Below are 126980 nucleotides of genomic sequence, written 5' to 3'. Positions count from 1 at the left end.
CAGGGAGAAATATCAACAACCTCAGATATGCAGATGATACCACTCTCATGGCAGAAAGTGAAGAGGAACTAAAGAGCCTCTTGATGCTGGTGCACAGTGCAAAAGTTTGCTTGAAACTCACCATTAAGAAAACTAAGATCATGGCATCCGGTCTTCTCACTTCCTGGCAAATAGATGGGGAAGAAATGGAGGTAGTGACAGATTTTATTTTCCTGGGCTCCAAGATCACCGCAGATGGGGAGTGCAGCCAAGGAATTAAAAGACACTTGGTCCTGGGAAGGAAAGTTATGGCAAATCTAGACAGCATACTAAAAAGCAGAGACATCACCCTGCCAACAAAAGTGCGTATGGTCAAGGCTATGGTTTTCCCAGTTGCAATGCATGGCTCTGAAAATTGGACCATAAGGAAGGCTGAGTGCCGAAGAATTGAGGCCTTTGAATTGTGGTGCTGGAGGAGACTTCTGCGAGTCCCTAGGACTTCAAGGGAATCAAACCAGTCAGTCCTAGAGGAGATCAATCCTGACTGCTCTTTAGATGACCAGATACTGAAGATGAAACTCAAATACTCTGGCCACCTAATGAGAAGGAAGGACTCCCTGGAGAAGACCCTAATGCTGGGAACAATAGAGGACAAAAGAAGGGAACAGCAGAGAATGAAGTGGCTAGATGGAGTCACTGAAGCAGTCGGCGTGAGCTTAAGTTGACTCTGGGGGATGGTGGAGGACAGGAAGGCCTGGAGGAATGTTGTCCATGGGGTCACGATGGGTTGGACATGGCTTCGTGACTAACAACAAACGTTTCCCATCCACTCTGGTCCCCAAGGAGTATTGTTGCCATTGCTAAATAAACACTGTCACAATTACCTCATTCACCTGTTTGCTCCCTTTTTCAGAGAGTAAAGAAGGTGATAGGCACATAACTCAGCCAATAGACAATTATATCATCTTTATAGGGACAGGTTTACTTACGAGTGTTCTCCAGGTAAAATCCTTGAAGCTCATCTGCAAGACAATGCAGCTCCCCCTGGTGGCATGATAGAGAAGACAACGTGATTTACCTTTCAAGTACTTGCAGGGTTAGCATCAGACCTGTAGGAACTTGCAGGATTAGGATTAGTGCAGTCCTGAACAAGAGCTGGGAACCTCCGAAAGCTTTATAAAAGTCTTCCCAGTCCTGAACAGTTTTGCTACAACAATCCAAATCTCTGGTTTAGACTTGGTTTCTACATTTAGTCCTGCAGTGTCTTCACTTATTATTGATTCTTGCTGATTCCTGACTTAGCTTTTTCCTTTGGCTGTCTAAGTATCCAACCCTTACCTGAGTTAAGCTTTGGTTCTCCTTCCATGCCATCACTCCTGGCCCTGGTGTTTTTGCCAAGTGTACCAGCCATTTATAGGTGTCCAACCAATTACTGAGCCAATAAATTTACCATTCAAATGCTTAGTTATTTCACCTCAGATATGTATCAGAGTAGCAGCAGGACTCTTTAAGTTTTACAGTTCCTTGAATAAAAAATAACAGTTTTCTGTGAGTCACACATTTAAACATTTCTGGAATACTTTTCACTGTTTTGCTAACACATTTCTTAATGCCTTTCAAGCTGCCAAACTGCTCATTTTTTAGCAAACTGATGCAGAATGCATTAAGTAGCACGGTTCACTTGTACATGAGGTCCTCTGTGAAAAGATGCAAATATGAGCAGGGAACAAAAGAGGGAAATCAAAGTCAGTTTTAATATTTCTAAGACAGGTATTAAATGTTGATAAAAATCATTTAATCACTCCTCCAAGTGGCAGCTTGTGGAGCCAAACAATTTGTTTTGAATACATATTTTGCAAATAGCAGTTTACTGCAGTTCGGTTCGAGTTACATTGTTGCAACATTCATTCACTTGATATAATAACTTTATTATAGTCATCAGTTGCAGTGGCTGCAATTAAGACTGGGGGCAGGGTATGATGAAGAGAACACATTCTAGCATTTATAAAATTAGGATGGCTTTACCCATGTTTCTGAAATACACAGGCGTCAAAAAGAAATGTTGGATCAACTTATCCTGAAAATGTCAGGAAGATTGGTAAAAAGTAGTGGTTTAAAGACAAAGGGCCACACCTGCCATATACATCTGCCTGGTCCCTTCTCCCTGAGCAACCCCTGAAGAATATAAAGAAGAAGGCCACTTGGAGAAGGTCCTTTTCAGCCATGGTACCCCATTTATGGAACCAGCTCTCCGGAGAGTTGTGCCTGGTGCCAACCTATTTTGCTTTTAGGAACCAAGGTAAGACATTTTTATTTTCCAATTATTTAAATTCCTGAATTATATTATTATTTTGTATTTTATGAGGGCACTGTGGATTATTTGGTTTATTGATTTGTTTATTTGTTTTGATATTTATTTTACTTATATAGCTTTTGTTCTTTATCTTATTGCTATTGTTGATTATTTTGTGGACTGTCATTATAATGTGCTGCTAATATGGTTGCAGTTGCTTTTTAAATTGTGAGAAGCACTAGGCAAACTTGGTACAGCATGGAAATGTTTTAAATAAATATGTAAACACCTCTGGTCAAATGCGAGTTCGGGAGAAACCATAGAGTTGCTACATATTATTCTTGTATAATAGTGGAGCTGGTGAAAACCATTCTTTCATCATTTAAAAAGAGAATTCAATCAGTTAACAGAGTCTATTGGACTATCCTAATGATGTGCATTTGCAGAAGCCTCTCTTCCTCATGCTCCACACAGCTGATTTTTAGAATACTGTGGAGGACAGGCACAATGGCTAAGATGTTGTTCAAAGCAGCATCGGGTGGCGTGTCTGCTGGACCCTGCCTTGGGGGGCCAGATTCTTCTTTGTTGGGAGGAGGAAGTGGTGGCTAGGGCTGGTCAATGTGGACTAGAAGAAGGCCTTACAGCACTGAAGTGGTGATTCAGCCTGCAAGGGAAAGGAGGGGGCTGCAAGGCCTTCTTCCCTTTCTCCCACCATTGGGACACCAGTTGTGCTTGGCCTGACAGGAAAAGGGAGACCTTGCCCTTCTCTAGTTATCCTCTTGCTAGCAGCCCAGATTCCCCAGATCTCAGGCATCCTGATCCCTTGTCCCTTATGAACACTGGATGCTTCCCTTTAGATACATGGCCTGGATTGGCCACCCCAACAGCCACTCCTAGACCTCTTGGAGCTTCCTGCCTGGATCTCCATCCTTTGTGTGCTCTTTGTCTGTTTCTGTACTCCATCTTGCATGAGTCTGTCTGTTCCTAACTCCAGGCTTCCAAGCCTCTATATGTGTGTGTCCTGCCTCCTAGAATGTGCATGGTTTCTCTAGAGCCCATGGCAGTGTGTGTGGTTTCAAAGACCAATGATTGCCTACATTATAATAATAAAAGAGGAAATGTGTTGGTTGGTTTGTCAGTGCTGTAATTCCAAGCACCATGACACATGCATGTATGGAAATCAACACCACTTTAGGAGTGATGTGCAGAACATTTGAACTGCTACAGTCAGTGAAGGACAGTGGTGCATGGTGTCCAGAAGGAAAACTTTAAAAGCAAACACACTGGGGAGAAATTTTCTCCTCAAAAGGAAACTTAATTATCAGAAAACCCCAGCTTGAAAGACCTTCCAAGAAAATTGCTTTGACATTTCTCTTAATTCCAACAACATCGTCTGTCACAAGAAATACAGTTGCAAGTACCCTAGGTCATTTCACCCCTGCAGAATCAAACCCTCCATCTCTGACTTTCATGCATAGAGTAAAGAGATCCAGTGTGGTGTAGTGTTTGTGAAGTGCTGGACTAGGACTCAGTTCCCACTTAGCCATGAAGGCCACTGGATAACTGCACCAGACACAGCCTAACCTACCCCACAGGGTTGTTGCTGTGAGAATGAAACTGAAATATGGAGAATATCATATGCTGCCTGAACAGAGGGAGGAAGAATGTAAATGTAATGTCATAATAATAACAGGAAGATTCTTTTATCAATAAAGTAAGGTTCAGATAAGCCTATACAGGACCAAGACAAACTGGGCCATCTTTGCTGATTGGAAGGTTGCTTCCAATTTTTGCTGATTGCTGAAGGTTTTTCATCTTTCCATTTAGATGAAGGTGAAAGATCAAGGAAAAGTATGGAAAAATGGAGGATACATCATAACCAAGCACAATTTGTGACAATATCATCATTAATCATGGGGCATGTTGGTTAAGGCACTAGTCTTAATGTACCGTTTTCTGGCTTTTTGGAATTTAGACCAACATGAGATGGCCTTAACTCTGACATTTTAAGTTGGCAAGTTTATTTTTCATCCATATTTGTTACTCATTGATCACAGGATCAAATTTATGAACTTATTGCCATGCAAGCTGTTGTGCAACAAGCTCCACAACAGTTAGCGCAAGCAGATTTGGATCTGTTGCACTTACGTAAAGAAAAAAAGTACAATTTCCTCCAATGACTGAAGAATACATTGATTTTGAGCAACATGTTTTCACAGTTCTAGGACTGGTCTTTAACAGCAGCCTGATACAAACATTAGAAGGTAAAATTATTCTTGCTATTTTCTTCTATGTCAGGAAAAGCTTCTGGGTTTCAGAATGCTGTTAAATCCCACTAGAGAAAAGTCCATTAGAAATACTGCTTTGACTCCTTTTAGTAGTATAAACATATTTTATTAAAAATTTGAACAGACCACCTTTGTGGACAGACTATTCTGGTTTGTTGTATGTTTGTTTCTTTGTTTTTACTTTGCACTATGAGCACCATGGAAAGCCACCATAACTGTGCTGTTAAGGCATCTCATGAAGCTTTGACTTTTTATTCCCTGGATACACAATGCTTGTGTAGCTATTTTATTAAGCATTATAACCTGCCAAAACTGAGGAAGGCAAACCTCCACATGTAAGTTTGTTCCTAATGATGTTTCAGTGATGAGGGGAAAGTGTATCCACTAAATGTTGCCAGGCACATATTTCCCCATCAGTAGCAGTGGTGGCATTTTTAACTTCATCAAAGATCTGAAAAGGGTCAGAAATGCTTTTTGATAGATGGTTGCCCTGGCTCAGGGTCAGAAGCATGCCAACATGATTCAGATGGATTAAAAAAACCTTGGCTCATTTTATTGTTTCATCACAGAAGGTAAAATCATTTCCTATCTGAAGAAAATTAGATTGGCTTTTAAAATGGAGCATGTTGGACTGGCATGGTAGCATATGCTGTGCAATGACTTCTCGTTCTTTTCTTTGGCACCTCAGTAGAATTCAATGACAGTGACTTTGTTAAGGGCACTGTAGCTGAAGGGGTGGAAAGCACATATGTATATATTTATCCAACAGCACCTTTCTCTTTTTCTCACTTACTTTTTCTCTCCCTCCCCTCCCCCTTAGGATGAGCAAAAATAAATTAATCATGAAAGCCACAATCCTATTCCAGTATGGACAGAAAAAGCCTACAGTTTCCAGCATGCTCCAGCTTTTTCTATCTAAGCTTTCATAAGATGGCACCTTAAACTGTTCATTTTTGTATAAACTAATTTTATTAAGTTTTTTCCCCTAAGACATTTCATAAGATAATGTAACTCTGTCATTTTGTTCTGAATCATTGGTGTTTACTTTCTGTGACAAAATAGCATTGCTAAACTAGTGCTTCTGTACTTACACTCCTCTTCTCTTCTCTTCTCTTCTCTTCTCTTCTCTTCTCTTCTCTTCTCTTCTCCCTTTCAACAGTCTTCCTGGCACATGAACATTTCTCTCTTCACAAAGACTCCATCACAGGAATGTTGCCTTGTTGCCACTATTGCTTTCAAAACCCTTATAAGTTGCTAGGCATTTTATACTCTCTCAGTAAGATGAATTATCATAAAAACCTTCACATATTATGTTTCTGCCACTATGGGAATAGTCTGAGTCTGTGAGATTGTGTTCAACTATTGAAGGCATCTATATTGTTTTTACTGCTGTTTTAATTTTGTATTTCCTGGCTGATTTAATTATATTTTAATTTTTGAATATTTCTATTACTATTTTGACTGTACATATTTAAAGATATAAACCACCAAGTGGAATATAAATATGATTATAATTTATTTTATTTTATTTTATTTTTGCTGCTGGAGCATGTTATATACTATATTAATTCTGGCCTTCCTTTGGGTCGAGTTACAAGGTTTTCTTCTTAAGTACAGCTACAGCCAAATCTTTAGCTTCTCTTCTACCAGATATGGCTATTTATATAGATTATATAGATCCCTTGTATCTTATATAGTATCTTTTATAGATGCCTTACCTATCTATCTCTGCAGTTATGCAGACTGCCTCATAGCACTTTAAAAAAACCTTATCCTGCCTAAAGTTTTCTTCACACTCATCATGCCCCCTACCTTTTAAATGGTTCTAAATGTGAAAAGTGCCTTGTTGTTTTGGGATCAGTCCCCCAGTTTATGGTATACCAGTATTTGTATATGTAGGTAAACATAATGGGCATAACCCATGAAAAGTTGCATATTTTTAGAATCCCAATCAAAATTATTTAATTTATTTTTCAGATGTGAAATAGGTGTATCCTGTGTGTGTTGGCAGGTCTTCATGCAAATCAGGTACCTTCCTCACCAGTGAATAAAACAATGCCTTCATCATTGTTGCCATTTCAAAGATGGAAAACCAAGGAAGGCCATCAGGTAGCCCTCCAGATTGAGCACCAAAGATGCTACACCACACTCTGGCCCTCTTTCACTCTTTTGGCTCATGAGATGGCTCACCATGCACAGACAGCTACGAACTGGGTACCAGGGCTCAGCTGCTCCATCCATTCTTCCCTTCTCTAACATAGAGCATCCATCTGGCAAGAAGGAGAGGAGACTAGATTCTTGCTGTTAAAAGAGGCGACACAGCACATTTCCATGTAGAACAGCCTATTCAGCTGTTTTCCTTCTACTTCTTTTTCAACTGTAATCTTTTGTAAGCAAACCATAACTTGAAACTTAGCCATACAGTTGCCTGCATTGCCCTGCAGGGGATATTTTCAATCTCTCCCTTTTCCTCCCTGCTTCACATCATAAGGTGGACCTTTCGGATCATCTGCTTTATTCCGGTTGCCCGTGTGTTGGTTGTGGTAGAAAGGCAGGGAGAGAAGCAGTAAGCTGCATAAAACTGTATGAAGAAAGTTGATCTTTGTGGGGGTCAGTCAGCTGTCACTCACATGTACCCTGGATGCATCGAGAGATGGGATAAAGGGAGATTAGGAAGGAAATTGCTGGCTTCATTTAACTGATAGTAGAAAGGTTAATACAGAAAACCACAGATGGCAAAGTGAGGAAGCTCATTGCCCCCCTCCCCTAAATTTGTGCAGGGTGGAAAGAAGCATCTTGTGAAAGGAGTTCTTTGCTGCAGAGCCTAGAAGCCTCCATTCAGGCATGAAGGAAGGGGAAAGGATTACACCTGCTGAGATGACTTTATACTCGTACCTGCAAATTTATTGCTGGCATCATGGATTAAATCTATGGCTGGTCAGTGTGTTTTCCAGTTATGGACAGTGTCCCTGGCACTTGGAACCATGGTGAAACCAGAACCGGATCTTTGATAAAAGTCTAGGCTGGTGTGAGCACTTCTCAGCTCTCCGTTGTGTATCCAGCTGTCAACAAAACCCACCAGCCTGTTGAAGTGAAATCCGATTTAGGATGTTAATTTCACTTGCAAATAAGCCCTGTGAGCCTAGTCGGACACATCCAAGCCTAAGCATGCATGGGATTTGGTCTGGGCATGGCTGCAATCCTAACATGCATAGCGATCAGAAACTTTCAAAGAAACCTCCTTAGGATCCGGATAGCAAGCTACATTGGCTCAAATCCCAGGATCATTAACTGGGTTGCAGATCCGGCTGTTTGTGGCTAAAAACAAACACACACAACGCCTGAGATGTGAGGGGCATACCGACGTCTTAGCAATAGAGCAAGAAACCTGGAAAAAAGGGCAGGGCGTTGGATATTGCAACCGATGGTCTTATTCCTTGAACCCGGTTTAATCAAAACAGCTCTTTCTGTTTCTTGGGGACACTACGAACATCTTGGAGCCCTGGCGGGTGCAAGTCGTTTTCCTTGTGTCTTCCTGCGCCCCAAAGACGCCCATTCCTTTTCCTCAGGAATGTCGCGCACCTAAGAAAGCCACTCTTTAGGAAGCATCAGAAAATTAGCAGCACCGTTTAAAGTCAAGACATAACCTGTTTGTTCTTATCGTTGAGCATTTGAAAACAAAAGCAGTCCTTAGGATTTGGGCCACCTACATCCTCTGGCACCCCAAGCCCGCTTCTTAAAGCAGCCCAGTTTTGGGAGGTAACCCAAGCGCGTTTACTCAAGAGTAACTCCCTCCTTGAAACGCCTGAGACTCGCTACTTCCGAATCAACGCAAATAAGCTGCAAGGCAGGGCTGTCCGCGGCTCTTTGGAGAAAGAAGCGGCTCCGGGAGAGGAAAGCAAGAGTGGAAAGGCTAATTTGCTGGGTGTTGTTGTTTTGGTCCGATTCTCCGCCCCAGCCCTCACCCTCAGCCCTGCTCTCAGTAGATTTTCATTCCAGACTGGAGGAGCGGGGGAAGGCCGGGTGGGCTCCTGGATCTTGTGCTCAGGACCTCTTCCTCTTCTGGGAACCCACAGACTACTCTTTCCCTCTCTGCAATTCAGCTCTGGAAGCAGCAGGTGTTGAAAAGGCGCCGCAGCAGCAGCAGAGGAGGGTGTTTGTGGATCCCTCCACCCACCCATACATCCTGCCTCTTCTCTATCAAAGGATGCTTTCCAAGCGCATCTTTCTCCTCCCCACTCCCCACTCCCCACACACCTCCCCTCCGTCTCCCTCTCGTCGCCCCCTCCCTGTGTCTTGCTCCTGAGTGGATGCGTTTGCCAGTTGCAGAGCGAGAGAGAAAGAGAGGGAGAGGGAGAGGGGAAGCAGCAGTGGCGGCTGCAGGCTGGGAAATCCCTGTGCGTGAAAGAAGCTGGTACTGCGGACTTTGCCCTTGGCAGCTGCGAGAGGAGCTGCTGGCGAGCCAGCCGCAGAAAAGAGAGTTGGGACCGGCTGCGGGAAATCCGACCGCTTCTTTCCACTTCCCCCGCCACACACTCGGGCTCGATTACACCCCCGCCCAGCAGCCGCGGTCTCCGTCTCCTCACCATCGATCTTCCCCTTTCTCCAGAGCTCCTTCTTTGGGATGCTGTCCTGGTGGAAAGGAGGAAGGGACTTGAACCGGGAAGAAGACAGGTGGGAGGGCGAGAGACCGTTTCTCGCCTGCCTCTGGATTGATGCGAAAGGGCAAGCCGGCTCTCGGCGGCCCCAGGATTAACAGCTAAACTTTTATTGCAGCTTCCCCCTCGCCCCCATCCGCTTCCAGGCGCTTGGAAATGGAGGGACTGCAGCTCGCGCGAAGAAGACTCCAGGTATAAAAGGAACAGTTTGGAGAAGGAGCAGAAGGTGTGTGTGCCTTGTGGGGGTGGAAGTGGTGAAGAACCCATTTGGGGCTTTGGGGCATCGTCTGCAAGGAACAAGACGCCCCCACCCCCAAGTAAATAAAAATAAAATCCACGGGCTTCTAGTGTGTACCCCCGCCCCGATCGAGAGAGAAATTTCTAGGCTGGACACCTTCTTATTCCAGGCTGAAGATTTTTCTCTCCCTGCGCGGTTTCTTCTGTCCCCCACCCGAAGAGCTGAGCCTGAGACGATGCGCTGGGCGTCCTCCACTCCAGCTTGATGCTCGGCCTCCAAGAGGGCAAGATGTGCTCGGTCGATTTGAAAGGATTTCTCCGCTAATCAGGATCGCACGGCGCACCAACATGACTAAATCTCCCATTGGGTAAATCCCTCCCCCCCCCCCAACTCCGCAACTCCCTCTTCCCTCTTTTTGGTGCCCCCCATCCCATCTCACCCCACCTCCCGCGCCAGAAAAGCGAGGCCAGGGAACTGATGACGGACCCGTTAATCCTTCCTTCGATGCATCAAAGGAACCCCAAGGGCCGGGAAAGGTTGCCCTCGAAATTCTCCAGGAAAGATTTGGGTCTGGTTTTAGTCCTGTACGAAACTGGCGATTAGAGGGGAAGCTGGCGAGGAGGAGAGACGAGTCCCGCTCCCCTCTTTCTGGTCCCCGGCGAGGAGTCCCTGCTGCCGCTGCTGGTGGACTGCGAGCTCCTGGAGTGGAGCTGGTGCGTCGAGGGCTCTGGCGCTCCCCCCTCCCGCTTGCCCTTTTCTGCGGGTTATGCAGAATCCCCGCGCCTGCCGCCGCCGCTAGGACCCGATGCTGGTTGCTCCGGAGCCGGCGAGGGAGATGGGGGGCTGACAATCGCCAGGCGACGGCGAGAGGGAAGCAGAAGGCGAGAGGAGGGGGGTGCTGATAGACTTGGCTCCGGTGTGCGCCACGCGTGGGTTTCAGGCTGCTCTGCTCTCCATCCACTTCCCGCCGCTGGAAGCCCTCCCGTCTCTAAATGGAATTAGTGGAGATCGAAGCCCCTTGTGTAAGGAACAGACATGATCCATGGGCGCAGCTTGTTTCACAGTGAGTATATCTTGCCCGCTCCCTACTCTCGGCTCCAACCGTGCCCGGTGCCGCCACTTACGTTCCCCACCACTTCCTCTTCTTCGGCAGGGGATTGTTGCAAACTAATAGGGAAACAGATGCGGAAAGCTTAATGGCGTAGGTGTAAATCTCCCCCTCCCCACCCACTCAGATAGACCTCCTCCATCGCACACGCAGTCAGGAAACTAACTGCTGTGGACATCTTAGTCTTCCACCAGGAGTAGATGTAACTCTTGGCTTCGGGTTGCCGAGGACTGAATTGAGGAAGTCCCAGTTCGAGAGCGAATAGCTTTCAAAGTCATGCGTTAAAGAAAGCTGGGCGGGGGAGGGAGAAGTGACCTGCAAAACTCTCTTTACTTTTTTTTTTAAACCCTGTAGTTGAGCTGTAGAGGTTTTAGGCCACTGACAGCAGCACTAGCATCAATTGGACTTAACCAGGAAATTGTGCTGGAGCAGGGATTAGACCCTACCACTCCGGCTGTTGTCCTCAGTGAAATGAATCTCAGTGAAATCAGTGGAACTTGCTGATTCAGAAGCGCTGTAACTCTGCCTCCGTACTTCATACTTTTCTAACTCTTCAGTTCCTTTTCTTTGCATGGAAGAAATCTGTCCAGAGTTAAGTCGAATGGTTGAATTTTAAGTAAACTGAAGGACACACATCCATCCTTGCTGCCATTTCTACAACATCAGTATCAATCCAGAGTATAAACTCATTGATTACTGTCATTATGTGGCATTAGTGCCAGTGCTGGTGAATTTCAACAGTCATCGTTATTACCATAACCACGAAAAGAAATCCAGTGGTTTGATTTTAAGGTTGTGTCATTGATACTCCCAACTTCAACAGAATGCATTCCTTGGGCTTCTTTCCATTTTCAAACAATTTTTTAAAAGTTCTGGAAAATAATCTTTTACTACTGCATATGCTTTCTGTTAATCCATTAAGTAAAAGTTAGAAGTAAGCCATTCGTTTTAAGCAAAGGAATGAATGGTATCCAATGCTAGAATACATTCATTGAAGTGAATGGAATTTAAAGCTAAGTGACATTGGAAGGGGCCCAAGTGCCTCAATTAATTGCACATGTATATCCAATTTCATAACAGTTACAAGAGAAGCTGTGTGGAATTAGAGGGCACAGCACTGAGACTTGAATTTACTTGGATTTAAGTGAATTTAAGGCAGTGTGAACATAAACTCAAAAAGTATGCTAAATTGGCATTCATATTTGTTTTCTTTATTGATCATACCAAATATTTTGGAGCTTCAGTGATGCCCTAGCAGCTTGTCTTCTGTTTGCCTTGTTCTTGCCTTACATGGATGAAATGAATTGATATACTGAACAGGGAGGCATCTGGACTGAAACTGTAAAACAACAGCTGTAAAATTTAATCTTCTTGTATATTGGGGAATAGGAAGGGAAAATGGAGATAGAGTTTGTTGGTCTGCCTCTTTTAATGATCAATGGTCTTTTGTGAGGATAACAGTGGGCTGTTTCTCCCTCATTCTCACATCACTTACTTTGATGGAGACCATAGAAAGTAATCAGATGAAAGGAAGATAGATTTTGCATTAGTAGATTTATAATCACATGTGTAGAATTCATTTATGAAGTTATGCATATCCAGAGCCAAATCATTAGTGTCCATAAGCTTAGCAGCTTATGGGGATGCACACATTTTACTGAGCTTTTAAATATGTAAATAGATTGATAATGTCCAGCTTCATTTGATTAGACACAACTAAACTTCTTCTATTCGATTCAATGGGATGTGGTTCTACTCTTTATCTTGTGAGTAATCACAATAGCTTTTTGACCTATGCAGGTCACTATTATGTCCATTTTTCAGATGTAGAATGAAATAACTGAGTGAGATCACCTAATGCTATAGTTTTCAACAGATGACTTCCATAACCTACTGAGGCTGCAATTCTATGAGCATTTCCTTGGAGTAAATGCTATTTGGCTCATTACTTAGTTCTGAGTAAACCTGATTACCATAGCACTGTATCCTTGTGACAGTAAGCATAGTGAACTGGAAGCAAAATCTACTAACTAGTACTAACTTGCTGCCTAGTATGTGCCATGTCATTAAACTCGGAACCCAATTTTTGGTCGTTTTTGTGGAAGCAAGATTCAATAAAGTGAACATGGGATTCATTTCTAACCACCATTAGGCCTGATTTATCAGTTCCATGTGCAATCTTCATGTGGAGGGCATCAAGCTGGGCAAGGCTGTTTTAGTGATATCAAACATTTTGAACACAGTTGGAAATCAATATTTGTGGCTTCCTTCATTAGTATTTATTGGTTTTTTGTGATTGTAAAATATATTCAGTAACCTTTCGCATAAATATTCTATGCTGACCACCACTGGATACCACTGGATACTTTGCAATTATTACATGTCAGGCATCCTGGAGTAAATATTTGTGACTATTGGAACAAGAAAGCACAATAACAGCAACACATCCAGATTGCATTCCTCATCTTCCCACCCCTGCTCCTGGGCTTGCTAAATGGTTACATAAATTTTAAGATTGCCCCTTCATTTCTAAAATGTAATGAGTCAGTTCATGTAACATGGGCTTTCCAAAAGGTGTTTCAAGCTTTCCAGGTGAACTGATAGGGAAAAGATAGGTTGGGATTATAAACCAGCTAAAAGCAGAATTTTCCCAATTTCTTGATAAAAATAGTCTTAAATAAGACTCATGGCTTAAGAATGCTGACCAGTGGTCTTTCCAGTTAATCCGTTCAGTTCACATTCTTCTATTTAAAACACTAAAGCACAAAATAAAGTAAAAACAACCTTAAAATAAATGGACTGGAAAAATGCAGTCCCTTATTTATTTATTTGATTTCTAGACCGCCCAACAGCTGAAGCTTAGCTAGGCCACTGCAGTTTGGAGTGACTTTGAGGCACTTATTTGATGGTGTCTATTATATTCCTTTCAACACTGTAGCCGTTCAGACTGAAGTCTCAAGGCATAGTCTGAAATTGTTGGGGGTTTTTGTGTGTGATTGACAAGTTATTTTTCTTTTATTATATTATAATAAACTCTGGGCCAATTAACTCAGGGCCGAAGTCACCAAGTGAGCTTTATGAGTGATTAGGAGTTTGAATTAATTTCTGTCTTGTAATTCAACACTCTAGCTAGTGTTATTGGTTGGTTCTCCAGTGTGGTTTCTCCATTTCTTGTCTTGTGACTATTTTAGCTCTGGGTGAGATTCCCTGCCATATGCTAAGCACTTTCCAGCCCAATTCATCCAAACGTGTGTGTATGTACGTGTCTGTGAATATGTGTAGGTGGGTGGGTAGGGAAGGATTTCAGTTATACTACCCTTTGGAACAAGGCTATATACTGATTAATAATATAAGAACATAAGGAATGTTGTGCTGGATCAGACCAAAAGTCCTCCAGTCCAGCACTCCATTTGCATGGTGGCAAACCAGCTATATGGAGGATCCCACAAGTAGGATGGGTACATAACCCTCTGCCTGTCCAAGCTCCCCGGGAAGTGTTATATGCAGGCATATTGTCTCTGCTAATGGATGTAGCACATAGCCAGCAAGGCTAATAGTCACTGATAGCTTCCTTCTCCAATTCCCTTTTAAAGCATCCAAATAGGTGCCGGTGGCAAGAAATGTCATAGTTTAACATAGTCACAACTATGACTATGTTGGGTCAAGATGTACTTCCTTTTACCTGTCCTAAACCTCCCACTAGTCTTCATTAGATAGTGTGAAGGAACTAGAAACATGGTGTTTCTCCACACCATGTATAATTTTAACATATCTCCTTACCTGCCTTTATTTTTCTGTAGCAGCTCCTCGTAGTGGAGTTACTTGAGCCCCTTGATCATGTCTATTGTCCTTTTTTTTTTTTGCAGCTCAATAGTGTACTTTTTCAGGTAATGCAACCAGAACTGTACACAATATTCTAAGTGAGGTCACAGCAAAGATTTGTCATAAGAGGAGTACAATCTTGGCGGTTCTAATGTATGCCTAACATGGAGTTTACCTTTTTCACAGCATTTGCACACTGGGCTGACATTTTCATTGAGCTGCCCATCACCATCCAAGATGCCTCTCTTGCTAGTTCAGTTTCCATCATCCTGTACCTGAACCTGGATTTTTTTGCTCCAACATGCATTACTTTATACTTGTGAACACTGAATTGCATTTACCATTTTGATGGGAGAGATCCTAGGAGAGATTTTGATAGGAGAGATCTTCTACCAGCTAGGAGAGATCCCTTTGCAGAACTCACAAGCCCTTTTGGTTTTAACCACCCTGAATAGTTTGGGGCCATCAACACACTTGGTCACTTGGTCACACTTACTCGTAAATCGAGATCATTGAAAAATCACAGTGCTACCTTTATAAGATCTGGTATAACACAGGGGTAGTTAATTTTCAGGGTTCATAGAACCACATTGTCCCCAAACTCATACCCCACCCAACCAAAATTGCCAGAGAAATCTACCTTGGGTTCCAGTGTGTTCCTGGGGAAATTGAAATTTAGGGCTTGGTTCCTAAGATAAATTAGCTTAAGGAAATTCACAGAAGGAATGTTTCACTTTTTGCCCTCTTCATAGCAACCCCATATCATTCAGAGGATGCCATGAAGTTCTGAAGAGGTTTTTGGAGGTAGTAGATGGCTGCAGGGAGAAGAAAGAAATGGGAACATTTCCATTTATGAATCTCTTGGAACTCTCTCAAGCTCTAAAGAGTGCTATGACCCACATAAAGGGTTCTAGCAGCACTGAGCTTCTGGTAGCATTGTTTCGCCTAGGTTGTCTAAATGTCTAACCTTGATTTAACCTAAGGGCATCTAGGATTATTTCTAGTTACCAAGAAATGAGAATTCTCAGGCTAAAGTAACCTGAGTATTTTAAGTCAGTTGATTTTTTTCTCATTTATCTATATATCTATAGTTTTGATGTAGTAGAATCTATGTGGCCTGCTAGATAGTAGCTTTGCTAAATTCACTCACAGAATGACCTTGAAGAAATAATACTCTCTCAGCCCCTGTTTCCTAGATGTGAAGAAGAAAAATAACTGCTTCTCAGAGTCACCAGCCTGGAGTATCATACAAATTGCAGGGAACTGTGCTAAATACCCTATATGAATGACTAATTTTAAAACTCTCAGATTGCAGTGGACACTGATTCCTGCAGATTGAACCTATATATTATTGTATGTCATATGATCACACCTTCAGGATCTATTTTTGTATGCAGTATATAATATGCACTGTTAAATGGGTAACTTCATCTCACACATGTTTCAAAGCTACAAAATCACGGAAAGCTTACCAAATCCAGTCTATTGCAATAGTCCATCTTTGAAAAGGATAAGAATGCAGAGAACCATGCAATATTTATGTAGGAAACAAACATGGCAAGTTACTATTTACAAAGTTCTTATGCAAATGAAATTCAGTAAATGTGTTCTTAAGTACCAATGACTATATGGATGTAACACCAAGAGACACTGCAGTGTATAGAAAGGATGGTAATTCACTCACTCCTTATTAGTTCCCCATTATCTCAAAGTGTTTTCTTTGCTGAGTCAGCTCCCAACTTCAAAATGCTCTGCCAAGCTCCAAACTTGCTAAATTAAGTTTCTGCTAGAGAAGTGCTTGGAGGACTGAACTGTAAACCAGTTCGGTCATATTCGTGCATGTTTCAGTTGTAGGAATAAATAACTGATCTAAAAAATTTAGCTATTGAGGAGTATAAAAATGAAAGAAGACAAAGATGAAGCAACAACAGCAGTAGCATAGTCCGCAAATAATCTCTTGACTTGGTTGTTAATGTACAAGTTAAGCTAGCAGTAGTTCTCCAAGCAACACAACATAATTTCTGGAACTGTCCTGTTACCAAAACAGATGAAGACAAAGCACATTAACAGAACAATAGTGCTAAATCCATGCTTACATACAGGTGCCACCAAAGCAATTTTATGAATTTGCAAGAGCATGAAAGTTTTGAACTAGATCAGATATGATAAAGTAGTCAACGAACACAATAATGACATCCTTCTGCCAAGCTGAATGTCTACCCTAAATGACAGCAATTGTGATTATTATTCAGCATGTATACAACTATATTAAGTACTACATAACCAGGAAGTCTACAAAGTAGCACCCACTTTAACCAAGGAAAACTGCCAATAGGATCTTATGTGTGTCTACTCAGAAATCTCATTCATGTCTATTCAGTGAAATGGGATCTACTCAGAGGTAAGTGGATAAGATTGAGTCTAAATTTGTTGTTATCAGTACATGGCCTCTACCATGAGGATGTAGCCACTTTGTTCAGGTCTACAATACTTTTATGTGAAATTGATACATAGGAAGTAAATCACAAACATTAAGAGATCAGATAGTCAAGTGCAATCACAAAAAACACGTTTCTTTCTTGTCATTTGGTGGGGGAATGCTGTAGCTGTTTTGATTGTTGTTATTATCCCATTATTGCAACTAATATACTTTTTTCGCCCCCAGTTGTAGCAAGTTTAATCATCCTACATTGGGCTGGGGCAACAAAAAAAGGTGCAGGTATGTGGTTTTTTGATTTTTTTTTAATGGAGAATATTTCCATTATCTGGATTTCCATTATTTTAAAAGTATTTAAGGATTAAAATGGGCTTGCATTTTTTAATTTAACAGGCAACTCAGTGTACCCTTTGTGAGCTAAAGATTCTTTAAAATTTCATAATAGGCTATGGAATATCATATTTAAAGCAGATAGCTTAAATGCATAACTCAAGCATTAGTAAATGAGATTCCTGAATATAAGGAGAAGCTCCATGGTGATTCGAGTCTTGCATGTTGTTATTCGGATCAGGAGAGGTAAGGTTACAGAAGGAATAAGACCATCATCTCAGTAAAAAGTGGGCCAGTAGCCAAATAACACTTCAACAAAGTAAGCCTCTGATACTCATGTTCATGAATCAAGAGCTAGAACAGACAGAGTTAATCTAGTACAATCTCCAGCAACAAGATGGTACAAATGATATTTGGAATTCATGTTTCCTGACATGAAAATATGAATCTGAATGGATTGTGATAATCTTTACCTCAACATGAGATGACTATGTTCCGAAGAGCCCTTCACCAGCTCAGAACACAAACAGAATTTCTGCAGCTGCACAAAAAGTAATAAAGGAGTACTTCAGACCAATATAATAAATAATACATCAATCTATTTTACTCCAATCTTTAAACCAGCCTAATGAAGTATAGCCAGCATTTAGAATAAAAGAGGGTAACTGTAAGTTTGCAGGATCCACTTTATTTTTATCTACCTCCATGAGATCCACCACCGAGAGCAAGGACATAAACAAAACCCCAAGAAAGTGGACACTTTTTTTCAGAATTTTGTTTTGAGTTCCAACTAAAGCTCACACACCATCCTTTTACACAGTGATCAATTCCTGTTGTACCACCTGGCTTTCTTGCCTGATGTAGGAGGTAAAATGGCTTTCTGTTGTCATTATTTTTAAGTCTTTAGGAGTTGGAAGTGGTTGCAGATCTACTGCAAATCAGCCAGAGACTTTCACAGCTGGTATTTGTGTGTGTGTAAGGGGTGAACATAACATGAGAATTTTTTCTTGAGTTCTCTGAAAATAATTGCAGTTGGTGACCCATTCCTTAATTGAGCTGAAATGAAATTCATTCATCACTGCAATTGTGCACCCACCCACCCGTCCACCCACACCTACCTACACACACATCACCCCCACCAGTATGGTTTTAAAAGCTTTTCTAAATAGAAATGCATTTTTCTATGGCTCTAAAGCAGGGATGGAGAACATGTTGCCACCCAGATGTTGTTGAAGAAACTCAATTTGTCCATGATAATTGGTGATGCTGGCTGAGCTGATGGGAGTTGGAGTCCCAGAACATCTGGAGGGCTGCATGTTTGTCATCCTTGACCTATAGGAAAGGTGAGGGAGAAGTAAGATAGCATTATTATTTCTAGAGAATGAAAGTTAGGACACAATACAGTGGGGTTGCTTGTAAGCCTCTAACCAAGGAGGTGTGCAGAGGTGAATGACGTCTCTGTGCTTTTCCTGCTCTGCAATTAAGCTAGCTAGTCAGTTTTGGCCATTTAATTGCAATGCTTCATAAGGGGAGGGAAGGAGAGTGAGTGCTGCCAGGTTTATTGCATCTTGGCAGCACCAGTGACCTCATCTTCTCATCCCACAGAATGCTTCCTAATCTTGCACCTCAGGGAATCAGCCAGCACAGTCCTTTCTGCACTAGGTCCAAGCAGAGAGAGGGAGTCCAAGCTTGGACCCCCATATCCAAGGTTAGAACTCTTTTCTGACCTTGGTTCTGGGAATTCAAAAATCCTATGGCTCTCTAAGTGCCTTCTAGAGGATCATAGGATAGCTCTGCCACCTCAGAGGCTTTGGTTCTGCAGTATTCCCTCTGTCACATATCTGTGGTCTGGATGTCAAACCACAGTCACTTGGTCCATCTGCCATGAAGAGAAAACTGCCACAGGCTGAAGAATGAAGAAGAACATCATATGGCCTCAGCTAAACAAGTAAAAGCACTAATGTCATTTTAATGTTCTACTTATTTCAGAAAAGCAAACCACTTCAGAAGGACAAAAGACAGTGCAGTGTGGAACGTGGACAAAATACCCAGAAGGAGGGATCTTCACTTCTCCCAATTACCCCAACAAATATCCTCCTGACAGAGAGTGTGTCTACATTATAGAAGGTGCTTATTTAATACACCCTTTCTTTTTAAAACAGTTCTTCATAATTAATGTATAATTCCTACCTTTGGCAATGATAATGAAATTTAGCAATTTCCCAGTCTTCTGATAGTTTTGGCAAAAATAAAAGGAATGTTTCATAGAATAGTAGAGATAGCAGGGTCCAAGAAAGAAATCAGGTCCAAGTTCCTGCTGTTGCAGGTCATCAATTTACACCAGTCAAAAAATGAGATTAAATTAGTCTGACAGGATTTATTTAAATCCATGTTGGCTTTCATTAATCACTGCATTTTCTTCAAGGTGCTTGCAGATGGATTTTTTTTTATAATTTGTTCCAGAATTTTCCCAGGGATTGATATCAGACTAACTGGTCTATAATTCCTTGGTTAGTATTTTTCCCATTTTTGAAGATAGGGACAGTGTTAGTCTTTCTCCATTTGTCTGGCACTTCTGTTTTCCAGGATTTATCAAAGATAATAGCCAGTAGTTCTGAGAGTTCCTCTGCTAGCACTTTTGTGACTCTAGGATGGGATTCACTGGGCATGGGAGATTTGAACATGTTTATTCCATCTAGGTATTCTTGAGTATTTGCCATCAATCTTGGGTCGCCATCTCTCACTTTCAGTTTGTACTTCCTCTTGGTTGTAGATTTTCTTGTGGGAGAAGACTGAGGTAAAGTAGGAACTGAGCACTTCACCATTCCCTATTGTCTGTTATCACTTTGCCAACCACTTTAAGTTGCTGGAAACCTTTCTCTTTCACATGTCTTTTGTTCTGGATGTATCTGAAGGCTTTCTTGTTCTCAGCATTCTTTGCTAGTCTCAATTCATTTCCTGCTTTAGCTTTCCTGATGCCATCCCTGGAATTCCTTGCTATTTGTTTATAGTCTTTCTTTGTGGCCCAGCCCTGCTTCCACCTCTTGTACATCATGCTCTTTTTTATTTTCGGTTGTCACTTAACTTTTTGAGGAGCCATGTGGACTTCCTCTGCTGTCTTCTACACTTTTTCCTTGTTGGAATTGTTTGTAGTTGTGCTTAGAGATTCTTCTTTTTCAAGATTTTTCATCCCTCTTGGACTCCTTTTCACTTAAGACTGAGTTGCCATGGCACCTCAATTATCCTTGTTCTGAGTTCTTTAAAATTGGTTTTCTTTAAGTCTGGGTTCATGTTTGGCTGTAGTTAACCTTTGTCTCCTTTATAATTGAAAATTCAAGTATCACATGGTCACTTAGCCCCAGGGTTCCCATGACTGTTATATTGTCTACTATCATCGCTCTTAACATTAAAGTCAAGGATAGTTGCTCCTCTCATTCATTCCTCTACCTTCTGCTTGAGGAAGTTGTCAGCAACTAATATCAGGAATCTCTTCAAGGGGCCATGTTTGGCAGAAATTGTCTACCAGCATCTATCAGGGAAATTGAAGTCCTCCACAATGACTACAACATTCTTTGTGGAAATGCGGGCGAGTTGTTTTTTGAAGGTTGCATCCTTGTTCTCTTTTGGTCTCTTTTTGATAGACATCAATAACTTTCTTAGTTTTTGCTCCCTTTAAATTAAGCAAGATGGTTTCAATTGGGCTGCTAAGTTTCTCGTCTTGCATTTCTGTGCCGATATACATGTCTCTTACAGATAGTACAACCCTACCTCTGTTTTTCTATTTTTCTTTCTATTTTTCTTGAACAGGTTGTATCCACATGTAAAGTTCTAATCATGTGAGTCATCCCACCAAATTTCAGTTATTCCTATAAGATCATAATTGCCTTCATATACTATGAGCATAAGTTGATGTTGTTTGTTTCCCACTCTCTGGGCATTGGTGTATAGACGTTGAAGTTCATTCCTGTTGTGCCCTGGGTTTCTTGTTACATTTTTTGGGAGACTACTGTTAGGTCCTGCTTGAGTTTTTGTCTCTGTTGAAGTACATAAGTCTTTGTCAGGTAATGATATGCCATGCTGGATGTCTCCCTCCCCTACATATTTCAATTTAAAGCCATCTTGATGAAATTTTCCATGTAGTGACCAAACACATGCTTTCTGTTCTTTCTGAGGTACAGCCCATCATTTGCCAGTAGTCCATCTTCCAGGTTTCTCTTGATACAACAAAATCTTACTTTCATTTTTTTAAAAAACAAGATTAATCTGTGAAGGCTTACAAATATGTTCTGGGTGGGACACAGTTTTCACCTTGCTAGACCTCACCTATTTCCTCATCTCCCAGCAATGCTATGGTACACTGCAGTATTTCAAGAGTGAAGAAAAAACATCAGAGCTGCTGGCCATGTCTCTGTGCAGCTCTCTTTCTCTGCCTGAAGGTAGAACAAAGAGAGCTCTGGAAGCTGCCACATCAGAGCACTCCATTTACACAGAGATAAGCAATGCTGTGAGTCTAACAGTTTTCCGTCTGTCCTTTCTCCATCCTCCCTCTTTTGGCTCAAGAAAGTAAGGGCAGAATGGAAAGATGACAGACTGAGCATAGCTGCTGTCCTAGTTTCATTACTACTCAGGGAAACAAGCCACCACACTATGACCTGTAGTAAGTTTTCCTCTCTCTCTTTTCATGCCTTTATCTTTCATTGGACCAGCTACTCAAGAGTGGCAGATAAAGAACATGCATAGCTTGAGTCCAAATGCTTGCTTGGCCAGTTGAAGTCCCCACCCACCTCTTATCCTTCCCAATATGGACCTGACTGGTTATTCTGTTAAACACATACTTATGAAGGAACTAGAGAAATCTTAGAAGACAGAAGCATGGTTACATCCTGAAAACACAGAGTATTCTTAATGACCATGGGTTCAAGCTTCTGTCAGCCATAACTTTATGTAGGCTGAATAAACAGCTGACAATGGGCATGGAACTTGCCCTAAACAAGTGGCTCTGGATGATCTTGTGACCAAGGTGCTTGTTTGGAAGCACTGTTTTCTATATGTGTTTTCCAAAATATTCCATAACAATGGAACTATGTTACCAGAAATTACCTTTGGTCTGTGTTACACTGGTAAATGTTTCATTTCTAAACTATATTTGGGGAGGGTATTGACCATTAAACACATTCTCTCTTCATTTCCTTAATGGGGCAATGAAGTTCCTAGGCTTATTTGTCAAGAGTTCAAGTGGATAGATAACGTAGAGGAAACACTTTCCATAGTCTATGGAAATAATGCTTTTGCTAACAACTTCTGAACAATCAGCAGATGTTCAGGAAAAGTTGAAATATATACTTTCAAATCTGTCTGTTGTTTGAAGACACAGGAAAGGTTTTGCTGTTGTGTTTAGCGATGCCATGATGAGCCACAGCACGTACTGGGCATGATTTGAATATGCAGCCTCTGATCAGGTTGACATTCTGTGTCAGCCTTTGTTTAATCTCCAGTGTTTCACAAAACCCTCACTGGCTGGGTGGAGACATTGCAGCACTTCTCTGACCAGGGACTGCATATTCAATATGGCAGCTGGAATGTGCAACATGCTACAGCAGGAATTAACCCTTGATAGGTGTCATGCTAACTATCATCAGTGAATGACTGAAACAAATGGTTTAGAATATGGTTATGCTTGGCATAGTTTTACACACTATTTGACAGCAGACACACATTTGGCACCGGAGACACAAACAGAAAGAAGTAACCATTTGGCAATTGTACTGACACTTCTGGGCACATCTTCGTATTTTAAAAATGTAATATGTATCAGAAATATGAGGTTTTGCCACTCAACATATTATGCATATGTTTGTTAGTTCTTTCATGGAAACATCCCCTGTTTGTTAGCATAAACATCAAATACCCTAAATTCTCTGAAACAGAGATGAATCCTGCATTTTCTTATAGAATGGATGAGATTGAAGTATTGTAAGTTCTGAAAAAAATTAGCAGCAGAAGCAGCAACTCTCTTGAAGATCATCTTCATTTTTGTAAAGCTAATGAAATTTTGCTATTCCAAAGTGCATCTGTATAATTATCTGCTTGAGTAATAATATCCACTAATTCCATTCACATTCCTCGTATTCATAATACATTCTTCAAAGCCAGCAGAGAATCTCCCTTTGAAAGAAAAATGACCCTCACTTCCCCCGTTCGATTGCTGAGCAACAGGAGATATCACGGATTATTCCAATCCATTAGTATGTTACCAGCTCGCACTTAGGAAGGAGAGATGTTTAGATCAATCTCTTATTTCCAGACATTCTGTTAAACTGAAACAGATTTTTTTTTTTTGCTGAGCTTCAGCTGTCAGCTACATGAAATTACAGGCTGGTAAGAATTAAAGCCTTAGTTGTGTAAGGGTGCTTCATTGCAACTGTTCCTCTGCTTCTGCTTAGAACCCAGAGCCTTTTTAAGCAGATGTAAAACCTCAAGATAGCACTTGTATAGGATAATTAGATAAAAAGATGACAAGACATGCAAGCATTAAGCAGTCTTTTCCATGTTATTAGGGAGCCTTTGAAGAAAGGTAATTAGAACCTAAATTAAAAAGATTGCTAAGAGTTCAAGTAGTAAAAAGCTCATCACAGGACAGCTGCACTCTACTGCCTCTGAATTTAGTAGCAACATTTTCATGGATGCCTGCCTATGCTATACACACACAGAGAAGTGTAGAACATAATAGGTCTTCTGCAACCCCGTCAAACAATTGCATGTGTATATAGATTGCCAAGAACATGATGGTTCTAACATCTGCAGATCTTATCTTCTGCCTTTATTTCCACAAAGGTGTGGAGGAAATCACAGTAAAGTATAATCAAACATTGCAAATGTAAATAGGCTACAGTGACCATTCATAATTATGAAATCTCCATAATAATTAACACATGTGGATTTAAAAGTGGCCTTGGACTGCATGCATAGTATTATGTACAAAAACATCAATTGCAAATTTGCAGGTGTTATCCCTACTTTGAGTAGTCCATAAAAATGAAAGGGACTTAAATTAATCAAAAAGGCTTCGGCAAATGGGGCGGCATAGAAGTTCTCTAAATAAATAAATAAATCAAAAATAACTTAAGTCCAATTCATAAGTAACTTAACACTGGATATCATTCATAGACTTCACAGTTGTATCCACTTTAATAGTTCTTGTGATTTTTAGATACTTCAATTTTGTTACATAAACTAAACTTTAAACTGATCTTTCAGGCATCTTTTCCATAAGTTACTATTCACTGTGCTGAGTTCTATTTTCCAAAAGAAAAGTGTCATAATCATTCATGCTTGTTTAAATTGAAAAGAAATGTTTTGCAGTTTATGTCCAGTATTTAACTACATTAGGAGTCACTGGTTTTTGTGTCTGTATTTGCATAGTTATTTTCAGTTGAACTATTTTAAGTCTGCAACTCAGTGAAGCTGAAGTACACAAATTTAAGATGAGTTGTCCCACTGACTGCAACAAAATTGGAACTCATTCAGCTGTTTTGCTGCTAGAATAGAATACTACATATTGATTGTGTATCTTAGCACAAGAGGCCACATTTTGGCGTAAGACAGCTCAAATAATTTTTGTGTAAAATCTATGCTATGTTAGAATTTTCTTCACATCAACATACTTCTGATCTTAAAATAAAACAAACATAGCAGAACAAAACTGTGTGTTATGGATCAGGCTGCATGTATATCAGAAGTGTGAAATACAATTCAACCATCAAATGAAGTTCTAGGAAGCATATAGCAAACAGTGCTAGAAAGAGTGACTCATAACTAATATAACTATGGAAGAAGAAGAAAAAAATTGCACTGCTGTCCTATTCATATCTACTCAGAAGTAAGTTTTATTGAGTTCAGTAGAACTTACTCCAAGGTAAGAGGATATTGGATTGCTGCCTCAATTTTCTGTTCTGATTTCAAGCACATTATGCAGCAGATTTCAAATAGTTTTATTCAATCAAATCTGATGATTCACACCAATTTGAGCCAAACATTATTTGGAGGAAAAAAACTGGAGAAAAAAAAAGCTACCATCACTTTTGTTGAAATAGATATCCTTTTTGGCAAGATATACAATATTATAGACAAGTATGATGAAGAAATAAGGTTTTCTAAAACTGGGAATGTAATTCTGTTTCTTGTTTTTAATTTGTCATGTAGCCCCATTCTCTGGCAAAGAACAGAGAAAACTTTAAAATAATCCATTGACCTAGTGCTTTGGTGTAGCTCAATTTGTTTTGATAAACTAAATGATGGGCCATAAATGAATGGATTGATAGTTTAAACATTTTCATAGGGTGAGAAATAGAACATGAGGAGTACATGAGTAGGTCATGAGAGTTAAATATACAATTCATAAATATCTATTTCCATTTTTAAAAGTGACTTACAGCAGCAGCCAAAATTATAAGAGGCTGAGGTCTGAGCAACCTGAAAAATTAAAGTGCAGTTTTTATGTAATTGATTGCAACTGGCAAGAGCACTCCTGGACAGAAGTTCTACTCAGAGGATTCATCTGGCAGGAAGAGAAGATAAAATTTTGGCTGAAGGGGAGAAGATATGGTTTTAGCCAATTTTCTTCTTTCCCTGCAGCCTCCAGTACCACCTACACACTGTTGCAGAGGTTTCCCCCAATCATTTAGGATAGATTTTTAGTAAAACATAACAACTGCAGAGTGAAGAGAATATCAACAAAAATAGCTTCCTCCACTATTCCACTAGAGTTTTACTGGATCAAAAGTCTTTAATGGACAAACTCTTTTAATGGAAAGAACAAACCCTTTCATTCATGGAAGGCATGAATTAGATCTCAGTCAATGTGTGAAATTCATTGCATCAATACATTTGCTGCATTCTTCATCATCAGTTAGAGACTGGCAAGAGATAGGCAAGAGTCTGAGATGATATAGAATATTCTCCAGCTGTGGACAGACAGTTCCAGAATTTGGACTAACAATGCAGTCTGTACTTTTTGATTTCTCTGCTCAAACTAGGAAATGCTGGGGTAGAGTACAGTGTGGATTAATTCTGCAAGTTTGCAGTAGATGTTTATGATAGGGCTTGACTATCCAACTCAAGAGATTATCAAGAAACTTTATTCCTGGTTTTCTTTAGTCACCACTTTCTTTAGTCGCCAAAGCTACACGTATGCTTGTGCTGCAGTTTACACATATTTAATTTCCTTTCTTCTTCTTTTCTTCTTTTCCTTTCTTTAATAATGTGCAAGGTACTTAGGTAAGAACAAGACTCATGCCTGAACTAACATTCAGTTCATTAGTTCACCTGTAATTGCAAAACCAAAAATCTGAGGTGGTCTTATGGTTGGGCTTTGTTTCTTTCAGTTAGATATGGTTCATTGTGGACTGAAATTCAAAATCTTCCATCATTTAGGAGGGCATAGACAGGAGGGCTGTGGAGGTGGCTGTGGAGGTGGCTGTGGAGGTGGCATGAGGCCATACAAACACACAGAGGCTTGGTTCTGACATACTGGCCATAGTGTTAGAAAAGACTAAGAGCGTTCTAAAGTCGAACTATTTCCCTTAAAAAAGAAACTAGGTGTGTGTGTGGGTGTGAATATAAGAAATAGTGCATAATAGGAAAATCAACAAATTGAGCTACACCAAAGCAAATTTATGTGAAATGCATTTTGTTCACTCCAGCTAGAGAAGACTCAGAACAAGGATGGGCAGCAAAATTCACTCAGGCTGTTTGTAACCTTCTGAAACTGAAGCCATTGTGTGCATGGCCAGAGTTTCACAGAAGCAAAATTCAGCATTGTGTTCTTCTCACCATACAAGACAGCCTTTTTGGTCTAAATAGTTGGCCTCAGAGCATGAGAAAAGGAGGCAGAAGTACCCCCTCCCCTCCCCTCCCCTCCCCATCTCCAAGGTCATGTTCGTGCCATCAGAGCCACAGCTGGTGCACTTCTTTTCTTTCTAGCTGTGAGAGTGGGTCAGGGGGACTGTGCTCTGTGTTGGAGTCCCAGTTCCAACTTCAGAGCAAGTTTCTAAGACTGGAGCAGGGACTCCAGATTATCCTGTAGCCATTGATAGCTGTGACTGTTAAACCAAAGCTGAATGTAACCAAATGTTATCTGGAATATATGAAAAATGGGAAAAACATTTGGAGCAAATATGTCAGACTGTAAAACTATCTAATAGTTTTGTTTTAATCTTCAGCTGCCCCAAGACAATGTATTGAGCTACATTTCGATGAAAAATATTCCATAGAGCCTTCTTGGGAGTGTAAATTTGATCATATCGAAGTACGGGATGGACCATTTGGCTTTTCCCCAATAATTGGTCGTTTCTGTGGACAACAAAACCCACCTAAAATAAAATCCAGTGGCAGATTTCTATGGATTAAATTTTTTGCTGATGGTGAACTTGAATCTTTGGGATTTTCTGCACAATACAATTTCACACCTGGTGAGTACAAACTATTGTTTTTAACGGAGAATTCTATGTTAGTTGAATGAAATCTGGTGATACTATAATGATAACAGCATACTTTTTATATTAATAAACCTTAACATAATGAGATATTGTGTTCCTTTACTCCCAGAAAATACCATCCCTTTCTCAGAATTTATCCGTGCTTTCTACATACACCTACATACACCTGTATGCTTCTACATACACCTATTGTGTTACTGCAATAGAATGTCAGTGGTTAAAGAAATTGTAATCATATTCCTTGAGAAGAGATGAATAGGTTGTAGAATGTAACCTTATATTTCGTTTAAGGAGCACTATTATCATACAGTAGCCAAGTTGTTTGCAATTTTCGCTGCATGTTGGCTCTCTCCAAAATTGCATATTCATTGTGTGCATCTAATACTTGTCGGTGAGAATAAAGTTGAACACAATCAGTTGAGGCGACTATGTGAATAGGTCATCAGAAGTCCATTAGAATTCACCTAATGCTTTCACGCTATCGATCTCTTACAGTGGAGCAAGTGCTCTGATGTATACCATAAGAAAAAGAATAAATATGTTATCCATTTGTTTTACAATGATTTCAACAGAATAAACCTTATATGTCGCCAATGAAAATTTTGCGGGCTCCTTTCCTCTTTATGCTGAACATAGACTTTATACAAGCAGAATTCAGTGAAATGATTTCCCCACTTATGTCTGGTAAAGCAAACCGGTCTGTTTTGCCAGAGGATTCTGATATCCAAAGAATAACATGCATTCATTTAAATACTTCTGTGAAAGATTTTCCTAATCTCAGTTGCTGTGGTCCAATTATGTCTTTTGTCAAATTGTCTGGTTTAATTTATGAGAGTAAAACGGAGATGAGCAGTCATGCTTCCAAGAAAGTATTTCTCCCTATCATTACAATATTAAAAAGAAATCTTTTAATTTGTGGCTGTAATCAGATTGCAGTGCAGTAATTTCTAAAGGATTTCATAGAGTTCAGTAGGGTTTCTGCATTTATGGATGAATGAGTGGCACCTATTATTTGTACTGAGGATTGATGCTTCTGATAATTTATGCTTGACTTGAAATTTCTTTATCCAGCAGTAAGTCCAAACCAATTATCTTGCTATTTATGTAAGTTGTATCCAAGTGTTAAATAGACCATTTTAAGAGAATGGCACTTAAGTTAATCATGACTAACTTAAATTCTATTTATTTTAGTGAATCAGTTTTTAGTAGGCTTGACACTGCCTACCACCCCATTATTTAGTGATTCTGAGCACAAGCCACTAGGAACTCCACTTCTTTTAGACATTCAGTTTCTGTATATTGCAATGGAACACTGTGTCATATTCGAGCCTCGTACCAACAGTTAGCAAGTGAAATCCCAGAATGTCAGTTGCCCCTGTGTGTTGCTACGATGGAGTTCCAAAACTGGGTTCATCTAAGAGTGTAATACTTCTTCTGGCAACATCCATCAAACAATGAGGTAGTTCTATTGTTTGTGAATATTCAGATGAATTCAGGATTAGGAGATGTAGAAGATGTACTGTCCAAGATTAGAAGCCTTCTTTGTAGTACATCTCATAACCCAAACACCTTTGAAATTGGATATAATTTGTAATATGGTTTATTTCCTCCACTATCCACCCATCTCCATCTTTTCAAGGGTAACACTTTTTTTCTTAGAAGAAACTAAAGACAAGGTGGTGCTGCACACAACTGTTTTTTCTCCCAGTGAGTGCTCTAACAGTCAGTGAAAAATATTCAAGTTTTGTATTTGGTAGTGGATATTCTGTTATCAACATTCTACAGGGAAAATATGGGGTGGGGTGGGGTGGAGTGGGGCAGGGAAGTGAGCAAATTCTAAGAGGACTCAAATTTGTACAGCACTTATCTGCCTGTGAGCTTTGGTTAGTCAATTTTAAGCAAACCTTTTTCTGATGCACGAGTCTTTCCTGTGTTAGAATCATGGGAAAGGCTTCAAGGCTTGCTTGTTATTATGTGTTGTCAAGTTGACTGTGACTTATAATGACTCTATGAATGAGTCCTCCAAAATGCCTTGTTCTTGACAGCCTTGCTTAGCTCCTGAAAACTCAAGGCTGTGGATTCCTTTATGGGATCAGTCCATCTTTCCCTCTTCTGCCTTTGACTTTCCCTAGTATTATCGCCTTCTTTAGTGAGTCTTGCCTTCCATGATATGCCAAAGTACAACAGCCTGAGTTTCGTCATTTTTGCTTCCAGGGCAAATGCTGACTTGATCTGATCTAGAACCCATTTGTTCATCTTTCTGTCAGTCCAGGGCATGCTCCTGTAAATGCAAAGCCCAACCTATGAGGAAAAACAGTGGGATAGAAATGGGAATGTGTGTAATAGCAGGTTGCCTCACAAAAGAAACCTGATGCAAGTCACATGCCTTAAGAAACAATGCAGCTGGTATAGCAGGCAGGAGGGATGTAAGTCTGGACATGGTAGAATTGTCTCTATTTCACACTTTGGGCTGCTTTTGATGGAAATACATCACCAGTTTTTCACTTGAATGTAGTAGTGAATTAAACTTCATACATTGTAGATGAGCTAAGGCTAGAGTTTTATAGGCAGCCAACCTACAGAGAAACTGAATTGGGGAACTTTCTTCTTTGCATTCAAGTAAAAAGAACCTTGATGAACATAGTATAAGCTTACAAGCAGCAAGATCATGGAAATAATATTATTTTCTAGGGAGTTGGTCACCATATTGATTAAGGCTAATAGTCAGAATATACATAACAATGTTTATGTGATTCTAGGAGCCAAAATCCAAAGAGTAGACTGTAGAATGGAAGAGAGCAGAAGGACAGACCCACCTATGGTAATACCCCAAAGCAACTCAAACAGCTACACTCTGGTCATGTGCTATCTGTCTTTGGTTCTATTTTCAATCCATGGCTCTCCAGTGGTGCTCCTACAGCTTTTGGTGGGGCCAATTTGCCCCACCTCCTGTCCTGAGTAAAGCACCACATGGCCAGGGTTTGTGCAAACATACAAGAGCAAGCCAATAGGAGGAAGGCAACACATGTGCTTGTATGAGGCAGTCATGAACCTTCTCACTTTTTAAAATGCAGTTCAGCTTCCTATCTACCCATTTCCATACTGATTCCCATATATCAGTGTGGGAACAGTTGGGTACTGAGTAAGATTTGTAGGATTTTATCTCACAGGTGGCCACAAGGAACCATTTTTCACCTACTTCTCACTGTAAATGAAATAAAGATCAGGTAGTATAAACTTGGGTAATCAGCTGCCTATTATTCATGTAGTAGATTCATTTTTTTAAATGTGTTGTACTGTTGCAAACTTTGGGGCTTGCATGAGCATCCTGATACATCTCCCTTGTTCCTCAGTGGCTCTTGAGGCTCACGTTAAAAGGAGTGGCATTCCATAGTCACAGTATTATGTGCTTGAATTGCAAATCTGAAAGAGTTGTCTGATTTTGACTTGGCTTATACTCTGGTTCACACTGGGCTGGCACTCCAATTTGGGTGGTGGACTGGTATATGCAATAGCTCGATGCACAAGACACTGCACTTGAATGAGATGTTCTACTCAGAGGCTTGTATGCATGGTGGTCCAATTCACCTCCTTCTTGTGTAAGAAAGAATATATCATCTGCATATGGAGCTTACATCTTGCACGCAAGGTTGTGTGTATGATACAGTATAAGGAAGGAAGGGATATGCCATTCCTTTACTTTGAAACTGGAATGACAGCAGAATAAATTTGTGAACTGTCCCATGGGCTGGTAAATATCTCAAAGAAATGGATTAATTCCTTCTGCATTCTATAAAAGCCAGACAGACCAGTATGACCATGATATATATTGTGTATTGATTTTGATCTGAACTTAGCTTGACGTTAGACACTTCTTGGTTCATTTGAAGTATTAGATTTAATAATATTGTTGGACTATTTTAAAAGCAGTGTCTACACCAGGAAACTGGGCCACTGGTGAGGCTGTTGTTTCAACAAGTTTCTCCTCAGTAGTGCAGCTTTCTTTTGTCTCTGCAAACAGATGGTTTGAGGGCATCTGTTGCTCAGAGCCATTTTCTGCAGTGAGTCAATTTGGTAGTGCAGCAGACAGAGATCCAGACAGAGTGAGGCTGTGCTTTAAGCTGATCACTCTTATTCATCTGAAATAATCAGGATTCTTTTTATCTTAGTTTCTCCCTCTTGGAATCTGCAAGTCTGTGGCCTCAGATGGCACATTATTATTCTCAATTCTATCAGTTGGTGGAAACCATCTGTGTTGTATTTGGCTTCATTGATGTGAATGTCAGAAATGCAGTATAGTCAACTGTACTGTTTGTCATTATAAACAAAAAGAATGCGTGTGACACAGCAGCAGTGGCATAGGAAGCATTGTTCCTGATGTCGTACAAACAGAAGCAAACAAGTATTCTGCCAAGGACTTTGCCAAGAAATTGGGCAAATGAGTGATTTTGAGAGCCCCAAACTATGCCACTGAAACTATATTATTGGCTTTAACACAGTTTTGTGGTGCTTTTGCATCAAGTAAAGATAATTTGTGATGTTGTGATAATGTGCACAAATGCACTTCATCAAGATGACAAAAGTGGCAGATAGTATTGTTATCATGATTATCATTACAAAATTAGTATTATGCTAATTACTTCCACTTTTACCCCACTTTCATGCCAGAAGGCAGAGAAGCCAAAGTGCATGGGGCCATCTCTGGGCCTTCATCATGCATATCCTAACACCTCTGTGTTACGAAGAGGAAGGTCATGTTGTCACTACTTCATTGTTGGATAAAATCCTTGTTTTCTGGCCTTGAATGACTAAAACAAGGGCAGTGATGCTATGCATGCACTGAGTGCATTCTGGAATCTATTCTGGATTCTGCAATTTAATGTGTCATTTTGAGAAAACAAACTAATGATTCTGCTCTTTTTGTAATTTAGTTATTTATATCCCAGGAATTCAAGGCAGCTTACATAATTCTCCTCCTCTAATCTTATAATCACTACAACAACCCTGTGAGGTAGGTTGGGCAAAGGGTCTGTGACTGGCCCAAAGTCACCCAGTGTGCTCTGGGTCTGAGCAGGAACTAGAACTCAGATCTCCTAAGTCCAAATTCTGCACCCTTAAACACTATACCACTCAAGTTTTGCAATTGAGCCTTTTGGTTAATGATGATGATTCTCTAAATAATGAAAGTAGTACTCCAATAGGACATCTGAAGTTAAATATTTGCTCTTTTAATAATATCCAAGATGTTTATGAACTCAGTAAATTTGCATTGCATCTCTGGGTATGAGCATCGCTACTTTGAAGGTGAGCCATGCACAAATATAGCTTGCATTTGTCCATGTAGCTGGAGGGAGAAGCTTATGTCACTGCCACAACGCCCGGTGCCTGACAAATGCAGCACACTTCCTTTTTGTCAGTTTATCTTCCATCCTCCTCCCCATCTCTCTGAATGTGCTGCACAAAAATTGGCTTTAGCATTATTCTGGCTTAAGGTCAAAAGCTACAGGGTGCTGCATGATGGGCCATCACTGTAGTGTATCAAGGGCAACTGGTAACTATTCATATTGCAGAGCACTTGACATCCGCTATTCAGTTGCTGAAACTGTGATTGATTCCTAGCACTTACAAAATGCCACAAATTGTAAAGCGGTGCTGGAATCCTTGTGCTCATTCCTAGGTGTCCCTGGACAAAGTCTTGTGGAATAGGATTAGGAACTTTTAATTCATGTGCACATACCTATACCTTTATCTATACTTTTACAAGCCTTTGCTTCTCTTACTGCAATATTCCAACATGATTTGTATGTTATGTTCGTCACTGATTTTTTAAAGATTTAGATCATTTTTCTATTTGCATTTGAAATCTCATTATATTCTGTGGCTCAGATATTAATTAGTATGTACCCTTGTGAGTACCACAACTACTAGATTCCCTTTGACTCATGCTTTCTTGAAATCCTTGCTAAACTTCCATTTGAAAAACTGGGGTTCAGCTTTCAAGTGAAGAAAGGAGAATGGACTTGACTATTCAAAATTTACTTAAACTGAACTCTTTTGACTTTAACGAATACTGTATTGAACAGCCAGGACCAGACTTCTGGAAAAGAATTAGAAAATCCAAAAAGGCCCTTTCTATGGTTTTCATCCTTCATTTACCACTCCCCAGCTATTTTTAGTTGTATGCTTTTAGGTGAGCATAAAACTCTTGTACCAGAGATTATCCTCTAGACACATCAAAGACTTCACTGCTGCAACTGTAACCTGGGTTCTACTAGGACACAAGAATGTACTTTACAAGTACCAGTTAAGTTTCTTCTCTTTCTAACTTAATTGTGTTGCATGCACTTTTGCAACCTTCTCCATGCAACATTGTTTTCATTTTTTAAAGAACATGTAAGAAGATGAACACTCCAGTGCCACTCTCCCCATCACTGAATCCATCACCTATACAGAGGATGGCAGTCTGAAATGGAGCTTCTCCTGCATTCATGGAAGTGCTCTGTGAAGCTAAGAACCACAATTTTCAATTGTTCTTCATTATGTGGAGTACTTCCACCATGGATGCAAGATGTGCTACTCTTCAGATGATCACTTTTCATATATACAGGGTGATGGAAGTGATGGACCAGCCATGCTCTTCTATGCATGTGTTCATTAAGCACACCAAGAAGAACATATGAAGAAGGCTTAAACTTTCAGGTTTTCTAAAACAAGAATACCTCTACATTAACTACATTTAAACTGATCCATGCCACAATGTATATTTTGACTCTGGGTTCTAGTCCCCGCTCAGCCATGGAGCCAACTGGGTGACTTTGGGCCAGTCACAGACTCTCAGACCAACCTACCTCACAGGGTTGTTGTTGTGGGGATAAGATGGCAGAGGAGATGTAAGCTGCCTTGAGCCCTTTGTAGGAAAAAGGCAGGATATAAATAGAAAAATAAAAATAAAATAAATAAAAAAACTTACATATGAGTTTGCAATCCTATGTACAATTAACTGGCAGTGAGTTTCCCTGAAATTAATGAAGCAATTTCAAGAAAATCAGGTTAAGCTTCTAGCATTAGTTTCCATAGTTGAATGTTTGTGATTTATTTCTTTAGTTTGTAATATAGAGACAGATACTCTCTTTTAGTTTTGGGAGCATGGTAGGTTTCATCTTACATTCCCAATCAAAAGTAATACATGAGAGATAATTCTTAAGGTTGACTAAAAATTCACTTGAAAAAGTCCTTGTCACATGTAGCAGGTGCATTTGTGTACATGAATTTTTGTTGATATGGTGGACTATGCAAACATGGCCATGTATCTTGATGCCCAGGAAACTATGAAAAAAGTGTAAATTTGCTTGGCATAATTGCAGAAGTCCCTCGAGACCATAAAGCAAGCCATATCACTTACTCCAACAAAAACTATATAGAAAGTTATTTGGGGAAAAAAGAAGAGGAAGTTTCATGTGCTTCACTCAGAAGTATGATGGTTCAAACTCAAAGAAAATTCTTTATTATGCAGCAGAGTTATCATGGACAAAGAACAGAAATAAGGGGTGGGGGAGGTTGTCACTAAGTAAAATCATGCTGATGTTATAAACATCCAAATAAATTTGTGATAAAAGAGGCGATACATGTCATGGCTGCTTTCCATCTGCCTGGAAAATCAATTTTCCAGAAGAAGAGAGAAGGTCTGGTGGAAGTCTCTGAAACACTTGTGGTTCTAGCAGATGGGGACCACCATGTCACAGCAACAGAACAGGAACTGCAGGTCCCAGGAGTGCTTGTGGGCAAGAGGAAGGAACACTCAAGTTGCCATTCTGCCAACTGAGGCAGGAGATTTATTCAACCTCATGAGAGAACCAGTCCCATTGCTATAGGTTCCAATGAGGCTGCCAAAACAATCAGGGCTCAGGTAGTCAAGCTCCACGCAGACTGTATATTCCATTTGGTCAGGGTGCATGCAGGTGCATGCTCCACATTGTTCCTCTAAATGTTTATCTCTAACTTAACTAATCTGAACTCACATGTACACCACACTAACCTCCATATGTATGGAGAATTATAGAGAACGGATATGGATGGGCCTCTTGTTAATTGTAATCTGGATAAAAGTAATTGAAGTAGTGATTTCCCATTTTACAGGGATTAATAAGACTTTAATATCTAATAGAAATCCTCAGCTATTGGGTGCTTTAAAATCAATTATTGATTTAAATTAATCAATAATTAATTTAAAAATGTCTTGAAGGATTCTACCTTTGATGCCTTATTTGGGAACCTTCAGGAATCGGATTAGCTTTAGCTTCACAACTGATATTGTAGAAGTTCTGTAGCTGCTGTGTGTGAACAATGCTGTGGGACTTATATGGCAAAGCACACTCACATGCTCTCCATGAGTACTAACTGATGCCAACAGCAATAGGTGCTGTAAGAGTAGTAGAAGCAAACTGCAATACACTGCAATATTCTAGAGGTGACAACCAATAAAGAGCCCAGATTGTCTCCATCCTCAGGCATCAGTACATCATAGAAAAGATGAACAAAGAGAAAAACCTGTTCCCTGAATCCAGTGAAGTAATGGATGTTGATAATTCAGCAATCAAGGAACTTTTCTTACGTTTTCATAGGTCCATTACTAAATATAAAGTGTAGTGGATATATTCTTCTGACAAAAAGTAGAACAGTATGCCTTTGGATTATGTGCTTTTATATGGTTGTTCTAACAGACATTTATATAGCAGAAATGGCTGGAAATGGGAGATTACCTTTGTAGAGTATTGATGCAATGGTTTCATTTTTTTCTTCAAATGCAGGACACAATCATTACACCAAATGTGCCAGATGATACAAATGATAGGATATAAAGATAAGTGACTAGAAGTTGTCAAAGTGTTCCAGGAAGTACTGAAATATTAAGGCATCAGAACACAGACTGGATGATGGGCAGATACGTTAACAGAGCAAATGTTAGTGCAATCATCACAAAGCCAAGGGTGGGGGGGGGAGCATAAAAGAAAGCCAATGAACCCTTTTGCTTGTGACCTGCTCACCATGCAGTGAATACATTAAGAACATAAATACAGGGAAATCAACATTGCATGCCTCCTTCCAACTGTGGATGCTGCTTCATTTCCTGTGCAAGCTTCATTTCCAGTGTTTGGTACGGAAAACACTTGAGGTTTACAAGATGATTCCAGAACATGAAGGATGACAGTGTTTACATGTATATAGTCATCTAAAAGTCACAACAAGAAGAACCAGAAGAGAAAATTACTGGTTGATGAAAATTGCAGTAGACCAGAAAAATCGGAGTTGATGAAAATTGCGGTAGCTGTGCATAACAACTCTGTCGTCTTTTTTGTACTGTGGTTAGAAAGCACTGCAATGCTAATAACTATAGGAGTGCATTACCAATTCTTACCAATGAGGAAGAGCAGTAATGTTGGTTGCAAGCAGCCAATGCATGTGTATGTTCCTGTCAATGGATTTGATGTAAAAATGTACATACAGTACAGACATCTATTATGTCTGTTTTACCCTAGAGTATAATGACCAGATGGCCATATCACCCTATATTTGGCATCATCAGACATTAGATATTTGGTAGATAGTGTCATGTATCAACAGTTCTCTTATGATGAAGGAAAGTTGCTAAGAAATATTGAGCAATAGCTGCCAAATTCAATACATTAACAAGAAAATGGGAAGTAGTTCTGGATGTATGGCAGTTGAAAAAATTCCATCAAAGAATTGGTTTAAGGAAGTATTTTATGGAATCTATAGTTAATGCAAGCAACTAGATAAAGAAAATTGTTACTATTCCTGATTGTAATGATCACCATGCCTTGTGGAAGCCCTCTCTAAAGAAGGATGAAAGTAGTTCTATTGTATTCTTTTACATAACTGGACTAGCTATTGTATATCTTTCATCATCATCATCATCATCATCATCATCATTATATTTCTATACTGTCTGTTAGTTTTTGGGTGGTTTATATAATCAAGGTGCACAAATACATTACATTCAAATCAAAGGTAAATAATACATTAATATACAACCAATGCTAAAATAGCAACAGTAGGCCCACAATGAACCCACCTCAGTAATGCTCAAGATTTACAGTGGCAGTAAAACACAGTAGCATGTGATGTAGACAAAATAGAAATACTTTTTAAAACAATCAAATTTATTAACTGTTAAAATATTGTGTTAAAAGGTTTTTACCTAGTCCTGGAAGGGATAAAGAGTGGGTGCTAGGTGAACCTCCTTGGTGAGCTGATTCCATCATTGGGGAGCTACTGCTGAAAAGGCCCTTCCCCTAGTAGCTGCCTTGTTTTCCTTTCCTTTTCTTTAAAGGTAGCTCTGTGAGAAGGACCTTAGATGACTTCAAGCTCTGGATAGGGACACGTGGGAAGGGTTGTTATTTAGATAACTTGGCCCTAAGCCATATTAATGTAAGCCCTTTGAATTCAGCCCGGTCCCCATCAGCAGCTTTGCTGTCCTATTCTGAACCAACTGAAGTTTCCAGACCCTCTTCAAAGGCAGCCTCACATAGACTGCATTACAATAATCCAAGCAAGACAGGGGTTATCAGAGGATAGGTCACTGTTGAAATGGTCTGTCTGCCGAGGTGACATTGTAGTTGATAAGTTAACCTAAGCTGATAGATGCTGTGGGCCACTGAGTCAACTGGTGACACTACTGATAGGTCAGAGTGCAGGAACACTCCCAAACTATGAACCCTGTCCTTTCAGGGGAGTGCAACCCCATGCAGGTCAGATTTAATGTTACCCAACTGGACAGGCAAATTTATCTTCTCTGCCAATAGCACCTCTGTCTTATCTGGATTAAGTCTCAGTTTATTGGCCCTCATCCAATATATTACTAAGCCCCGAAAACAGGTCCAGAATGGCCACTGCCTCACATGGATTAGATGAAAAAGAAAGGTAGAGCTGAGTGCCATCAATTTATTGATGACATCTCAGCCCAAACCTCTGAATGACTTCCCCCAGAAGTTTCTTGTAGATCTTATATACCTGCGAGATAAAATAGAGTCCTGCCATACCCATGGCATGACTGCCAAGGTGCAGAGCAATAATCCCCCAGCACCACCTTATGGAATTGGCTGGTCAGTTAGGAGAGGAACCACTGCAAAGCAGTGCTTCCAACTCCAAACCCAGCCAGGCTGCCAAAAGGATACCATGGTCAATCATATCAAAAGCCACTGAGAAGTCCAGGAGAACCAACATGGTCACATTCCCTTTGTCTTTCTCCCAGCAAAGGTCATCCCATACAGCAAATGAGACAGTGTCCATTCCAAAAACAAGCCTGAAGCCAGACTGAAATGGATAAAGGTGATCCTTTTCATCTAAGAAAGCCTGGAGCTGTTCATCCACCCTTCACTCAGACTCCTGGCCCAAGAACAGAATATTGACCATGGGCCAGCAGTTGCTAACATCTTGTGTCCATTTTAGATTGTTTTCAGGAGTAGTTCAATTGCATCCCATTTTAAAGAGCCTGGAAGCATTTCCTTTTTCAAAGAGGTGTTTACAGCCTTCTGGACCTGGACAGGCATCCCTTCCTTACTGCAAATGATGAACTATGATGGGCAAGGGTCAAGCATACGAGTGGTAGATTGAACCTGGCCAAGCACCTGTCTACATCCTCAGTCCTCAATAACTGAAACTCATCCAATAAAGTTAGACCAGACAATGCTCTGGATGCTTCTGTCAATGGAATTGTGCAAAATGTGGAGTCTAATTCATGGAGAACCCAAGCAACTTTACCCTCAAAGTGCTGTGCAAATTCATCACAGTGATCTACTGAGGGTGTATCTTTTATGTGTATGTTTAAATATGAGCTTCTTTAAGTCTTCTGTTTATATTTCTAAACATAGAAATAGATGTTGCATATATTTCTGTGTTTCTAAACATAGAAATATTTTATATTGCTTGTTTGTGATTGTGGGATTAAACATTTGTGGAATATAATGCATTTATACTTCTATTCACATCTGCTCTGTGGAACCTTTTTCTTGTATTGATGTATTTCTGTCATTCTAATTGACAGCTGTCTTTCTTTAAGAAAGTGTCTATATTCTAGCTACTCCCTTGGCTATTACTCTGAGGATATTTTGATGGGAAAGAAAATGTATTTTTTGCCTTTTTCAGGGTTTAGAAAACTTCAGATGCCACAGATGAAAGCAGAGGTCCTTCAAAAAGCATTTGGTAGTCCTGCTGTATGATTTCCCTTGAGAAAAATACATATTTGTTATGCTGCTTGAGTATTTAAGATGCTTCTGAATCAATCAGTACTAGCACTCAATCAAACCTGGGGCTTCTTATCATAAAAACAGATATTTCGCTAGACCTATGATAACCTGGGCAATCATTGCCGATATCTGTGGGGTATCTTTTTTGATTCTTACAAGGAGTTCAAATGACTCCAAGGGGTATGTTAATCTTTTCAGTGGGTTTTTATCTGGGTTTCGTGTGTGTGTGCATGCATGCGCACGCACACAGGTTGCTTCCTAAACAACCTCTGTAGAAAAGTGGTGTTGCTTGTGCCAACATTAGCACATGAGAAAAATCCAGTAGTGAATTATCTGCCACTGTGATAAAAAATGCAGATCAAAGACCTCCTTATGTTGAGAAGGCATTTGCCACCTTGGAGCAATGTACTCTTTCGTACTTGCTCTAGGTGAGGCAGACTAGAGAGAATCATGACAAGGACTGGATTCATAGGGGTAAGGAACCGCTTTGGGGTAGCAGTGACTCCCATGCAGACCTCTGTGGGCTGTTTGGTGTCATGGGACATGAGCACATTCATGATGTCATCTGGTCTTGACTTCATCTGCCCCAAACATGTCCTAAATGGGGCAATGTGCGACTCACCCCTTCTCAGATGGATGCAGCATTTAGAGTAAGGCCAATCTCCCTGTTGTCTCTGATCAGGATTAGATTGACTGGGGTAGGAGCTGTAGAGGGAGCCAAAGACTTGACAGGTCTTGTAGGGAACTTCTACGGGCTGGATGTTCTCCATTCCTGCACTAGCTGTTCTAACAAATGTAGAAAGAAGCTTAGCCAAATTTCGCATGGAGAACTTGGGAGCTTTCATCACAGAACTCACTATGTTAAATTGGTAATACAGACGCAATGCTGACAGGTTTACAAGCTTTTCAAACCTATGAAAATTAAACAAGTTGCCAAGTATTTTTTCAGAAATATAGATAATTTATCGGACATAAATATAGGATATAAATATAGGATCCTTGCAGCCTAATGCTTGTGATTCATAGGAATAGCTATTTAAGGTGCAATCCTATTAACATGTGCATAAGCCTCCAAACTCTGAGGCTTCCACTTTTCCAGTGAAGCATGGGAATAATGGCAGTCTTGCCTCTGCTGGTTTCTTCCACTCTGCCTTTTTGTTGGATGACTTTTTTTGACCATGTAGCTGTGGCATCTCAGAAGGAGAGAGAAGGAAGCTGGACCAGCAGCAGGAAACCTCACACTCTTTGGTTTTCCAGTCCAAGGGCAACCATTAAGAACATCAAAGTGAAAAGCAAAGAACAATCAGAAACTAAAAAGGAAAAACTATTTTTAAAAATTTGTTGGAGGCCCTGTATATGACAATTTGGTAGAAATAATGCAATTCAGAAAAGGGTACTCATTGTTCCAGGTGATTTGCATTAAGTATTCTTCTATTTCTCTTTTTTCCCTTTTCTTTTGTAGGGGGATAAGAATTGGTGGCTGAATGCACAACTGTTGCACAAAGTGTGGAGAAGGGCAAGCTGAATGCCCATCAGAATTCCCATATAAATATAGATGTTGTCTATCTGCATTCCATTATTCTCTATTAGATATCTATTCTGAGGGATAGTCTGGTCATAACTAATCAAGCCATCTGCCCATCACTTTAATGGCCATTAATTTACAGAAGTGCATTTTGGGGGACAGAAAGCACAATCCTGCAAGGACAGCACCTGCCCACCACCCCATAAAACAGTTACATTGAGACAGCAGACTTTTCTTGGATAGAAAAGTGTGCTTCAAACAAGCAAAATGTTCTACATAAATAAGTGGACAAATTTCAAAAATCTCTAGATAATTTGCTAAGCTGTCTGAAACCTTCTGATCTGTATAAGATGTATAGACATCTAAGAACAGATGAATAGTTATCATTTCTGGTATGGCTCCATTCATGTTGTGTCCTGAGTAGGAACTTAATGAAGTGGCACTTGTTCCTCCTCACATAGGGCTTGTTGTGACATCTCTGGAGAGACACTGCAAAAGGAACATTGTCCAACAACAAGTTGTAGTATTCCAGGTGTGAATCTATTTTTGACTACTTTTCTAGGCAGTAATCTTCTGGCATTCACTTTAGAAATGTCCAAAGTGTGTAGAAGGAAAATACGTGGAGAAAGCTGACCACCACCTCACGTTGACTTAAAGTAGTAGTCACCAGCCCAACTTATGCATACTTATTTCAATATCTGAATATGAGTTTCTGAAGTGAGATCCATTTATTCTATATATTTAGAAAAGCTATACATTGACTGGGATTCTTCTTTGACAGAATCTATGAGTCAAGGATATTTTAATTTCCTTTTTGGCTATATATCCCACTATCTGATCTTAAGATTCTCATTGTAGTTTTGTTTAGGACTGGGATGTAAAGATTGCTATAATAATACAGCCTAGAATTTGGCTTTAGGTGGTATTTAAGTATGACCTTATCTTTTTATGGATAAAGCACTGAGAATAAAGCTGCCATCCTAAGCATATTTGCCTGGATAAATACCCACTGAATTTAATAAGAGTTGGGACTGAGTAGGACCAAGATGCAAGAAATAGAGTTAGCAAAAGTATAGAAGTTTACATTTTCATAAATGTTCATCTGTCAATTTGCACTATGTTTTCTTGGAGTTGTTTCAGAGTAAGAGTTTTAAATTCACAAATAAAAGGTTTAAAAGATGTTCTTCAACACAAAGTTCAGCATGTCCCATTTCTTCTCAGGAATAGCCCAAGGACATAATATATACCCTGTCCACCTGTATTCTTGGTTTCAAGCCTGGAACAATGATAAGTACTACTTTTTGTTTCCTGTGTCTATTGCATAGTACAAAGTGGAATGATTGCACATCTCTGCCTCCAAGATAGTGTGATCTGGGTCACTGACATGAAATAACAGAACAATGAAATGGGAGTAATTGTACCTTTTCCAGTGTGAATGAACCATGATAGGCAATGACTCTAGTCACTCTCCTAAATCTGTTCTAAAATATTACAGTTGGTATCATCCTGTTGCAGCACTTGTTATAAAAATAAAATAGAATTGCTTTTATTTCCAATAGCCAGTTTTGGTCTGGACAGTTAACATGTCTTGCTCACTATTGATTAGTCAACTATTAGTCCCTCATTCCAGTTGGTGTGAATATGACAGAAAGGTAGCACTGACAATTCCTAAGTCGTGTCTACGTAGGATGTGCCATACATCCCAGAGTGAGACACAGATGGACCCTCCTGTGAGCTGTTCCTCCAATGAATGAAGGTGAAATCTTCGCTGTATCATACTGGTGGATACAAGTGGTGACAATGCCAGTGGTAGGAGATGAATACATTGGCTTTCTGATTTTACTGTTGTGTGAGCCATGTGTTCCTATGGATGACAAGTATGTGATGCAACTTCTGGAGAAAGAAATTAGAAGTTTGATGAATGTGCATGATGAGCTGGCAATAATTTAACTACCAGCTGACAATAGCTTCTATTTTCTTGAAATGTATATCATTTATATGGTAGAAGTTATAGGTTCTGACTTTAAAAATAAACAGATAGTTAAATTCATGTAAGCTAAGAACTGTTAAAGTTGACAATTGTGTGGAACAATTTTTGACTATTTTTATAGACTATGGTAATGACACAGCTAAAGCTAAGCATTTTTAAGTATTATTGATCAGTAGGAAAGATTTAAGGACATGCTTAATTTTCCCTGTGGTAGGTGGATCAATAGGCTTTAAAAGTGCTGAACTTTGAATGGAATTTGCCCTACATTTTCTGAGGACAGGTATTTTTAGGAACATCGATTATGCTGATATTAGGAGATGTAAAGTAGAAACAGTAAAAGAATGCAATGTTGTATTTTGTCCCAAACTATTTAGTGTAAAACCTAAGATACTTAGTAGATGTACGAACTCTAAGTACCATTTCCTTTCTCTAAGTTCTGTGTTCACTGAAATCGTAGCTAAATTCAAGCAGCCCTAAATTCAGGCAGAGGTTTCTGTGTTGCTTGTTTGCTGTTCATGCAAGAAGAAAAGGCCTGATTCCAATTCATTATCTAATCTGTACAGTTTTTATCAATATTAATAGTTCTTTAGGAAAGAAGTCAGTATAATACCATACACTTAGGTCAACCAGCATAATACTATGCAGACATTTCTTGGGAGGGACAAGGAATTAATCTTCTGCACACATCTTTCCTCAAACACTGAACTTGCAAAGAAGGAGTAAGCATCACCTCGGTGTACAATAAGATTGGATTTATATATCAGCCTAGTTTTCTAGTGCTGATATGCAATATCAGTACATGGGTCTGAACCAGATTACGCATACATTGCACTGGTGTTTCTGAACTATTATTCTGGTCATAAGAAACACTGGTGGAGTTTATAAATTGCTTTCATCTTTCTGTAAGAGACAGATTTGAGAAAATACTTGCATTTGGCATAGCAACTTCAGTGCCGGTAATTCTTGATAGACATGGAAATGAAATCAGGAAAAAATAGCTGCGTTACATAATTATATGTGACTGTGATCTGTGCCCAATTTAGGTTGCAATCTTGAACATGCTTAAGATCCAGTGAATACAGTGGGGTTACTTCTGAGTAAAGAACTGGGGTAGTTCTGCATGTATTTTTTAATACAAAGCCTTCTTTAATGGGCATATGCCTATCAATTTTATTCTTCCATGATTTTTATATCCTACTGAGAGGGGGGTAAGGAAAGAGGGGATGTAATCTCAGACAGGCTTTTCTGAGCAGTCTTCTGGTGTGTAAGACAAGGGCAGAAATAGTTACCCTAACCATTAAGGACCACAGTCCCACAGAGAATGGTGCAGATCTGCATACACTTATTTATATAGGCAAATACATGTGCATAATCACAATTAATGTCTGTAATTTAAATTTTATAGCAGGCAAGCTAATTAACCTTTTGGTTGCTTTCAGGACAGAACTGTGTAATGCCATAAACTGTGATTGCTTAACATTTACCTTCTACGCACACACCCCTTTCCTTGGTCTTTCAGGCCCAAATTCAGACAGGAAGAATGGATTTCTAGGACCAGCAAAGAGCTTTATGGCACTTTAAAAATGTATGAATTAATTGAAAATTGGATATGGCACGCTGGCAAGCGAGAATGTGGGGCATGCATTGTAGACTATAATAACTCGTGCTGTTAGACTGCAAACTTAGACAATTACTAGAAAGTTGCCCACATTAAACATAATGAAATTTACTTCTGAGTAAATTCTCACTCACTCTTCTCCCATTCTCATACAAAGCACAGCAACAGCGCTGGGCAGAGGTCTCAGTGCTGAAGGATAACACTTTGCTTTTTCTGGTCCCTGGACTAAGTGGGGAAACAGAAATGTTGCCACAAGTAGCTCTTCATTTTATCACAGATACCATTTTTGATAGTTTCTGGGATTCCAGAATATTTGCTACACAGTTCTTGGGTTCTAAATTCTTGAAATCCTAAAATCTACACCAGAAGTTGCAATATTAATTTTCTGACAAACCCACCGTCATGCAACTTTTAAAGCACCAAATTGCATAGCTGAATGCTTTGGTTAGAACGACTAAAATCTTTAACAAAGACATTGTACATCTGTAGCTACCTGTTTTTGGTTGTTACCAATTTCATCAGTTCTAGATACAGATATTGGAATTACCTTTAGGATAGAGGTTGCATCTCTAAAAACATTTACTAAGGATTAAACTTCAAAACGTACATATACTTACTGTGAGTAAATCCCATTGAACTCAGTATGCCTTACTTCTTAGAAAACATGCTTAGGATTGCAAGTAAGATACATCTGAAGTAGTCCTTAACTTGTTTCTCCGTTCTTCATTTCTCATGCCCCAGTTGTTTCTATGTGACAAAATTTACTGTGCCATCTTAGCTACCTTTCCCCACCTCACCTCCCAGCCACCTCCAAGGCTGATCTAAAGACATTTGGGTAGAAGTAGAGCAGGGAATGGTGCCTCCCCCCCCCCCCGCCCGCCGTCCCATCAAGGTATAGAAAAGTACGCAAAGCCAGGCAAGTGTTTTTGCCCCCTGAGACAGGAAATTCTACAATCACAGTTAATGCATTAAATGAACAATTTTCTGCTTTTTCATGACATTCCAATTCAACTGTCAAAGGCAGGTGCCTCAGCTTCTAAACTCTCTCTCTGTGTTTGTGTGTGTGTGTCTGCTAAGGACACCTCTATTTGAAAAAGGATGTATGAGCAGGGGAGAGGGAGGCATTTGATTGCAGAAAAAAGCCTCAGGCAGAAAAATTCAAAGGAGGTAGCAGGAGAGGAAGCACATATGGGCAAAAAGCCAGCAAGTACAGGAGGATCAGCTGCAACAGAGATAATCAGGGCTCCTGTACCTGCATTTCAATAAGTGCCATTTTTCTCCAGGTACATAACAGGCAATATCTTTCAAAATAATGTTCTATACAGTGGACTCCTTCCATGAAAGCTTATTATGCCACAGCAAGGTGCCACAAGGTACTATGGCTTTTAAAAGTAAAAGATTAAGAAGCTCCAACCCTTTCATCACATCACCTTTCTCTAGAATCCCCTATGCCAAAGAGAAATACGCATACACAAGAATCTGGCTACATGGATTAAATCAGGAGTCATCAAAACAGCAACAAAAACAAACACTTCAGAGCCAAGGATTTCTAGATACATTCAGGAAAACTGGCAAGCCATACACTCATACCTGCCCATACCTAAATTCATACATTACTGTTCATTCAGATCTTTTTGCTAGTAAGGTGCTTGGGCTACCTTGGAGGAAGCAACAGCTAATGTAGGTCTCTTGTGCTCTGTCTGATACATGAACATCCTGTTCTTCCTCTTTTCAGGGCTTCACTGTCTACAATGGTGCAGCGCATAACTGCAATTGCCCAGTGGCAATTAGCTGGATGGGTTTCTTCAGGATCAGATACACTCTGAAAAAGCTGTGTGACCATGCTGTTGTTAGGCAATTTGGGACTCTGGACTTAAAATGATGAGCAGGCTATGGAAAGGAGTGGGTGGTCTCCTCTGCTAGTTTAAGAGGTTGATGCCCACATGCTATAGCCCTATTGATCTTTTGTAACCAAAAGTTTATCAATAAGAAGCAGGTTTGTCTCAAAGCAGTGAGGGCAATTGGGGCAGCTCTGAAGATATGGTGCACAGTTCTGAGGAGCCAGAATCCATGCCTAGATGGCCCCTTTCAACATTCGTCATAACTGGGATACTCTCCTCAAGACCATAACATTGGGGCTCTAATCTAATTACTTGGGCATTAATGATTCCTGAGCAATTTGCTTAGCATTCAAGTAGCAGCAATACAGCATGAATGCATCAAGTGGTAGATTCAAGTTCCTGTATTTTTCTGGCTAGTAAGTGTGGTGAAAATGGGATGAAATTTTCATTTAGTTTTTGAATTCCAGGGTGACAAGTTGTACTTTGGAATATTTATTCAATGAAAAGTTTTAAAAGTGGAAATGTAGTAGCCATATTTTTGCTTAAAACAATTGAGACACACACATGATTTAATCTAAATTAGGGGATTAAATGAGTGGAGTTGGCTGGAGCTGGGCTTCAGACTAGATGGCCTGGGAGGCCCCTTCTGACTTGCTTTTTCCCAGTGTTTTTATGTTTCTATATATGAGGTTAGGATGGGTTTAAGATACTGTACAAGTACCTCTCCATCTGCAGGATAAAACCGTTCCAGGAAGTGGGGGTTTGTATCATGGAGATCTATTTCTAGTTGTGCCTATCTCAACAGCAGTAGTAGCAGGCGTTAGGTCTTGAAAGAAGGCATTCTAAGGCCAGGACTAAGGTGGGCTTAGAAACAACAAATCCAATATCTCTGACCCATCCCAGCCTGCTGTAGTTAAGGTACAAATATAAACAGAACTTAATTATTGCTAATCCCAGAATTGGCTGTTACCTTTCATGGAAATAATACTCTTCATTTCTGCCCTCACCTTTTTGCTGATGGTGAATCTAAAGAGACTCCCTGAATTACCCTCTCTGGTCCTTCTCCAGGGATCATTCCCTGGTTTGTGCCCAGGATTTTTCCTCAAGGCTTAGTCTTCCTGCTGTGGAAAACAGGCCATACCAGTTTCCAGTGGCTCAGCTAGGGAGTGGAGAGTCTTATAGAAATGAACATGGTGGTCTTCCATACAAGACCAAATTGTGCTGTTCTGAGTTCTGCTGTTCCTCCTCTGAGACAAACTCAGTGTCTTACACTAAAGCTCCCTCCAGAGTGGGCAAGATCCCATTGTTTCTTTGTTAGCCAGGGAAGCAATCTGGGGCTGATACAGCTAATGTCCCCTTCTCTTAGGATCAATGATTGGTGAGGGGGAGGGGAGCCCAAAATATGAAGGAATGAAAAGGATCCCCACCCTGATGGACACACAGTTCCTGGATTAGCATGAGATGGCAGGTCTTTGGAAGCACTGGAGGAACTGCCAATTCACTCCTTCCCAAATCCAGCTGTGGCTGCACGGCTAACTACCCATGACAAGGACAAATCAGCTCCAGACCACTAATCTGGAACACAGACAGAAACTCACTCAATGTATAAAATACTCAAATACTAGAAGTATTTGCATGCTGGTGACTAATTGTTTAACAAGTTGATGTGAATGCACATGTAAAATCTCTGATGATTTTTGGTGTAATATTTCAAGAGGAATCACTTGCATATAATGACCTGTAGTCACATTTTAAAGTGTCATCCTAGCTCAAATAAGCCACATTCATAGAGAGGCACATTTTCTTTCATGAATATGAATGGCCAAATTGTTATGGCCATTCACTCCAGCACAGCATTTTTGCAGAAAACATGACAAACTATACTGAAGGGTTGACTATGGTTTAAGTTGGGTTGCCTTTGAAATGTGGGATATTGCTGAAACACAGGTTATCACCTTGTCTGAATCCAGTTGAGATAATGAACCATGGTAAATAACCCATAGTTCAAAATCCGACACAAACCCTCGGTTTGTTTGTGGTCAACAGGATAGAACTTGTCAGTGCAGACATACTCAGACAGCATAATAAACTGTGTTTGAACAACTTGTCTTACACTCAGCACATACTCAATCCTTGAGTGTTGGTTATCATGCCATCTAAACCCAGTCACTGAGATTGTCCAGTGTGAATCTGAAAACTGCTGTGTATCAAAAAGTAGATCGATTGCTTATCATTAATTTGTCTCCTAGAGTTGTTGTAAGCACAAGTGTATTCAGGTTTCTACATTTGTCTAGGGATGTACTTTAATAAATTAAATCTTTAATTTTATAACTGTTCCATGAATTCTTAAGATACCAAATATAGGGCAAAGAACAGGCAAATTCTGTGCTAGCATCAGTGAGTTAAATTCCACTGGGAAATGTTTCATTGCAGCAGTGCTTTCCAGTAATGAATTCAGTTCCAATGTAATATTTTTTAGGAGACAAAGAAGAGAAGGATGAATGAAGGATGAATGAAAAAGATCCTACAGTGGTGTGTGTGTATTTTACTTTATCTACAAGCCCATTCATGTGTTAAATGCTCATCTATTCCTGCCTGTCAGAGATACTTCTGTGTGGGTTGACAATCTGTACAGCACAGTGCAATCCATATTGCTTCTTTCAAAATATTACAGGCACATACAAACAAACCTTGTAATATTACTTCCAGCCGAACTATTCTTGATCTTGGAAAGCAGATGCAGCAGATTTTTGCTGTGCTATTTAAATGCCTACTAATCTCAGTCCAACAAATATTTGCTCTTTCTTATAGTCCTGAGTTCTTCAAAATTATTCAGGCTCTGATGACTTTGCTTGCTTGCATTTACTTTGAAATTGCATTCATGATGTTAGGACATGAAAATGGCTATGTAGCTCATTTGTTCTTGCACCCATTTTCTGCGGGGAGATAAACTCAGCAAGCTGAAAGCAGCATTTAATATAGTATGCCATTCAGTATCCATTGAGCCATCCATCTCTCCACCCAGATGTGGTGCTTCACCAGTGAATCCATGGGCAGTACAATCCAAAGGGTCAGCCTGAAGCTCTCTGAACCCAGAAAACTTTGAGCATCCTGTGCAGGGCACAAGGTGCAAAGTTCTGCAGGTGGCCTCCATACTTTGCCCACCATGAAAAACACTTAGAAGGCAATTTCACTGTGTCTTGTGTCTTCAGGGCTGCATCAGGTAAAGTTCTTTCCACATTGGCTGCAAGGGTGGAAGTAGATCTCCAACTCTGGAGCAAGTTTCTGAGATCAGAGCCAAAACTGGGATTGCACCCTAATTTATTTATTTACAGAAGAGTGCTGGTTGTCTGTTGCAGGAAAAAAAATCCTGAGTCTTTTGGGACTTTAATTGACTATGTCCACTATGTCAGATACATGAAGTGTTATATGAATTACATGTGCGTGCTTGCACACGCACATGGGTCCCCAAAATGAATAAGCTGGGCAGTTGGGCACATCATAGTTTCAGGCATTGGTACCAACACACAACTGGTGTGTTTTAACATCATACCACTAATACTTACATATGGAACACCACTACTGACTTCCTGAGGTAGTTACTAACTATTGTAAACCTCCCAGAAAATACCATACTTAACTACCATAGGTTACACAGATGTTGAGGCTTCTTACACCCATGGTCCACAGAAGATGGACTACAAGCCATCAGGAGTACCTTTCAATTTTATTAACCCTGGAGATGTAAGGACCAGTCAATTTCCCTTTCTTCCATATCTGCATATCCATGTCAAAGTCTTTCTGTTCTGCCTATGGAAAAAGTTTGCAATCTTTGGGAGGTTATTATCAAGAAATGAATAATTCTCACTCGCCCCTAGCTAAAGAGCATCTAAGATGCCATGCCACATAGTTATCATGCAGAATTGCTTAGTGTTATGTGTGTATACAGTCAATAAGTCACAGATTGGATTCACCACAGGCTGGGGTTCTAGCACAGATTTTCGTTTTGTTTCATTTTGTTTCAGAGCTTACCAAGTCACTGCAAGGTAGCTGCGAGTGTTTGTGTGTTTTTCTTTCTATTGCACATATGTCCATTACCCTGTAGTGTCCCAAGCTGCTGGTACTTCCTGATCCCCCAAAAATCTCTATGACAGGACTTGCCTTGGGATGTCTTCCCCTGGACTTTAATTGAAGTACAGAAACCTGCAGAAACTACAGGCTGCTAGAAAGATGAGTGTACATTAAAAGACAGGACACTCATACATACTTGGCCACCTCATAAGTAAGGTAAGCACAAAAACACTGAATGCAACCCCTAGGAATTTATCTTACTTTGACTTTTTTCCCCTAAAGTAATTTATTTTCTGTCAAATTGAATGAGAAGGGTCAAAATTGTGGAATAATTTTTTGGAATGTCAAAGCCCTGTGTTGCGTACAATCTCCCTGTGACTTAGAAAAGGTGCCATCCCTGTTATGTTCCAAAGGCTGGAAAAACCCTTTTTGTTCTAGTAGACATTTGGGAATGGTCTGGGCCTGTGAGTTTTCATTGGTCTAGTTCTGTTCTGTTGCATTGTTTTAGCGTTTTTAATTTGGCATTTTTGATAATTTTAATGCTTAACCAATTTATTTTTATTTTAATGTTTGTACAATTTTATGAATGTTTTAATTGGAATCCCCTGATTCACAACACTGGGAATAGGTGGGATATAAATAAATATACTACTTCTAATAACCAAGACCAAAACAACTGCACAAGGGATAAATATATTACTAATACCATAAATACATTATTTCTCCAATGCCTTACAAATTGGGTTTTATTTGTTCATAGACAAAATGTCAAAGTTTACAGATGCAAAGCAAGGATCAACATATAAAACATATATTTAAAAACAATGAAAATGTACTATAATCCCTAATTATGCTAACTCCAATCCTGAAGTCATTTAGAGGATAGCAAGCTAGTTATGTATGGGGCAAGGGCAGTAATAGATTGGATTCACCACCATTTTTTTCATCTTAAAGTCTATCCACAGTTGAGAACCAGTAGTAGTTAAGAGAATGAGACTGGGACTCAGAAAATCTGGGTTCTAGTCCCCTCTCAACCCTGGAGCCAACTGGGTGACTTGGGCCAGTCATAAACTCTAAGTCCAATTTACTTCACAGGGGGTAATGTCGTGAGGATAAGATTGAGAGGAGAAGAATGATATAAAACACCCTGTGTTCCCTGAAAAGAAATAGACAGAATATAAATATTAATAAATAAATAAATAAAGTGTAGATTATAACATCCCATGGACATATTTTGTTGTATGTACACATATATGCTAGAAACTGCATAAAATGCATTGGGAAGTTATTAGAATCAGAAAAAGGAACATGGGCATTTAATTTGAATTCTTATTCCAGATTTTTTCTCAGCTGTTAAATATAAGTAAGTCACAAGGGTTCTCAGATATTTAGCAGAAGGAAATGCATTCTTGCTGTAACAAGATCAGGGGTCTGTAGGTCAGAGGCAGAGCACATGCTTTGCGCGCAAAAACTTGTAGGTTCAGTCTTTAGCGTCTGCAGTTAAAGAGTTGCACAGCAGATAATGGGAAAAGTTTCTGCTAGAGAACCTGGAGAGTTACTGCCACTCACATAGATAACACTGAACATGGTATAGGAATAGTTTGACTCAAAATACATCAGCTTTATTTATAAGAAGCATGATATACTAGTCTTTTGAAATCTAGGAAACCACCTGGCACAGTGTTTCACTAGCTTCTTGTAAGCCTTGGATCATTTATTTCCTACTTCTTTTCTACACCACATGCTGAAGGTAGCTACAACTTCAGTCTAAATCCAGCAACCCAGTGTGTACATGAAACTTGGCAGGAGCTGTCCAATCTGCTGAATTATTTAGTACAACCTTGTATATACATTCCTATTGCTCACATAGAGTTGTCTCGGTCTCTGTAGTGAGTGGGATAGAAACAGCTATTACTTTGCACAGTTCCCTGTGCATGATGGAACTCTGAAAATTGGAGGTAATGGCATAATACAAGTAGTTAAACAATTCCTGCCCTCGCTGTGTTATGGAATTGTAGAGAGCTACCAAAAGGAGCAGCTATGATATTCTGAATCATTATTAAAACATTATGTTAATTAGAAACTATGTAGGAAATAATTTTTTAAAATTATGAAAGTATAAAATATATAATAATGCATTTCTCATGGTGCTGTCCCAACTCTGGGCTGTGCAACTCACGCTTGCAAAATGGAGGGTGATTGCCCTCCCAATGTCAGGCACTTCTCCTTCTCCTTCTAATTCAATGAGATTGTTTATTATATGATACTAAAACAAAGGTACAAATAGAACCATTCAAAATTTCTGGCTTTCTGTGGTACTCCCAGTTCCATTGTCTATGGAAGCAATATAGACCTTTGGACTTTTTAAACTGTCTGAAGCACAGTATCACTCAACTGAACAACAATATCACTCAACCACTAACATTATCTTGCCTAGATTGAGTCTCAGTTTGTTGGTCCTTATCCAATCCATTATCATGCTCAGACACTGATTCAAGTGACCAATGCCTCTTGGTTTGATGAAGAGAGGTAGAGCTGAATGTCATCTGCGTATAAGTGGTACCTCAGCCCATACTTCTGAATAACCTCCCTCACTGATTCCATGTAGATGTTAAATAGCATGGGGGATAAAGTGGAACCCTGAGATACCCCATTAACATAACTGCCATGGCACAGAAAAATAGTCACTCAGCACCACCTTCTGGAATTGGCTGGTCAAGAAAGAGCAGAACCACTGCAATGCAGTGCCTGCCGCTCCTAGCCCAGCCAGCCAGATTCCATGGTTGATGGTACTGAAATCTGCTGAGAGGTCCAGGATAATCAACAGGATTGCACTCCCCTTCCCTTTCTCCCATCAATGGCAATCTCACAACCAAGGCAGTTTCTATTCCCAAATCAGGCCTTAAACCTGTCTCACATGGATCTAGATAATCTGTTTCATTCAAGAGTGTCGGAAGCTGTTCAGCCACCACCCACTCAAGCACCTTGTCAAAGAAGGGGATGTTGGCCTGGGTCTGTAGTTACCTAACCTGGATCCAGATGAGACTTTTTCAGGAATAGCTTAATTTTGTATGGGTGTCTCTGTGCGCATTCTTTATATTTTACATTCACATTTTAACTTGGGTGTCCCATCACTCAAACGTGGGACTAGATTACAAATGACTTTTCACAGGAAATGGAGGTCCATTTAAGTCCAGAGAAAATCAATGGTGAATAAATACTGATTCACAGTGTAATAGTATGTATGTTTACTCTGTGGAGCTCAGGGCTGCTTACTTCAGTGCTACTTACTTACTACTTACAGGATTGCAGCATTAGCTCACAATGACAGATAATCACAGGTGCTTAATCATTAACAGTATGATGCTTGGCCCCTTGGAAAAATGTAGTTATGTTTACTGGGACTTGCTTCCAAGTGTGCATAAGACTGCAGCCTGAATCTCACTGATTTCCACACGTATTGAGTTGTAGGACTCAGTGATGATCATGCTCATGAAAGGAAAGGAACCAGAGTCAGAGAAATGCTCACACTGCTGCACTGAGTATCAATAAAACACTTGGGAAGAAATTGAAGCGGGTGGCATCAAGTATCGGATTCTTCTCACACATCCATCTGAGGGAGTCCAGAGTTGTTGTGTAACACAATTTACAGACCTTGTTTTCCAGAGGGTATCTGGTAGCTGAAGCTCAGGAGATGAAATTGCCAAATGTGTTGCTTCAGAACCTGGGTTTAAAAGGCATCATACCATTCTTTTCTTGAATTGTTCTTCTTCTTTTTTTTTTTAACAGAAGACATTTGGTTTGGGGTGCATGGCACTGAATGTAAGCTAACAAAGATTTTTTTATTTATATATCTTGTGTAAGGCATTATTAGACAATCAGGCAACCAGTTATTAACTCTTACAGATGATCAACAATTCTGGCTAGTACTGATTTAAATCATGTATGATACTTATGGTTTATATTGGGGATAAAAGGTCACAATGGAACAGGAACTGTTACCTAGAATAGTTTCATTTAAATGAACACAGTTTTACTCTTAAAATTTCTTATCCTTCTAAACAAGGCATATGTAGGAATACTTCACACTGGATTATGGCCTACATAGCAGTGTGTAAGACATCCTGCACTTAGATACATTTTTCATGTCTCATTCTCAAGGACTCCAATAAGAAATTGTGGCCCTATTTGCACATAGATAAAGCCATTGGCTGGTTTACTTACTTTTCTTTTTGAAAACTCTGCACATGCAACAACAACAATTATTGGAGCACAATCCAGTCCAAATTAAGTATCTTTATTTCATTGATTTTGATGGGACAATTAAGCATATGCTTAATTCCCATCTATTGAAATCAATGGGACTTTTAATTTAGCTACGCAATTTCTGTAGTATTTATATTTTGATTTTCACAGATATTCAAGCCACACTGCATGTCTAAATATTCATGCTCCACATAACCTTTATAAAGAATGGCAGCATTATGAACCTCATGAACCCTTCTCCCCCACCCCAGACTTTACCTGTTATACAGGTATGTTATACCTGTTATACAGGTATGAGTGGCTTGCCTTAAGACTAATCTGTGAGGTGGAAAGACATTTTATCCAGAGGCATCTTGGCTCAAAGCTCTTTCTCTTAACAGTATACAGAAGAATCTCTTGTGTTTATAATGAGCTGTGCAGTCATATATTGCACACATCTACACAAACATATGATTTCAAAGTGTGATAAAAATATAAATGACTAGTTCTAAATATGCATATACAAATTAAGACTTACTGAGTTTAGTGCAACTTGATGTGCAAGAGATTTCACCCTAAGTCGGAAATTGCTATCTGTTCCAAGTCTTACACAGGTATGACACTGTGTCAGTTCATGACACACTTGAAAATGAAATTTTCTGTTTAAAAGGAAGCTGTTATTACTGAAGCTTTAAACAAGTCCTTTTGATTATGCTAGAAGAAATCTTCTCATTTGGCAGCCAAAACCTTTATCCAGTCAAGTGAAATTTAATTATGTGCTGCCTACTAGATAAGCTGCTGACCTACACTTCAAAATCCTGGGTGCTTCGACTGACCAATGTGCTTGACCTGATGCTGGAAATGAAAATCTGACCTCCCTTAAATTCCCTGTAATTTTTGAATTAGAACTTATCTATCTTACTTCTTTGTGGCATTTGCTTTAACTGGAGCAACTGTTCTTTTACTGTGATAACATATTGAACTCACTGAAGAACATATTTGCTTATGTGGAAATGCAGCTTTACTTGGTGACCGTAAAAAAAAGCTTTGAATATTTAAAGCTTGTGTGAAGTGAATTAGATGGCAAAGGAATGCAATATGATAAAATATTGCTGTGTATCCTCACCTTCTAGCCAGACAGTTATGTACCCCAGTTGTTTCAGCACTCACCACCTGTGTTTGCAAGTACTGGGATGGACACCTATATGGAACTTCTAGATTCTGAATGTGGGTGTCTGGAGAAATAGTATGGAGAGGGCAATATTGGCTTCCTGTCTCCCCTCATGTAAATATAAAGTCACTGTGCTGTGGTGGTTAAGGGACAAGAACTGAGGTGGTCTGGGTTCTAGTCCCCACTCAGCCATGGAACCTACTGGATGACTTTGGGCCAGTCGCAGACTCTCTGCTCAACCTACCTCACAGGGTTGTTGTGGGGATAAGATTGAGAGCAGAAGGAGGAGAATGCTGTAAGCCATTTTGAATTATTTAAAAGAAACAAGGTGGGATATAAATCAGATAGATAGATAGTCAAACACTTTCCTTCACCAGTGTTGAATCTCCTGCTGGCTACTTCTGCATGTTTGCCACTTATTCAGAGATAAGCAAGGCTTTGAAAGGCCACTAGTGTGGCTGTGTGAAACAAAGCCGCAGATACTGAGATGGTAAAAAATCCCCAAAAACCTGACTGCTTGTCCCACAACCCAAGCAACCATTCTGGGAACATGGGGATGTCTTCATTAGGCAGCATGAGCAGCAATTTAGACTGACTTGGCAGTAACTTCTGTATTATGAGATTAGAAGAGTCCGCCATAACACAGTTCTGGACCAGAAAGCCAGTATAAGCTAGTTTACCCTCATGTTCCTAACTGACCCACTCTTCTCCATATAAACAACATAGAAGGGAAACAGCTATCTCAGGGAATGGCTTTCCATTTAATCATCCAGAAGTAGCAGAATCTCCTATTTCCCTCATTCAACAAGCTCTGGTATTAAGGGTTGTAAAATGCAAGATGACTTGCTCAGCTTAATCTGCCAATCACCCAAACCCTCTTTGGCATGATTTCCAGATAAGGCCCAGTCATGCCACTGGGTCCTAGACATGCTATAACTAGTAACATGTCAATGTATCTGCTGAAATGCCTGGATTTCTTCCCTCATCAGTGGAAGAAACTATTGCTGCACTTTGGTGGTTGGCCAGGAATGTGGGGGCCTTCCCCTTCCCTCCCCCCTTTTACCACCTTTACCTTTTTTTAGGAGGTATTATAAGAGTTCATATAAAATGTAGTTTAATAATATGCTAGACACACAACACCCCTGCCACTGGCAGTCAACTGATGAGGCCAGATAGACTGTTCTTTTCCTGGGATCCTCAGCATTAACAACACATGGAGGGTCCAGAAGGCACAGCCTTGAACAAATAGTAACATGCACCCTGGATCCCAGTTACTGTACTTGAGGCCTGAAAGAGAAGTATGGACACATGCTACAAATAGAGGTGCATGCCAGCAATACTGCCCAGCAGCTGCCCAAATTGCAGGAGGCCAGTAAGTGGTGCAACAAAGCAAGGGTGAACCAGGCCAGCCTCTAGCTGAAGGCAAGGAAGGAAAATGGCGTGCAGGCCAGGTAGACTTGTGCAGGCCCTGTTGGCTGTGGAGGTGCCGTACGAGGGGCGTTCAATGTATTCTTGGTATCAGCATGAAGAAAAAGGAATAATAAATTGAAATAATTTTTTATTTTTCAATGTAATCCCCCATAACGTCAATACACTTATTACATCTAGAAATTAACTTTTCCGTTCCCTGTAAAAAGTACCCTTCCTCCTTGTCTAAAAAATGTGCATTAATTGCTGCCTTGAGCTCTGCATGATCGGAAAATTGCTTTCCATGAAGATCTTTTTTAAAATTTGGGAATAGGTAGTAGTCACTGGGGGCCAGGTCTGGGCTATAGGGTGGGTGGTTTATTTCTTCGAAACCACAGTCTCGCACAGCAGCCTTCGAAACACGCGCTGTCTGAACGAGTTGTTGTGAAGAAGCAACACACCTGCAGTCAGTTTTCCCGGCCTTTTTTCTTTAATTGCTTCTCTTAAATTACGCAGAGTGGTTGCGTAAGAGGCTGCGTTTATGGTTTCACCTTTTTTCGTGTACTTGATCAATAAAATTCCGTTTGAGTCCCAAAACACTGTGGCCATGATTTTTCCAGCCGATGGAGCGACTTTGAATTTCTTTGGAGGGTCAGCACTATTTTTATGCCAATGCATGGACTCCTGCTTACTTTCAGGGTCATAGTGATGAACCGAAGTTTCATCGCCAGTAACAATCTGGTCAAAAATACTCGATGGATCTTCACCACAGAGCTCTAAAAACTCCCTACAGCACTCAACTCGCACTTGTTTCGGAGGTGCCATGAGTATTCACGGCACCCATCTTGCAGACCTTTGAAAGGTTAAGATGGTCATGAAAAATAATAAATATGGTACCAATGGATAGGTTTGTCATCTCGACTAACATTTTGATTTTTATTTGGGCATCTTCCAATACAATTTTCTCAATTTTTTTCACATTTTCTTTCGTAGTGGCGGTAACTGGCCCGCCCGAGCGAGGGTCATCTTCAGTGCTTTCTCTGCCCCTTTTAAATTCACTTGACCACTTTTGAACAGTAGGTAATGAAGGTGCAGAGTCCTGGTAAACAGCCACCATCTCATTGTGAATGATTTTTTGACTTTTTCTTTGTTTTGTAAGGAACTTAATCACAGAGTGGTGCTCAATTTTCTTCAACATTGTCACATCAGTCATTATGATAGTCTTTCGCTGAGGATTACTAGGGAATTAATGATCACACTAATTTGAAATTTTGCATGTATACCCTCAGATAGTGTCATTACCTAATGAAATAATTAAATTACCCACATTAATAGCAAATGAACCCGATACCAAGAATACATTGAACGCCCCTCATATAAGCCACAACCATCACTTGTTCAGATGTGCAAGCTAAACTTGGCAGGCTTGGCCTCTTTGTCTCTTCCCATCCACTTCCCACAACATCCTCTTCTGCATAGACAAGCTAAACATCTGAAGAGGTATTTCTATGGTATTGGAAAATATGTACATCAGATCATATGGCAGGCCCCAGCTTCTTATGAGAAAAGGCAGAATATAAATCAAATAATGGGAAGAGAAGAGTAAGATGATACCTGGAATAGTATCTGGTGATTTATTTAAAATTGAAGGATGATAATAAAATATGTAGATCCTTTGTCTTAGCAAACAATGATCCTAATGACATATTATGTGGTCATATTTATTGCTCTTCAGTATTGAAATAATGTTAATATTGATTGATTCAGAGTGATTGTGAATGTTTGGTGACTTTTTAGGTTAAGTAAAATTTCATTTCTAGAATTGGTGAGAACAGCTCCATACATTGGACAACAAACTCAGTGGCAATGGTGCTTTGAGTGCCAAGAAAAAAAGGTACAATCCTATATTTGTCTGGTTTTGTTCCCAGAAAGGACAGGATTGCAGCCTGTAGTGCTCCTAAGTAGAGCTCATTGTAGAGCTCAAAGCATCCGTCCAGACTCATCTGGAAATCTTGGAGTGCTCAGGATACTTGGATGCATGTGTAGAAACATTAGATCTATGATGTCCAAATTTGGCATAGTTCTCAAAGGAAAAACTGATACAGTGCCACATTAATTGCTACCTCAATATAGGCCTGTCCTAAACTTCACAAAACTGTTATAAGAAAAGTGTAGCAATGACCGCATAATATGTAATATTGAAGTTTATAATGCTATTTTCCAAATAACTTGTAATACAGTATAATGGTAATACAATATAACTTAGAATATAATGTTGTAGTCTAATGTACAGGATTTTTTTCATATCTGAGTTTAATTTTTGTGCCTAACTTGTAGCTACAAGTTTTTATGTAATATGATTCCGCATTGTCCGGCATGTTTTCTTGTGGCATTTTCCTGAATACTTTTATACGTCACAAGTTATTCAGCATGTTTTCAAGTGACATAATCTTTTGTATGTTTGCACATGTTGGGGTGTAAGGCACTGACATATGCTTTTGGGTGTGATATGCTACTCCATGTACATGTGTGTATGTCCAAAAGAGATTGAGGAAGAGGAATTGGCATGGTTTCATTTGATTTGCAATCCTAACTTGGCTCACCTCCTCCACTAAACTGTTCAACAGCTGTTTAGAGATCTCTGCTATGTTTGTTTGATTTGCTGTTTGTGCTAGTAACAGTGGGCCTTATTTCAAAACTGTTGTAAGCTGCTCTGCCTCAGCTGTAGCCCATTTTCTCCCCGAATCTGAGCAATGATGGAGTAGATTGTATACCTTTTCTAACATTCTGAACTATTGGGCAAACTATGAAAATAATAAAAACTAGAATAATATGGGAGTAATATATATCTGCATGCATCACAAGTACTTGCATTGGACTTGTAAGTCAACAATTGTACACCTATGGATTTCTGCTTCATAAAATCTGCTTCCGATACCAATATATACATTTAGTTGAATGCAATGGTATGGACTATACTTGTGATTCTTGTTTACAAGAATGCCAGTGCAGGTCATAAAGATGTCACTTCGACCTGTGATATGTTTGTTTTTCTCTGTTCGTAAAGCCTTTCACCTGATTATTTAATTAAAACCTCAGCATTTTTTCTGTAATTTATTCTCTTGAGCACTGTTTTAATAGAAAGGTAGGCTATAGATTGAATAATCTACATCATTTATTATCAACTTGTTTTTTCTGTTTGTTGAAAACCATTTTCTGTGAAGAACATCTAGACTTCGTAAGATTTTTTTGTCTAAAGAGGCAATTGCTGTCTCTCTCTCTCTCTCTCTCTCTCTCTCTCTCTCTCTCTCTCTCTCTCTCTCTCTTGTTCCACTGACAGGACAATGACAAGGGGTACTATTCTTGCAACACTGTCATACATAAAACCATGGCAGTCTGTAGACCTCCCTCCACAAGTCCTCACACAATGCTACCATGTCTGCCTGCCTGCCTGCCTGCCTGCCTGCCTGCTGTCTTTCCTGTAGCTTCATGGCTGGGTCATTCATTCAGAAGTACCCACAAGCTTGTTCTCAACCAAACACCAAACATTTCTTAGAACTAGCCAGCCAGCCAGCCAGCCAGCCAGTGAATTATAACAGCATTTAATGACAACAGCTGTTTGGTAGGAAGGACTATAGTCACACTTATGGGCTCTGCATACTATTTCACATATGCAAATTTGCACCTCAAGTAGTTTTGCTGCTCTTCATATACAGAATAATTAGTATATAGACCAGTATGGAAAGAGTTTCTGCAACAATCAGTAGGTCATAATGTGAAGTGCCTTCTTTTGGAGAATCAGTTTGATGGTCTTGTTATTCTTGGATGTATCTCGGTTGCCACATCATATCTGGCAAAATATCATAAGGTTTTTGAATCAAGTTGAGTGAGGTATGCCCCTTGACTGTGATTACATCCCAAGTGGGTTCACACCAAACATAAATATGATAATATTCCAGAACATTCAATTAAGTTCATTACAGAACTAACAGAATCACCAAACAAATTCAGGAATCTAAACAACAATTCATTTCCTAAAGCTGGAAGTTTTTTCATTAAGTCACATGAGTAAGCGTTCATTTAATGCCTAACATAAGAAATTATGTATAGTTGTTTGAGAAAATCATCATTATAGCATCTTATGGTTCCTTCATGATCACTTTGCTTGTGTTAGTATTTGGTATGCTTGCAAAGTATCTAAAGGGTGCATGTGTGTGTGTGCATGCACAAGAGTGGCTGTTTTCAAATACATGAGAATTTCTTTCTTGTGGATAGTGTCATGTCTTCGTCTGCTGTAACTTCTTCCCAGTGTTATCTATGACAAGCATGCAGACTGTTGCTTAGATAACTGCTGCCTCTAGATTTTCTCAGGCTTCAAGAAAACAATGTATTCCTTGTTCAAGTGAGACTTCTGATGCTAGGCTGGACTGTTCTGACAGTCTGTGTGATGATGATTTATCATTTTACGGCTACAACAAAACTGGCCAAGCATCTTCCTCCTGTCCTGTTGTTTGGCATTGCACATTTCTTCATTGCTGAAATGTTTCTATCCCTTGAGAACCAAAGCAGAATTTCTAAGCAAGTGTGTAATAGAACTATGGAAAATAGATGCCTTTGTCACTCTTAAACAAACATGTACTATGCATTTATTACTTTAATTATTCCTAACATGTGCTCTGCTTGGTTGAAAATAAACTGAAATATCAGATTTATTGGCATGACTACTTGCTGAAAAAGATTTTTTTATGCTTTCACACTGCTCCATGCAATGACGGAAGGAGCCAAAACCTTATAACAAGAAGACTGTTATATGTGAACTCCCTTAAGATTAGCTAGTGTGGTAGACAGCAAATTCTGGCAGTGGGAAGGGCTGTAGTGGCAGATTACTTCTTTCTGCTTAAGAGGCGGGAAAGGCTCCTGTCAGGAACTTGCGCTGCTACTGCTGTTAGGTGGGGAAACACAAACCACTGCCAAGATGGAGAGAGCCTGAGTCACTGCTATGCATTGCTGCTTGGGTGTGAGACAATGTGAGCTGCCGCCGGCCGCAGATTCCTGCCCAGGGTGGGGTAGCACAAGCCACCACTGAGGGGAGCAAGACATCAAGGCAGCCATCTCCGCCACACAGCACAGGGGATATCCAGAGTCACCTCCCCTGAATACATCACTGGTCAGAGTGAGGCAGTAAGGCCAGCCTGCACTGCCCACCCAATGCCTCATCCCAAGGGGTCACTGGGGAGATAGCCAGGCACTCCCTTGCTTCACTCAACCCAGCTCTGCAGAATTGTTCACCCCCTCTGTCTTCCTCAGCACAGGGTAGATGGTAACAGCTGTTCCAGAGGCTTTTTATCCTGCTGCTTTTGCCACAGGGCTCAATGGCCAGCAGGGCTCTCCAGAGCATCCAGGTATGCCTCACCTTGATAGGCAGAGGGCAGTGGTGGAGATGGTACTAGCACTCCTCGTGGTGGGTGCATGGGATCTACCTCTCCCAATCTCCACCCGAGATGGAGGGCTGGCCCTGGGGAAGTGCATGCTCTGACTTGGACCTTCTCTAATAGTTTACACCAGAGTATTACAGCAACAGTAATTGGCTGAGACAATAAAATAATACATCAAACATGGAAAGGTCCTGGTGGAGGGGAAGGGCCAGGATACACAACTCTACCACTCTCTGCACTTACAAAAATCAAATACTTGAAGGGAGCTTTATCATGTTCCCAGGCTCATATGTGCCTGAGCATACTAAAGTGAGGGGATCTGCAGGTGAGAAGTAGCGGGTGAGAAATATTCTTTACCCTTTATTGCTTTGCTGTGAACCCCTTGCTAGCCTGCTTTTTCCTTTCAGGTTTCTTTCTGGTCATGTCTGGGAGCACAACACAGTGAAACCTGTTAAAAGATATTTAAGCATCCCTTTCTGTCACCAGTTTTCTTCTTCTTCCCATGGCACTTCAACAGTCTCTGGATTTCTCCCATGTTTTTTCTGCATCAGAATCCATGCTTTGACTTATGTGAGCTGGTATCCAATTATTTTGTTTCACCAAAATTCACCAGTATTTTGATGTTCTGATATAATGATTTCCGTTTAAATAAATGAAGCAGAAACATTTGTTGATAAAATTGAACTGCACCATGCACTCCCTTGTTCCTTCTTTTGAAAATCATGTATTTTAAAATATCTCTTTGTTGTTAAAATTTGATATTATTCCAGTGAAATGGCAAATAATGAGGTTGAATTGGGTTCAGACAATTCAGCAATCTCTTCCAGATGCATAACACCTATGCATAGTGGGGGTCCTTTGTTTACTATGCCTTCTCCTTTTAAATGAAAGGAGCCAATCAGAGTTCAAAGGGCTACATTAGCTGCCTCCATTGAAATGAAGTCTCCTGTGAAGACTAAAACTATTGGCACAGATGTGACCACACAGAGATCTCTGGATCATTTTAGGCCAAGCAGGTCGAACAGGGAGTGAGAGAATGGATGTCTAGAAAAGTTAAAGAAGCATACACTGCTATCCGGTTCTTAAATTTGCAATTATAAACCATCTCCTAAATTACGTGTGAGTCGGCAACATTGATAACTTATTTATTCATAGGTGGCAATGTTCAAATTGATCCAAAGTTGCATATACCATTCATAACTTTCAATGCTGGTTGTGCTGAAGTTGGTTGTTGCACATATGCCCTAATTTAACTTAGTTGTAAGCTGGCACAAGTACATTCATTCACTGATATATTTGAAATAGAAATGTTAATCTTTCAAATAGCGCTTACATTTTACCTTTTCCCTTTCTTCTCCTATATTAAGGGAAATTTTAATGGTTACTGTATTCTGATAGGTCTCATAATGTGATTTGATTTTTTGTTCTCATTTTTCTTTGTTTGTTCTTGTTACCATTGTGTCAAAAGACTGACTTTTTTAAGTACATTGAGACATTGGATACAAATATTTTAAATAAATAGGGTCACCAACTGGGCAGAGGAAAGAGTGTTTTCACACACTGTACAATAAAACAGGCATTATCTTCCACTGAATAAACCTATATCAGATCCTATAACCGTGTGTGTGTGTGTGTGTGTGTGTGTGTGTGCGCGCGCACGCATGCAGAAAGCGAAAAGGAAAGGAAAATCTCTAATTACAGTTAGTAAGGTGTTTTGCTGTCACTTTCTGACTCTTTAATGTGCAAACCTTGATATTTTATTAAGGCATAGGATATGCCTTATTTATCTCCATTCATATCCTAACGTACATGGTATAGATTTGGTATAGAATTAATTTTCAATTTAGCAGTCTCTTCTCCTCTTAATTCTTAGTGTAATGTTGATTGCAACATTTACAAATTTTGAAATAAAGAAGGGTAGGGAGACAGAATTCCTCCAATTTAAAAGACTTTTACTTCTTGCAGGAACATAATTATTATAATTGATTCTCTTGTAACTTCCTTGATGGGGTCTTACAGATACCACAAACTAATTAAACTGAATACTTGGATTTAGTTGAATTAGTTCCACTGTAGTCTGTAGAATCAGCTTAAATCCAAATGCCCCAGTTTAATTGATTTATGGATGGAGCTAATAATGTAATTAGTAAATGGGAAGTGTATTTTTAGTGAAATCATTAGGGACTTAAAATTTCAACAAGTTGTGGTACTACATCATACCCTCCCCAAACACCACTGTTTCCTTTGTTGCAGTTCTTCTTTTTTCTTCATTTACATAAGTGTTAAGTCTTTTATCTTCATTATATCTAGATGCCTCTTTTGTTCTTCTTCTCCCTCCCCTTTCCTTTTCTCTTTCTCATGGAAACTAGAAATAGACAATGTACCCAAGGGTACCTTTTTCTTAGGAAGTCTTATAAACATAATTTTCCAATCCAAGCTTTGAAAATGCTACCCACCAAAAAGATGGTTATCTGCTTTGCTTCCATGGAAAGATTAACATGAATATAACTGAAAAGGCTACTAGACATTTCTCTTGCAAGAATCTTGAGTGCTGTAAGGGACAATCCATTTGGAAAGAAGAAGAAAAGATCTCCCATATGGTTTGTTTACATGAGCTTTGTTTTGAACTTAGTCATATGTAGAAAGAGCCATTGAAATCAGAGAATCATGAATTACTAACTATATTGGCTTCAATGTGTTTAGGAATGACTAAGATTCAAGTTTATGATTCTGCTCAACAATCTTTAGAAATAAAGATAAAACTATCTTGCTTAGGTCACTTTGTGCTTGCAAAAATAGCAGTCCCACAATATTTTTTAATTGAATATATTTATTTAGATTGATGGTATAAGCTTTTGTGGTTGATGGTCCCCTCCATCAATTCTGTACTCAATTCTGTCAACCTTAGCACCATAGAGCCAGTGTGGTGTCGTGGTTAAGAGCATGGGACTGGGACTCAGGCGATCTGGGTTCTAGTTCCCGCTCAGCCATGAAGCCAACTGGGTGACTTCGGGCCAGTCATGGACTCTCAGCCCAACCTACCTCACAGGGTTGTTGTTGCGGGGATAAGATGGAGGAGGAGAATGATGTAAGCTGCCTTGAGCCCTTTGAGAAAAAAGGCAGGATATAAATTAAAAAATAAATAAATAAAAATAAATACATAAAAAGTCTGCTTGAAAAGAGGGAGGGGTTTCCTTGACATTGTTTCCCCTGTTAAAATCCCCTCCACCTAACCCAATTTTTTAAAAAACCCATTGAGGAAGTAAGCACAACTTTTACCACAAGCTTGTATATTTGCATCCACCACTGTGGTAATCTGAGGTATCTTGGTGGCTTGAAATACGGGGGAAGGTAATTGGATGAGGTTGGCATGAAATCCAAACCAGCCATTGGCAGAATTCACACAATTGGATAGAGGACTCATGGCAATAATGTGTACTGCAGCATCTTAATGGCCCTGAAGCTTAAACTACATGGAACTGTTTCAAGTGGTGGCATGCTATATTTCGTGTGTGTGTGTGTGTGTGAGTGTGTGAATGAAAATACAGATTCCTTGTGTGGGGAGTGCTAAGAAATTGATTGCAACAGCTGTAGTGCCAAGGTGATTAACACCCTTTGTGATCAAAATCCCTCCACACAGACACAAAATCGCGTCTGTTTCCACCACAATGCATTGAGAGCAAATGACCCATCCCTGTCTCCAGTACTGCTAGAATTTCCCACAGATTGCATTTACTCCAGAACTGTTGCCTGCCCCATCTGGATAACACTGCAGGGTATTCCCTAAATCCCTCCCCCCACTTTTGTTTTTTTGGCTTTTGTTTTTGTATGAACCTGAGGTAGCAGTGGCAGTCTGATCACCAAAACACAAAACCTTTGTTTTGAACCAAAATTCAGATAGTGAAATCCTTATGCACCATATCAGATAGATAATTCACAGTGGCTAATCTCTGACATGTTAAATACTAGATTAACTGGTAGAGGTTCTCTCACACTACCTCACTGGGGCCCAAAAGTAATCCAGGTACCAGAAATCACATTAGGACTGGAAATTCAGATCTTGACAATTCCAAAAACCAATTTAATGCCCTAGGGATTTGGGGGACTAAAACTGCTGTTATTCAGACCATTTTTCATGCTGTCTGGAGATGCTGGCATCCATACTGCCTGCTACCAAGCTCAGTCCATGCAGATCCACTATGAGTTGGGCATGAACTGTGGTATCCATTACAAAACCATCCTCTCAACTTGAACTTGCTGTGGAACCTACTTGTTAAAAAAAAGGAGGAGGAGGTTGGGCTACTGTTGCAGTAGGTAATATTTCTGCTTTTTGGCTAGTGATCAAGCAAGGCGATTCGGCTTGGTCTTTTTTCATAAGCCAACTTGGGCATCTTTGGTGGGAGGGACAAATTTAGGATAGGTGCAGAAAAAAACATATGGCTTCTGTGAGGAAAAATCCAGTGATTCCCATAAGCAGCCATAATTTCTCCCATTCCTCTGGTACAGTGTAACCCCTGGGATTATGGTTTGTGATGATGTTGCACTACTCTTAAGGAAACTTCTGGAGGAAAGTGGCAGTAGTGAGTTTTTAGTCCAACAAATTTCACCACCCCACAATTCACTGGAGGCTTTTTTGCCACAATTTTTTAATTTAAACTGAAAGTTCATTCTGCATAGCATCAGTTAAAACTAGGAACTCTGGAATCTATCTGTTGCAGTGCCATGTGGGCAATTAAGGTTGCAGGTTATAAGGTTTGCATCTTAGGTTGAAGTAGTTTCCTTGGCTGAGATTCAAAAGCTTCCAGTTCAGGGTGGAATATGCCAGAGTAATAATCAGTCTTGCCTGTGTCTTCCTGGCTCATATAAGCTCAACTGGTCATTCCTTGGTGTGGTTTGTGCTCCCTTGCATACCTGGAGGCACCTGCCCCATCCACTTTTATGGATTTTCTTCAAGCTCTAGTTCCCCACTTTCAAGCCTTTAACAATATCATGTGGAACATGTGGCCCTCCCAATGAAGTTGGACTGCAACTCTCCTTGACTTTAGCAAGTCTAACCATAAGGAAGGATGAGAAGACTTGTAATCCAACATCAGAACATTCACTTTCCATGGTTCCCTAGTCCCATAATAGCATCATATCTACTATTTCCAGCTAGTGTTTAAATATCCCCCCCTTCTTTGGGGGGATATTTCAGAAAGCACTGCACAGTACTTACACATTATCCTGGACTGGTATATTCTCTAACATTTTGCATATGAAAATAGTTATCGTTATAATTCCCATAAAGATTCTTTGAGCTTCCACTCCCATTATCCACATTGCTGATGACTGTATTCTCTGTTTTATTAATCTATTCAGCAACTGCAACTCCTGCACTTTTCATAATCCAGGAGGTTTGCATCCCCCTCTTGAATAAATAAAAATCTGAACAATATATTTGTCCTAAAATAAATTGTAATTGTATTGATATTCTTTCATTGTATAAACATAGCCCTGGGTGTTTCTATTAAGAATCGTAAAATAAAAATGAGTTATTGACAATTCAAAATGTACCTGGCAGATGGGCAAGTCACACGTTCTTATACACAGTTACATGCTTTCAAGGCTGTTTGTTTGTTTGTTTGTTTGCTTTGATTTTTGCCACTGCCATAGTGGTGGTGGTTGTGCAAAAGTACCAGGGCACATGTGGGTCATGTGTTGCCCAGTCCTTCAAAGGGATAAGCAGTGTCCTAGAAATAGGCACAAATAGGTTTCTCTCTTAGAATGCCTTGTGTGGAATTTCTTGGGCTACTTTGCAGCCTGAGATCATAGCAGAGAGCTTTGGTTATGAAATGAAAGTAGCAGTAGCAGTAATAATATCAGTGTCAGCCTATGTCAAATGATGTTAAAAAGGCAAGCCTAGCCGGGAGCGTCACAGCTGAGAGTAGTTGGCTATGTACTGCTGGATGCCTTTTGAAAGGTCCATGATCTCCAACTGCAATTGGTGGAAGTTATACGAAACCCACTTTGAGCAGGGGTTTCCTGCCTCCTGTCAGGAATGCTGTAATTATTTGAGCAGTGGCTCTTGAACCATTTAGCACCTGTGTTTTGCAGTTCCAATAATTAACCTTCATCTCTAATGCCAGGCCTGAACTGGGAGGTGTTACAATGCTTCCAACTGGAGCTCCGGCTTGATTGTTTAAACATTTGCAGGAGAAGAAATGTCAATTGCCTGCTGAGAAAGCGTTTTCAGCTCACAAAATTCTCTAATAAATCCAGAAAGAAGCAGGGAAATTTACTTTAGGACATCTGCCTACTGTCCACTTTTGTGGGTTGATGAGAGTATGGGGAAGCAGACCAATACCTCCTGTTATTGTGTCATTTAAACAAATGTTTATTACATAACATGTTAAGGAAAGCAATATTCTTTTTGTAGCTTGTTCTGGCAAAGAAGATATAATAGACAAATATCTGAAATCCAGAGCTATATTTCATCATCTCTTTTTGTGTAGCTTCTGTCCTTTGTTGTTTCTCTGCTGCCTTTTCCTTGAGCATCGTGGAATGTTTAGTCATAAAGCTTAACAGTGCAGTTCTATTTTTGTTTACTCAGAATCGAGTCTTACTGTGTTCATTGTGACTTACTCTCCTATAATTGCTTAGGATTGTAGCCGTTGCACTACAGATATCTCTAGAGGCATCTGTGGAGACTTTTGTATGTCTTTTGTTCTCAAAATACTGAAGCACTGGAGCTTCCTTAATTACTGTTAAAAGTGTCCAGATCCTTGGATCAAGTTAACATCCCATAATGTTAGTTTTTGTTACAGGGATCTCAGATGAATTTCCAGTATTGCCTGACTGGATATAAATCTACCTACAAAGTTCTCCCATGCTGTTTTTGATCCAGGCACCATATAAGATACTCATATTTCTTCTTTATTAATACTAAATAATGAACCCATTTTGGGCTTCTCTTAATAACTGCAAATGTACATGTGCTTCCCTAATGTTTTCTTTAGGACTATAGGAAGTTTGCAAGGCACATATTTCACTATTTTTTGCCCTTTCAGTTAAGTTTGATGCAGTGTTCACTGTATATCCTCAAAGACATCTGGATATTTCAACTCTTGATCTATTTATTTGGTTGTCATATACAGTTGTCCTACTAATCCTAGAGCATGGCACATTTGTTGCCTTAGTACAGGTTATTTGTTGCTGTCAAAAACACAGAGACATACACTGTCAAAAATAGAAAGATCACATATATTAGAAAATAATGTCCAATTTATGGACACCTCCTGGTGGCATTCCGGCCTTAATCCAAGTTCAGACATACCGTTTTGGCAGCAGCTTTACCCGGTGTTTTCCACCACCCCAAGATTTTTGCAGCAAAGGCCACATTTACCTGAGTCCCAATAGCCTATTTGTATTTTATCCAAATTGTATGTAATAATATCTCTAGTTGAAGACAAAATAAGAGTGTACAAGAGCGGAGAAAGGGGCAGGGACAGGACAATTGAGTGGGTATTCATTAATAGGGTGACCATAAGTCAGAGGTGAACTTATAACATGTAACAAGAACAAAGCAGCTTGCGCATGCATGTGTCTATACATGCACACATCCATGCACACATGCACACATGCACACACAACAAAAAAATTAAAACCCTGTACTACATAAGCTTAAAATAATAAATAATTTAAAATGTCAGAGCAGAAACAATAAACCAAAGTGTCACAGTCTATTTCAAGCCAGGGCAAGCCTGTACAAACAGATATATTTTCAAGAGGTATTTCTTGAAATTAATCAATTAAGGATGTGCAATTTCCCCCTAAGGCTTTCATTGTACCTTCTGTTTCAGCAAGAGTTTGTATATTCTTGATTTCCCTTTCTAGGAATATGGTAGGATCTGGGTGGAATCCCCCTTTTCTTTGAAGAATGGCCTCTCTGTGTGTGTTTATACACTACCAAACCTGCTATGGGCAGCAAGATGCACCCAAAAATATTAACAAATAAGGTTTCCTCTTTGGGTTGAGCCTTGGGTTTGCAACTAAGGTAACAGTCGTTCATATTTATGTTTGGGTCTAAAATGGTAGGGATTTTCCACCTATCAAGAATTGCCAGAAACTCACAGTGATATGGTGAGTTTTTCAATGGAACAATATAGTTAAGCTGATGTCTAGGGGAATAGATGTATGTTCAGCTCGGATGGGAGAGATGGAGAACATCATTTATAGCATTTGGGTAATGGGAAGACTTGGCAGGGTTGTTTGATGTGCCAGATGAAAGAAGATTTAGACAACTAAGGACTATTTTTCCATCTAGTTTTCCATCCAGCTGGTCTCCCAGATTCGCCTTTCAAGTCTTCCTTTGGGTCTTAAGAAGTTACTTTTAAATGTCATGTCATTTAACGAGAAAATATCTGTGATCTAGGACTTCATACTGAATCAGCAAGTTACCTGGCTTGCATCACAGAGACCTGAGGGTTGGAAGCAGAACTGTTCTCAATTGTGTCTGTGAATTGCAGCAGCATACCCAATAGGCAAACAGCAATGGTGTTGCCATTGCTTGTCTGGACACCATCACTTTTTCTAGGTGTTCTGTCTGTTATTCTACTAGATTTGAATTCCTGAGACAGGATAGAGAGTCTGTTGAGGTAGTGCCCACCATGCGGCTAAAGAGTATCCTTGCCTAACTCTACAGGAATAATCCCTGCTGACTGTGAGTTGATAGAAGCAATCTCTGATGTGCTTAGACGTCCCTGAGGCTTGCTATTTTTGGTGCCCTCAACCTCCAGTGTCTTGACAAGAGCAAATTCAAGAATTCATGGCTGCCAGAACAATCACGACCCTGTCCCAAGTAATAGCTAGGCCCATGCGTGATTCAGGGCACACTCATAACCAGTGCTTTATTTTGGATGGGAAGTGAATGATCTGAGAGTGGGAGAGGTCGAAAAGTTAGATGTTCACCTTGCCTTTGTGGGACTGCCATTTAGGATGGTTTCCTTAGAGAGTCTGGTGGCTTGATGGTTTTCTGACAATTTTAGGGAAATTGTCTTGCTTTTGTGGCTGGTTGTTTTGTGAATGGCTGGGTCAAGACAGGAAACAACTCATTGATTTAATCTCTCTTAAGCATCCTTTTTTCTTTGGGTGACATTCATAAGGTTCATTCACTGGGAAGTAATGAAACAAGTGGAAAAACACAAAAGCAGTTCAGCCAAGCACCACTGAGAACCCATTTTCATAGCTATTTTGTAGTGGTGATGGCATTGGTGATGAGCAGTGTCTTTTTCTGCTTCCAGCCACTACACCAACTATGGCCTTATCTGATCAGAGAGGACCTTGCTCTAGTAATTCATATCCAGGCTAAGCTCCTGCAAAGTGTACAGAAAGTGCACCCAGCACAAAATGTAACTGCCAGGGTATCAACTGTGCATATGCATAATAAATACAATTCAAATATATGTATCCATGTCATACATTGCAATATAGTAGATCAATATCTTTATATAATACCATCATACACACAACGTGAGAGATAGGGCACAAAATGACTTTGCTATTAGGACCCATAGACATTCTAATGAACATCTTATCTGACCATTCCTAAAGCCATTTCTTAAATGGGTAGGGGCTTAATTTGTCCTTTGATCCCAACAAAGACTTCAGTGACCTTCAAAAAATTCCAGCAGCTCTGTGGACCCAACTGCTCTGGAGTAACTTTGCTCTTCCTGAGCCAGACTGAATTGTTGCAATTTTCTGAAAGCCATCTGCCTGCATCAGAAATGCTCCAAATGCTCCAAAAGCTACCTGTAGAAAGAGATGAAGAGGTTACTTCATTCCAGTACTGGTGCTAATATAAACTGCGACAACACCATTGGATACACAAGTAGTGAGATTTACAATTAGATTCTTCTGGATTGTGAAAAATATTGTCCAGACGTTAACACTTGCTACGGATTCTCTTGCACCATCCTATCAGTGCTGTTGCGCAAGCTGACCCGCTGCTTATGCAAGGATGATTTGCAATTCTGGGGCAAAATGAGGCAGATCAATGAAACTTAAAGAGATTCCACCATCTCATTCGTTCATTCATCAAAATCTTTTTTATACTGTCCTATCACAAGTCTCAGGACAGTACTACTATAAGAGGCACTGAACAATTTCACACATACATACATATATATATATATATATATATATATATAGAAGGGACATACATTTTCTGTAACTTTTAGCTGCATGTTTTGAAACATTCTTTCGAAAGCTGTGATACTGCATTCTAATTCAGATGTATGCAAGACAATTTAAAGTTAATGAACTCATTGAACCAATTAACAAGCCTTAATAATCATTTTTAGTAGGCTAAGTCCCAAAAGATCTCTGTCATGCATTCTAGGTCAGCAATTTTTTCATGCATTTGTTGGGAGAAAAGGCACAGATGTTTATGAAGGTGAAATATATATTTCAGCAAAGTAGAATGATCATGCAACTTATATTTATTTATAATGTTTCAGGTTCTCCTTCCTCCTCTTGTTCTTGTTATCACAGTATATGTCTCCAGAACCTGTATATAGCATAGATTTAGAAGATACAAGTAAAACATCAGTTTAGACTGGGGCTCTGGAGTAGTCCGTCACTCATTACGTTATGAAGCCTTCCTTCATAACATCAGCACACAGGCTTTTGTGAAGCAAAGAATCATTGGTATACAATGCTCTTAACTCAAACTTTCCTACCAGCAGATCTCTGCACTTGCATCTTAGTATCCCACCTGCCCCTAGCACTGCTATGTAATCTTTAGGAAGACCTGTTCCTGACAGAAACCTTTCTTGAGGAAAGGAAGAGGTACGAAGGTTGGCTACTCAGAAGACACCCTTTCAGTGTGATACATATCAGAACATGGATTGCATATACAGCTAAGTAATTTTGTGGTCTCAGGACTCTTTTCCAGAGCCATGCTGTCATAGAATCACCGAGTAGTAGAGTTGGAAGTGGCCAGAGGGCCACTCGGTCCAACTCCCTGCTTATTGCAGGGCTAATGTGTTCTGAAGAACTGACGCAATCCCTTTCTCCTTCCTCTCATTAAAGCACTAGTTGCAAGACTTTACACATTCCTAATGCTAAAGGATTAGAGATCCCATCTCTTGTGCGTTTCAGTTGCATATCTCTTTTACTGTACTTGCTGATTTGGCTTCTTCTCTTGTTCTAACAGAAAGCTGAAATTTCAACTGTTGCAAGTAACTTTAATGAATTTCACTATACAAAATAGGTGCAACTCAGTAGGTGCAATGTTGTATTTGTTTTTGATAATAGTTGGATTGCTATTAATTGGAATTTTGTTATATTAATGTGTGTAGAAATCAGTTTTTATTACAAAGTATTGTAGTAAATCTTATTTTAATGAAGTGGGAGTAAGGTAAATTATGATCAAACAGGTTTTTCAGGAAGAAATATCAAATTCAGTTTGCTCAAACAGTTCTGCATGTTACATTATCGTTCAATGATCTTTAAATGTGAGTCTTTATTCTTGAGGCTTTCAAGAAAACACTGAGGACTCACTTCTTTACTCTTGCCTATCTTCTATTTCTATATTCTGTTTTATGAGGCTTTGTATAGCTGCAATTGCAGGCTTTTTCTCTTTCTTTTTCTCTCTCTTTTCTCTTTCTTTCTTTTTTTGCTGATGTTTGTTATTTTGTAGAACTTTTGCTGTTCTTATTATTGCGTTTTATTATTGTTGTTCTTTATTTCATTATATGCTTTTAATTGCTATATCCCGCCTTGCAGGGCCTCCTGCCTTGAATGATGGGCTATCAAATAAACAATGCTAAAAACCTAAAGTACAGATTAATTCAGTTTTATAACTCTCTCTTTCTCTCGGTGGGGAGAAAAAAAAGTCTAACCTTTTCTAATTCTACTTTTCCAAATTTTATCTTAAGATCCAGACTTCAAGGACCTTGGTGTTTTGAAACCATTGCCAGGTTGGTATGTTCAAAGTTTCATAACACTTGGAAGTATTAGTTTTTTAATTGATCCCCTCCCCCCGTTCCCCTCCCCTCCCCTCCCCTCTTTCTTATTTTCTCTTGCCTGGATTTCATCATTTTGCTTTGTTGTTACTTAGTTTGCGAGTTTGAGATGGGAGGATCTGAAGGAATTGTGGAATCTGTGCAAATTGGGAAAGAAGGGAAAGCTTCTGACACTGAGGCAGTCGACTGCAAGTGGTACATTCGAGCACCACCACGATCCAAGGTCAGTCCTGTTCCATTGTCTGGTTTGGGAACTTAATTTAACAAAGTGACTTTACTACTACAGTATTCATTACTTTGTACAGACAGGCTTTGCTTAATAAGGTTTGCAGTGCTGAACCTCTAAACTATTATTTTCCTTTCTATACAGGGGAAAGCAATTTGTCACTGCACAGAGTAACATTCACTTGCTATAAATAATGTTTTGGACTGCATAATAGGTAGATCATTTTGAGCTATAGGGGGTTTTAGACTTGGGTTCTTTCCACTGTATCAGTTTCTTATGCAATATATGTACAATGGTTTTCTATATCTTGCAAGGAATTCAGATAAAATTTGTTTGCATAACTTGGATATGCTACATTTTGCCAGCATTCAAAGAGCAAGAGTACACCCCCAATTGGGACAATGGTTGTGCTTTATTGTCATTGTCATTGTCATCCTCCTCCTCATCATCCTACTAAACATCATGAAGTTGTTTTGTGAGTTGGTGCAGTTCTTTCTAGGATGGTTGTGAAGTGCAGGGAAGGCACTTCAGGCAGGGTGTCTCAGCACCTCTTATAACCTTCTAGATTCTGTCTAGTGTACCACAGTATTGCACTGCATCAGGATTCAAAGTGCTTCAGATCATTACCATATATTCCATACAGCAATTCTGTAGCAGTAGATCAAATTAGTACTCCCTTAGTAAACAGGCAGGGATCTGAGACTCAGGGCCTGCCTCTGGTTTGTCTAAGGACACCTACTCAGTTGAGGGTGTAAATGAGATTGAAACAGGACTTCCTAATATATAGCCAGGCAAATTTCAATTAGTGCTGCATGGAATATAGTTGCAATGGTAGGTACATATCAGAGAGTGACTAAGGGTACATTCCTGTGCATGTTGACATAGAAAAAGGTCCTGGGGAATACTGGGGATTTGCTCTGTCAAAACGTGCACAGGATTGTACTTATGTAGAATGCACTCTTTTTTTTCTAAATTATATGCTTTTTAAAAAATAATTGTGTTTAAAGCCAAACTATATCATTTACTGTACCACTAAATGTGCCACCACTTCTTGCAGCTTATAGTTATACTCTATACTACAAGTATGTTTTTAAGTTTAAATTATTTTTCACTGAAATAAAACAATAAGGTATTTTTCAGAGGTTGGTAAATTCTATTTTATTTCATTATTTTATTACAATTCCATCTATCTATCTATCTATCCATATCTATCTATCTATCTATCTATCTATCTATCTATCTATCTATCAAAAGTATTTCTACACTGCCCTATTACCAAAGTCTCAAAATGGCTGCTTAAAATTAAAATTCCCAAGTAGCTCAATATAAAATATAACAAATCAAAGCAAGATAGAATGTATTATTGAAATAACCAAAGTATATAAAAATGACAGAGTAATAATGAATAGAAAGGGTAGGAGCATATTTCCTTGCAGGTCAGGGACAGCTTGTGAGAACCAGTGCTTTCAAGAAGCTTTTAAAACTAACCACTCTTTCTAACTTTTGAAGTTCACATGGGAGCACATTCCAGATAGTTGATACCATCACCGAGACCTATTTATGTTCTGCTGGCTGGTGATATGTCATTAGCTTTGCAATGACCAATAAATTTTGGAATATATTAAGTTTGAATTCATGTCTGAAATTTATGGTATGATTTTTGTGCTATATTCCTACACTGAGCAGATACACATAGTCCATGGACCTGGTTTTGCACTGGTGGGAATGGCTCTCATGTTGATGTAGCAAAGACTTGCAATTGTCAGAGAACTAGATGGCAGTGCCCACTCTTTGCGGAAGAAGCCATGCCCACTGGCCCCTGTCCTGGCACGGCCTCTGCCAGGAGTACCCTGTAACCCCTCCACTTTATTTGTCTGTTTGGGTATTTCTATCCTGTCCATTATGGTTCATTTCTGGACAGCTTACAATATAAAACTCCTAATAAATACATCCTAACACATAATTGAGGATAAAATCTCAATTAAAATATTTAAACTTTAAAATATCAGATAAATAAACATGTCTTGACCTGGCACCAAAAAGCATATAACATTGGCGCCAGGCAAACCACTCTGGGAAAAGGAGGGCTCTGTCTACTCCATGCCCCTGAGCAGTGTCTGCTCACAGTTAGGCTGTTCCACTGTCCATTGTCCTAAATATCTATCCAGCTTCAAACCATCTGTTTTTAGAGATGAAAGAAACTAGAAGACTAAAGCCCATTGAAATTCTTTAACTTCCACTTACAAACTCAGGTTGGCTTGCTTTGTTTGTTCTCATTTGCAATCTGTTTTGTTGTTGGTTATGTTGCCTTTATTCTTTTTCCATTGAAATGGAAATGTGTGTATTCTGAAGAGGAAAAGTGCTCATTTTTTTTCAGAAGTATGTACTTCTTCACATTGCCTAAAGCATGAAAATTAATTTTTAAATGTGCATTTCTTTCTATGCACATTTTTAAAAGTATGTATTTTGTAAGAAGAAACATTTATAGAGAATACGGACTCCCATTTGTTCTCACCCTTTGACTTTTAATTGTTTTGAAAAAGGGAACAAATGTTTCATATATCCTTTTATGGGCTGGTCTGCAAAATAGCCACTCATTAGGCAAAGTTTTTCCCAGCAGCTGAAATTATACTGCAGGTTTCAACCACATGGACACATTGGACACATTTAGATTAATTAAAATCAATTAGTGAATTTTAAAAACAAAATAACCCAAAGGTCACTTTAGAATACCTGCCAAATTTCATGTGGCTTCATTATCTTGCAGCTTTAGTGTGACAGATGAGTGGACAGGCAGGTAAATACACATTCTCATTCTCTGTTATCCAAATAGATGAGATCACAAGGATATTATGCAAAAACATCTTCTCTCTCTATTGATCACTGTCAGTAGTGCTGGAGGATACGATTCAAGTAGGGTAGCTAGGTGAAAAAGAATTGAAGGCTCCTGCAACTTTAATAATTGTAATAGAAGAGGGCATTTCAGCAGATGTGGCTCATTCTTTTCTGAATTTCCTCTTCTGTACAATTACTAAGGTCACAAGAGCCGTATCTTCTTTTTCACCTGTTGACTTTATAGCCAGATATTCCTATGAGACCAGATGATGTGGAACATTTGTACATTATCATTGGAGCATAAAATCACTGGAGCATAAAACCGTGCGGCAGCAATTTTGCAGCAACAACAGCAGCAATAACCTGTTATTACTGTTAATAAGCTGTTATTATTATGTATACTATTATGCTAATATGCACTGTGGAGGAATCTTCACACTTTAGATTATCAATTTTGTTGGACTCCATGCCCTCTTTAACACAAAGGGTGACAACTGCTCTGGAGTGCCCTTCCGTGTTTTTCCTGTACAGTTTATATCCAGAGATGACCATATCCCGTTGGTTATCTCTGCCCCACCAGGTTTCCCTAATGCCTACTCTATCTAGCTTCTTATTCCGGCTCTCCCATTTTGGCTGTAAGGCTTCTAATATTTGCATTAAAACATCTAAGCACTGTGTTCACCTCCAGCTTCATGTAGCTATTGGTTCAGCACTTTGTCCTCTCCAATTGGTAATTGCGGCTTATCGTAACCTTGCTACCTAGTTCCTTCCTCATACACTTTGGCAATATCTTCCTCCCTTTCATCCACTAGGGACAATTTGATCTGAAGCAGAGGCTTCCCATCTCCTGTCAGCTTTCTTCCAGGGTTCAGTTTGAAAGCTGTTCTGCTACCTTTTCAATGCCAGCAGTCTGGTTCCATTCTGGTTCAAGTGGAGCCCACCCCTCCTTTATAGGCCTTCTTTAGGTCTTTTCCCAAATGTTTTCCAGGGCCTAAAAAAAGTGAAATCCTGCTGTATGCACCACCATCTCATCTGCACATTGAGACTTCTCAGCTGCACCTGTCCAGCTGACCTGCTGGTGGAACAGCTAGCATTTTGGAAAATATTACTTTGGAGGTCCTGGAATTCAGCCTTCTAACGAGCAACTTAAATTTGGCTTCCAGGACCTCACAGCTACACTTCCCCTTGTAATTGGTACCAATCTGGACCACAAACAATGAATCTACCCCCTTTCTATTTACAAGGCTATCTAGACAGCGTGTGATATCTGTAACATTCACACTAGGCAAGAAATTCACCATGAGATCTACATGTACATTGCAAACCCAGCTTGCTATGTTTTTAATCTCCCCCACTCCCCCACTCTCCAGAGGTATATTCTCAGTGTGAGGATATATACTCAGCTTCCAAGGAATGGGTCCCTTCTAAGGGATTCTTTTTCCTCTTCCTCAGAATGGCACCCTACTTCCCTGAGACTCCCTTTCCCTGAGGCAGAGGAACTGTCACACAGGAGGTGGAACCTTCTCGGTCCCATCAGGCAGCCTGACTGCCTCTCTTTGCTTCTCCAGGTCAGCAACCTTGGCTTCAGGGGAATGAATATGTTCTCTGAGAGCCAGGAGCTCATGACAGTGAGCACGCAGCCACAACCTCTGTCCAGTTGGCATATAATTATGCATCTGGCACTCAGTGCAATACACCGATGCCCCTGTTGACTTTCTACCTTCATAATTTGTTTAGTTGGTATAAGTGAAAAACCTAGGCGGTTTTGGATTTTATCAAGTTCCTTTGTTTATCCTACTGGAGAGAATGGTGGGTTTACCTTTCTGTGGTTCCTTAGCACTTGTATCTTTTTTGGTGAAGGAAGCCGAGTTCCATGTCCCAGCCTCCTCTCCCTGTTGCTCAGCTCACTTGTTTGCTGAGGAACTTCATCAGTAGGCTCCTTGCACTTGGAGAAAAGATGGAGATATACAGTAAGTAGTGCTATATGATTGCACTATATAATTGCTGATATTAATATAAGTTTTGAATGCTTGATCTGCATTGTAAATTCCTTTAATTTTGCTGGAAACATTCAGCATTTTATAATGATGAAGAGGAGGAGCAGAATGAATAAAACTGGTGAATCAAGAAGCAGGCTGTTAAGGAAGTATGACTAACTGTTTGGGACCCATCTTTGTCCATCTGTAAATGGTGCAGCACAGTCACAGTTCATAACTGTTAAGTTATGTTCATAACATAAGCCTAGTCATAGTATCAGAGTGAAGAAAGCTCTAAACATTGTCTGCATTGAAATAAATGGCCTCTGTCTATGCACATACATAGTGTTTTGCTTATTTTTCATGTACCCTGTTAAAAATATGAAGAAATGCTTCATTTGACTGCATGAAAGTTTCTACATTTAAAGTAAGCTCTACTTTCCTGTGACCACTTTTTTAGTGTTGGGACAATTGTTTTCCAGGATCCCAGATCCAAATGCTTCTTTATTATGAACTTTTAAAAATTTCTTTAAAAAGATCTGTCAGCTGTTTTTACATATTTTCATAGCTAAATATACCCTTACTAAGGTAATTTCTTTGTTCCGTTCCCTCTGAGATAGAAGGGGGATAGTGATCTTCTTCCCCATAAAGTTGTCTAGTGCAGCTACTTCACAATACTTTGGAGATATCACAGGGCAAAACCATAGGATTTGCCTCCACAGTGTGCCTTCACCTAGTCAAATATAGAGTATTCCAAATACGTATTATTTAATTCATTTTGAGGACATTTATTCTTAGAATCACCATGTCAGAGATTACTTGATGCCAGGTATCAATAAAATTAATTCATTTAAACTACTTTTATACCACTTCATATCATAAACTGTATTAGTGATTTATATAATAAATACATAAGTCAGAATACACAAATAATATATGCAATGTTGAAAATAATGTACAATAATAAATACATTGAGAAATTAGATACATTAAGACAGAGAAGCACAATTGATGTTTATTGGGGGGAAAGTTGTAAGAGTGCATTTGTAAGAGGTGTCTAAAGTCTTCCAGTTTCTGCCATATGTGGGAAAGGATTCCAAAAGGTAGGTAATGATTTCAGGAATGCTCAGTTCTGTGCCATTGCCTGGAGTCACTGTTGGATGTGGGATGACCAACAAAACTTTTTGGAAAATCTTGGGGTCAGTTTGATGTATAAGGAAATATAGTTTTCTAACTACCAATATATAATCTAGATTTTCTCAGCCTAAATGTTAGTGTTGACTAACATTAAAAGTACAAAAGGGAAACTTGTATTCATTACAAAACTTAGCAAACATGAAAGCCATACTAACAGTACATTGGAAAATGTGTTTCCCTGAAGGAGACCCAAAGTGTATAGGAATGGCAGCAAACCTTCTAAGTCCAAAAGAAAACGTCTTTCTGGCACATGTGAACCTAACTGCTTTTTCGTATGAATTAAACACTGATTATCCCTTTTAAATGAAGGGCTCTATATTTTTAGGATATAGCCAGGATCTTTGCAGAGAGATTTATGTCCATTCCTGTAAATATATTTTTCCAGCCTAAATGTGGTTTTCTACTGCGGATGAAAGAGTCCAAGAACGAAATGAGCTTTGCTAGAATATAGGCTGAGTGTTGTGATGGTTCCCTGACCTACCCAATCAATCTTGCTGACAGAACAAATCTTCGATGAGTGATGAAAGAGAATTCATCAAAAGTGATTCAGTATAAAGAGATTATGATTTAACTTTTACTGAAGTTATATGTTATTCACAGTTGCGGTAATTCTTTTCTCTTAATGTATGCAGTCAGGAATTTCTATTGTGTTAAAATTAAAATGGAAAAAAAATCCAATTCAGCCCATATTTTTTTCATTATTATGACATGAATACAAGCCTTAAAGGTGACAAGACATTCATTTAAACCATAATACGATCAGGAGCTATAAATTATAGGTGCCACAGCTGCAGTGAAGTTTTATCACTTTTGTTGCTAATGGCACTGGCATTTTGCGGTGACTTGCCAAACCTCAAGCACAACCAGCATTCAGCTCCATTTCATGTCATTTATTTTAGTCAAATAACATGGAATTGAAGTTATGAATGAGAGGCTTTCACTGACATTTTAAAGCACAAGTTCAAAAAAATAATTCTGCAATAGTTGTTTCTTGATCATCTGTTACATTAATATGCTTGATAAGAATACTAAATTTACAAATGTAGGTTAATAAATAGTAGGATGCTGTCTTGTTTCCTTTAAACAAGAGCAAGATAAACCAGAGGTTTCATATGAATAAGAATAAGCTTATTTGTATTTGGGAGAGTTAATAGCTCAATTGCATGCCACCTACATTTAAAAAGTCCACTGGAAATAGGACTAGGAAATCAAAACAAATGTTTTATACATGCATTCATTTAGTCAAACAAGATCTCTTTCAATATTCACCTTAGTTATTTAGCTAGAGTAAAACAGGAAAACCATATTTATAAACCTGCAGCAATCAACAGAGAGCCACAGGTCATGTACAGTAATCATAACTTATGTTTTTTTTAAATGGCATCATATTATTGATGATATACTCGAGCTGAGAAAAGGAAAGCCAATGGGGTTTGATGAAATCAAAAAGCAAAGAATCTTGTTTGATTTTTGCATTAGGACTCCTTCCAGCAAAAGAAAACTTTTAGCAATTGGTCAGATTCATAAAGGGGCTATATGAAGGCAGTGTATATTTACATGTCAGCTGCTGGAGGCTACCTGCAGATGTGGTAGACATTTTATGGCCAGAATGGATTATTACATCTTCCTTGACTATACTGCTCTTATCTGTTATTTTGAAGCTCCCTGTAGAAGGTTACTCACTCAGGGATTATTTATTTATTTATACACATATTTATAGGCTGCCTATAATGGCCAAGGCCTTCCTAGGTGGCTATAAATCAAGGAAATCTATAAAGGTTTTTATAAATCATGCTAGATTAAAAGAAAGTATTCCTGGATAGTATTCCATGGAAAACTTCTTTTTCCATAATCAAAGAGTTGCTCTGGTGTTCTGTTATCATACAATTGTCATGGAAAGCATGTCTGTTTATTTTCAGAATTCAGATGTACAAATATTTTCTAGCAGTTTCTCCTTTCCCCCAGTTTTAGGATTGTGAGCCATCCCAAGGCTATATAGCAAGGGGACGACATATAAAAATTTTAAATAAATAAATAAATAAATAAATAAACGTTTTTGTTTTGGAAATCTGCATGAAATTTTGCATTTGGTTTCACATGCTTTTCATCCAGTACACATGCATTTTTTAAAAAATCAGAAAATTTTGTACTGCAAAGCTTTGAAAACCCAAGGAGAAGTGCACTGGGGTTTATGCATTAGTTTAGGAACTGTGTATCAGATAAGTTTGCATTAAAAGGCAAATAAAACTAACTCGCCATTCTTAGTTCAGATACATTGTTCATCACTCAGTAATTTTCAGTCCTGAGTCATATTCAAGGCTTTATACTTGAATCTTACGAATATGATTCAGCACTGCTCTGTTGGTGAATGTGTGTGTTGTGCTAAGGCAGTAAAAATACAATCACTTGTAATAAATGCACATGATGTTCGTCCATCGTTTTTGATGTGGACCTTGACATCTAATGGGTTGTGAGTTGTCCACGGTGTGTTCGCAGATGGCTGATAAGGTCGATATGGGCATGGAGTGTTCTGGCACAAGTCAGGCAGACATGTGTGGGCACCACTGTTGCAACACTTGCAACTCTGACTTTACGGCGTGCTTACTTCTCTTGTGCTATGGTTGTCCTTCCGGTTTCAGCACATAGATATTAGATGTAAAATGTTACATCTAAGAGCTCAGTCCTATGGATATAGAGAAATAACTAAGTCTCACTGATTTAGTGAACATCCTTCCCCTATTGGTGTGTGATAAATTATAATTAAAATGCATTTGATGTTTGCTTGCTTGCTTGTTACCTTGCTTTGTGACATTCCATTGCTTAAGCTTAACTTTGTAGCTTATCCGCTGAAAGGTACTCAGATGGAAGCTCAATTCACCACAACTGTCCATAACACACACATGCTCAGAGTGCTACCCAGCAGGCCATAGGTTCTGTCAGGGTGGTTTTTCCCTCAAACAAGCCATGATGCCTGGTCTCAGGCAGGCATTAAGATTTGTAATTAAACAAATTTTGCCTGGCATGTACTGTGACTTAAACAAACCGTCATTGTTTAAGTCTATGTAAACTATGGTGATCACACAAATCAGGTAATATTTACAAACATGCATGAGGTATTCAGAGAAAGGAAATTTAACTGAGAGTGAACATGATGTGTTCATGCTGTTTGTAAAGTTGCAGTGTTGAGAGATAATTTCAGTAAGATTTAAGGAAGACAAAAATATCCTGAAAAGAAGTTGTTTTCTTCTCAGCTGTGTAGACGTGTCAAAAACTTTTTTTTAGCTCAAGCCTTGGATTTTGTCTGCTTGGAGATGGGGAATCATTGGAATCCCATCATGTAACTCTGTCATTTGTTTGTTTAATTACAATAGTTTTCCCTGTCCTTGACAAAAGTCCCAGGACAGCTTACAACATAAATAAAACCTAACAATGAATAAACACAACAAATGCAATAACATAGCAAGCATAATAAAATGTGACTGACCATGGCCATTAAAAACTTAGTTAAAATATTTAAGCATTAAAATTCTGGTCAAATAAAAAGGTTTTTATCTCTCACCAAAAGGAACATAATGTTGGCGCCACAGCAGAGAAGGCCCTCCTCCGGGTATTCTCTCTCCTAATCACCTTCAAGGAGGGTTCCCAGAGCAGGGCCTCTAACATAAGCATCAGACTAATGCCAAGTATAAGTCTTCTTTTCCATTTCTAGCCTTAAAGAATAAATAAGGTACTCAGAACATCTGCCTTAACATTGCCCCATCCCATTTCCTTGGAATGGAGCACAAGTAAGATTAATGGATTTTGTTCTATATATTTCGGCAAAATAGGAGTTGTTTCATTAACAGTAACTTGCGACTCAAATATCGCATAGTTCAAGACCAAGACCTATCAATGAACTGAATTCAAGAAATTCCTAGAAATATGTTCTTATTGTGCTAGAACATGAGAACAGCTCTGCTGAGTCAGATTAAAAGTCGATCCAGTTCAGCTTCATATTTCCCACTGTAAACAACCATGGAAAGCCCACCAGTGGGACCTGTGCAGAATAACCCTTTCCTGAAGTTATTTGCTCACAATTCGTTTTCAGAGATATGCTACCCTTGATTCTGTCTGTAACATACAGCCACTGATACCCTTATGCTATGAATGTATCTATTCTACTTTACATCTAAGAATAAAACTGCACGGATGGACTGTGAACCTCACCCATTTTTTCTGGTTTTGTTTATTGTATGCGTAAGGAACCCAGATTAAACTAACTTCAATCCATTCTTCCCCAGCTGAAACCCTCAATTAGATCACTTCCCTCTACATGGCAGTTACCAGTAGGGGAACCCCCCCCCCCCCATGAATCCCTACTACAAAATTGAATAAAAACAAACAAATAAACAAAATGTACACAGTGGTAGTTGCTCCTTGGGATAGTTGCTGCTTTTGAGAGGATCCAGATTACCACGTTTCAGATGAGCAGGAGTGGACTTGAGTAGGTGTGGTTATTTTTATTTTTTGTGCAAGTATAAACTTTACACTTTGGGTATTAAAAAAAAAGATTTTCTACCTGTTTTCCTTGTGAACCGTTATTTTGAAAAAGACAGACAGACTAGAAATGGAAGTAAGAAAGAAAACTGCTGTTTCTGAATGACAGGTGAAATAGTTTATGTGAAAATTTTCAAAATTGAGAAAAGTTATATGCTTTCTGTTTCTCCTGCCCCACCCCCACATGTTTTTTCCCCTATACAAATTGTATAAAGATAGAACACATTATATATGTGTCTCTAGGCAAGAATCCTTCAGCAGGATAGGTGCAAGGCTAAGATTAGAGCTAGATGGCTTTTTTCATAGTGAAGTCTGGTGTCATTGTAAGAAGGCCATCCTGGGAAAAGCTCCCTCTATAAAATCTGTCCTATGAGTAGAAGGTGGGCTTGTTAGCCACTTGACCCCGTTCTGTCCCCTTCCCTGCCCCATCATCAGCATTTAGAGAAAGAAAGCATCTCTCTCTGTGCCCCTCTCATGCATGCAAACACACACAGTGTGTAGTTTTGTGAAGCTAAATTCTGAATGAAGCTGCATGCAAGGTCCTGATGCAATTCTGGCCACTTCAGACAGAATCCACTTGCTTTGTAAAGCACCAGAAGTGGTCCAAAGGGCTCAGTTTTGGACATTAACTGAATAAACAAAGCACAGATAATGTGAAAGATAAAGTTAAATTACATGTAGTTGACACTAAGATGTTGGTCATTGTGACATCTTGTGGTCATGGTGACCAACTAAATTCCATACTATTGGGATTGAGTACTAGGTCACATAATGGTGTCCAGGATGTCACAAGATCTAGCAGTTGAACCAGGGTTGCTATTTTGGATGGGGGAATCACTTTCCTAGAAACCTTTACAGTTTATGTTCTGCATCGCTGAGTAATATCCATTACTCCACATCATCACCAGCTTCCAAGATCAGAGGGTTTACTATTTATGAGATCCAAGTATAAATAAACACACTATTTATCCTTAATATAAAGTATAGCATATGCTACTAAAATTATCTTATTCCAAATACTGTCTTCTAATGACTCCATGATTCAAAAGTAACATACAACATTAGTACCTTGATAAAGGGCACTGGAGTAGCTATGTGTAAATATTGTCAGTTTCCTTGCAAGTTTCATGCTCTTTTTCCCACTACCTTTGACAGCTGAAACATATCAGGAATTGCAAGTTACATGCTCTTTTTCCCACTCCCTTTGACAACTGAAACATATCAGGAATTGGACAGGCAAGAGTACTCATGTTGAAAAGGTATAAGTTAGCACCTGCAGAAGACCACAGGAAAGATAATAATAAAAAAGCAAAACTAATAGCACATAACTGAGGCACCAAAACGAAATAGGGGATAACACAACTACAACAACTGGAGACTGAAATGGAGTGGTGAAGGGGGGAGCTGGTGTGATAAGATAAGACAACTTCTGCCCTGTGATATGTCTAGTAGCCAACTGGAAATCTTAGGTGAAAGGAGGAAAAGAACAAGACACAGCAAACCCAGTCATCTGTCGGATGTGTCATGGGTTTCTCCATGAACAACCATCCCATCATGGCTTATTCCTAAGACGGCTGAGGATGAGATGCAAACTCACCTAATGCCTAGTTCCCTTTGTATCACTGCATTAAACAAAAAAAACCCATAATTACTATGATTATGTGTAAGGGACTAGGGTTCCAGTGGAAGGTAAAAGCATATGAGAGGTATCAAGAGTTGACTGGAAAAGTTGTGGAAAGGAAAGATGGCAACAGTGGAAGTCAAAACTTCTATAAGAAAGTGATCCAGAATAATGAAATATATTTAACAAATTCTGAAATAATAGCGCTTGAATTCTTGTGTCAATGGTATTTCATTAGTATTGTGTGAAATGCAGAATAAATACTGCTGCATCTCTTATAATGTTTTTTGGGCTAAGGAGCTTGGAGCTTGAAGATTAAAGTAAAGTCTTCCATTTTTACCGAGCTGCACAAGTAAGAGTTTGATCAGCTTATGCTGCTTTTCCAAAGCTAGCTAGATTGTTCAGGAGTAAGATTCCCTTAACACCAGTTTGTTTGCAACATAATCCTCTCTGTCATGCTTACTACTGTATCTCCATCAGCTATGGGGTAAAAGTTTAGTTCAGTTACCTGAGACTAAGTTTGAAAGGCAGCATAGCCTAACTATGCCTACAAACTTTATATTGGTAACTTAATTTTTCCCCCAGGCTGAGATGAAATATAATTTCAGAATGGTCATCGCAAACAGAATTTGGCCAAATTTAAGTAAGGCTTTTAGAAAAATGCATTACAGAAAACAACCTGTATATTTGTTACAGTGAAAGGTGAATAAACTTAGTACTATTTTATTTTAATGATATTTTATAGGAAATATATCCTGTGAACAAAATATACTCAAACCCTAATCAAACAATCAAACAACTAAATGAATGAGAACAGTAGTAAATAGAAAATTTGAAAATAATATAGGTTTTAACAGAATACCTCATTTTATTTGTGGTGATTCAGTGGGCAGGAGAACCTTGTTAACCTGAAGCCATAAGATCAAAGCCCATGTGGGATAAGAAAAGATCACAGTGGCATAGCACATTATTTAGCATGAAGAACTTCCCATGCATGGGATGGGATCCAGATGGTGCATGGAAAAGTATCTCAAAGCCTGGAGAGCCCATGCTAGGCAATATTGACTGGAATGGGCAGAAGGAAAGTCTGTAAACTATTGGGAGACTTCGGGAGGATTTGCAGTCAATCAACAAGTATTTCTGAATTGTTTAGCAATAACAAAGCATTCCTCACCCCACTGAAATGAAAAATACTTGGGAAAGAAATTAAGAACTGAGATTTTTAAAATTCTGAATGCCATAAATGTCATAAATGAACTAGTTTAATATATTCATTTATGTCAAATGACCGTCATTCAACATAAACTAATTTATGAAACTAGTTCATTTCTGAAAAGGTCATTCCCTCTCATCTTCCTCTTCTTTCTTTTGGCCCGACCGCTGACCTACTCCCATTTCTGTCACATCATATATTCTATATTTTCCCCCTTTCTGTATCCCTAATGCTACTGAGTGGAGGCAAGAATGAAAGAAAGATATGCTTCACCGCATTTTTGCAGTACACCAAACTTCAAACATCCTGTTGCAGTGCAGCTCTTGGTTCTTGGTTATACTGGATCCAAAATGTTTGAAACTTACTATTTTACACATAGATATATATGTACACATACAAACATACAAATTTGAGTAAGACACCCACAGGCCACAGTCCTCAAATGATATGCATTTGTGCTGATATAAATGATACCTTTCAAAAATCAGTGGTTTGAGGATTTCATCTTTTCAGTGCAAACGCCTTATTTTTAGAATTTCTTGCCATGGTTGCCTACTTTGTGATATTTTTTAAGCAAAACAAAAACATCTAAGGCAAAAACCTCTAGGCTACTAATATTTTAATTGTTTTATTACTACTTCCAACTATCAGCTGTTTCTTTTCATCCCATGTTTGCTTTTATAATAATGCTGCTTTGAACTGCTTCAGTTATGAACTGCTCTGGAAACAAAATATATAGTAAATGCATGAACTAGATAAATCATATTTGTAGAATAGCTTTGATATTTCACTATTGAATTACATAAACATTATCAAAATGTTTTTGAATCATATGACAATCCACCATTTGAGGAAATATGAAGAAAGAGATCAGTGGCTTATTTCCTATTAATTTTTAGATTTTAAAGCAGTAGGTCTTACACATTATAGTAAGAAAGACACATGCTGAGAAATGAGGGACCGTTATTCTTCTGTGGGTACAAAAGCACAACAGATTATGACAGTTTAGTTTTCCAATTTTCTGTGCAGTCTCATTAGTCACAGGACACTTTCCATGGTAATTTTCTGTCATGACTGATTTAATAAATGCCTGTGGCCTGTATCTTTAGGACAAGACTAAATGTTTGAAAAAAACCCCACTCCATTCATAAACTTGTACAATTTCTGTTTACTACTGTATAAGAGCATAACCATGACCTGTATTCTGTTACTCAGAAGCAGCTTAGTAGATTTCTAAAAAGAAAGAATGCTGTTGAAATGCTTCTTCTTCTAGTGTTGGTTTGTATTGTCATTTTTACTTTTTGTTTGTTTGTTTGATCTGTAGATATATTAATGGTTCTTGGTCTAGGAAAGAACCATACTATCTTGTCTGAGTGTCGGTTTATACTGTCATATTCACTGTTTTTTTGTTTTGTAGATATATTTACGGTTCTTGGACTATGAAATGCAGAATTCTAATGAATGCAAAAGGAATTTTGTGGCTGTCTATGATGGAAGTAGCTCAGTGGAGGATTTAAAAGCTAAGTTTTGCAGCACTGTTGCTAACGATGTGATGCTGCGCACAGGTCTTGGAGTAATCCGCATGTGGGCAGATGAAGGAAGTCGAAGCAGCCGATTCCAGATGCTCTTCACATCTTTTCAAGAACGTAAGCTCTTTCAGGCTGTCCAATTGTTTAACACTGATGAAACTTTAATAGTGTTTCCTTCATAATAGAATAAACACCAACATGACCAAGTGGGATGGTTTGAAAAATTCTTAAGTGGGGCTTGGTTCAGAACAGAGGTGTTTTATCTATAACATCAAGGCACAACAAGTCACCCCTTCAGCATTCATACACTTGGTAAATAGTTCATCACTTTCTACAGGGAATGAGAGGCCTGTGCATGCAACCAGTATTGCTATTTGGGTCTCTGCCCTACTCTGTCAAGGGGTGCGGCCCCTGAAAACGGAGACGGTAGAATGGATAGTGCTAAGAGGGTTGAGCCTAGACACAGAATTCCCATAAAGCATGGTACAATGTCCATCAGCATGAACTGTAGGGAAAAGAGGGTCCGAGTTCTCTTATGTCCTGTGGGGATATGTCTGCTGGAATCCTGTATACTCACAGGTGAATGGATTACGCCCATGTTGTAATCATATGTGCCAAACCAAACTATGTGAGAACATCATTATTAGGTTGTAATCTGAAATCTGATTTTGTATCATTCTGTTTATGGTACCTTTTAAAGCAGGGCTGGGTAACTTGTCCCCACCACCCCCATAATGTTTTGCCTTAGAACTCCTCTTGTCCTTCAACATTGGCTACCCTAGATAGGATTGATGACATTCATAGGCCAAAATAACTGAAGGACCACAGGTTGCCCTGCTTGTTTTACAATGAAGGATGTATACAGGCTTGAGCAAAGTCTCCTTTGGTATCTGCAATGGATAAAACTTGCAAAGATTGTAGATCTATGGTGATGCTACTCCTTTCAACAGCGAATGCTCATAGGGAGGAAATTTGTAATGCTACTTAAACTGGAGATGATGAGGGGCTTCTCTGCAGAAGGCATTTAATCTCTGCTCATTCATTTCCAAGTCATAGTTGTTTACAGGTTCTTAAGAAGATATCACTATTTCCCAGTTCTGATTCTGTGTCTAATCACTACTTTTCCTGCCATTTTTGAAGCAGGGAAATGCAGCATGCAATTGTGAAGGTGAAGGAAATGTGGTTACCTCTACTCAATTTCACTATTCCATTATTTTAGAGTGTTACCAGCACATGGGATCACAATCAGAAATGTGGCAGAACCAAAATTCTATATATCTCTGTTCAGAAGTTTCATTGAAAACCAGTATGGCGCACTAGAGTGTTGTACTGAGCTGGGCTTGAAGTCTCACTTGGTCCTAGGTGACTTTGAGCTTGAGCTTACTGGGTGACTTTGAGCTTGTTTCTGACTATCACACTTGGTTTGCTCAGTGAAAATAACTGTAGTTTATGGTGTGTGCTAGACACAATGCCCAGGCATAATTTGTCATGTTGTCTGAACCTGGGCAGTATAGCTTGCTGGACAAAGCTCTCCAATAAATAAAATAAATAAATTGAAAAAATACATAAAATAATTGTTCCCAGACTACAATAGGATTAATTGAGGATGCTTTCCCCACCAACAATATATGATGTCTGGGTTTGGATGATATGACAAACTGTGCTTGAAAGTGACGTTTGAGAAATTGTTCCTTGCCTGTTGCCCACATGCACTGTTGCCTTAAATAAACCACATGGCATATTTTGATTGCAACATCTGCCTCATGGCCTAACCTACCTCAAGGACTGGCATAAGGAGACAACAGAGAATCCTCATATACACTGTCTTCGGCTCCATGAAAGAAGCCAAAACATATAACAAATAATATTTTCAGTGGATCTTATAAATGAGTATGAATTCACTCCTAGCTGAGCAGTTCAGAGGAAGCTGCCCCAGGTGGTCTATGGACTCTGGGATACAAGAAGTCAAGCTCCCAGGGAATGAGCAAACAGGGAGAGCAAACAGGAGTTTGATGGTGGAGTTGCAGTGGAGGATGAGACAAAGGCAGGCAGAGACAAAGCGGTGATGGCCTGCACTAGACCAGCCAATGGTCTTTTCTAAGAGGCTGTATGCTCCTGAAAGCTACAACTAAATAGGACATGTCCTGAGAACTACAATTGAAACTGAAAGGGAATGACCTAATTACTAGCAGCAACTGTGTGGATTGAGAGATTCATCCTGGTTCTTGACTCCTAGGTGAGCAGATCAGAAGAAGCTGCCCTGGCTGGTCTAGGGAGTCTGGAATGCAAGCAGCCAAACTCCCAGAGAGTGAATGACCAGGGCAAGTAAGCAAACAGGAGTTCAGTGGAGGAGGTCACAGGGGAAGTCCTTAACTTTTTTTTACCTTTTTTACTTTTTTCTCTTTACTTCTTTTTTCCTCTTAGTGTTTCCCGCCTTTGTTTTCTTTCCTGAAACACACTCCTGATTACTGGTAGGACTGTGTTGTTAACCTTCAGGGGAAGACAGGAGAAAGCACTAGTTGTTACAACAGGCGCAGCATCTGGAATAAAAAATGCAGCAGAAAGAATGGACTGAGAAGACTCTGCAGTGGTGGTGACATGCAACATCTGTGTTGTGTGTTTGTTTTCCTGTCTGAGGTCAACATTCCTACATGTGCAACAAGTGCAAGCTAGTAGCCCTTGTAGAAGAAAAGGTGAGAGCACTAGAGAAGCAAGCGTTCACCCTCAATGAAATAAAAGATGAAGAGTTTTTAAATGGTGGAACTGCTAAGAGATGTACAGGAAAAAGAAGTGCAACAGCAAGCTGAGGTAGAAGAAGAGAATCCTGAGGGAAGGGGAAATGAGGACGAAACTCCCTGGAAAAGGGTGCCAGTAAGGTGCAGAACAACTAGAAGACACTCTTCACCAGTGGAAGCAGTGGATCTCTTGAACCACTTTCAGTTACTTAAGAACAAGACTGGAGGGCAGTCTGCTGTGGAAGAACTGCAAGTCATCCCATGCAACACTGAGGCTAAAGGTCAACCACGTATTAGCAATTAGACCAAGGCCTGCAGGAACAAGAAAAGTGTTAGTTGTGGGAGACTCCCTGTTGTGTAGGATGGAATCATATGCATGTCAAGGAGACTTGTAGACTCATCGGATATGCTGTCTCCCAGGTACACAGACTAGTGATATTACTGAAAGATTACAAAGGCTATTATAGCCCACTGACACATATTCCTTCCTTCTTATACATTTGGGAACAAATGGCACTGCCAAGTAGAGCTTTGAAGAATTCATGTCAGAGTTTGAAGCTTTAAGGAGGAAGGTCAAGAACATTGGGGTCCAGCCAGTTTTCTCTTCAATTCTTCTAGTGTGAAGAAAAAGAATGGATAGGGAAAGAAAAATATGCCAAGTGAATGCCTGATGGTGAAAGAGGTGCTGACATGAGAAATTTGTGACCACAAGTTGCACTTCCTGGAAGATGGACGGAGGTCAAGGGATAGGTGCACCCTTCAAGGACTGGAAAGAATGTGTGCCACAGCATGAAGGAGTTTATCAGGAGGGCTTTAAACTGAACCCTACAGGAGAGGGAGAAGTACATCTGGGCATAACAACAGACAAAGGCTTATGCACCACAACAGAGGGAGCAACTGTAACAGTGCCCAATAATGGTCTTCCAAAAAATGCAGGAAGAAAGCTAGAATATAAAGCATGTGGTCTTCAATGTCTGTATGCTAATTCCTATGATCGTATGAGCAGACAGCACAGAAAAAAATAGGGTTAGAAAACTCCTGGGTACCATTCCTGTCTCTAAAATGGTCTTTTTATAGAAGGGTAAAAGGGTAGAAGGTTCCAGTTCTGGAAAAGGAAGTAGATTATTGTATTCTATATGTTATGCTATTCTATATAATCATAGCATACTAGAGTTGGAAGGAGCCAGAAAGCCATTGGGTCCAATTCCCTGCTATGTGTAGGACACTGAGTTAAACCATCCATCCCAGAGGACCATGCAGATGCATTTTGAAAACCTCTAGTGCGAGAGAGCCCACAACCTTCCTCTGCCTACACAAGCTAGAGCAGTTGGCATACTGCTGTAACAATCAGGGATATTTTTCCTGATATCTAGCCAGAATCTGGCTTCCTGTAACTTGTGCCTGTTATTCCATTATTCCAAATTGGTCGTGAGCCAAGTCAAATTTCCCCATGCAGTTCAATGTAAATAAGGTCAATCCATTCTGTAACCTTTTTTTTTTAAATCACAAAAATTTGAAACAAAGTGACAAAGAATAACAAAGATTGCGGCCATCTCCCCCCCCCCCCCCAAATGACCACGATTGCACCCATGTTCCCTGCACAAGTGCAACCGCAATCACAGCCATGGGCACACTCGGGGAGAGGGGAGATGGTCACGATTGTAGGCGTACTCAGTGGGGGGGGGAGCGATCGTGGGAGCGCTCACAGGGGAGATGGGGCATGATCGCAATCATCACCCTATGTGGAGTTCGTGACCTGAGGCAAATTTTTTCAGAAATTTCTGTTCGTGACCCAGTTTGGTCATGAATTGAGGTGTTCGTGTAGAATGCTATTATATCTCCCCTTTGTCTTCTCTTCTCTTCTCTTCTCTTCTCTTCTCTTCTCTTCTCTTCTCTTCTCTTCTTGGGACTAGGCATGCCCAGTTGTTTCAATCTCTCTCCACGGGGCTTTATTTCCAGCCCTGTTTCATCCTTGTTGCCTTCTTCAGAATCCTTTCCAACTTGTATGCATCTCTCTTAAACTTTGGTGCCCAAAACTGGACACCATACTGCAGTTGAGGTCTAATCAGTGCTGAGTAAAGGGCAACTAGTATTTTACATCCATGGGAAGTGATACTTCTATTGCAGCATTCTAAAATAGAGTTTGCCCTTTTTTGCAGTGACATCACATTGTTGACTCATTCAGCTTGTGATTCACTACAGTTCCAAGATCCTTCTCACTTCCAGTATTGGTGAGCCAAGAATTCCTTATCCTGTAACAATGCATTTGTTTTCTTTTTCTTAGGTGCAGAACTTGGCATTTGTCCCTATTGAATTTCATTCTGTTCTTTTCAGCCCGGTGCTCCAACCTATCAAGATCACCTTGAATCTTCTTTCAGTCTCCCAGGGTATTAGCTATCACATCCAGTTTTGTGTCATCTGGAAAGCTGATAATCATTCGCTGCACTTCCTCATCTAAATCATTAATAAAAATGTTGGAGAGTACTGGGTCTAGGTCTGAACTGGAGCACTCCACTTGTTGCGTCCCTCCAGTTTGAGAGGGTGCCATCAATGAGAACTCTTTGAGTCTGATTCTACAGCCCATTTTGGATCCACCTAGTAGTTGTTCCATTCCACCCACTTTTACCTGGTTTGTAAATCAAAATATCATGGGACATTTTGTCAAAAGCTTCACTGAAGTCACAATAGGTGATGTCCACAGCATTCCCACAGTCCAGCAGGGAGGTCACTCATTCAAAACATGAAATCAGATTATTCTGGCAGGATTTGTTCTTCACAAATCCATGATGGCTTCTAGTAATACCTGCATTGTTTTCAAGGTTTTTGCAGACTGAATGCTTTATAATCTGCTCCAGAATGTTTGCACTGAGCGATGACGGACTAACTGGTCAGTAGTTCCCAGGTCCTTCTTTTCCTTTTTTGATGATAGGAGCATCATTAGCCTTTTCCTAGTCATCTGGCACTTCCCGTGTCCTCCATGGTTTCTTAGAATGAATAGAAAGTGGTTCTGAGAGTTCTTCTGCCAGCTCCTTTATGACTCCTTTAAAAGAAACTGAGACAAAGTAGTAATTGAGCACTTTTGCCATTACTTTGGCATCTGCTCTCAATCCTATCCACATTGAGTAGTTGAACCCCCATTTCTTTTCCCTGTCTTTTACTTGGACATATCTGAAGAACGCTTTTTGTTGCTTTCAGCATCCCTTGCTATCCTCAATTCATTCCTAGCTTTAGCCTTCCTGACACCTTCCCTGCAATTCCATGCTTCCTGTAGCCTCGCCTTCCTTGCACTTCCTATACATGTCCTTTTTTGTTTTCAGATCATCCCCAAGCTTTTTGGAAAGTAACAAAAGACTTCTTCTGTTTTCTTCTACCCTTTTCTTCATTGGAATTGTTTGTAATTGTGCTGTAAGAATTTTCTTTTTAAAAAATACCCATCCATTTTGGACTCCTTTTCTCATTACAGTAATTGCCATGGAACATTACTTATCATTGTTCTGAGCGTATTAAAATTGGCTTTCTTGAAATTCAAGGTATATGTTTGTCTTGAACATACCTTGTTCAAGAATTCAAGTATGAACAAGAAAAAGAATTCAAGTATGACATGGTGACTTTCCCCAGAGTTCATGTAGCTGTCACTTTGTCTACTAGGTCTTCCCTGTTGATTAATATCAGGTCAAGTATAGCTGTTTCTCTTGTTCCTTTCTCCACTTTTGGTTGGGGGAAGTTATCAGAAACACATCAGAAGAATCTCTTTGAGGGGATGTGTTTGACAGAATATGTCTCCCAGTAGATATTGGGGAAATTGAAGTTCCCCATAACAACAACACTGTACCTCCTTGAAACACTGGCAATTTGCTTTTCAAAAGCTTCATCCTCATCTTTCCTTGACTGGGTGGTCACCAATAGACACCAACCATGTGCCTATTATTCCTTATTCCATCTGTATTAATCCAGATGTTCCTGATAGGACTACTAATTGCATCCTCCTGCATTTCTGTTCAGAGACATGTATCTTTAACTTAAAGTGTAACTCTGCCTCCCTTTCTGTTTCTTCTGTTCTTCTTGAACATGTCATATCCTTCAGTTGTTGCATTCCAGTCTTAGGAGTTATCCCACCAAGTCTCACTTATACCTACAAGGTCATATTCACCCTGCCATATTAAAAATTCAAGTTCATGCTGCCTGTTCCCATATTCCAGGCATTAGAATCCATCTATCCACCCACCCTCCCTCCCTCCCTCTCTCTATCTATCATACATACATACATACATACATACTACTTTTTTAAATATATCCTAGTGATTTGTGTTGGGTGCATAGTACATACAATGGGGTGTGGGGGAGAAAAGGCCCATAAATTTTAAGTGGAAATGATCCTAGAAAACCAAGGTTAAAATAATAGTTTTTGTTAATGTGATGTCAGCATATGCAATGCAGGAAACCCAAACATAATACTTAAAAGTCAACCAAATATAAACCCCACTCCCTCCAAAAAAAATGGAATGACAAAATTCAACTGTAGCCTGTTATTTTCAATTCCATTTGAAAGGAACAACTTTTCAACAAAAATAATGATGGATTGAAAGCAAGTGTACAAAGCATATATTTGTGATTTTCTACTTGCAGTGGGAAAGAGTCTTTCTTTCTTTCCCCAAACACTAATTTATATTAATAATTTTGAAGCAATATTGATCAGACTGGGTATATTGAATTGCAGTATATTGAACCAAGTAAAAACTATTCTAGGCATAAGTAGGAGCAACATGAGAATATCAGCAGCTAAATCTACCAAGAATCTGACTGGCCTGAAGACTGTCTCTTTCAAAATAAATACATTATTATTGGACAGGCAATCTTCTTTGGTAGTCTGAATGTGATTCAGAAGCCTTCAAGTCAAGGAGGGCATCTGCTTAAAGCATTGCTTTTGCTTAATTTGGGCTGAATTAAACAGAATTCTGACTCATCTTACTGGACAGAAACTCAGTTTCTTCTTGTTCTTGTATGAGTCAGCTTCAAAGGTATTTTATGCTTCTCTTGTTCATAAATCAAGCTGGCCTCGGAGATAATACTCTGTTTTACTCTGTCACTGTTACTACTTGTTTGTTTTTGCATTTGAAGCAATCTTGAATATTCAGAGTTTGATTCATTTAAATTGAAGGCAGTGTATTCTGTTACCTTAGAAACAATCCTGTGGGCATGGGGGATTCACTGCTTATAAAGAACTGGAGGGGAGGCATATGGTCACCAACTTGTGCATGGAATGTGAATGAGGATGTATTTTCAGGTTTTCAAATTTAAACAAAAGCACAGAAATATATATATATATTGCGGGGGTGGACCCCACATCTCTTCCAAGTGATTGCTTTTCTCAGCTACATGTCATGTAGCATCTAATGCACAGTTACTGTTTGTTTATATAAATGACTGTCACCAAGTGCTTCATATTACTAGTAAAGGGCAAATTACCACCATCCTGAAAGTTTACAAGCAATGACGTTCTAGAGACATGTGCCTTATGATACATTAATTGCACTGAAATTCCACAAACCACAGTGGGATTGGGATCTGTATGGCCTGAAGGATTTACTGATGTCATGATTCAATTTGATTTTGGTACAATGTCAGTTGGACTTAGCACTGCACATTGATGGTGAACATTTATAATGGCAAATAAAACTATAGCGGATTTGCAGTCTGTATGATATGTTGCAATAATAAGAGCAGATGCACAGATAGTGTGGGGTTTTCTGCTTCCCAAGGCAGGAAACAGACATGAAACCTATGTCAGTACTCTAAGGCGTGTGTGTGTGTGTGTGTGTGTGTGTGTGTGTGTGTGTGTGTGTGGTGTGTGAGGAGAGAGAAATGTTTATTCAGAGCTAAGAAAAATAAAACAGAAATTCAGAAACACAGACAGATGGCACTTTGTTGTTCTATAAATCGTCATTAATTGTTGCAGCTTAGTAAAACTCAAAAGTTTGGCGTGGAGGGAAGTGTGTTGTGACAGAATGTAGAAACAGGATGGCAGGCGAGGCTGTAGTTGTTAATTACGGAAAGTTGGATTTGGACTCAAACATGGGTTAGTAAGGAATTAGTGAATATCTGTGCAGGGAAAGTGAATATGAGTGACTAACAACTGGGGGTTTAAATTTAGGTGACAAGCCTCAGTTTATGCTTTTTGGGCCCTATCCCCCCTGCCCCACATGTCTGTTGAGAACCAATCAGATGAAAACGTAGTGCGTAGTGGAACACTTCAGAATTTTACCTCTTTCCCTGGACCCACAGGAAGTTCTGTGGACCTCGTTTGTCTTTTCTGGAAGCAGAAGTGATGCCGAGGCAGAGAAGAGCATAGGCTATAGCACACAGAATAATGGTTGTGCCTTTATATGTATCTATATCACGTCACAGTGTGAAAAGTGATTAAGTGTTACTCTTAAGGGAATTGAGAAGAAGACTATCAATTTGTATTTTGGAGTGCTTGTTGACAGTTGTGTATGGTGTTTATAGAAATGAAAAATGCTTTGATATATTTCAATAAGTAATAGAAACAATTAATGGGAATAATGTTGAATGACACAACATAGGTTTGTAACTTGTGCGAGCAGCTATAGCATAGGGCAAGCTTTCCACATTATATAGTCCAGGTCAACTTTTTCTAACCAGTTATTTTGGTTGGAAAATAACCAACATATTTTGGTGTCCTCCAGTTATTTTGGACTTCAGTTACATTTAGCTCCACCCACCATGACTAATGGATAGGAATTCTGGGAACTTTTGGAGGGTGTCAGCTTGGAAAATGCTCAAAGTCTTAATAATAAGCTAGTTCAAGTATTACTTCAGCCAGTAGTACCTTTTAATGTAACAGATATATACCAATAAAGGAAGCATGCATAATTAAGTACAAAATTATTCATCTTATAGTAAAATATATGTAATTCATATCCATTTAGGAGTTGTGGCACACAACACAAGAAAGAATTGTTTATTTCCCTTCAGACTGCAGATAGAAAACCCGGACAGAGTATGCACCATTAGCTCACTAAGTATCCTGTTGATGCTCTTGTAATGCCAGATTCTGTTCCCAGTATTCATGTATTTAATGCTTACATCTAAAATAATTATTTACGGCCTGATCAACTTCAGCACAAAGTATCATCTTTCATGAGCTTAGATATTCTTCATATGAAAACGTTTACAACTCCAAACAGCAAACTGCAGCAAACTTTTACAACTCCAAACAAAAAGACAATTAAAAGTAGATACTTAAAGAAGGGAGGCCTGCCTCTTTAAAGCATACATACTGTCTCCTGAAATGTTCCTATAAATATTATACATATTATCAGCTGCACTTCTTCTCTTTCTCTGTTGCAGCAGTGATTTCCAAGTTGATTAGTGACAGACATGCTGTATCTACAATTCCTCCAAAAAGCTTAGCTTCTAAGCAGGAACACCTACACGTTAACCTAAAAGAAAAGTCTTATATTCAGGGCATGGGGATAAGAGGAAATCCCTTTCTTAGCAGAGTAGAAACAGGCTATGCCAAAGGATAAGTCCTAAAAGTGACTTTGTCAAGTTTTAAGATTAATTTAGATCTAGCTTCTGAAAATAGAAATTTGTGTTCTTCTTGGGTTGTATGAATTTGTGTTCTTTTGTTTGCTTAAACAGAGTCTGGCAGAGGTGGGAAACATACTTTTTAGTAAAATTCCCATTCATTCACATTATATAATATAAAACAGATCAATTCATTAATTTGTAAGATTTGCCAGGTCTATGAAAAGACTTCTGCTGTATAAGAACAAGATTAATATTCAAAAGAAAATAGATAAATTAGAGTGAGTGCCAGGCAGAAAAAAGAAAAAAAATCAAGGACAAGTATAAATGACTATACAGCAGGAAGAAAATGTACAACCTCTACCATCACTGTATGGATGACATAAATAAGAAACTTCCTTTACTGTACTTGGCACTACTTAGTTTTATTCTGTTCAGATAGGTGGCTTCTAGCATTACCAAATGATAGCTTTTCTGCTATAAACTGGAAGAGTTTATCAATGTTTCTACTGTATCCATGCAGATTTTCTGCTATGGTTTTTCTCTCCATGGTTTTTCTCTCCATGGTCACTACAGTAGGTGGGACCATATGTGGTTCAGCACACCACTGTTACAATCTTTCTGGTGTGTTCTGCTTTATGTACTTCATACAATCATAGCATGGTAATGTTGGAAGGAACCTATAAGACCATCAAGTCCAGCCCTCTGCTCAGTGCAGGACTCCAAAATTAAAGCATCCTTGACAGATGAGTGCCTCCAGTGTGGGAGAACCTATCACCTCCCTAGGTAGTTGGTTTTCTCTGGCTGAGAAACTTAGAAAGTGGGATGGGGGCCTCTCTTATTCTGAGAACCGGAATGCATGTGGGGAGCTCCCACCCACTTTGTGATGCTTTGCAATGGAAGTTTCTCTCCAAACTAGGCCTTGTGCTGTGTGGCAAAGCTCACATGTGTAATGCATAGGTGATCACTTGAAGAATGACAACTTGCCTTTTCTGGTCACTTCCAAAATAGTGATGGACAGAAAAAGGTTTTAAGTAGCTTTTAAAACATTGCAACCATTGTATAATCAAGCTACAGCATTTTGGAAGTCTAATACAAAGAAAGTAAGAAGAAATCCCATTATAGCACCATGTTATTACAGCACTATGCCTTCTGTTCTCTTATGAAAGGGAGATATACCATTAAAATATCAACAGTATATAATATTATTTTATTATAATTTTATAGTTATATAACATGGTAATGACGTTAATTTTGAAATATATTTAAAAGCTTTCTTGTCATTTCTATTTTATAGTTTGAACTTGCTAACACTGTAGTGGACCTCTTTTACCTATTTTAAAAGGCATTCTACCTAGAAAATGTTTCAAAAATTTTCAACTAATATGTTAAAAATGGGTCACTCAAGAGCACAGACCATAAATATTATATTGAATATGTATTGCCTTGTGATATCTTCCAGTGCATCACTAACCAGGTATATAAAGTTTTTTAAAAATAGATGTGTGCTAAAGGTGTGTTCACCTGTGGGGAGAATATTTCCCTGCCATTTTAATGGGGAAAAAAAATGGATTTCCTATGGTCTGAAAAAGCATGAGAGATCCACAGGGATGATATAGGATAAAGATTGGATGATGGCTCTTGTGGATACCTACAAAAATGAATTAATGGAAAGTATTTGTGCGCACACACAAACACACAGAAAGCATGGAAGCAGACCAGGTTACTTACAAGAGCAAGTTGAAACAGCAGGGTGTTGTACAGCATGGCCATTGAGTCCAACAGCAGGGGGTTGGCTTCAATGGCCTTCATGGCCTCTTCCAACTCTACTATTCTATGAATCTATGAAAAAGAATGTGACAGAGATAAGGAAAGGATACTGGATCGAGGTATTCAATTTTCAAGCAAAGTAAATCTGAATCTATACACTCGTGCACATCACTGCAACAGAAGTGAGATGCTTCCTCCTTTGATCCCAGAGAAGCCACTTGTTCCCATAAGCAACCAACCAGCCAGCAGCCACCTTGCCTTACCATTTGCAGCTGCAGGAAGAACTGAAAAGGCTTGCTAGACCAATATTTTCTGAGATATAACAGCTCATTTCTTAATCTAGTCTGTCATTGAACTGATACAATATGAATTGACCTCCTGGTGGGATGGGACCTTAAAAACATTATCTTCCTGCTCCAGCCAATGAATATATATAGAGAGAGAAATTAAAACATTACCTGCCTTCTCCCAAAGGAAATAAGCAGAATGCTTAACTTAGAATGGGAAAGATACTAGAAAATGTGTGAATGTAAAAGTGGTTATAGCTAAGGAAAAAGAAGTCTTATTCTTTGGTAAATCTTTCTTTTATCCCCATAATCCTTTGATGCTTCTAGGACTAGAGGTCCTACGGAAAACAACCAGAACACAATGTACAGCTAGTGCGGGTGTTTTTAATTAATGGAACATTTAGATCAGGTGGACCTGCAGTACTTCCACTTCCACTGTTGACCTAATATTACATTTTGATGCAATATGCTAGATTTATGCTTCCTCAGTTTCCTTGAACACTGTTTATTTCTGTAACAAATCTAACAGTAATGTTCTATGAACTCATGTTCCTATTCTGAACAGATTCTTAAAAATGCATTCTATTGAACACTTTGGAAATGATCCCATATAACAGGATATATATATATTTATATATTTCTAAATAGAATCCTTAGCATACTAGCAGCATCATATTCGTTCAAAGGTGCTAGCTGCTGTCATAATTTTTTTCACATAATATCTTTGGGCAGGTCAGGTGTCCTTTCTGACTAGCTGTGCCCATCCCTGGCAAAGATTTTACCCTTGTAGCCAGATCCCTAAATGTACGCATGGACCCAAAGCTTATTTAGCCCTGAAAAGATGAAAGGGCATTTAGACTGAATGGCCTGGCTCCTAAGATAAGTTCAAAACATTCACAGAAGACAGGTTTCACTTCCTTTCCTACCCTCCTGTGGGCACCTGAGCTCCCCAAAAGCCTCTTTATGAAATCAGGGAGGCTGCCAAATTATGTGGAGCTGCTGATCAAGGTAGGAATTTGGCTTTGATCCTATAATGTTAACTTAAGAAACTTAATTTAGGAAACTTAATTCAAGGAGGGAACATTTTGCATCTCCCTTCCCATTCCATCCACAATTGTTTAATGTTTAATTGTTTTGGAGGAATGCACAGGAAAATGGACAATTCCTTCCATTATGTTCCTTTCAGTTAACATCATAGCATCATTCTGTAGCTTTTTACATATTAATGTTCGTATAATAATACAAGATCTCCATAGTAATTGTTTACAGGGCATAATCCCAGTATTGTTACAGCCAATTGACACCCCCAATATGAGGCTGTAGGCTAGCTTTGTGGCATTTTGAAACATATTAAAAAAGCAGTCAAAATGGCTTTTTAATATGTTTCAAAATATTAACTTGTTAATTAGAAATAATTAACTTTAATTCCTGTTCTTTTGAACACATGCATTATGATATCTGACATGGGATCCAATGTTCAGGCATTCTAAACGTGCTAAACTCTGAACTGTCTTTATCTTTCTCCCTTCTTTTTATACATACCTTATCCTTTATCCTTATATTTATGTATTGCCCATAGGGAAAGATTTTAAAAGATCCAGCTCTGGGGGGATGGGGGATTGCTGTGTTCCTTTTGAGGAGGTTGATCAGATTAATTCACATTCTAAGGGTGGAATTAAGTTTTTGGATCGTCCAGAGTTAGTGCGCCACCTTGTGTCCAATGTCTGCAACAGAACATACCACTTTGCTGGGTTCTATCAGAACTGTCTTTCCAGCAGAGTCAAACAAGATGCCCCCAAATGGCTTACAAATGTGACATCCCCTGTGGTGCATGCAAAGCCTCCACTGATCAGAAGCAAGCCAGACTCCAACTTCACCGCACATGCTGCTGCTGCTGCATTCTCATTTCACAGGAACACACACACCACAAACATCACATTGCTCTTCTGCACTACAGCTCTATCCATGTCTGCCCGGAATCCCAGTAGTGGGACTTACTCTCAGGCAAGTGTATATTGCAGGCTTTTTCCTTTGGCTAGTTTTTGAGTGTTTGTTGTTGGAGGATCTACATGTGGGTATGAAGTGGGCAGTCTGAGAAAAACATAGGCAACAAAAATTCTGTTTTAAAACGATAAATCTCCACTATCTCAGGGGTATCGTTTGCATTTTTGTTGTTGTTTTCTTCTCTGGGCTGGATTGAGGTTTAGCTGGTGGTCTGACTAGGGAGCTCAGGGACAGGACAAAAGGAAAACCAAAAAAAGTCCTTCATTGTTTCATCCTTGGTGACCTGTCCATGTGTTCAGTTGAATATACAATCTGTACTTGTGCTTGCTTTGTCATGTGAACCCAGTGAGTATAGTTTAAACCCTGCATTTATAGGGTTATGTAAGGGCTCTATGAGGATTGTTTAATATTTGCAATGACACAACAACCTCTGACCAAAGGTTGAATATGTAACTTGGCAGCCACGCTGTGTAATCCCAACCCAGTCATACAGTCAGTGGCTGGTCTACATGAAACAAGTATAGTTAAACATCCTGGTTGCATACTTGCTGTATTTACATAATCACTGGATCATTGGTTGTTTGATAATGTTTGGCTGGAGGGCTTAACAAACCACACAGAATTCATGAACTGTTTTAGGTCAATGTTTTCAGTGTCCCTGCTCATATGATCTCAGAATATCTGCCTTAGATTATCACAAGTCTATTTATTCAGAACAGCATAAATATGAATTCAAAATTTAGTCCCATTACACATCTCATCTGCTCTTTGGTTGAGCTGTCCGGTGGTATGGCACAGCCTTTTGGGAATACTGGTTTTTCTCTCTCTTATGGTATCTTGGTTGGTGATCACTACAGACCAGTACTATCTCAAAAAGGAAACAAAACGAGACGAAGCGAAGCAAGGCCAGGCCAGGCCAGGCCAAACCAAAAGAAATAAAAACAAAACAAATTATAAAAACAACCCTTGGTCAAGTTTTACTATTTGCTGTCTTCTGTTATGAAAGCATTTTCATTTCTTCCTTCTACCTTCTGACATAATTCAACACAAGATTACATATAGATTTTTTTAAAAATGCATATGTTTATGGCTTGGTGCCTACACACACACATCTATAGCTATTTTCTTTACAGTGCTTCCAATTAACTACTAAAAATATAGTGTGTATCATTATACAAATGGTAATATGGCTGTCTGAGCAGGCACATGCTATTATACTGATTGAATATTCTTAAATTATAGTCTGGAACTTTCGATAGCTGAACTATCTCCACTGGGTTGTGAATTTCTCACTGAGGATGGAGTATATGGCCTCCAGTCACACTTTCATCCTGGGCCTTTAGTAATATTAACAGCTTGATTCTAGCAGTTTGTGTGCCTTAGGCAACTATACTTTTCTTTCTTCCCAGGGATTGTGAAAATCTTTGTTCATGCAGTAACAGAAGGCAAACATTTATTGTAGCTGTTATTCCTCATCTACTTATTTTAAAGAGGTATATGTGCTTGAACATATAACTGAAGCAATATAAGCACCACATTCCATTGAAAACAACAGCAAAACTGTTTTGAATTTCAGAATCTGTAGTAGGATACCCCTCACTCTGATATATTTTCCCTCTCCCCCAGCTCTCTTTCACATACACAGGGCAAAAACCCAGTGCACGTCCTTTTGTGTGTACGTGAAAGTATCTTATTCCAGGGCAACAGAAGTACTATAGAAGAAATGTGTGGTGCATAAATTTCTAAGAATGTGCTGATATGGTGTTCCACCTGTGTAGATTACCTGTGCACATAATTACATGTAGATTACATGGGAATGTGTTTATTTTGAAGGGTAACAATTATATGGTTCAGACCAGTGGTAGTTGTCCTCTACACTTGTAGGCCTCAAAAGTATATATGAAACAGGTCTGGATGTGGGCTTTCACTGTTTTGTGGCTTCTACTCAGATGGATCCTTGCATGAACTGGCTCCAGCCATGTTGGGTGCAAATTACAGATTTTTTTCCTACCTAAACATGCATAGGACTATGAACTAAGTTAACAATATACAACTGATGGCAAATAGACTTCACACTAAATATTTAAAATGCATGAGATGTTTTAATAGAGCATGACTGCAGCCAGTGTTTCTGCAAATGATGGAAAATAAGAAAATTTGCATATATGTTCAATTTGCATAGTCTTTTTTTTTTTTTTTTTTTTTGCTCCTGCTAGGTTAGAGTTACACAGGACAGTGAAGCCCTGACAATGAAATCCTACTCATATCATTTCTGCCATCTGTGATTTCACTAGGATTGCCTTATAGGTTTTTAAGTGTGGGCTGGATTGTAGGCATATCCTTTGGAGTTCTGCTGATGCATATTTTCCCTTCTTTTTTAGCCCCCTGTGAAGCCAACACATTCTTTTGCCATAGTAATATGTGTATTAATAATACATTGGTCTGCAATGGACTCCAGAACTGTGTGTATCCGTGGGATGAAAACCACTGCAAAGGTAATATGTTGGCATGTGAATGGAATTGGAAAAATGCTTATTTATACTGCTACATAATTTATTCCTACCAATGTATAAGAATATGGTCTATTACATTCACTGTCATGCGAATGCTTACCATTCGGTTCAATAATACACTGTTTCATCCTGACTAATGGACAGGATAGAAGTTTAATAAATAAACCAATAAATTCCCTGTAGCATCTTAGACAGTAGCTTCAATTACTTCCAATGCACTTTAGGGATATAAATATTCAAGTGTGTATCTCATTCCACCTAAAGACTGAGCACATTATGCATGCTTTTCTAAAAGTAAATGAATAAGAGAGACATCAGAATATATCCCCAATAGTCAAAAGGGTTACTTGAAAAACAACTGCCTATCAAAAGTCCAATACTTACTCTGGAAAATGCAATTGCTTGTCCTTCTGCACTTGGCAGGCCTACTTGCCTAGTAGTTGCCTGCAGGGCTTTCACAGCACCTCAAATGGTCACAATCTGAGTTCTAGCTCCCATTGAAGTCTATATGTGCAAAAATATATGCGTCTATATGTGATTATATGTAGACATGTCAGCCTTTCCAGCTGAAAAGTCAATGTTCCATGTCTCAGTGTCAGTAACTGTAGCCAGGGAACATGTTTAAGTAGCCACATTTGCCCTTCAGAATGTGGTGTTCCTTTGGGCAATTAATGTGTGAAGAGAGAGGAAACAGAAATGTGGATAGGCTGATGAGTTGGCTTCATCTTTTGAAGACTGGGGCTAATGATGTTTCCAGGTCTTCATGAATCAGTCCTGAGATCCTGAAATGAATCTGCATTCCCTACTGGGTTATGGAGAGGGATTTCAAAATATCATGCTGACTTCTAATAAAGGCTCCTGCCAGCAAGTCAGCAGTTATCAATATTTGTCCTGAAAATGCATTTCATTTCAAACCAGTCTCTCTCAAAGATATCACGCTGAATTAAAAGTTGAAACATATACACAGCATGCCATGGAATGCTAAGTAAATGGAAGGCCTTGTTCTTGACAAGGGGCAAACAATAGCACCATGCTTGCTTTTTAATTATGCAGGACAATATAAAGAATTGAATTTCTGAGCAAGGGATGCCTGAATGACATACTGGGGTTGTTTGGCTGCATGACTGGGGACAGTTAAGGACAGTTTTGGAAGGAACTGGCTTTCAGTGTGATCTTTAGGAAATGAATTCCTTTTGAAATCAGAACTGTCGCTGCACTGTTGATGTTTGTACAGACTGAATTCCTAACTAGAAAGGCTGACTAGGACTGAAGAGGATGATTAGGCAGAGCTATGCAGTGCTGACAAGGTAGGCAGTGCTGCTTTAAGAAGTAATGCCTACATGTAAAACATGCAGCCCGTAAGAGTGGCTCCTGGAGGAAGTTTGCTTGCTCTGGATAGAGTTACATCTATTATAGTTCATTTGTCCCCATTAACCTCTGCATAGTATCTAGGGACAAAGGCAAACATTCTGAATAAGTCATAGAGTTATGATCTATGGATGAGATCAGCAGTCCCCCTGGTCCACTATCCCGATTCCAACAGTAACCAGGCTTATGCTTCTAGGAAGCTAATGAACAGGTCATTGTGACCACTATCCTCTTTCATTAAGCAGGACAATGCTTCTGACAGTGAAGGCTGGCCTTTACTATTGTACTTTCATATGTTACAAACACTGAAACAGCCAACAGAGAGTAGAAGTTTAAATGTTCACATGAAACTGGGCAGATTTACAGCCATTCTGTTGTTCCCCATTCAGAGTGCAGCCAGAGAAAATGTGCTTTCCCATTTATCCACTCAAAGACTATAACATATGGGAAATTGGAGGCATCCATGTAGAGGTCTAGGACTCATGCAATTTAGTGCTTCACAGTTAAGTACTTGAACCTTGAATTTGTCCCAAACTAGTGAAATGGTATAAAAATGGAGTTACACCGTCTGTGAAACACACACAAGAAAGCACTTATGACTGCCCCTGTCTGTCTAAACATGCCAAGGGCTGAACCAATTTGTCCGCCAACTGAGAAAGCAACTTATGGCCACAGTAGCCATCAATCATCTAGGAGTAAGGAGTGGAACCATTACATGCAGTTTCATTCTCCTTTTGCCAGTTTAGAATATGCATAGAGACAAATATCGATATAGCCCTTAAACTTTCCCAAGGGGACAATTTAATTTCCACAGTTTCCCAACATATTTATTGATTTATTTGATTTCTGCCCCTTTCTACTGAGAAAATATCACTCCGAATTATGTTCCTAGATAAAGCTTGATTAAAGCAGCAATAAAATAAATAATTAAAATGCAGCAATAAAGCGATAGCAACAGCAGCTAGACCAGCAGACACACTTACACAGCAAAAGCCTGATTGAAGAAAAAGGTCTTTGTTTGCCATTAAGAAGATAGCTGGGAGGGAACTGATGTAGCCTGCCTTGGTAAGGAAGTCTACCGCTGGGGAACTCCTACGTATCTGCAACATATTGCATAGTTATCCATTCAGTCATCAATTTAGCATTTGACCAGAATTTAGCGTCTGCCATGTGTTGGTTAAACAGTACGATCTCTCTCTGTTATAATGTATTAATTTTAATTGTTAAAATGTTTACAAAGAGTGAAGGGTAGGCCAATCATAATATGTCCATTATTTGTAGTCCTACATTTTATGCTGATTTTAAACAACAAAAAATACATACTTATTCTTAGTAACAACATATTTATGGATCTATAAAGTTCATTAAGAAAACTGACATAACGCTAAATAGCATAATTAATTCCATATTTAAATGCCCACACAAAAAGTCCCATGTACCACCATGACCAAGTCAAGTCTACTATTCCTTACCATTGGTTCAAGTGATGTAATAACATCTTGAGCTTCCTTCACAAATGCTTAGTCATCTAAAAAATATCAAGTTGAATAGGAAATATCTGCATACAATAGACCCCTGCTTTAAGAGTAGCAATAACAGCTATTTTAAATCAATGAATAGTAAACAATGTTGTTTAACTTCCAGCCTTTCCTGGAAGGGAAACAAATTGGCAAATAAAATTTTTATAATAGGTTTCTTGTCCTCTATTGTGGGGGTGGGTAAAGCTTGGTCATAAAAGTTATTTTCATCTGTGTTAAAAATGTATCTAGCCAATAACTGTTAAGTCCCAAGTAATTTTACTTGTCATAAGACTTATTGAATTCTCTGCATGGAATGTAGCTTGAATGACCTTTCATGGTAGATAGATCTATCAGTGGCTACTTATAATAGTAGCTAATGGAACCTCCGTGTTCCGAAGTAGTATGTCTCTCTTAGTAAGAATTGAGGCCATACAATGGAGGAAAAGCTATTGTTTTCATTTCTTGCCAGAAAGTTTGATAGAAACATTCCATTGGGCCTTTAGTCACAAGCAGCTTTCTAGTTGGACTCCACAGTGACAGGTGAAGTATCTAGTAGAACAGTGATATAGAAAGCAGTTGTGGTACAGGCTTGTACAGTGCCTCTGAGTTCTTAAGCTTATGAGCTTCGCTGAGACCTTATGAACCTCTTTTGTTCAGATGACACCCTGTTTCTTTCACTCTTGTATAAAACACTGAAAAACTGCTGTTTCAGTTTTTTTTGTAGTCTCTTAAGACAAAATAAATCACTCACTTCTAAAATCTCATAAAAAGTAATAGTCCTTTCCAACAATAAGGTTAAAATACAGAGGAATGATACACTTCTGATGTGAACATCTTTTCCAACCTTAAATCTCATATCTTTCTGTGAAATCACTGACACAGTAACCGAAGGAATCAAGTCACAGGATGCCCCGAGGCATCAAAACTAAAGTGAAGTTCTATCATTCAGGATATGTAGGAAATTCTGAAAGATCACTGCCTCTTCTGGCCAACACTAGACTTTTCTCTCAATGTCCGTTTTTCAACCATCACCGGTTCCTCCTAACTCTGATGGAAAATTCTAAAGAACAAGGGGAGCTTAAATTGTGACTTTCAAATGTTTTGGCTCACAACTCCCATCATCCCTCACCACTGGCAAGAGCTGATGAAAGTTCTGGACCAAAGCCTCTGGAAGCCCACATTGCCTATATTTGTTCTTTAAAATCTCTGCAGAAAAGTATGAAATACCATCTAGTCTAGTGGACTTCTCAGATTTGAAGGCAAGTATTGTGAAGTTCAACATATAGTGATAATCACATGGCCAGTTAAGTACAGCAAGTGAAATTTATGCTACCTGAATGAAAAAGCTGTGAAGATTTTTCTGAAGATTTATATTTATGAACCTTGGAACGCATCTTAGAACAAAAGGTAAGTAATGTCTCATAGGGAAGAAAGGTTCCCCCGCTTCTTGGAAGTCAGACTTGTAATAATTCCAGTATTTTCTCCTGAGTCAGCTGCATGAAACTAGCACCAACTATTTCAAATAAATCATTAACATTAGAGGTGAGAGAAGTTTCACTGGTAAATAATCGTTTCTATTTAAATCTCTGTGAACTGATGCTACTGGATGGCTGGACATTAAAAGCACTGTTGCCTGAGAAGGCCCCTATCCCATTCAATAGAGTGCTTCTGGAAATGAAGTGAATGAGGTCTAAAAGGAATTTGTTCAGATTCTATGCTGTGGATATTACCTTATTTCCTTTTTTCAAATGGAGGAAAAATGAATACTGTGAAGTAGCTTTCACACGTAATCCCTGGCAAGAGGAATGACTGCCTTGCATTTTAACTTCTTATTTAAGTTAGTCTTTCTTAGATCAGTTTAGAATGACAGTGTTGTGCTTTTATTTTTTAAGGACTATTAATTATTTTACTTTTTATTTTCTCCTCTTCCCCATCATACAGAAAAGAGAAAAGCCAGCCTGCTGGACCAGCTTACCAATACTAGTGGGACAATTATTGGAGTAACCTCTTGCATTGTGATCCTCCTTATCATTATCTCTGTTATAGTACAGATCAAACAGCCTCGTAAAAAATTTGTTCAGAGGAAAGCAGACTTTGATCAAACAGTTTTCCAGGAGGTGTTTGAGCCTCCTCATTATGAGTTATGCACTCTTAGGGGGGCGGGGGCTACCGTGGACCTTGCGGATGTTGCAGATGACTTTGAAAATTATCACAAACTGCGTAGATCATCTTCAAAATGCATTCATGACCACCACTGTGGATCACAGTTATCTAGCACTAAGGGCAGCCGTAGTAACCTCAGCACAAGAGATACACCTATCTTGACAGAAATTCAACCGCAGCCTGTAAAGCCCCTCATACAGCCCACCAACAGAAGAAATATCCTTGTCATGAAGCATAGCTACTCACAAGATGCTGCAGATGCGTGTGACATAGATGAAATCGAAGAGGTACCGACCACGAGTCACAGGCTATCCAGGCATGATAAAGCTGTCCAGCGGTCAGTATCAATAGATTTTTGATGAAGACTATTGTGTGAGGACTGCATTTAATCTAAATGATTGTTTATTTTTCTCTAACTTATATTTTCATCTAGAGTTCAGGTCATGTATATGTCAGTTCTTTCTCTTATAATCCATTCTCATAGCCTGTGGTGAACTTATATGCAGTGATTAATCTAAGGGGGATTTTCATGGAAACATCACATAGAAATTGCAGTGGCAAAGACACTGTTGTTCCAAGAATCCCTAACTACTATAGAAAAATTTTCCTAAGATGGGATAGCAGTTGTCACTGGAATCCATAACAGTTTTGCATGCAAATCACTGAAAGACAAGTTCTATGCCAGAGCGAAATATTTTTGTTCAGCCTTTCAGTACTTATTTTTTCTTCTTTTGGGGGCCAAACTAGATGTGACACAGACTTGTCACATCTGTTGTTAGACTCTCCTGTACTAATAATTTTTCTTTGTTTATGTTATAGTTTTACCAAGTATTTTATTTATTATTTATTTTTGTTTAAAACATTTGTATGCCTCCTATTATGCCACAGCACCTCTGGGCCGCTCATGATCATAATTAGCAACCTTATCCTTCTGATTTCAAAAATGATGGAACTAGTGATGTTTGGTCCTTTCTTACTTTAAACTTTCCATGATCTAGATCCTCTCATTTGTGAGTAGATCTTAATGCTGAGGTGAGAATCTTAGTGGAGGGATTTAGATCAAGGAAAGAAAGTAAATTCTTTCTCAGTCACTCCCCTCAAACAGCTGCAACTACACTGGCTGCTAATTAGTCCTGTAAATTTAAAAAAAAAATGGAAAATCTACTTATGGATCTGCTGGATCACATTCAGTTTGGTTCATCATTCCTGTCCCTCCATTAAAAACCTCACTTTTTATTATGTTTTCAATGTTTCTTAAGTTGATTTCAAATAGAAAAAAAGAAAGAAAAGAAAGGTTCATTTTACCATACCAAAGAAATTTTTGGTGTAATTATGTAGAGTTTTGTTTGGAAAATTGGTATGCTTGTGGTTTAAGTATGGCTGAAAGTGGTTATCTGTACTGCCAAATCACAGAACACGTCAGTTTGGTGATGGGCAGACCAGTAAGAAAAAGACCTCTCCCTATGGAATGTGGCTTTCTACATGGCAAATGACAATGTTTTGGAGTATTACAGTATGATCTACATAGTTGAACATAGTATCTCTTCTTATTTATTTATTTGCCCTGTAGACAACATCATGATTTTATTGTTTTGGCTTGCTGTTACTTTAGGTCTGCAGTGTGTGTGTGTGTGTGCGCACATGCGTGCGCATGAGAAAATGAGAGGGCGAGAGAGAAAGAGAGGGAGGGAGGGTATTTCCAATTCAAATGCAGCATGGTTTCTATTTTAAACAATGACATGAGGACTTTTTTCTTTCTCTTTTTTTGCTATGTACTGCAGAATGCTTGTAAACAAAAATGATCGAACTTTTGCAAGCAAAAACAAAAACAAAAATGCTATTTGGATAAACTCAGAACATTTTAATAGATTTGTTTTCATATACATTCTTTACTTCTCTATGTGTTTTTATATACTTTTCGTGTAGCCCACACATTTCATTTTGTACATATAAGCCACCAGCTATCCCAGACCTCCAAAGCACTCTGTCAGCAGTCTCAGTGGCTCAGTTCCTACAAACACCTGGGCTCACTGGCAGTTGTTTTACCCACAAAGTGCTGCAGCATGTGCCAGCCCCATTCTGAACATGCAGCACTCACTAGGGGCTTGCAGCGTCATGCAAACCCAGCGTTAGGCATTATAAACCTACAACAAGCCAAGGGTTCTGTGAGGGTTGTTTAATCTTCAATTAACCCTTGGTGTCCAGATTTAGACAACATGGCAATTTCCAGGTGTGTGCTGCATATTGAAAACCATGCCTGGCATGTACAACAGCTCATTGTGAGTTAAAGAGCGCTAGATCTTTCTGGTCTGTTGGGCTAACCAGGACACCAACTTGGCATATTGAAAATATTGATGGGGATTTGTGAGAGCTCATTGTTTCAGCTAGAACAACGTTGTTGTATATTTGCATGCCAGTTTAAGTGTTTTGGATTAATTTGCTCAGTTCTTAAGGTCTGTTTCAATTGTGAATGTACATGCATATATTTCTTTTTTTCTATGCAAACAATATTATGTTGAATGAAATAGCCATAACATTCCAGGTTCTGCCTCATTGGGTCTCTAAACAAACATGAATCTGAGTACAACACAACTAGGGTGTAAAAGACAAACTGAAGGTAAGTGAACAACTCTAAAGCTCCCAGTTCACCATTCCATTGTTTTCTTTTTTAAAGTTTGGTGGCTGTTCATCATTTCCTCTGTCTGTGTTTTGCTTTGCTTGAAATTTGTGCTATGTTTTGAGCATACAAAGAATTTAAACATATTGGGAAGGAAATGCTATAGCAAACAATGCAGAAAGGGGCAATTTTATGCATCTCTAGACAGGAAAAAAAAATAGCCCATAGTGTGAGTTCTAAGTCTTTGTTTCAACTTGCATAGGATTGCACCCTAAATTACTATCCTCAGTTGCATCTTGCTATATATAATCTACTTTTTAAACTTGAATCTTAAAGCATTGTTTGGCTTTCATTTTCTAAGAAAATGATATATAAAAGGTTCAACAAGTAATAACTTCTAGCCAAATTCATACCATTTGGATACAGGAAGTCTGCAATTAAGCACTGTCTATATTGCATATTTACCTTTACTGAAAGGTGGGGTGAAGGACTATGCATAGGTTTATCCCATTTTATCTTCATGACAGTCCTGTGAATTAGATAAGGCTGGCAGTATCTTACTTACATCTGGCTATAAATATTTGTGAAATAAATGAAGATTTAAAGTAGATTCAGTTTGAAGCTGAGAGGTCTATGCATCCTGCCACATCGGCTGTTTGACCAGAGTACATCCTTGTGGTGATAATGCATAGAGACTTAGGGTCAGCATTAATTCGAGTCCCTATTATACATTTTTTGTTATATGTTTGGAATAGGCCAAATGCATGGCCCCATCTACTGAAATTACCAAGGAAAAAGCAAAGATCACACACTATCTGCCATGATCTAAACTGCACCTCCTACCCTGAATAATCAGCCGCAAAGTACATGCAAGGAGATAACATTTTAAGTCCCATCTGGGATCAGGAACAATGACTTGTCCCTGCTGTGAGAGCAGCACTGGTATTTGGTCTCATTCTGCTGCCAACAGCTGTGAATCAGGCTGTTTGTTTGATACCACTTAAACGCTTAGTCAGATTAAGACAGGAAGACATCTGTTATCTTTCTCTATTGTCATTCAGAATTTATGATGCTAGGAAAAGCCTTGACTAACAGTTAGATGGTAAAACTTTAATGCATTTGTTCCATTTATGTAACTGCGCATTTTCATTTTGCTTGCACTAATTACTATTTCCTGAAGGGTTTAAGGAGACGTATTCTTTTTCCTTCATATCTCTCCAGTGAGATTGACACAGTCCAAAGCTCCATGTAGGGTCCGATTGCATCGTCTGAGTCTTCCCTTGTCCTCTTTTCCCTATCTCCATGCAGGTTCCATGTGAATTTTTAAAATGAACATTATTATACTGCATTTATTGCAAAAAAAGTCTATTGGAGGTTTTCATGTGAATTTTCTGCATAAGTTTAAAAACTGGATGCATTTTTGTACTCATCTGGTGATGAGTTTCTACATATTTTAAAACATATGCATATTTAATAGTATACATTTAAAATGTGTAAATTTAGTCACATTTTTCTTGTTCAGGAATGCATCCTGCAATATATGGAGCTCATCATGCAAAATGTGTTCAGATCCACATTCATTTTGGGGTGATCCAAGCTGGATATCTTTCTCCACATCCACATCTGCCCCTAGCTTTACATCATATAATTGTATATGTGGAGTTCTACAAAAGTGGCCATTCTGTTCAGTGTAGTAAAAGCACCATACCATTGAACGCACTGCATTTTCCCTAATATTGAACATGAATGTTGAAACTCCACATATGCTCTAAATTCTCCTTTACATGCACCCAAATCACTGAGTTGTAGATTGCATGTATTTCAAGTATATTTATGTGTATGCATAGCAAACAGTACAGAAAGCAAATCTTTTAAATGGTGTGACTAGTACTGTGTAGTAAGAGATCTATATTACGTTTTTCATTTTGATTTTTGGGCACAGTGGAGAGATCATTCAACTGGCAACTTTCTTCTTTATGTCAACATTGAAACGATTATTTTGCCAGAAGTTTCAGTCTTGGGGTAGATGATCCTCTATTTTTTCGCACCAAAGAATTTCAAATATGTTTCTGGTGTCACAACGATATTTCTACTCAACAGCTGCGTTTTTATTTTGTGATATTGCTCAGATGGAAATTATGCTCTTTAGGTGGAAATCTTTTTGACTGGGAACTGAGTTAACTGGTAACTTTTACAAATACACTTGATTTACATTTTTTAAAATGCCTTGCAATAGACTGCTCTGCTGAATTCTGCCACTATTCGAACACTTAACCCTAATGAAGAAGCCTAATGAACCCTAATCCTCTTATAAGGATTGTAAACCCCCAAACTAGCAGAGTTAGGAGCATCCCATGCATGGTGGAGGAGCAGCAGAGGCAATATTAGCCTCCTTGTCTTTCCAACCTGTATTTTTCTGTATTTTCATTAGATAGACCTTTTATTCCCCCGCTCTTCCCCATCTAGGAACAGCATTTAAGAGGAGAGGCTGAGGAGGCCACAGGATACCTTATAACTTGCCACCTCCTAGCTCCTTTCCTCCTTGACCACTGAAAAGCCCCCTTTTCTCCCTCTCCAAGGTTGTTTTCCTGGCCTCAGAGATCAGCCAGTTTGGTTCTTTCTTTCTGGTTCTCAGGGGAATCTGAGCACAAACTGCATCTCTCCTGTTGTTGGCATTGTGCATTCTGCCTCTGACCACAGAAATGGAAATATGAAGTATTCTATACCCCCCGGGCAGACTCTGGGGCTGTGGATTGCTCCCTTCATCTTTCAAGTGAAGAATTCATGCTTTTGGAGTTAAGGCTTCTTTACTGATTTATACATACCTGGCTTTTCAATGTATGCATGCCTATGGCAACTTAGAGAAAGAATCTAACTAATGTTAACTAAACCAGTTAAATCAATCAGAAGTAACAATAAAACAGCAAAGTGGGTAAAACAAATCTTAGCAGAGCTTAAGACCAGGGGATCATGACAGTAAGTTAAAAGTCTGATTAAATTAGAAGTGCTTAGCACCAAACAGATGTGAATTTAGGAATCAGACCATTTTCCATATGAGGAACCACAACTAAAAAGGTTCTATTACCACCTGCTTAATAGTGAAGGGACTCACAGGGAGATTTGAATGCATAAACATATCTTTGTGTGAGTAATCACTTCAGTGGTTTGCCAGAAGATCGATACACAAAGGTTTGTGCTTCGTATTGCCATACACAATCTGATTTGTCTCCTCTCCACTCACATATGCAAGGGCAAGAAAAGAACCATTGAACTACATCTTTGGCTCCAGGTGCCTCAGGATGACTTTGAGAACAGGTGCCATGGTTACAGCTTGCCACATTGCCCTTTTATTGCTTGAGCAGCTGACCATAGGATCAGGCTGGTGGGCAATTAGTTGTTCATCACTTCTTCCAAAAACACTTTTATACACATGCACAAGTGAGGTTTACATCCTAATTCTAAGTACATTTATTTAGAAATATAGGTTGCTTTTTGGACAGTGCACAAGTGGATACAGAGTGATCCTCAAATCTGCACATGCTCCCTATTCTCCCAGCTACTACTGGTACAACATTTTGTATGGACATTCATGTACAAGTACATCTTCCCAGGCATTCCATCTGATTTTGGCAATCAGTGGATTGCTTGGGTGGTGTTTACATATGCAGGCCTTGTTTCATGTAAACTATTGTGCATGATCTGAGCCTGGTCAGGGCCATGTGTAAGATTTCCATGGAATACTAGTCCAAATAAATAGACTTGGATTACATTTCCTATTAAATTAATGGCATCCACCTAATGTTGTTCTTTTTTACTTGTATGTTATATGTTATGTCAAATAAGAGTATTTACATTGAATTTGTTATATGTACATTGTTTCCATTATGTAGACTGCTTGAAAATAGTGCGATCCTGAGTGATTTTGAATATACTACAGTGAATTGTGAAAATGTCGGCCCTGGAAGTTCAAGCTAGAGATGTTCTGGACTTTGACCAGCTATTCCAATTTCATGAAAAAAAAAATCATCAGTCAGTAATGAGTAAAATTAATGGATGGCAATAAGACACTTATTACTATCATTGCTATCATTTATTAATTATTATTATTATCATCATCATCTGTTTCTTTCTATTTATTTTTGTTCATTACAAAGAAAAGATAACCCAGTTTCAGGAATAAATGGTTAAATCAGGTATTTATCCACTCATAATCACTTAAATAGAAATGTTGTTGGATGTAAGTCTAACAAGTATGGCTGAATCTGACACTGAGCTGCATGTCTGATGCTGAATATCTGAGTTGGCAAAACAACAACCAATCCCTTTGATGAGATACATTGTACAAAGCATGCATTCATAATTACTGCTGTTCCTACCCATTTCTCTGTGTCATATTGCTTGCTAATTGTAATTTTTTATATAAAGATACATAAAATAATGTATAATAATTTCTTACACTGAGTTTTAGAGTATTCTTTTATTTTACTGTGACAAATACTCCTGCACCAAAGGATTCAAAATCAACTGACAATGCACACATTGGCTCACATCTAAGAGCCCATGGGTTGTATAAGCTCTTCCATGTTCCTTGAAAGTTGCAGTCCTGATGATTGGTTCTCTGCGGTTCGGAAGAGGAGCAGGGAGTTAGCACTGGATCTACTTCTCTCAAAACAGGAAGGGGTGCAATTGCAGCCTTTTTTTTTCTTTTTCTTTAAGGAACATGATGTACATGTGTGCAGCTTTGCCTGTTAGATTGAACTAGGAACTATGTGTGTGTTCCAATCCAACAAGCCTTCTTTATGTACATAAGAAACTTAACTGTAAGGGAGTGACTGTATAGAGAGCTGAAATGAAATTTGCTGAAAATGTCCATTTTGCCATCTTGATGTTGGATAAGGAATTTTAAATTCACATTTTGAACATAAAGTATTGAACAGTGTCCTTACTCTCGCACAAGAGTTTTCCACTGTTAACTCACTGTTACTGTTAGATAACACCTTAAACTTTTGCTTCACAATTGGAAAATTGTGCGAATTTTCTTCACAGATCCTGATGATTTTAATTTTGACATGCCTCCAACAAGAGTAATCATAAGCTGTTAACTCTTACACTTTAAATATCATTGCATGCCTCAGATTCTGTTGGATTACATGTACTGTTGTAAATGATCAAATATAGTTTGTTGTCAAGTATTATTATAAATTAACTGTTAAATATCACCTATAAAACACTGACAAATCATTAGCTGTTGAATGCAGGTATCAGATAATTGTCTATTCTGTAATATGTGGTGCTCAGATAATATCAGAATATTTGATGTCAAATTTCAAAGGAGACTTTTAAGGGGATTTTTTCTAGTAAATTCATTTCAGCTCTAATGGCATACTTTAAAAAGTATATTTTATGAGTATCTGCCTTTTGAATAAAGCAGTTGAATAAATGATGTTTACAATGTTCACCTCAAAACGTAAGAGTCACCCAAGACAACTGTAAGCATATTTATTCAGAGGCAAATCCCACTGTGTTCACTGGTGCTTACTATGAGGCCCACGGCCTCTTAATTTCTGCCACTGTTTGCCAATAAATAAATAAATAAAATAAAGCAGAAAGAAAAAGTAAGAAAAAAGTAAATTTCATTGGAAGTACTTGGAGAAACATGCACCTGACAATGTTACACAGAATTTTCATTAAAAAACATTCTGAATTTATTCTTAAGAATCTATTAAGAATTTATTAATTAATTTATTTATTAATAAAAAGATACATTTCACCAGATATGCAGCTCTTCAACAAACATAATCCTTATTAGGCAGAAGTGAACTGTTTTGATGGAGTGCCCTTCAACTGGCAATCCAAAGACTCGTGCAACTGCTACACCAGACTGGAAAATCTGTTTAACCTCAATCCCTACCTTGCACCAGCTAGAGAGCTTCTGGCCCCCAGTAAGGGAAAATCCAGATTAATCCCTTCAGCTACATTTCTATCCATTTGTGGCACTTTATCTAATACAGAAACTTCTTTCACATTGTTTTGGATATGCATGTAACATAGTTGTTCTTTTATTTCTTAACCAGTGGAATTTGAAAGGAGCATTATGAAGCATCTGTAGGTGATAAGTTTTTGATTGACCCTACTCCAGAGTCTTTCAAAGTGGCCTGACAAACACAAATATACCAGAAGAAATTATTAGGATAGGAATATTTGAATAGGTCACATAGCTGTTAACTGCACAGGAGTGAGGCAAAACCCAACAAGAAGAAAAATTGAATATAGACCATGAGTCTTACTTCTTCAAGCTAGGGTAGCCAGATGTGAAAGGGCTCCTGCACTGTAAGTTCTGGAAAAGAAGGATTTTCAGCAGCTTGCATAACAAGCCACACCTGCTAAAAATCCCACTTATACATCTCTTTTAAAGGTTCAGAAGCTCTGCTCTCTTTTGCATCTGGCCACTCAGTTTTAATTCATTATAGTTCCCTGTTGTTGAGGGAACTGCTACTAATGCAGCCTGGGAAGTCTGAGTATGAGAAACATTTCCCATTTTATTCTCCACATTAGCAAGCACCTCCTGACATGATTGTTCTCTCTCTCTCTCTCTCTCTCTCTCTCTCTCTCTCTCTCTCTCTCTCTGTGTGTATATGGAAAATGCACCGATGAAAATAAGCATTCCACTAATGGTCATAGGCATTCCACCAATTCCTTTTTTCTTGGGTTTATAAATTATCTCCATAACATTCCTTCCTTCACATGGAAAGTCTCCTCTCAGCGTTTTACCCTACTCTCTCATGGGTCATTAACAGCAGACTTTCACATAAATTAAGCAGATTAAACTTGTCTCATCATCCATTTCCACAGCAAGAACAAATTTACTATTAAAAGTGTTACTTTACTATTCTAATATTAGGCCTTGTCAAATAGCATAATATTACACCTGAGTGCACTGAGTTTCCTTAAAAGCAAAATGCAGTGCACTTCAATTCAGGGCAGTAAAATCCATTCTTGACAGCTAGTATGTAATGTTCAAGCCATTAGATGGTGGCTCTGGCCTCCTCCTTTTCACTTTTTTGGCAACAGAGTTGAGATAAATATTCTGCTGCATAGGACCCATTGGAAGATGCAGAAGAGCACAGCTGTTTGTTACCTTTTGCTGTTGGGAACAGATGGCATAAGGTTACTTCAGGAAGAAAGATTTTACATATGACCCGAATGGAGGTTGCTGCTTGAATTGTCATCATTGGGTGGCACAACAAGGCTTAGATGCCACCATGCTAGAAAATCCCAACTTTGCGTTCTTTGACCATCCTTTCTTACAACTGCACACGTTTTGTGGAGATGCGGTTGAATTAGACTAGGTAAGTTCAATAAAACAGATAGCATGAACTGTGTATATTTAAGATGCAGTAGTTTTTCCTCTTCAAAACATCATTAATAAATGACTCACAATAAGATTTGAAATGGTTATTGCAAATGGTCATTTGTAATCAACATTACATGTATGCTTTAGAGCAGGGGTCTCAAACTCGCGGCCCGCAGGCCAATTGCTGGGATGGGTAGGGCATGGGGGAGGGGCCCTGCGGCCTTCAAAGCACTGGCAGTGCCCTGGCCAGCCTCTGGATGAGCGGCCCAGCACCACTGCGGTGGTGGAATACTTGATGCGGCCCAGCCACACCCAGACTCTACTTCCAGCGGCCCCCAGGTAAGTTGAGTTTGAGACTCCTGCTTTAGAGCGTGTTTTAAATTTGTTGCTAGAACTAGCCTGACACAAGCAGGCATGAAACAATGCTCAAGTCACCTTTCCTTATAGAATATAAATATTGCACGCCTTCACTGCTTCACTGGATACAAATTGGAACTCTTGTGCTTCTATGAATGAGAGATAACTACAAAGCATAAGGCCGGGACCCTGTGTTATGTTTGGTGAGCCCAGCTGTCACTGTCCTAATTGCAAGCCTCTGGCCCATTTGATCAGAGCTCTCCAGAGAAAAGGTAGCTTCCCAAATCAGGCAATCTTGAGAAACTCTCAGTCTACCACAGTGGTACAATACTAAGATCCGTTCTTGGAAATAGAAAGAGAGAAAGGTGGATTATCCTCAAAATATTTCCACTGTCCTGGACTGCACAATAAGGTGTCAGCTTAATCTGATGGAGATAATGGATGAAAGAAAGGAGTCCTAAAGAAAATGGTGAATTGCGGTAAGTACTTTCATGCATGTAGAGCTGTGTTTAATTCATTTTAAACTGAAGTTTAGCGTGAACATGTGAAATATATAACACCTACTTGTTAATTTAAAAAATCATCTGCTAAACCTCATTAGGGATTCTTGAATCATGAACTAATCATATTTCATTTAAATTCTCTCTTGGGAAAAAGGACAAACAGCCTTCTGTTGTCTTACTCTTGGGTCACTAACAATATCGCAAGTTCAAAATTATGTACAATCATCTTAATACATCTTCCTCTGATTTCTTTGTTTTTAAATGGCTAGGCTCTGTCAATGGTATAAAACATATGTAATAGGAGTGCTCTTGTTCATAATGTCAGACAACCAATGAATATGTCAGCTCCGGGATAGTATAAACTGTAAGAAACTCAAGATGGTCACCCCCTTTTCCATCTCTCCTCTCTGCTGTCCTTACTACCACATTTTATTTTTCCAATTTACACTCAGTTTCCATTGGGTGGGTTGCTCTGTTATTTTAAAAGTAGGGTTCTGTCAATGCTCTGAGATCAGCCTAAATTCCTTAAACATAGAGGTGATACATACAGTTGCAATGAGGATCTACAGCCAAAATTTAGCACTGCAATACAGGAAGATGGAAAGCATTGCCTGGTGCTGTAGCAATGGAGGACACAGAGACATACAAGGCATGTTTGCACATCATGAGCCAGCAAGGTCTCACTGCTCCTACAGTGTATGGATTTTTGCCTCAGACTACTGGTCAGACAGTCACATGATTCCTACAGCAACCCAATTTCTGTGCTCCATGCTCCATTTTCCTGCTTCTGCCACACATCCCAGCAGCCCCCATGAGCAAATCCCCCTTCTTCACTGCTTAATTCCTTATGGACCTCAGCTGCCTCTTCCTGGCTCATCCACTGAGGATTTGAGGTAGGTTCTTCCCTTTACCAAATATACCTCCATCTCTACAATGCTTTCTAGCCACTCCTGCCTACCCAACCCCAAGATGCGTTTATGTGTGTACACACACACTTTTGCTGTGATTCTACCCTTTTCTTTCATCCATTCACTACCTTTATTCCTGTTACAGAGAGGAAAGAGAGTGATGGACTCACCGTTCACCCAATAGAGTCAAATGAAGTGATAATGTCTGTGTTTCAAGGGAGCTGTGAGTCACAGAGATTGGAATACAGAGCAGCCCCTTCAGTTGGTGTTCTTTCCACATGCTTCTTTGGTGTTTCCTTACTACCAATGATAAATTGGAGTTCCCGGGTCAAGAAATAACACAAAGCCATGGTGAAGCATGAAAATCTTAGAAAAAACAGCCAAATCTCTCCATGGTTTCAGGAAAGCAACCATAACATGCTGAAATGCCTTGAGAAGGTTCTGGCAACAAGACAGTGCCAACAACAGTAAAAATTCACCAAGATTTCTCATGATATATGAACCTAGCCACTGAGTACTCGTAAATGTAATGCTTTGCTTGTTTTCAGGGATAATGGAGCATTATCTTGGACCTGGGCAGCTGGTTTGCCACTCTGTGTACAGAGTGCTGGACTAGATAAACCTTTGGCCAGCATGGCTTTACTTATGCTATCATGGTCTTATAATACACCAATTCACTTGCTTTTCATTGATTATGTTGTCCTTTGTTGACTGGGATCGTGGACTTGCCGTGCCAGAAGAATAACAGAAAAAGTGTACACAGGTACCATGAAAAAGTACATTTGGCAAACTAAAACAACAACCCTTCCCCTGTCCTCTCCTCCCCATTTTTCCCTGACACAAGCCAGGACAGTTCTGGGTTATATGTTGATGTATATGTTTAATTGGAAATATGAATATTCCCAACTTAATCACAGGTATTCTTATATCCCAGATTGCAAGAGAATCATCTGTTCAACATCTTCATTACACCTAAGAGACACCTAAGAAACCCAAATCTTGGTTTCAGAAGACATGGCACACTTTGCATTGACATGCCATAAATGGTTTTGAAGTCCAGGCATCAGGCATTGTTTGGAAGGAGATTAGCAAGCACCTTGAATGCCGGATAATGAGCAATGCTTATTGCAACAGTGAAGAATCGTGCACGCAACAGTTGGATTTGCATTGAGTGGGTTCCTTGAATATCCCGAAAAGCAGGTCATGGGTAGTGTTGCCAGCTTTTTTTCTACTGCCCCTTCTTCTGCTCTGCACAGAAATTGAATGTGCATAAATTAAGCATGTGGACATCAATAAAAATATTGACAACCCTAGTCTTCAGGCAGAAGTTTGAAACATGGAGGAATAACATATCTCCTACCTCTTATGTCTCCCTGCACAAACTTGATCCTTTCCAACCAAATATTTGTGAGTTCAGTCCAATAACTAGAGCTTGCACTGCCAAGCAGAGTTGGTAGCATAGGAATAGGAAGCAGGTAGTACTTAAAGAAGTCAGCTTTGAAGTGTTCCACGTTCCCACTGCATATTCCAGCATTTGGAATTTCAAAGTTTCAAGCATGGTTTAATTCATATTATTAGTCCAAAAGCATTTCTAGTTCCACATAGTATGAATTGCCAACTTTATACCAGGTTCATTTGATGACATTTGGAAATATGCTGCATCTGTGTGTAACCCCAGTGCTGAATAATGGGCAAGAGTAAAAATCCATGAAAAAACAAATCTGCATTTTCTCTTGTCCCAATTTGCCTTGGGACTTGTCAGTGTTATGGCAGTGTGATTCGTCAGAATGGTTTTTATGAGTCCTTATAAATATGCATATTTATATGCTGAATGTGCACTGTGACAGAGGGTTTTCACAGTTTCTGGTTACAAATTTTCAACAAAATAACAAAGCACATTACATGACATTAGTATTTTTTAAAATACGTATTTACTTCTATACTTCGTTTTAGGCATAAGTGGAGCAATATAATCTGACAGACTGCACATAGTTGAAGTGAGACTGCTGAGGTTTGTGAGTCCCAGTGTACCAGGCTTTCCTTCAGAGTGCAATGAACTCTCATCAGATCTCTAAAATAAAAATGTGTATATCTCCATACAAAGTCTTATGGTAAACATTTTTGTACTCACCAACAAGGTTGGAACTGAGGCAGCTTTCATCTCTTTCCAGGTATTCATGCCACATGCAGCAAACTGTATTTCATCTGCCATGATGAAGGAAAATGACTTGAAAGGTTTCACCAGTCCATTTGCTAAAGCACTCAGCCCTGTTTTATCCAGAAAGAAAAAAAAATATTCGGTTACCATGGCACAACATTCAGAAAGCATCTGTTGTACAAACTCGAGATGAAAGGAAAATCTGCATTAATTTTCCTTTGCTCTTAATTTCTTTTTATCCAACTCCCAGCAAAGTATAGAACAGCTGACAAGCGTATCCTAATATCAGCTGAAAACAAGCATTCATGCAATGACATTTCCAAAGCCTTGAGGCTTCTGAGTATTTAAGCAAATGTTTTAACTTTTATTTATGATGTTCTTTGCAAAAAGTAGAGCTTGTATAGATTTTGATGCAGTCCTAAACTGCTCAGTAAATTTTCTTACACATCAGGTGTAGGAAACAGCAAACAGAAAAATGAAAAGAGAAAGACGCCAGGGTCTGAAATGACTATGTACTGACCAGCTGGAGACATCGGTGGTAGAAGAAAGTCTTCTCAAACTGCCTCAGGACATCCAGACAGCTCATCATTCATCCTGACAAGTCATTATGAAGCTCCACAGCATCCTGAACCTTTTATCAAGCCAGGCTTTTGGTCCATGTAGCCCAGTATTACCTACACTGACTAGAGAGGTACTGCAGGGTTTCAAACAGGAGCTTTTTCCAGCCCTCAGGCCCTTGGATCTTTTGTGTGCACAGTATGTGCTGTATCATTGAGCCATGGCTTTACAAACAAAGATAAGAGATGCATAAGTAATAATTCC

General features: G+C 39.2%; 1 protein-coding gene across 2 annotated transcripts; it reads left to right on the top strand.

Annotated features, from left to right (window-relative positions):
* The first annotated feature begins 10491 nt into the window (after positions 1-10491).
* On the top strand, positions 10492-118853 carry NETO1 (neuropilin and tolloid like 1). Of its 2 annotated transcripts, none has more exons than XM_044426495.1 (10): positions 10492-10519; positions 17052-17105; positions 19143-19280; positions 27374-27622; positions 75134-75175; positions 75316-75443; positions 90242-90470; positions 107079-107192; positions 112040-112598; positions 118769-118853. In XM_044426495.1, the coding sequence occupies exons 1-10, from the start codon at positions 10492-10494 to the stop codon at positions 118851-118853; spliced, it is 1626 nt and encodes a 541-aa protein (XP_044282430.1). The 2 variants fall into 2 exon arrangements, with proteins under 2 accessions (XP_044282430.1, XP_044282433.1); XM_044426498.1 differs by lacking the exon at positions 118769-118853 and adding an exon at positions 114804-114864.
* Positions 118854-126980: the final 8127 nt, after the last annotated feature.

The sequence above is a fragment of the Varanus komodoensis genome, unplaced genomic scaffold (assembly GCF_004798865.1).
Source record: "Varanus komodoensis strain SLA01 unplaced genomic scaffold, ASM479886v1 scaffold17, whole genome shotgun sequence".
Taxonomy (NCBI): Eukaryota; Metazoa; Chordata; class Lepidosauria; order Squamata; family Varanidae; genus Varanus; species Varanus komodoensis.
Note: the sequence above shows the minus strand (reverse complement) of the source record. Positions and strands in the feature narration are given on the sequence as shown.

What these genes read in the sequence shown, in the direction of transcription:
- NETO1 (XM_044426495.1), top strand. Translation starts at nt 10,492, where the DNA reads ATGATCCATGGGCGCAGCTTGTTTCACA. An exon ending in ACAATACAATTTCACACCTG is followed by an intron (nt 27,623 to 75,133) that starts GTGAGTACAAAC and finishes TTTTATCTTAAG; the next exon opens with ATCCAGACTTCAAGGACCTT. An exon ending in GGATGAAAACCACTGCAAAG is followed by an intron (nt 107,193 to 112,039) that starts GTAATATGTTGG and finishes CCCATCATACAG; the next exon opens with AAAAGAGAAAAGCCAGCCTG.